General features: G+C 42.9%; 2 protein-coding genes, 5 long non-coding RNA genes and 2 pseudogenes across 11 annotated transcripts; 3 read left to right on the top strand and 6 right to left on the bottom strand.

The window, feature by feature from the left end:
* Positions 1-15,828: 15,828 nt before the first annotated feature.
* Positions 15,829-39,570, bottom strand: LOC142889684 (uncharacterized). 2 transcript variants are annotated; one of them, XR_012926877.1, is made up of 3 exons: positions 39,249-39,570; positions 16,435-16,589; positions 15,829-16,124 (listed from the first exon to the last, which is right to left on the bottom strand). It is a non-coding gene; the product is annotated as an uncharacterized LOC142889684 (long non-coding RNA). The 2 variants fall into 2 exon arrangements; XR_012926876.1 differs by lacking the exon at positions 39,249-39,570 and adding an exon at positions 16,693-16,807.
* LOC142889614 (uncharacterized) lies at positions 28,398-30,176 on the bottom strand. The gene is made up of 4 exons (XR_012926858.1): positions 30,050-30,176; positions 28,820-28,925; positions 28,507-28,647; positions 28,398-28,417 (listed from the first exon to the last, which is right to left on the bottom strand). It is a non-coding gene; the product is annotated as an uncharacterized LOC142889614 (long non-coding RNA).
* A 3,787-nt stretch (positions 39,571-43,357) lies between the features above and the next one.
* On the top strand, positions 43,358-45,219 carry LOC142889623 (uncharacterized; annotated as a pseudogene).
* A 162-nt stretch (positions 45,220-45,381) lies between these two features.
* On the top strand, positions 45,382-47,995 carry LOC142889624 (uncharacterized; annotated as a pseudogene).
* Positions 47,996-49,080: 1,085 nt separating this feature from the next.
* LOC142889615 (uncharacterized) lies at positions 49,081-50,554 on the top strand. 2 transcript variants are annotated; one of them, XR_012926860.1, is made up of 6 exons: positions 49,081-49,149; positions 49,213-49,858; positions 49,936-50,050; positions 50,116-50,181; positions 50,255-50,346; positions 50,427-50,554. It is a non-coding gene; the product is annotated as an uncharacterized LOC142889615 (long non-coding RNA). The 2 variants fall into 2 exon arrangements; XR_012926859.1 differs by having other exon boundaries at positions 49,213-50,050.
* A 9,506-nt stretch (positions 50,555-60,060) lies between these two features.
* LOC142889667 (myosin-8-like) lies at positions 60,061-61,031 on the bottom strand. The gene has a single exon (XM_076028465.1). The coding sequence runs from the start codon at positions 60,993-60,995 to the stop codon at positions 60,147-60,149; it is 849 nt and encodes a 282-aa protein (XP_075884580.1). The 5' UTR covers positions 60,996-61,031; the 3' UTR covers positions 60,061-60,146.
* Positions 61,032-70,107: 9,076 nt separating this feature from the next.
* Positions 70,108-70,654, bottom strand: LOC142889669 (uncharacterized). The gene is made up of 3 exons (XR_012926868.1): positions 70,626-70,654; positions 70,477-70,550; positions 70,108-70,409 (listed from the first exon to the last, which is right to left on the bottom strand). It is a non-coding gene; the product is annotated as an uncharacterized LOC142889669 (long non-coding RNA).
* A 1,407-nt stretch (positions 70,655-72,061) lies between these two features.
* Positions 72,062-73,315, bottom strand: LOC142889668 (uncharacterized). Of its 3 annotated transcripts, XR_012926867.1 has the most exons (5): positions 72,936-73,270; positions 72,689-72,760; positions 72,537-72,597; positions 72,185-72,291; positions 72,062-72,117 (listed from the first exon to the last, which is right to left on the bottom strand). It is a non-coding gene; the product is annotated as an uncharacterized LOC142889668 (long non-coding RNA). The 3 variants fall into 3 exon arrangements; XR_012926866.1 differs by lacking the exons at positions 72,062-72,117; positions 72,185-72,291 and having other exon boundaries at positions 72,298-72,597; positions 72,936-73,135; positions 73,213-73,315; XR_012926865.1 differs by lacking the exons at positions 72,062-72,117; positions 72,185-72,291 and having other exon boundaries at positions 72,298-72,597.
* A 6,440-nt stretch (positions 73,316-79,755) lies between these two features.
* LOC142889672 (multidrug resistance-associated protein 1-like) lies at positions 79,756-118,465 on the bottom strand. The gene is made up of 30 exons (XM_076028468.1): positions 118,424-118,465; positions 118,069-118,248; positions 117,769-117,891; positions 117,485-117,622; positions 116,840-116,950; positions 116,682-116,743; positions 116,381-116,509; positions 115,980-116,198; positions 115,716-115,893; positions 115,183-115,344; positions 114,964-115,056; positions 114,690-114,893; positions 113,700-113,846; positions 111,663-111,750; positions 107,135-107,331; positions 104,631-104,807; positions 104,386-104,553; positions 102,371-102,560; positions 102,193-102,265; positions 101,998-102,106; positions 99,884-100,091; positions 97,793-98,103; positions 92,973-93,172; positions 91,860-91,986; positions 91,323-91,424; positions 87,200-87,346; positions 86,917-87,075; positions 81,989-82,155; positions 80,616-80,810; positions 79,756-80,365 (listed from the first exon to the last, which is right to left on the bottom strand). Exons 1-30 carry the CDS (start codon positions 118,463-118,465, stop codon positions 80,257-80,259), a joined length of 4,515 nt encoding a protein of 1,504 aa, XP_075884583.1. The 3' UTR covers positions 79,756-80,256.
* Between the last annotated feature and the right edge of the window lie 25,714 nt (positions 118,466-144,179).

The raw sequence follows: 144,179 nt of genomic DNA on the forward strand, positions 1-144,179 counted from the left end.
TAAAAACCCGATGTTAAAACTGAATATTTTATATGAATTTTAATACTTAAATTTATACAAAGTGTCTTTACCAGTAGATGCCGCTAATTTCAGCTGACTTCGCAGGATCCCACGATGCTTTGCAGCCGCACGCAAAGCATCATGGGATACACAAGTGCGTGAAGGATAGTAGCGGTGCAGCCTTGGAATCGGCTAAAACGAGTGCGTATTTCCGAGTACGCATTTTGAGCGTCCTAAGCACCCTTGGGAATTGGGACGAGCCTTTGCGCAGTGCGATGACGCAACTTGCAGACCCTGAATTAAGACACAGCAACTGTCAACTTCCTGCAGGGCTGCCTTAGCCTTCTCCTTTTCTTCCACATACCTCCTCTCCACCATGGCTTTTGCTGCCTTCCTTGATGGAAGGGTGTATGTGGGATCCAGTTTCGCCACCAGAGCACGGAAGCCATGATCAGACACCACAGTGAAAGGCTGGGAATCTTTCACTATGAAATCCACTAGAGCTTCATCAAGCTCCTCCTTCCTGCTCCCTAAAATAAAAGTTAGCAGAACAACAGATTCATTTAGTTTTTAGCAGGAACAAAACCATGTGAATCAGCCTGCAGGGAAAAAAGTTGAAGTGTAAAGATTGCAATGTATAATTCCAGCTCACTGTTATGTTTCTGATTTGAAGCTAGTTCAGTATTAATTGTATGCACCCAAACCTAGACTCATTGCTCCTGAACAGTTAACGACTGATGAAAGTTACACTTAATATTGCCTGGAACAGCAAACATTATACCCACTCACTTGGTGGACACGTCATCACAGCAGCACTACCGGCTTCACCTTCATGTTTGGCTCGGTAATGCCTCATCATTGACGACGTGTTATTATTATACGCCAGATGACGGGAACAAAGCAAACACTTCACCTGCAAATTAAAAATTAGATGTGTGTGTGTGTGTGTGTGTGTGTGTGTGTGTGCGCGCGCGCGCGGTTTATTCTTTGTTACTGTATGAATAAGTTGAGTAATACGCTTGTAACAAATGACCTTGTTCGGCGGCACAATTTCAAAATGCTCCCAGACTTGAGAGCTCTTCCTGGTTGGTTCCATTGCAGAGCAATAAGAAAGCAAACCGAAAGCAATACGAACGCTAATCAAATCAATCCAAAAGGTATCGACCAGATAGGCAACGCATTGCGCTGTTTCATCCATTTTAAACTCAACTGAGACCTGCCAGTCTTTCAAAGCCCCGCCCACTGAACCAAACCAGTCAGCTGATTCAGTCTGACTGAAGCAGTGAAGTGGTTCAAACATCATCAGTCACGTGATTTGAGGCAAGCTCCGGAGCAGTGCTTCAGAAAAAACGCCTACTGAGTTTTGGGTGGTTCGTGGTTCGAAGCCCCTTGTCAGAGCGAACATCACTAGGTGTGGCAACGTTGTTTGCTTGTCGTCACGGTTGCATGCGATCTTTAGTTGACCAAAGCTGGGCCGTTCGCCGCTTTGGTCGCACGCGCTCCATCTTCTTCAGAACACAGGCTGTTGGTGGCGTGAGGCTGGGGTTGTCCCGCCGGGAACTCTCCCGTTGGTTGTGCCTCTGTTCGTATCCCTCCTGTGGTCTACTGCGGTGCTGTGTGGGGGGCAAGCTGCTGCCACTATCCCGGACTGCACTGCTGTCTTGGCTTCTCTTGTCGCGGGAGGATCTCCTCACGTTGGATTGTTCTAGCTCTCTGCTAGAAGGCCGCGGAGCCGCGGAGATGCGCGCTAGTGATGTTCGATGCCACCAATTTCCTTTTCAATCCGATACTGAGTAAAATTCAGACTGGTATCGGCGATACCGATCCGATACCGACACTTTGAGCAAATACATCTTAAGTGCCTGATAAATCTAAAAAAGAAAAAAAATGTAGTGCATTTAAAATTATAGCTTAAAAATACAAGACATAAGACTCACTTATTTAGCGATTTATTTTAAACTCAGAAACATACTGAGGTGGTGGCTTCATAAACAATATAGTGGAGCTATTACAACACTAGAAGAAACAGACTCTTTGAAAAACTTGTTTCGAACACTGAAAAAGAGCAAAAGTAAAATAATAAAACCATTAAAATAAATAAGAGAATAATTAACAAAAATAAGAACCAATAAAAAAATGAAAGCTTGCACCTGTAATATGAATAAGATGTCGTAAACTGCATCCTGGCTGTTTGTGGAGCTAAAATAGCTCCACACATGACTTCGCTTGCGCTCCGCCATTGATTGCACACACACCGACAGACTAATTGAGAGCGATAGCGAGCAGCAGTGCACAGCAGTGTTACCAGTGCGCTGAGTGCGCTACGCACTCCCAGGCGGAAGGAAAAGTAGTTCCTACCAGCAGAGGCGGTGCTAGGGTCTCTTGGGGCCCCACCTTACCAGTGCACGCTGAAAAAAATAGAAACACAACCAAACGCACAATTTCCATGAAATTTGAGATACATTTCTCAAATGGTGGGACAGTCCCACAAATTTCGCCAAGGTAGTTTGCCTGGATGGCATGGAGAGACAGAGTTGCGAAGATACTTCCGCGGGTCCGCGGGACTTCAGCGCTATTTCCCACAATAACTCTTCTTCATGTTGTCGCGCGGTACGTGGTCAGGTGCAGGCTGAAGGCAGATGGGGCGGGGTCCTACAAGGGGGGTCTGCTGCTGTGGTGTCATGTCATTGCAAATTGCGCATTGTTGTCGTTGCTGTGGTGGACATTCTGGCAGCCCTAGGAGGCCCCCCTAGTGGCCGGGGCAACTGCCTGGCTTGGCTGTCCGCAAGCGCCACCCCTGTCTACCAACAGCGCGTCATTTAGACAAGATCTCAGTATTCCTGTTAATGATGTACATCACCACAAAACACCGAAGTATCGATATTTTCATTTGAGAATCGATTTTACAGCATAAAAATCTAGTATCGGGAAGTATCGATATTTCAGGATCGACCCGCACATCACTAGTGCGTGCCGCTTCAAGTCTGGCGGCAACAACGTCATCGTTCCACTACAGCCAAAAGTGACCAACAAATAAGAACACTGGCCACCGCCGGACTCTTGAATTCTGTAGAACTTCATCATGCGATCTCAGCGCGATGACGTCAGCAGACACGCAGCGGTGAAAGCGGAGGGGGTGCAGCTTGCCGCAGGGGATGACACCCCGCTGGGTTTGGTGCGTGGAGACGGAACTCAATGCCGATTGCTTCCGCGACGTCCCGCGTCCAAAAACATGCTGCTGTTAACTTTCAGTTGCGTGAGTGTGTGGTGCCACGGGTGTTTTTGTTTATAGTTTTCCATTCCCTCGACCCTGACTTTGGCCGCTGTGGTAAGCCCCAACTCTGTCCACCCATTTATTAATGTTTGGTATTGTGGTCGAAGTGCAACTTATTATGGTTCAGTAGCAGAACATACCTGATTTTTAATTGATTTATTTTTTGGTTTAATAAAGTGGTGAAGGTGATCAAAAACCGTCTCTCGCCCAGTGGTGTTTCGAACCTTGCACAATTTAGAATTAGTCCCCAGGTGGTGTTGTCGGGCAACTGAACTTTCTTTCATCCACCCTTACACTTGTCACACATACATTTTTTTTTTTTTTACTTATTTATATATTACTTATTTATATATAAGTTCATAAGCGTATTTATATAGTTTGTCCTCTTGGTCAGCAGTGACAGCTAGCTAAACAGCTAGCTTGTACTCCTGTGAGAAAGCTAACTTTAGTACAGATTTGCAACCCTGTTGCTGTGATTAGAGAAACAGGGTTGCACTACATAAACATAGTTGCACATCTTCAAGTTTACTCAGACTTTAGACATTATTATTTTTAATTCAGTTCAACAATTTACATTATCTGAGATTTGACATTTTGTTACTCTACATATTGTCAACACATTTCTGAATTTTACATACCGAATTGTTTCCTTTTATTTCATAATGGCAGTCCAAATGGATTATGGTTGCAGCAACTACTTCTATGGAATGATTAACTTTACATAATTAAAACTGCATTCAAACGATGAGTTGCAATTCATAATAGGACACTAAGTTAAGTTAGTTAGATGGTTTTTCTTACAGTGTGGCCCACCATTGGGTGCTGCTGAAAAGCAGAGACGCTACCGAGCCAAGCGTGATGCTGATGTACAAAGGAGACAACAGTACTTACTCAAAGAAAGAGAGAAATGGAAAAAAGATGTAGAAACTGGAAAGAAGTTACTTCAAAAAGACTGCAGTGAGAGCCCAAAGAAAAAAGTGGAGAGAAGCTCATAAGTGGAGTAAAGCCAGGAGAAAGTTAGCTGAAGGGTTAATGAACCCTCCAGTCACCCCTGAACATCTATTCACACCGGAAACCCCGTTTAGGGCAGAATATCCAGAATCTAGCACCAGCTCTCAACCTGGGGGTTCAAGGTAAGCATAAGACAAGGTTATTGAGTAATGTAAGTTGGTGTAAGCACAAAATGGTAAAGACTGCTGATGCATATTTGCTGTAGGTGAAAATGTTATGAAATAAAATTAATGCTTATTAGGGATGGGCGATATGGACTAAAAGTTTTATCACAATAGTTTTTCTGGCATTTATTGCGATAACGATAAAAGTGACGATAAAAAATATAATGTGGCGCCGCAAGTTTATTCCCTGAAGGCCGGAAGAAGAAGAAGAACGCCTGAAGCACGTGTTTGCAGAAGCAGTAGCTCGCTGAAAACAAGCGCCACAGAGAACAGAAAGAAAGATCGCTCTTGAAAAGACGGTGTGGATAAACAACAGAGTTAAACTTCCTCTTTGAGTGACTTTAGAACACAAAGCCTGAAAAGGTCCATGCTAAAATTGACTCGGAGTTGTGCCAGTAAAAGTTCGCTAACATTTTTTGCGTTTCCTTTTTTGACGATATATCGCAAACACCGATATATCGCCCATCCCTAATCCTTATATGTTTCTTTTAGGATAAGTGATGCTAGGAGATGAAGAAAATGGGCTGCCCAAAAAACAATCAAAAAGGAAGCAAGAGGAACTAGAAGAAAAGTTGAGAAGAGCAGAAAAGAAAACAGAAAAATACAGGAAACGGCTTCAACGATTGAAAATGGCTCGTCCATCTCCGAGAGCCAAAGTCAAAAAAATACTCAGGGAAGCTTCACACACACCCCTAAGAAAAACTCTGTTGTTCCATACAGCAGTAGCTGACGAAAGTACATAAAAACAAAGAGAGAGTCAAAGACAGCTCAGTGCAGCAGTAATCACCAGCAAGAAGTACGGGCTGCAGAAATTAGCAGAGAAGCTACTTCTCCTAGGATGAAGAACATGGAAGAACCTGGGAAATGAAAATGTCTGCTACTACAAGAGGAAGGAATGCACTGGAATTGGTGCGAGACTAAAAGAAAAGGTAATGTCATTCTTCGTACGTGACGATGTGAGCAGGATCACTACTGGTAAAAAGCATACGATCACAAAAGGAAAAAAGAAAATGCAGAAAAACTACTTCTGGATTCAGTGATTTCTCAGAAAACTATGTTTGCAAATACAGTGCAGAAGTGCAGAGGACCACATATACCCAGGGATCATCCAAGAGGTGAATGAGACCCACTGCCAGGTAAAGGGCCAATTCCAATTCCTCACTTAACTCCTCAATCTCGGCCCTAAGTGTAAGGGCTATCTTGTGACTTAGAAATGGGACACCCCTTAAGTGCAGTTACGTCTTCAGACTGTGGGGGGCGGCCTTACGCCAAAGCTACGTCCAGTCAGTCAAGAAGACGACAACGACGAAGAAGAAGGAGAAAAAGAAGAAGAAGACGAAAAAGGAAGAAGTCCTCCGTCGCTACACAACGATGTACACAAGTAACGTGAAGCCAGGCCCGCCGGTCCGGCTGACAAACATCGTAGAGTAAAAAAAAAAAAAAAATGTTACGCAACAACGATGTCAATAATCCATAAAAAAGAAGTCTTAAACTAAGACAATAAAATGGTTTCGTAATATTTATATCTTTATTAACTAAGAAAATACTTCCATTTGTAGCTCGCTTTTTTCATCGCCATTTTTCGAAGATGTCTTGGCGAAAATACGCAATGCCTTCTGGGTAGCCCTTACTCCTAAGGGTGGTGCCGGAGAATATTGAGGGCGATACAGCCCTTAAACTCCTCCCTTAACTTGACGTTCTGAGAATCGAGACAGCACTTGCGCTTCGCGGGAGCGCACATTTTTGAGATTGAGGGTTGAGATTGAGGGTTAAGGGAGGAATTGGAATTCACCCAAAATGTATGCACAGAGTGGGGAAAAAACACTTTTTCTGGCCGTTGAGGGCGGATGTCCATTGGTATCCCTTTGAGGATATGCTGACCATCACGCCCGGTTCACACTGGACGCGGAAGGGCCGCGAAGCGCCTCCCCTCGCGGATCGCGCCTTGCATTTACGCCAGTTCACTGCACGTGGAAGCGAAGCGAAGCGCCGAATGGAAGCGGAGAGCGCTTCTCACACACACACACACACACGCACGCGCGCACACACGAAAGTGAACAATAGAGTGGGCTGGCTACGGGGTTGGGTTTTGGGTGTGACAAACAAATGGGTAAAGACCGAAAGAGAAGAGACAGAGAGCGTTCTTTTGAAGTCACGATGTAAAGCTGATTTTGGAAGTGGAGAAATACAGGGAGTTGTTTGACCCCCAGAACATTTTCTACAAGGACAACCGCAAAAAAGACCTTCGATCATCAAGTAAGTATAGCCTACTGTTTGAATCACAAGGTGTCCCACAACAACACTTTTTTTTTGTTTGTTTGTTATTAAAATGTTTTATACTGTTGTTATACTTCAGTAAACAACAAATGTTTTGGCAATTAATTCCTCCTATGATGTTAATTTCTTATCTAGTAACACATTTGGCTCATAATAAGCCTCAGATTTACCTCTATCTGTAAAGTATGTTGAAAACAAAAATAAGAACATGAGCAATGTACAAATAGTTTAATAAAGTTTCACACATTTAAATTCATATCTGAATAAGAGGATGATGACAGAGTACTTGAAATAACGACACAAAGCAAAATAGTTTATCCATTAACGATCAAATCCAATTCCATTTAAGGTTTTAGATTGTAGTTTCCCAGTTATTAAAAAAAAAATACACTGTGCTGAAAAATCCTATTTGTCTTTGTTATCTTACCTCAGTGTAACTGCAAGCCATTGTTTTGGTCGGATAGGTTCGCGGAAATTGGTTCTTTGTGTGGTCAGATGAGGCCCAATCAAAGACAAAAGATGATCCATCTTCTCAGCAGACATCCTGAAATATTTAAGATGGCGATCTCTGTCAATTCGGCCACAAGATGGTGATACACACCAAATTCCTTTCATTTGTTGTAAATGGGGTGGACCCACATTCTTCTTTGGCGACGCCTGCGTAACAACAGGTTCAACGCAAGGGCTCTCCTCCTGTCTACAACTCGCACTGTGAAACAGGAAGGTAAAATACATGGAAAACCCCTTTGGCCAAGTAGCCAGAGTGCATGATCAATTGGAGGCATAGTGACAGGACCGCCACTGTCACAGTAATAACAGTAAATAGTAGATAAACAAGTATTTGTATTTCAATGGTTTATCTACACTACTACTGTCTACACCATACTCTCTTCTCTCTCTTTGTCTCCCGTGTTTTTTGATTAACGAATGAATACAAACAATACAGCACAAACATGTTGGGTACAGTAGGTAAAACACGATCTATTATTCATTTTGTAAGTTCATTTACTTACCCATGATGAAAAAAGCTTGAGTGGAGAGTAAAAAAAAACTGAGCAGAAGCGCTTGTCGACCGCCGCGGAGCTGTTCGCGTCTGATGTGAACCAGTTTGAGCAGAAGCGCACAAATTTTGTCTGGGCTCTGCCTTGCAGCGCTTCCACTTCCATTGAAATGAATGGCACGAGCCGCGCGCCCGTTCGCGTCTGGTGTGAACCACTACATTGATTAACATGGGCGCCGAATTGAAGTGCAGAAGACCAGTGGAACACTTTGATCAGCCATGAAAAGTAAAGTGGAATAATAGATGTCCAATGTTCTAAAGCAGATGACAAGTTTTCAGTTTTAGTGTGAAATGTTTTAAGCTCAGCGTTACAGTGAATATGTTGAAAGGCGAGGGCAGTCAGCCATCAAAGGTTTAAAGGCAGTGTTTTGAATCAAAGATCAAAGTTTCAGCAAAGTTTCTTTAATTGTAATTTCTTCCTATAAAATGACAAACACAGAAAGAAAGCTTTGACAAAAGTCAGACTTTCTACATAAAAACACTACAATACTACAGCTTTGAAACAATGCCGAAAAACACGCATGCGCTCCGTCGCCAGTGAGTGATCGATAGATTGATAAAGGGGTCTGACTGATTGACTGACTGACTGACTGACTGACTAGGGACCCATCCTTCATCCAGGTGCCGACCAGCTGAGAGCTGCGTGCTCCGCGATGCACAGCCGAGCGAGTGCACATGCATAACACACACACACACACACGCATACAGGACGGAGTTAAAAACCAAGTACAAAAAAACGGTGAAATTTGGATGGCTTTCCGTGTGTGTGTGTGTATGTGTCTGTGCGCGTGTGACTGTAGGCCAGATCCACAAAGCGATTGCCCGGCTTTTGCGCCAGAAAATCCGTGTAAATAGCAAAAACGATGATTCCGATCCACAGAGGGGACGCAAACGTGAAAATCGGCGGAAAATACACAGAGGCCATCATTTGAATGTATTTAAATGAGTCATTACGCGCAAAAGGACACCCCCTTCTATGCAAAGATGCCTCATTCAAACAGCGGCAGATCCAGAAAGAGTTTGCGCTCGTGTCCGCGCACAGTTTGACAAACGGAAACACCACAAGCCAAAACCAAGCGCAGCTTCTGTCTGTCCAATTGTTTCTGGCTTCTGAGTGAAACTTTCCTCTCTGAAAAGCCTGAAATATGTATATGGCTCCCCAAATCTTATATATAGATAGTATGAGAAAGTGAGCGATCTCCGCCTCCCCTTCTCACTGTCTCCCCCCACGAGGACGCGGCGTGGCGTTGCCCGCACGAGAGAGCTGACTAGTCTGGTGAGAGACTAGAGGACTGTGAAGCTGTCTCCTGTCGCTTATTGATGGTTTTTGGGGTTAAAAGAATAAAACTTAATTTCTTCCTGCAATTGACGCTGCCTGCCTCCTTCTTCTACTCCACCACCTCAATCCGGTCGGTCCAGATCCCCTTTTTCGTGGGGAGGCCACTTTGCCCCTCCACATTTGGTGGCAGTGGTGGGATCTGTGGCGCCACCGAGGAAGCTAGAGAGGAGAGGGACAACCCGAGGACGAGCCAGGAGGCGAGCCCGTGGAATGGAAGACGGCCGGGCCTGGAGGAGAATGGAGAACTCCAGGTTGATGCACAAGGAAAGCGAGGAGGAAGCGGAGACCCAGTCAGGCGGTGAGGCCCAGGCAGCTGGTGAGGACCAGCCGCAGGTATGCGATTGGACCACCTTGCACCAGCTCCTGATGAGGACCCTGCAGACCCAGGAGAGGGAGGCACAGAAGCAGGAGCAGCGTTGGAAGGGGGTCCAGGTCCAACTGAACCAGCTCCGGGAGGATGTGGATGCTGACCGCCGGCACCCACCGCAACCACCACCGGTGCTGCCACGAGGGGCCCTCGCAGCAGCTGCCCCGGTCCCGCTAGCAGCCCCTGTGGTTCCAGATCCCCCGGTCACAGCAGCCCCAGCGGCCATGGCCACATAGGCACATGGCCGAGCAGCGGCGGCGGCACCAGCTGCGGCACCAGCAGCGCCAGTGACCTGGTCCAGAGCGGCGGTCCCCCGGCTGGAGGAGGGGGATGACATCGAGCAGTACCTCACCACCTTTGAGCGGCTGGCCCTGGCATACCGCTGGCCAAGACAGGAGTGGGCGGGTGTGCCTATGTGGCCTATGTGGCCATGGATCTTGACGAGGCGATGGAGTATGATCCGGTGAAGGAGGCCATTCTATGCAAGTATGAGATCAACGAGGAGGTGTATCGCAGGAGGTTCCGGGAACCGGACGCCAGGCCTGGAGAGACTCCTCGGGAGTTGTACACCCGCCTCAAAGACCTCTTCACCAAGTGGATCCGGCTGGCAACTAAGACGATCCATGAGGTCTCGGAGACACTCATCCTGGAGCAGTTCCTCCAGACTCTGGCACCTGACATCAGGGTCTGGGTGAAGGAGCACGATCCACAGGATGGCCAGCGAGCGGCAGAGCTAGTGGAGAACTTCCTGGCGGCTCCACTGGGACACAAGACCTTCCGGGTGGAGGCGCAGCCAAGACCCGCAGCTCGAGATAGGTCTGAGGGATTTGGTCATGTGAGTGGTTCAAAGGCTAACGAGCCCAGTAGATGGCCTGCCCGAACAACGCACCCACAAGCTAGGCCCAGAGACACACCAGAGCAGAGACCGGGGGGACCAGTGGTTTGTTTCTACTGCCGTCAGGAAGGCCACATTAAGCCGGAGTGTCCCCACAGGAAGCCCAAACCATCAAGCCATTGTTGTGTCCCACGAGCAGAAGGGGGGCATACAGAATTGGTAGGCAGGTTACAAACAGCCTCAGTCCTGGTAAACGGAAATCCAGCCATTGCTCTGCTTGACACTGGGAGCACGCAGACACTAGTGCAGCCCAATTTAGTGGACAAGAGAGACTTTGTGTCGGGTGGGAAACTGAGGGTTTTATGTGTGAATGGGGATGAACATGAGTACCCGGTGGCTGAAGTGTATCTCGAGGTTGGAGGGCAAACTTACCAGATGGCAGTGGGTGTGGTTCAGGGACTGAGCCATCCAGTCGTCATTGGCCAGGACATCCTGGTTCTGCCCGAACTGGTGCGAGCTAGCCGGCCAGTCAGTATGGTGGTGACGAGGCCGCCGGAGTTACAGCTCAGGGTGCAGGCTGTGGCGGAGGAGGTGGAGAGCCCGGAGCAGTTCTTCCCCACGAGCCAGCAAGCCGGCGCCCTGGACCTGTCTCACCTGACTTCCAGACAGCGGAGGGAGCTGGAGGGCATCATCCCCGCAGGCCTTTTCCAGGAGAGGCCGGGCATCACCTCGGTGGTGGAGCATGCCATCTCCTTGAAGGACACCACTCCAGCGAGGCGGCGGATGTACCGGGTGCCGGAGCGTCTCCTGTCCTCCCTGAAGAAGGAGGTGGAGGAGATGTTGGCCTTGGGGGTGATTGAGAGGTCCTCCAGTGAGTGGAGCAACCCGGTGGTGCTGGTGCCCAGGAAGGACGGCACGATGCGGTTCTGCATCGACTTCTGGTACCTCAATGCTCTCTCCTACTTCGACGCTTACCCCATTGCCAAGGCTCGAGGACTTGATCGAGCGCCTGGGGAAGGCGTCGTACATCACCACTTTGGATCTGTGCAAAGGCTACTGGCAGGTGCCCTTGGCACCGGAGGCCAGGCCTTACACAGCCTTCCGGACCCCTCAGGGACTGTTCCAGTTCGTCGTCATGCCCTTTGGACTGCAGGGAGCACCAGCCAGCTTCCAGAGGATGATGGACATCGTGCTGGCTGGTAAGGACTCCTTCGCCGCCGCCTACCTGGATGATGTGGTGGTGTACAGCGCCACCTAGGAGGACCATCTGCGTCATCTGGGGGAGGTCTTGCGGCGCATCCAGCAGGCAGGCCTGACCATCCACCCACAAAAGTGCACCCTGGCGAAGGAGGAAGTGCGTTACCTTGGCCATGTGCTGGGCCGGGGTGTGATCCGGCCACAGAAGGAAAAGGTGCAGGTGGTACTGGACTGCCCGAGGCCCCGGACCAAGAAGGACGTCCGGTCTTTCCTGGGTCTGGTGGGCTGGTACCGCCGGTTCGTGCTGGACATGGCCCGGCGAGCTGCACCATTGTCCGACCTGACCCGGAAATCAGGCTCCTCCCTGGTCCAGTGGGGGGAGGAACAAGAGCAAGCATTCCAGGACTTGAAGGGAGCGCTGTGCAAGGAGCCAGTGCTCCAGAGCCCTGACTTCGGGGAGCCCTTCACTGTCCAGACTGATGCCTCCGGGGTCGGCCTTGGGGCAGTGCTGCTCCAGAGTGAGGGAGACGACCAGAAGCCGGTGGTGTACATCAGCCGCAAACTGTTTCCTCGGGAGACCAGGTACGCAGCGGTGGAGCTGGAGTGCCTTGCGGTGAAGTGGGCACTGGACACCCTGAAGTATTACGTGCTGGGGAGAGACTTCACGCTGGAGACCGACCACCGCGCCTTGCAGTGGCTGGGCCGCATGAAGGACTCCAACGCACATGTTACACGCTGGTTCCTGGCGTTACAACCGTACCGCTTTACGGTGAAGTACCGGGCGGGGGCCCAGAACACAGTGGCAGACTTCCTGTCTCGCCACCCTGTTGGCGAGACTCCAGAAGGGGAGGGAAATGTGAGAAAGTGAACGATCTCCGCCTCCCCTTCTAACTGTCTCCCCCCACGAGGACGCGGCGTGGCGTTGCCCGCACGAGAGAGCTGACTAGTCTGGTGAGAGACTAGAGGACTGTGAAGCTGTCTCCTGTCGCTTATTGATGGTTTTTGGGGTTAAAAGAATAAAACTTAATTTCTTCCTGCAATTGACGCTGCCTGCCTCCTCCTTCTACTCCACCACCTCAATCCGGTCGGTCCAGATCCCCTTTTTCGTGGGGAGGCCACTTTGCCCCTCCACAGATAGGCATAGACTACAGTATATATGCCAATATTTTAGCTATGAAAAATACAAATGGTACTCAGGTGTTGGTGATTGCCTTGCTTATATAATGCGTCTTGACTTTCTTTCCATTATGGCAGCAGTCTTAATAAGACTGAGGCTACCGCTAATTGACACAACTCGGTAAGTACCACGCGTGATTGACGAAGGCATCCTCTGCTGACGTCACGTCTGCGACTCCTGAAACTACGGAAACCCACACTTATCACAACATCTCCCTTTTTTTTCAAAAGTTTCAAAAGACTTTGGGGTAGACCGCCCGTCGTCCACAGCAACGTAGGGATTATTCTGCCCCCGATAAATGCTGTTCCTATGATGTGTGTGTAAAGACGTGTCACATCAGCATTGTTCTTGGATTTCAGGTGTTTATAGTTCCTGCTACCATCAGACCTTAAAGGTCCCATAGTATGCAAAATGCACTTTATTGCGGTTTTCTATCAATAATATGCATCCCCGGCATGTCTACGATCCCCCCTGGTGTGAAAAAGGTCCGTCCCTTACCGTCTTTAGTGTTTCCTACTTTCGAACATTTGTGCTTCCAACGGGCAGATCGTACTTCAAACAACAGCTCACATACATAGGGCGGGGTGATAACATTTGTTCTAATCCCCATGCGTTATTCACAGGCCAGCACATCAACTCCCTGTTTGCAGATGCCAGCATCAAGAGATGTTGCCTGTCAGACTAACAAGGAGACAGGTTCTGTAGGCACGCAGCTGTCGTTGAAGACTCTAGGCGCTTCTTACAGAAGTGCAGGTATGCAGCCACCTTCATTAGGCTACATTTAGTTGGGATGAAGTTAGTAATAAATTACATCCTATAATACTTCTGTTTATGCTCAGTAAATCACTAGTTTTTCTTTTATTAAAATTTAATTTTGGTTACAGGTGTACAGGCTACGGTGGCCTGCAGGGATTTTGGTGTTGGTATATCCAATGATGCAGCTCCATTCCAGTTTTCATCCACACCAGTAAAGCGACCGTCAAAGAGAGCTCGCATGGATTTGGAGGAGGAGCTGGGAGAGGAACATCCCTTAGAGAGTAGCTCTTCATTAGTAGCTTGAAAGGGGCTGGACTCAACCTATGACCCTGCAGAATCAGTCACAGTTCAGACAGAGTCAACAATTATGTCGTAAGTAATTCTAGTCTGTGTCGTGAGTGTGTTTATTTCACGCATGTAATAATTTTGAAGCTTAAATCTGTCTAGGTAAGAAAGTGTTTTACAGTGTTGTGAGTACACTGCTTCTAAGAGATAATGCTGTTAAATGTATTAAAACACATTTTCCTTTTGTCTTATAGAGACCGTGGATCCACTCCCATCCACCATATAAAGAAATACATCGTTTATGAGAGCAACCTCATGGAGTTATTTGGTGCATGTCCTGTTTGCACACGGGCATGTGATTTGAAGACCAGGAATGTGGGGACTTTCCTATCTGTTGAACAGCAGTGCCCACATTGTGAGTACCACAGACAGTGGAATAGCCAGCCTGTCATAGGAAGCACTCCAGCTGGGAACCTCCACCTATCTGCAGCTGTATATTTGAGTGGAGCCTCCTTCTTCAAAATTAAAACGGGTAAATGATGAAAAGTTAATTTTTTGTCGCTGTCTATATAGCTTTGATTACGATGTTACATATGATCCAGTAGCTGACAATGCTTTTTCTAAAACACTTTCCTCCCTAACATTAGGTCTTCAAATCAATGCACCTTCAACTATTCCATTATGACACTTTTCGTCCGCATGCCAGATCCTTTATTGAGCCTGCAGTTATTCACCACTGGCAAACACAGCAGAATGAGTTACTGCACCAACTCAGCCAGAAGGAAAAAGTCGTACTTGGTGGAGACATGAGGGCTGACTCTCCAGGTATTAATATTTCACTGAATAACAAAAAATTTTGTAGGTATTTTTGAGTGGCAGGAAAAATGTAATTGAGAATAATAATATCAAGTTACTTAACTTTCTTTTTTTTAAGGACACAGCAAAGTTTGGTAGTTACACAACAATGGACCTCGATACAAACACAATTGTGGACATGCAGTTGATTCAGGTGAGGAGCAAAAATTGACTTTTAAAATATTTAATTATGTAAAAGAATTTCATTACACATTTTCTAAAAAGAAACATTTTTGTGGTCTGCTTGCTGGGGTACAGAGCAATGAGGTTGGTGGTAGCTACCATATGGAAAAAGAGGGACTGAAGAGGAGTCTGGCATTGTTGGATGCACGTGGTGTGACTGTGGACTGTATAGTCACAGACCGACATCCACAAATTCAGAAGTTTCTCTGGGAGAACAATGTCACACACTACTACGATGTCTGGCACATCGCAAAAGGTATGTCTACTGGATTTCATTTTCATCCTTTTCATCCAGACACGCGACAAAAAGAAATGGCTTTCAGCAGGTTTGGATCAAAAATTGTTTCCTCAAAGACTACCCCACATTGTGAAACTTTTGGGAATTAATTGTAATTTTTGTCATTAAGAAGTGTTATGTATAGAATTTTGAATTATGATTTTTATCCTTTGTAGAAACTCTGGCTTTCTGCAGACTTGAGAAGGTGATGGCAAACAAAAGGATTCTCAAGGATGTAGCTAAACTTAGCCCACACCACCAGACTTCATCTTTGGAGGCGTTCCACAGTGTCATCCTTCGCTTTGCCCCGAAGAACGTTGTATTTCCATTTCTCGGGATGCTGTGCAGGTAAATAAAACTGTGCTTACTTATAACTTTGTTGACGTGTGTAACCTAAAATTTCAGACATCTTTGATTATTTTCTTTTTTTCTTATTACAGACTATACTTGGCGGCGATGTATTACAATGAAAACAGCAACCGACCACAGGCACAGACAGACCAAGGTGTACCCATTTTCAAGGTGCACTTCCCAAAGGCATTGAAGGGAGAGTGTAGAGCAAAACCCCTGAAGACAGAGCCGACATTCCGTAAGAGTTTAATTAAATTTTTTTTTATCATAAATATAAATTCGACACTTTTGGATGTTGCATTTATAATAAATAAACATTTAAAAACATTAAACAATAAATACGCAGAAAACCTTCTTAAAAAAAAAAAGGAAACAAAACTTATGTTTTTATCTTGTGTAAAACAGGGTTTGTAGTGGACATGATCTTCAACAAGGTCTTTGTGGACCCACTTCCCTACACTGAAGCAGTCTTGGCAATCAACGTTCCAGAAAGTCTCGCAGCACAGTTTGACCGGCCAGACAAGGAGGAGGTCATTGAAGGTTATTGTGTCCCACTTCAGTCAAGCAGTTTGAATCCCACGTAGTGACCTGCAGTATCAGGATACTCCATGTGGATTCGAAGGACCACACAAGCTGGGATGACAACCCTGATTCTGCGTCCCAGCAAGCCCCAACACCAGCTCACGAAAGATCGATATGCCAGATACCTGTAACGACTACAAGACATCGGACAAGATAGATTTATTTTTTTATGTGTAGTTGTAAATACTTTTCTGGTATGTTGTTTTCTCATCACATTTATAACTTATCTGTAAATAATTCAATGGCAATAAATGTTTGAGTGTATATACTGCAATGACTCCTGTCAATTAGTGGGTTACATACACATTACTTGCTTATGAAAAAAACATAAAAATCTTTGATATAACCGCACAGATATCCCATTTGTCACACTTTGCAAAGAAGAAATCCATAAAATCTTTGATTTTAATTTTAAATCATAATATTTAGTAAAACATATCTTACTGGTGAATTCTCCTTAATCGCAATGGACCATAGTCCGCCTTATAAATTTGGCCTGCATTCTGCAAGGAGAACTGATTCAGGCATACTGGCTCCAATCCTGGATGGTCCACCATGCATTTGAGGTCCCCCTCAACCTCCCGCAGGCGTCTGCTAACCTACAAGATATTACAAAGTATAAATGCCATTATGTCTCAAAGATGTATGAAATAAACAATAATCAAGACAAACTAGATTTCATTTTTGATATCTTGACTCTACCTGTGGTATCTCCAGGCAGCATACATTTTCCTGCTCCGTGGGCATGGTTTTACATTTTCCACAGGAGCACCTGTCAAAAGAAAAATAATTATAATTTCACCTGAATGAAAGTTGCCAACACAAGCAGAGTTGGAGAAGACTTGTGACATTTTTCTGTTGAGATGGAGAACAGCAGCATTTTAAGCAACATGGCAATGCTTCTAATTTTGACCATGACATATTGTGGATACAGACATATTTAAAGTTAAGTTAAAAAGGAAAGAAGAGGAGTACATTCAAAATACCTAGGGATAAAAGGCTGTTCATTTTTAAGCATTGTGCTGGTAGCAGAGTATTTGCTGGGGTTATTAACAGCCCCGTGATGACAACTTTTTTTTTAATCAGTAGAGTTCAAGAATATACGGAGGAGAGATAAGTATAACGTTACTGCACTGTTTAGAAAAATGCTCATTCACCAGAAGAGCTCGAAGTAATGACGAGACAGCGGCGACGAAGCCGTTAGCATGAGCTAATGTAAGTTACAGTGTAACAACAAACAAAGTAAAAACTTTAAAATATAAAGACGCACAGTATTTGTATCTTACCATTCTGAAATGTCCTGCTGCAGACGCTGAGTCCGTATTTCTGCCAGAGTCTCTCCCTCTGGGTCAGATTCCAACTCAAACTGGTACGGTTGCACCACACTGCTTCTGCTAGCCATGACCGAGTCGCTTCGCATTCACAACATTAGCGCATGGCTAGCGGAGCCGAAGCCACAGCCCCTTCGAGAGAGAAGGGCGTGGCCAGGTGCAGCTCATTAGCATAAAAGTGACAGGCCCTAAAACGGGCTGTTCTGAACAGAGCGTTTTTTTTTGCTGATTTAGGGACAGCAAAAATATTAGATCCAAAGTAAATTTTGAAGAATGCAGGTCACAGACAGGTCTTTTACACATTTGAGAACTATTTTAAGAAGTGGAAAAGGGCATAATATGAGACCTTTAAGTAAACATAACCTCTTTACATACCGTATAGTCTTAACTTAACAACATTATATAATTGTATTCTTGTATTCTTTTTTTTTTTCTTAAACACATCTTACCCCACCAACCCACTCTAGAACAGGAAACATTGTGAAGGTTAGTAAATGTCTCTATAGCTGAGGGGTACTCTGACCTCCCGACATCTGGACGTCACCTGAACGGTCCCGTGTGGGGATGGCTGGAGTGATGATTGCGCCATAGGTGGATCATTCAGCTTCTGGGCGGAAGCATGGTCTCTGTGGCCGGGTCCAGCCACAGAAGGAGGGCTGCTGGGTACCTGCAGCGGAGGGTCTTCAGGCTGCGGCTGCTGCAGGTCTGGAGGGTCAGCAGCCTCTGGGAGTGCCTGCAGATGCCTCCTGTTGCGCCGCAACAGTGCACCGTTGCCTGTCTTTACCATGTAAGATCGGGGCTCGCTACACTTTCCAATAACTTTAGCAGGCGTTCTCCACCCCTTTTCCCCATCCAGTTTCACTCTGACGGCTTGCCCAGATTGAAGATCCGGAAGTGGCAAGGCAGAGTGACGGCGATCATAGAAGAACTGGTAGGCTGATTTAGTCTGGGCATCCTTCTTCTGAATTTGCTGTCTATCTACCAGATCTGCATGCATTTTGTCTTCCAGCATAGGAAGTGTGGTCCTGATGTGCCTTCCGGTCATGAGTAGAGCTGGACTCACACCCGTGGCGGCACTAGGGGTGGGCTTGTGGTCGTATGTGCAAACCCATAGCTTTGGCAGAAGTCTTGGAACTCGCTAGAGGTGAACTGTGTAGCATTGTCGCTCACTAATTCCAGCGGGATTCCCCATCTCACAAACATACCCTTGAGCCTGATAATGACCTGGTGACTAGATGTTGAAGACAACTGAACGATTTCAATATCTCTAGAGTAATAGTCACTCATAATAAGATAATTCCGCCTCTCTAACTCGCACAAATCTGCAGCAATGCGCTGCCAGGGGCCTCCAGGTAAAGGTGTGGTGAGAAGTGGCTCTCGTCTTTGAGTTGGTTTGTTTTCAATGCAGAACTTGCATGTTGACACTGTCTTTGTGATATCTGCACTGATCCTGGGCCACCCTACTGACATCTTGGCTCGAGCACGACACCTGGTTAGCCCTTGGTGTCCCTCGTGTAGCTGTTTGAGCACTTCTGATCTAAGCGCAGCAGGGATGGCCAGTCTATCCTGATACAACACCAGTCCATCAGTCTCAGAGAGGTGAGCTCTGGCAGAATAATATCTATGCAGGGATGGAAGCTGTGATGTCTTTGGAGGCCATCTGTTTTGGATGAACTGCACAACCTTTTGCAATTGTTCATCCTGTAGTGTGGCTGCTCGGATTTTGTTGAGTTGTTGTGTGATGAGACAGACGCATTTGCTACCACTGACTCCACGTAAGCTTGTACTTCCTGGTCTGTGTTTTCATCACTGTTGTCAGTGGGCTCCTGGAGAGAGCATCGGCTACAACGAGGTACTTCCCCGGGACGTGTTTCGGCCACTACATTGAATCTCAGAAGACGCATTACGAGTCTTTGGCACCTTGGGGGGACTTTGTCCAAATCGTATGTGTTTATGAGGGGCACCAGTGGTTTATGGTCAGTCTGTAAATGAAAGCATTCCATAACGAGCGAAGTGCTCACATGCCCACAAACCTGCAAGACACTCCTTCTCAATTTGTGAGTATCTCTTCTCTGCATCTGACAGTGTGTGGGAGCAGAATGCCACTGGCTTCAACTCACCCTCATCTTCTTGAAATAAAGCTGCTCCTAATCCATAGCTACTTGCATCAGCGCTGATGACAGTGTTGCGGTTGGCGTCATAATATGCAAGCGCTGGTGCTGACACAATCATAGCTTTTACTCTCTCGAACGCCTTTTCTTGTGCTCTACCCCACACCCACACGCTTTCTTTCCTGAGCAGTGAGGTGATGGGAAGCAGTTCTGAAGAGAGGTTGGGCAAAAACTTTCCCACGTAGTTGACGACCCCAAGGATCTGTTTGAGCTCAGTCACATTAGTTGGACTTGGCATTTGTGTAATGGATTTAACTCTTTCTCTGTCAGGTCTCAAGCCGTCTGCACCTATGATGTGGCCAAAGTACCGACGTTCTGTTTTGCCAAAATGGCACTTGGCCTTGTTCAACTTTAAGCCGTTGTCCCTAATGGTCTTCAGCACTGCTGCAAGGTGATGGTCGTGTTCTTCTCTTGTTGCTCCAAACACGAGGATGTAGTCCATCACCACGACAACTCCATCGTGACCCTTTAACAACGTTGACATCTGTCTCTGGAAAATGTCCGGAGCTGATGAAATACCGAAAGGCAGACGTCTGAAGCAGAATCTTCCCATCGGGGTTATGAAGGTCGTCAACTTTCGGCTGGCTTCATCCAAGGGGATCTGCCAAAATCCACAGGAAGCGTAGAGGGTTGAAAACACTTTGGCTCCAGCCATCTTGGGAGCAATATCTTTTAATGTTGGAAGGATAAACATCTCACGCTTCACTGCCTTGTTTAAGCATTTTAAATCGACACACACTCCCACCCGCTCACTGTTCTTCTTCTCCACGGGAACCACCAGTCTGAGGGCTCTGTGACTTCTTCAATAATGCCCATCTCTAGCATGTTTATGAGTTCAGCCTCAAATTTTGGCAGGAGGGGAAATGGGATGTGACGTGGTGTGGTCAGTGAGTAAGGCTCACAGTCGGTGTTTAGTTAATTTTTTACAGGTTCACACTTAAGCAAACCAATATTCCCAAACACATCATTTAGCATAACGGTGTCCATACCCTCATGACCAGTCCCATTCTTGTGGCGATGCTTCTTCCCAGAAGGTTGTGAGAGTATGGCCCTTTAATTACACTAACCCAAAATTTGTATTTTTGCCCCCTGTACTCACTTCCCAATGCATTTGACTTCCCCGCCTGGGCTGGTGATGGGTCCTCTCTTTGCAGTGATCAGCTGAGTGTGTTGTGGAAGCCTCCTGAAATCAGCCTGTGAGATCACTGTAATGTCCGCCCCTGTGTCTATCTTGAACTCCATAGTGCTGCCATTTATAGGTAAGTTGACAAGCCACTCATTTTCAGAATCAGGTTGTTCAATTATGTCTGATACAGTCTCGGTAACTTCCCCAAGGAAAAACATCTCATCAGTATCAGCAGTGCAGCTGGGCGTTGCAGCCACCTCTTTCAGCATCTGTGTCTGACAAGCTGCATCAAAATTTCCAATTTTATTGCACCTTCTGCATCTTTTATTCTTAGCTGGGCAGGGACGCATCTTGCTATGTTGTCTGTTACAGCGGGAACAGGTAGGATGGTGTTCTGACTCACTGTGTTCCTGTTTTTCCTCCCATTGGCCATCATTGCTGATCCTTTTTCCGAGAACAGCCACCTTCTCTATCCCATGGCGTCTACCGCACACTCGGAGCGCAGACTCACGTTGTGTTGCTTTATTTGTTCGCTCTGGCGCGCTATTTGAATAGCCCTTTCAAGAGAGAGTTCGGGCTCCAGCTGTAACTTCTGTGACACATCGTTATCAGATATACCAATAACAATTCTGTCCCTGACTTTGGTCCGCCCAAACTCGCAGTATTGTGCCAGTTCATATAAACTTCTCACAAATGCTTCGACTGACTCACCAAGCTTTTGCGCTCTCTTGTGGAAACATGCTCTTTCATGGATAATGTTCCTCTTTGGCACAAAATGGTCAGCGAATTTGGCGATTACCGTGTCGTAGTCCAACTCCGGTCTACCTCTCGCCGCCGTCATCTTCCTCCTCGACGTCATCGAACACAAAGGAATCATAAATTGCCTCTGCCTCTCTCCCCATAACGTAGAGAAGCGTGTTAACCTGCACTTCCCCGCTGTCTCTGTCCAACTTCAATGCCACTCCATTAGTGGTCGAAGCGGCGGCGCCACATTGGCCAGTCCGCCGGGCGAGTAAAGTCAAAAGATTCCGGAGGTCCAAGCTTCGCCATTTCTTACTTGTTGAGCGTGAAGTGGCTCACTTCTGACACCATGCCATGTGTCGATACAGAAATGAGGAGGAATCCAGTAGTCAAAACAAGCTGTTTATTAATTGACTTGCGGCTACCGCTAATTGACACAACTCGGTAAGTACCACGCGTGATCGACGAAGACGCCATCTGCTGACGTCACGTCTGCGACTCCTAAAACTACAGAAACCCACACTTATCACAACACTGGCCACACACACACACATAGACAGACAGACACACACGCACAGTATTCTGTCCTCTCTGTGTGAGTCCGTCCACAAATTGACAGATAGCGAACACGTTCCAAAGACGCACAGATGCTGGAATAAAGCTTAAAGAACTTTATTGTTATTATTGTTATCCTTGAAATCCTTTTTTTGTAAAAAAAAAACTGGCACAGACAGAAAAAAGGATGAAACCGGAAGCTGCGAGCCAACACCCAATTAGAACATAAACAGCTGTTCCGGATTAGCCCCTTAGTGGCAAACCCCTCCAAAATAAAAGCCCAAATTAAACAAAAAATATATGACTAACAATCGCCAGCAGAGGGGGACAAAGTAACCCCATTCAAACCCCTTTATCTGAACATGACACTCCCCACCTGGTATTAATCAAATACCACTATATGAATAACTTGAATAAGCCTTAACAAAGAAATTAAATTCACTGTGTGTCTTCTGCCTTCTGGAGGAGAATTGTTTCGGAGATGGGTATCAGGAAGGTCTTGGCTGATCCAGATCTTGTGACCTTGAGTTCAATCTTCCTGACCTTTCCATCTTGATCAGGGAATGTTTTCGTGATCAGAGCCATCGGCCACTCGTTCCTCTTCACTTGGTTATCTTTAAGAAGAACCAAGTCACCTTTCTTCAGATTAGGACGCGTGTCCTGCCACTTACTACGGCTTTGGAGAGTTGGTAAGTATTCATGCCTCCATTTGTTCCAAAGGGTGTTGGCTAGATGTTGGACCTGTCTCCACTGCTGGTGGTGGAGATCTTAGCTGTCAAACGTTCCTGGTGGAGGAGGATGAGTACACACCTTCTGTGTTAAGAGTGAAGCAGCGGTCAAAAGAAAAAGTGAGTCTGAGTCTGAAGAGATAGGCACAAGTGGCCTGGCATTAATGATCACTGTGACCTCTGCCATGAAAGTTGACGTCAAGTCCCACGTAGATGAAAGGTGGCTCTGTACTCAAGCAATCGGGGGGCAGATCTGCCATCTTCTGCTCAGCAGCTCTCCCACAAAGCTTGTTACATATGATGCATTTGTGAAGGGTACCATTGATAGACCTCCTGGCCCCAATAATCCAGAACCCTGCTGAGCGGATAGATCCTTCAGTAAAGACACAACCTTGGTGTTTGACCTTTTCGTGGTAATGTCTCACGATCAGCTTTGCAATATAGCTGCGGCCTGGAATGACAAGAGGCAGCTTTTCTTTTGCATCGAGCATTGTCTGGTTTAGCCTACCACCTCCTATTCTTAGAAGGCCATCTTTGTCTACATAGGGATTCAGCTTCCTCAGAGCGCTGTCTTTCGAGATATTTTTCCCGGCATCCAGACAAGAGAACTCACTGCTGTAGGTCTCTGTTTGTACGCACTTTATGATGAGAGTTTCCGCTTTGAGCAACTCTTCTGCTGTGTGAGGCTTTTTGCATCGATGCCAGCCATAGCAATCCTCATGCTTGGCCATAATGCTACTCCCATGAGACTGAGTGATGTGCGTCTAGAATGCTATGGCTCGCACCAAAGATTTCCAAGATGAGAACCGCTCAAAACGCTGACATGCCAGTTTAGCTGAAGAAACAGAGAGCGTGGTAGCATGAGAAGGCACCTCAGTGTCAAGATCTGGAGCGAAAAGGTCATATGACTCCCCCTCCGAAGCAGACACTCTTTCCGGCAGGGACAAGAACGGAGGACTGGTGAGCCAAGTCGTGTTAGGAAGCTCAGCTGTAAACACAGAACGAGTAGTGTGATCTGCGGGATTCTGTGTAGTGCAGACATAGTGCCACTGTTCAGATTCGATGGACTTCCTGATTCGCTGCACTCTGTTCTCTGCTCTCTCTGAAACATATACATAAAACCATGTGGTCTGGTTATGTATGAATCCCAAGAGGACTTTGCTGTCTGTGTAGAACTGCAGTGAATCCACACTGATGTCCAACTTGCTCTTCACTAACTCCGTTAACTCTACTGCTAATACAGCTGCACCCAGCTCCAGCCTCGGGACAGTGTGGGCAGTTGTGGGAGCTAGTTTCTCTTTCCCTAGGACAAAGCCTATATGACACTTTCTCTCACTGTCGATCACCTTCAGGTAAGCCACAGCAGCAATAGCTTTCACCCAATTGAGCCCTAAACTACGCTGGGTCACGTCTGAGCTGTCATCGAAATCCAGATTCTGAAGGCCCTTTGTGTGGTCTTCTGGGAGAAAGGCTTCCAAAACTTTAGGGTCGTTAGACGCTATCTTATGGAGCCGCAAGTTCGAGACAGCAAGCATCTCCTGAGTTCTTTCGAGCAGGTCCATGGCCTTAGCTGACGATGGGAGGGACTTAAGTCCATCATCGACATAGAAGTCTCGCTCCACGAAGTGTTCGGCGTCTGCGCCGTACTCACTTGCTCCATGTTGCGCTGCATGACGAAGACCATAGATGGCTACCGCCAGAGATGGGCTATTGCCAAATACATGAACTTTCATCCTGTACTCAACAATGTCATTGCTGGGTTCGTTGTCCTTGAACCAGAGGAACCGAATAAAGTCACGATGGTCTTGGTCAATGTCTGCTATCACAGCCACTGGCTCTCTTCGGAAACGCAGCAAGACTCAGAGTAGGCTATTGTTCAAGTCTGGACCAGTAAGTAGCACGTCATTCAACGAGACGCCACTGTATTGCGCGCTGGAATCGAAGACGACTCTGATTTGAGTCGGGTTACGAGGGTGGTACACACCGAAGATGGGTAGATACCACCGCTCGTCTCCCTCTGACAGCGGTGGAGCTAGCTCTGCCTGGTCGCGATCAAAGATCTTTCGCATGAAACTTAAAAAGTGAGTTTTCCTCTCAGGCTTTCTTTCTATGGTGCGTCAAAGAGAAGTAAGGCGACTAAGAGCCTGCTCTCGATTGTTTGGGAGTCTTTGCCGAAAGGATCGAAACGGAAGGGGTGCCACCCAGCTATTGGTGCTGTCCATGAACATCTCCCTATCCATGAGCTCCAGGAAGAGCTTGTCTTCGATGGAAAGACCAACTTTGTCATCATCTTTGGTTCTTCTAAAGATTGAGCTACCAAGGTTGCAGTCATCAAGAACTGTAGAGCTAAACCTTTCTTTCACTTTCAGGTGCTTAGAGGCATGGAGAGAGGAGAGAAGGATGCCCGTTTTCAAGTACGTTGGTCGGAAAAGAGGTGACGGCCTCTGGCTTGTGGGCTGAGCCCAAGCAGACATTGCCAACGACAACCCAGCCAAGATCTAGTCTCTAAGCATAGAGGGCGTTAGGCGGACCATTGCGATGCTCTCTGACCTTATGAATTTGAAGGATGTGGCGTCCTAGTAGAAGTAATATCTGAGCCTCTGGATCTAGATGTGGAATCTTACAGGCTATGAACTTCAGGTGAGCATGGTGCTGCACAGCTGCAGGTGTCGGGATCTCTGAACGATCGTCTGCACTGTAAATGCTAACATCCAAATTAATTGAATGTGTGTGAACTAAACTCAGTTTTCAACACTACTTTTAAATAAGTAAGTGTTGATTTGGGGTTGGATAACTTGCTTAACTTGATGCATCCCAGTTAAGACAACTTAAAAATAATCATTTACTGTACCCAGAGACTTTTGGGCGTTGTGTGCAGATCTGCCCTGCCCACTTTCCTGAAAGCTGTTCGTTCTGCCCACATTCACTCAACGGATGGATTGTCAACCAGTGCTCTTTCCAACACCTTTTTCAATTGTTGTCAGCGTTGTGGGGTTACTTGTGCTTAGCACATTGATTTGGTATGTAAATATTTTACTCTTTTGTTAACCGTTGATTTGTCTTGTTGTGGTGTAGTAGCCAACTGTGTGCTTGTGTGTGGGAGGAGGAGTGTCAGTTAAATCAAATATCACCGCTAGCGAGCATGCTATTTGACCGTGACAGTAACTTCAACATTTTTAGAAACAAATGTAGACTACAGTTTATGGTAGACTATTATGTTTTTTGTGAAATTTGGCGTTTTGAATTCTTGGTCATTAAGTTGAGTGACAGGGCTCGTAACGTTTTTAGGCGGAGGGAGACGTTTTTAACGGAGTTACCGAGCGGTTTTGAAGTTAGCTAATGTTTTAGCAGAATGTTTTAAATGTCGATAAAATGATTTATTTACAGAGTTAGTGCTAGAATGTACGGAGGCGTATTGCATTCACTTGGCAAATAAATAAAAAAAAATCTGTTTTTCGTGCTATTTTTTTCCAGCCCTGTTTTTCATCCAAATTTTTTCTGCCCTGTTTTTCGTGCAAATTTTTTTCCACCCTATTTTCACAAGTTTAGAGAGCATTGGAAACAATGCTCTCTTAATGGAAGTAGTACGGAAGCAATACGCTTCCATACCAGTGTCTTAAACCCATGTCAAAATAGAATTTGATTAAACTGAACAAGCTGGCCATCTTTGCTTCCATTATATCTGGCTCTCAAAGAAAGAATGGATGCGATTGTTTCCGATGTTCTCTAAACTCAGGAAATAGTGCAGAAAAAAATTAGCACGAAAAACAGGGCTGAAAAAAATTAGCACGAAAAACAGAAATAATTACACTGAAAAACAGAGATTTTTTTTTATTTGCCAAGTGAATGCAATACGCCTCCGTAAGAATGAAATCAGCTTCAGCCTGCTGATTTCGGCTCTGGTAGGAGCTAAATGCACAGTGGGTTTTTATGTGCGCCAACGTAATCGGTTCTTGCTTTATAGTGTGTGGTTGCGTCCGAAATCCCATACAATACACAACATACTCAATATGTGTACTATCATTCAACATACTTGTGAGTGAATAAATGTAGTATGCATCTTTTCGGACGCACTGCTTAGTGCGGACGTGACACACTTACCATGGTAACCCGTGCCAAACCTCACCTCTACCGCCAATCTGCGATAGTAATACATCTAATCATAATAATCTAATAATACATCCTTGATATGTTATTATTATATATGTTAATAACCGTCATTGTCTGTTGTGTTGATATACTAAACAAATCTCACATACTGTTTTAGCATACTCAATAGCATGTTGGTACGGAATTTCGGTTCACAGCCCATGTGTGTCATCTCCCCTTCCATTTGCTTTTCTGCATGTGCAGTGCTCCCACTCCATATTTGATAAACCTGCCCTGATAATTTGAAATTGTTTGAAAATGCATTAATCACAAAAATCAGAGGAGTAGATCACATTCCCCCTGTTATTTCACCACTTTAACACTGGTCTCACAGCTGAGAGTCTAGTCTCATGCGGTGGAGCATCCTCCGGCACATGCCACTTTATTCTATCTGTATCAGTAACCTTAGAAGGAAGTGAAATTCAGCTGAACGATAGAAATTATGAAAATCTGCATATCTGAATGAATATCATCTATTGCAATAGATTATTAGCGGCACCCTAGCAAGGTCTTTTTTTCTTGTGTTTTTATATTTTTGTGTTGAAAAAGTGCCTAATTGGATGGCCATAGATTAAGCTTTCCCCTTTTTAAAAATAATCCTTGACTTTAATATTTAAACTCTCTCATAGGATTTTATGTTGCAGTAGTATAATGCAAGCCAGTGTTAAACGTGTTTTATTTGGCGTTTAACATGTCATTTCCAGAATTAATAATTTGGGGAGAGTGATGAAAAATGTATGCCAAACATTTATTGTGATCTCCCAATATCCAGTTTAACACCAAGACAATATCTGACAGCAGTCCTGTCTTAAATCTGTTCTGGCCTTTTAACTCTGCCTGCTCAGAACCAGGCCATAGTGTGGCATGGCGTCTACCCTTCATTCAGATACATGTATTGATACCATCACTTAGATACCCTATCTATTATTTACATCAATTTTGGACCCAGTATTGACATTGGATTGGATAGGTTCTATCCCTAGATACACAGCAAATTCAGCAGTGTCAATTCAACTCCTACAGAGTTGAATTGACACTTTAAAAGTGTCTATATTGGTCCACTCTAAATTGAGTTAATTTGACTCTTGTCAAAGTGTTACACATTTTACACTGTGACAGAGTTGAAGCAACACTCTCTTTTGTAGAAATTAAACACTGACAGTGTTGAATCTACACGACACTAGTGGAGACTGTCAAAATATAACTCTATCATTGTGTCAATGTTTAACACAAAATTGAGTCAATTTTACCACTATCGATAGTGTTAAATAAAACCTGAAATTTAACTCTTAAATATAGTTGTTTTCTATTACAACACTACTAAATAATGGCCAATTTCACTTCCAGAAACTTTACATATTTTTCAAAAAATGTATTTAAAAATTAGTACAAAGGTTTGTTGGTTAAATATTTTCTTTTACTTCAAACTACAAAAGAGATCAGAGGCACTCAAAAACACAGGTTATAAAATGTGGCAATGTGGCACAATATATTCTTTTTTAACCATCTAACAGTAAAGCAGAAAAAACAAAACAAAAAGTAGTAGCAAACTAGAAGAGGAGTCTGACACATTTGAGGGTGAATGGTCTGACACACGTGACTCCAACGAAGCCTCATGAAGGATCACTGTAACCCAGTTCAAAGACACATTCAAGATTACAAAATAAGTGATCCACCACAGTATTTGACAATATGAATTCAAGGTGAAGTCATACCTGTTGACTGATTAGTGGACACTATGACTGTCAGGTTTCCTGCTTGCAAAAGGTCCCCAAAAACATCTGCGTCCACCTCTGTCCCAGATTCATCCGTCAGGTGCAGCTGAGTCTGAAACGGAAGTTCTAGTTTTCCTATGACTGAGAAAGTATTAGATTAAGAACAATAAAGTAAACTCCTCGACTAAGTTCCCACTAACATCAATAACTTGGTGTGTGGGTCAATATAAACTGATGAACATCACAGACACTGAACTTTGAGGCAACTGCTCTGTTTTGTCAAACATCCAGGCATATATAAAGTAATACTAACTTTTCTGAAGAAATGTGTCGAAGTCCTCATAGCCCTCCTCAGTTTCAGCCACTCTTACATACTTCTGACGTTCTCCAAATCTCACTTTCACCAACATGATGTTGTCCTATAAAGAAACCAAATTTGTAAATGTGTCAACACTTTATCTGACTGGTGCAATTGTAAATTTGAATTAAATGATGATTATTTTCACAACAGTTTCAACACAGACCCCAGCCCAGCCACACACACTTTCCTCAAATTAAATAATACATGAAAAGGTATATCTTGACATTTCAACTGAAAATCCTAAATTTGGAAAGCCCCTTGGTTGTACAAGTCCCTCCCACAATGTGCCTCCCCCCACCCCTAGGCACTGGATCCACTGAAAACGATGTAGTTACCTCTACTCGGCTTGTTGTGGCGCTGCACAATTTTTTCCCTGAAAGCGGAAAAAGTAGAAGAACACCTTCCGCACGCAGTGTTTCAAATAAAGAGGAGCTTGCTAAAAACAAGCTGCAGAACAGAAAGAAAGAAAAGACGGTGTGCATAAACAAAAGAATTGAACTTACTGTTGCCAGTTCAAGTTTGCTCATATTTGTGGTTTCCGTAGTATCCCCGTTCGCTGACTCAAAAGAAAATAAACAAATAAAGGTGAAACTGGTGGTTTAGAAATCGCTTTCGCTGAGTGTATTTTAAGTTTGCACACTATCCATGATCGATCCACCAGCAGTGTTACTGCTCATTATTGTTTTGGTAACATGTCCGCTGCCGACGAGGTTGTTGTTACGGCAGATCAGGTTTCGGGGTGGTAGGAGGGATTTTACAGGTGTGACATCTGCGTATCCAAAAAGGGTTATTTTCGGGCGTGTACATGAATCCACCCAGTCAGCTTCTTGGAGATGCAAGGCGGAATCCCGCATTCGTGTAAACGGCCCCTTATAGTTCGTCATCATCATGAATTATGCCACGCCACGTCCCCCTCCGACCCTCCCGTCACTCACACGCACACAAACACAGGAGGAGAGCGAACAGGTTTTTTTAAAATCTATTATGAGCAGCTACATTTGTCCTAAATTCATTTAACGGCTCGTCTTCATGGACCAATGCATCTTTGTCCGGCATAACTTCAATTTAATAATAAATTATATAATGCCAGCTAGCTAACAGAGTAGTTAGGTGCCCCATCCCCTTAAAGTCAAGGTCACACAAAACGTTTTAAAGAAGAAAGAAAGTACTTGGTTCACTTACCTGAGAAGCGCTTCAAAATTAAGTAAAAAAAAAAAAAGAGCAGTCCCTCGCATGCGTTCCGCGTCTTCACGAGGCAAACACGTGACCGAGACGTTGGGTTTGTGGGTAAATGAGTGTGGATGTTGAAATTAACACTGAACCGAATTGCCCGGATTTGACTCTCAATATTAATACTGACTCTTTTTAATGAATGACACTCTTGTAGTTGAAAATGACTAGAAAGGTGTTAAAGTGACTCTTATTTTTTACATTTAACACCAACACTGAAATTTTAACACTTTTGAGTTCACTGTGTAGAGTTAATCACTGAACTAAAAACCTAATACAGGAATACAGATACCAAGAATGCAGCGATTACACTCGATGTTATAACAACCTGGTGTGTTGAAGGCTGGTCATTTATTTGTCTATATTTTGAAATTTCTGCCTTGATTTTGTGTTCTTTTTCACTGTCCCCATTCAGACTGAAGCAGATGGTTGACAGTCCACACATACCCCAGTCTCAGCAATTACAGGTATTCACCTAATGCCTCATACACTGAACAATGAATCATTCAACAATTGTATTTGTTTCATGGGTTGGGGTAACAGACATGCATTAATGTCATTACAGTTGGATTAAGAAATTCATTGTATATTTCAATTTGAATGCTCCAAAATAATCAATTACATTAATTTAAAAATAATTCATTGCAGATTTTAATTTGTGATTTAAAAAAAAATAATTGTACATTTTAATTTGTGACTGTTAACAAAAATTGTATTATAATTTTTTTTCGCAATGCTGAAATTATCATGTCTTTTCAGGTCTACCAGAGCAGTATCATATAATGTAGTGGACTTGTAAGTACTGCACATTCCCTGCTGAAAAGAGAGGCTACTTGCTTAAGCATTACCGCTTAAAAAATGGATACCACACTCGGACATCTCCACTCCCATGTCTTCATAAGGAATGCCTCTGCACATTTAAATCTTTTAATGCACTCAAAGTACACCTGTCAACATGGCACTCTCAAAAAGATGCACAAAAAAGTGGAGAAACTGCATTTCACTGTCAGTTGTGCAACTTTGTAGAGCCTTGCTCAGAAGCAGACTTCTTTACCCATTTGCGAAGACATCTTAAGCTGAGGCAAATGGTTGCTTGCCCATATCAAGACTGTAACTTTCTGAGTAGTGTTTATTCTACTTTCACTGCGCACAAAAGCAAAGAGCATCAGATGAACAACAAGATGGCATTCAAACCTGAAATTGTTTCAAAAAAATGTGGTTGAAGAACTTCCAACTAATGTGAGTGTTCAGGTGGAGGAGAGAGATCCCAAAGTTGATGATATTGACTGTGAAGTTGCTGAGCTGAATGAAGATGTGGAAGACTTGGAGGATCAGTTGGAACGCAATGTGGCAAAATGTTGTCAATTCTTAACATATCTGAAACTGCCATGCAAGAGGTCATCGATCAGCTCAACCAAATGTATTTGTTATCACAGCCATTGCTACATTCTTCTATTCGAAGAATTCTATATACTCATTGATGATGCTTTCGTGAATAAGATAGCTCAAGTGGTCACTGAGTATAATGTATTCCTCAAATTCACTTCTGATGAGGGATCACTGTCAACTGCTAAAAGGCGAAAATCATACATTTCAAGCGAATTCCCCTTGGTTACGCCAGTTGAGTTTGTCCTAGAAAATGACAAGCAGACAGTTGCGTATGTCCCCATACTAAAAATGCTGCAAACATTGCTGAGCAATAGAGAAGTTCTGGAAATGAGGCAACTTCGTCAGAGGAATACAAATCTTACAGAGATGGTGCCCTCTTCAAAGACAATGCTTTCTTGAATGAGGAAGAGTTAAGGATTGCTCTTTTCCTGTATATTGGTGATTTTGAGGTGGCTAACCTCTTGGGAACCTCCAGAAAAAAACACAAGCAAACTGCCATCTACTGGGTACTTGGGAATTTACACCCTACATATCGTTCGTCTCTTCAGTCCATTCAGCTGGCTCTGCTTTGCAAGGCCAACACCATCAAAGACCATGGTTACGGTGAAATTCTCCGCCCTCTCATTCAGGACCTTGTTTTTCTTGAGCAACAGGGCATATATGTTGAACAGTTGGGAGCCACTGTTAGGGGCACAGTGTTGATTGTGGCAGTAGACAATCCAGCTGGTTCTTTCAAAGCTTCACAGTTAGCCAAGTTTGTCGCTTCCAAGCAGGAGGAAATACAGCACAAAGAAGTACGGACAGGCTTATTTCAACCAAGAACAAAAGAAAGCCATGACAAACATGTGCAAGATGTGTCACAGGATTCAACCAAGGCTAAAACATATGGTGTGAAAGGAAGCAGTCCGCTTAGTGAAAGCTTGCATTTTCATGTTGTTGATGGTGTAATGGGAAATATGTATTCTTGGGTTATTCTTTATTCTGTTGTATTCTGTGTCATATGATCACTAGTAACGTATGTAACCTATTAGAGTCGTAGTATATCTTGTCAAACTATGGGGTCCTTTGTCCCCAACTCTCACGATTTCCCCGTCTAGGATATGAGCTGTCCTGCTAGTCCTGTATTCATTGTTTTGTCTTCCTCTCTTCTATTCCTCCTTCTCCCTTATCTTTCTTCTTTCTTCCCTCTTTGCACTTGCACTCGCATTCATTCGAGCTGTTGCACCTGTTGCATCTGTTCTGTTGGTTGTACTGTGTTTGTGCCTCGGATATCCAATCCTTTATTTCATGTTCATTAAATCACTTATTTACTCAGCATTTCTGCATCGGAAGCTTTGCTCTTTTCCACAACAATGGTTACCCTCCAGACATTTTGCACGATCTTCTGGAGGGTATTGTTGCAATAGTATTGGCCCTGTGATTAAAGGCACTGATATCAAAGAGACTCATCACCCTTGAGGCCCTGAATAATGCTAACAGTTCCCATACACATTTTCAGACAGAACAAATCAGCCCCAGCTCATTCCTAAGACCTTCTCCTCAAAGTCAACAATTGGAGGTCATGAAAATTGGACTCTTCTCCGACTTCTGCCGTTATTGATTGTTCAACACATTCCAAGCGGCGATGAAACCTGGGAGGTTTTAATGACCCTAAAAGATGTATTGGAATTGTCAATGTCCACACGCTTTACAGAGGAGTCCTTGTGCTTTCTTGATAGCAAAGTCTCTGAACATAGACACTTGTTTCAGAAGGTTTTCCCTGATGAAAAGCTACGACCAAAGCACCACTATGCATCCCAGATTTCAGACAAATCCCAAAGATTGTCGTTACACACGTATAGCATTTGTCTGCAGACTGATGACCTCATGGTATGATGAGCATCTTAGAGTGTATGACCTCTGTCACAGCCATTTGCCCACCTTCTCAGTCACCCAGTTGTCTGAGATGAATTTCCTCTGTCACTTTACAGAGTTCATGGCAAACAGTTTGTTACACTCAAACGGTATATATTATGCTGAGTGGATTAAACACCAAAATGTTGCATGTCTTAGATGAAGTTCTAATTTTTTCACAGGGGGCGACATCAAAATGGACCAAAGATTTGATGCTCCGAGTTGTCATAGATGATGACGATATAAGGAAATTAACCTTAAATAAGAGACCGGATTCCATTGAAGAACTAAAAACACAGATGAAGGATAAGCTGTCGTTGCAGTATGACGTCAGACTCCAGTATGAAGATCTAGACTTTAATAATGCACTCTGCAATTTGACTCAAATAACCGATTTGCCTGAAAGAGCTACGCTGAAAGTAATTCCTCTGGTGCTTCTCGAGTTGACATCCCTGTCTTCATCCACCCAAGAATCAGACTGTTTTAAGTGAGTGCTTTTTCTGCTCAATGAAATTTCATTTGAAATTTAATTGAAATATTTATTTTTTTATTTTTTTTATTAACACAAAGAAAATGCTAACAGGGAAAATTGGATTTGTAAAATGAGGTATTTAGATATTACGAAATATACTTACAACTGAAAGCCATGTCTCTAATATAAGCCTGCACTATTAGAGGAAATACAGAACAGTTAATCAACACATATTCCCCCCACCTAAAGCTGTGCGATATTAAGATATATATCGTAGTACGGTATAACAATGTCTACCGTACGGTATAAGCCTCTATCGTAAAATGATGCCATTTGCTGGTAATAAAGATGTGTTTTGAGTGCTAAAACACATCTTTATCACCAGCAAACAGCATTGCAGAAGTACAGCACAAACAACCGGACTTCAGGTCACTCTCATAGTAAGCCTTCAGAATAAAAGTATATTTCATATATCTCGTCACCACAGACGAGACGGTGAAATATATCCCAGTATATATTGTTACCGGGATATAAAATTTTGTCCATATCGCACAGCTCTTACCCCCACCTCTCAAAATGCTACATAGTTCTTAACTTATATCTCTTCTCTCTCTGCCTTTTTAGTCGCCAGATGTAACAGCACTTCGCTCTGTTGTCCTCAAAGGCCTTCCTATTGTACTTGTTGATGACTCCAGTGAAGTTTACAAGACTTGCTTTGTAAGTAACATATTGAAAGAAGAAAGAAACCCACTGATCTCAATTTACTGACAAATATTTATTATATATTTTGTAGAGTTGTCAAATATTTCAAATATAATTCTTTTCAGTTGATCAGAATCAGGTGGATTTTGATCTCACTCATAAATTATCAGAATCCCTAGTAAATTTGTTTTTAGTACATAATGTAGTTAAATTAAGGATGTGAATTCTCACACTTTGAAGATCCATGTGAATGAATTTAGGGTTGCACTATGGGATTTTTTCCCCAAAAGAAGATGAGATTCAAAAGGTAATTGCGTGTGCGTGTGTGTGTGTGTGTGCTTCTTTTGCAGGATACAGCGAAAGAGGAAGTACTCGCCTCAGTGACAGTTGGGGTGCTGACTGTTGTCAGCAAAGATGCTCAGCAGCAGGGTCTAAATGCAGTGCACCTCCAGCCCATTTCCACTGCCATCGTACTTGAGGGAAGTACTGTCATGTACAATGTTAACTTTCCCCAGGCAGTAAGCCTCATATTTGCGCTTATGTATGCCCTTCACTTTGATTTGATTTGATTTATTTATTTATTTCGAACATGAAAAGTGATAAGAAAATAAAAGGGATACAAAACCCAAAACATACAAAAGAAAACTTATAAAAGTAAAAACAAAAAACAAAAAAACATATCAATTAAAAAATAGGATAAGTAATCAAACAACAGAGAAATATACATCAAAATGATATTAGTCATGCTCGAAAAGGGGTAGGAAGAAGTAAAAACTTATATGTACCTACATGCATTTGTGTGTATATGAATAAACTAATGTTTAATTGTTTATCATAATCAATAGTTATTATCTTCCTTGGTTATTGAATTAATTGCTTGGTGGTTTATGGTCTTAGTCTATATCTTTTCTAAATGCCTGATATATGCAGTAGGTCTAGCTACCAAGTGCTGTTTCTGTGTTAATTGAGACCCTCTTTTTTTCCTCTGTCTTTTTTTTCTTTTTTCTTCTCTTCTGTTATTTACAGACCACTGGTGTGGTGTTAGCAGGTACCAGTGGCCCCACACCTGCAGCAGAACAGCCTGTTGATGACCAGACAGACACAGCAGGAGGACCTCCTCCTCCCAAGAAGACAGCCTTGGAAGAGCTCCTTGCAGGGACTTTTACTGACACTGAACAATCAGCAGCAGAGCCCATCAGTGATATTGACATGGAAATGGATAAGTACAGAAATGGAGGATGCATTGACCTCAAATGCTGCCCACTCAAGTGGTGGAAGGAAAATGAAAAGCAATACCCACTGCTTTCCCCCTTAGCAAAAGCCTTCCTCTCCATACCAGCCACCTCTGTCCCTAGTGAAAGGGTATTTTCAACAGCAGGGGATATTGTGAGTGCGCAGAGATCTCAGCTATTGCCTGAGAATGTAGATGTGCTGGTATTGTATAAGAAGAACATGTAAAAAAAAAAAAAAAAAAAGAAGAACACAAGGGCGAGGGGGCTAACTTGGCCAAGACTTGTTTATTTGAAAAGTTTTTCTTTTTTTTATCATGTATTTATTTTATCTGGGATGTTTTGCAATTTATTTTTTTATTAGGAATTTGTTTTAAATTGGTATTTCATTTTTTGTTTAGACAAAAATAAATATGCCTTAGTTTATGCCTGGCCTAAAGTAGTGTTGACTTGTTAATGGATTTGGAAAAAAAAACAGTATTGTAAAAAAAAGAAAAGAGGACGAGTTAGGGTTAAGAGGACAGTAGAGAACTGAATACAATTTATTTTTGTCATTTGCTGCTCTGCTGTATTGAAAATAATTGGATTTGTGTAATAGATATAAAAATTTTAAAAAATCAGCAATTTTCCTGTAAATTTGTGTTGTACATGATTCGAATCGTGCTCCACAGTTTGCGTGAACATCGTCGTTCTGATATAGAACACAGATGTTGGCTTAACCATTGGTGAGGCCTTGATGCAAAAGCTTTTAATACCAGGTGTGTAAAACAATGACAAAATACAACAGACAGAACAACAAACAGATTGTGCTATCATTTCATTTTGGGCCATTGCAGAAAAAAACACTGGCGTTGAATGTAATCAGTTCAAATCCAGAAAAACACCAGCGAGCAAAAACAAAATAACTATAATAACAGAGTGCCACGCTGCCGCTATTATTTTGAGCCGGTCTTTAAATACACACACACACACACACACACACACACACACACACACACACACACACACACACACACACACACACACACACACACACACACACACACACACCCCTTACCAAAATGTCAAATGGGCCAAAGTGAGTCACGCTTTTTCGATGATTTCAGGCTTGGCTGGTCAGATTAGCAGGAGGAAATCCTTCACAGACAGGGAGGTTTTTCCTTTTGTGTATTAAAGATTCAAAATATAGTTTTGAAAAACAAGGTGGAATGTTGTAAACAATGCCGAGGAACAAATTAGCCTCTGATGGATGATGACCAATTGATCACGGAGGCAATTGTCTGCGTGTGGACCCTTACAAGGAGTGACACACACATCACGGCATGCAGCAGCATTGTGATAAAGGCCTCAGGGGGGAAACGCCAGTTCCTAAAAGGTCCATGCAACTTCCTAAATATTGTTAATGACCAACCATGAGGAGAGACAAAGGCCAAAAATCTTTTGCAACGACAGGAAATTGAATTGAATATAGCAGCAAAGTCCCTCTGCAACGTTGGAGTCAAGGTCAATGCAATATTGTTGATCATAGGAAGCGTGTCTCGCTTATCAACAATGAGGAAAAAACAAACAGAGGTGGGTCTACAGTTGGATATCTCGCTACGGGGGACGGTGACATGAAGAGGTGGGGGTTTTCCATTAGCTCAGCACAGCCCTGCAGGCTCCTGAACGACCCGACATGAGAGAAGTCAACACTCGGAGGAAAAGCAGCCAGCTCAGACCTTTGTTCCTTTGTTCCTGTTTTTTTTTAGGCCAGGTAAAGTCGGGGTGTGGCTGCAGACCCACAACAACCAGCTTTGGTGTCTCGCACCACGCAGATGTAAAGATTCTAAATGTATAATACAGAAAGACACGTATAAGGATATGACATATGCAGTATAAATATAAACATAATTCTGTTGTTGTTGTTGTTGTTGTTGTTATTATTACTACAAGACTATAATCATAAAAGCAGTTCAGCTGTGTGTAATACGGATGGGTGAAATGTGAACCACGCACTTCCACTGCATTACTGCAGGAACATGCTGAAGTCTGCACAGTTGAAGGGCGATTCAACACAATGCAAAGAATGTGGTGCTGATCACTCAGTTATAAACTGTGGTGTAAAATGAATACAGATGAGTTGGTGTAACAGAGTTGGAAAAAAGATTGGATTTATTCATTTCTAAGTTCAAAGTATATGTGGGGACTTTATTTATCAATCATTTATTTTGTTGTACATTTGTGAATTTAATCTCAATGTGTCATTTTATTTTATTACTATTTTTATTTACGTTTGTCTCTCACCTCTTTCTGTACCTCCCAGGTAGGACAGCGAGTCAATCCCTCACAGTTCTGTGTTGCATGTATGAGGGTAAATCGTGTTAATGGATGCTGCAGCGATTTCTAACTATTTTCTGTAAGAAACACAATCTATTAATGCTCCAGTTGGTGTGCACTAATTACATGTAAATACCGCTACGGTTACATGGTTGTTTTATGTTGGTTTTAATCATTAATTAATTATAGTTTTTATTGACGGTTTTGCTTTTGCAGTTAGCGCAGCAGAGATAACATGCCGCCAACTCGCTGGCTTTTTTTTTTTTTTCAATGTTGTTATTTTGCCTGTTTAGGGAACAAGAGGTGCAGAAAGACGGGCCAGAGGACTGTTAAAATGTGTTTTATTGTCTTCTGCAGGTATGTTTCCTTTGTTAATTGAAATTATTTTTTGCTGTTTTGTCTGGTTTTACCCCACATGTGCACTGTCACTTTGTCCAGTAGGTGTCACTGTTCACCAGTTCATAATGGTTTGGGACGATTTAATTAAAGGTCCCATATTATGCAAAATGCACTTTAGTGCGGTTTTCTATCAATAACATGCATCCCACCTGGTATGAAAAAAGTCCGTCCTCGACCCTCTTCAGCTTTCTCCTTCTTTCGATAATGTGTGCTTCAATCTGGCAGATTGAACTTCCGTGACTTAGTGACGTCACTAAGACACGAAAGTGCACTCCACCCCGCCCCCTCAGGTTAGTGGCACCGCCTCTGGTAAAGGTTTGTCACACCCACAGAAATTCTAGAAGCTGCGCCATGTTTTTCTGCTCGCAAACGCTCCGGTGAGAACAATGGCAAAACTACCAAGTAATCCATAAAATCTTTGAATTCAATTTTAAATCATAACATATAGAAAAACATAACCTCCTGGAGAATTCCCTTTAGTCACAACGGACCATAGTCCGCCTTATAAATTTGGCCTGCATTCTGCAATGAGAACCTACTCAGGCATACTGGCTCCAATCCTGGATGGTCCACCATGCATTTGAGGTCCCCCTCAACCTGTCTGCTGTCAACCTGTCAAGTCTGCTAACCTACAAGAGATTACAAAGTATAAATGCCATTGTGTCTCAAAGATGTATGCAATAAACCATAATCAATAATCATAATCATAATCAAGACAAACTAATTTTCATTTTTGATATCTTGACTCTACCTGTGGTATCTCCAGGCAGCATACATTTTCCTGCTTCATGGGCATGGTGTTACAGTTTCCACAGGAGCACCTGTCAAAAGAAAAAAAGTTATAATTTCACCTGAATGAAAGTTGCCAACACAAGCAGTTGGATAAGACTTGTGACATTTGTCTAATGTTGAGAAGGAGAACAGTGGCATTTTAAGCAACATGGCACTGCCTCTAATTTTGACTATGACATATTGTGGATACAGACATATTGTACATTAAAAATACCTAGGGAAAAAAAGGCTGTTCATTTTTATGTTAACACAACTCTGCTGAAAACGTTGCAAGACTATATATATATATATATATATATATGTATATATATATATACATATATATATATATATATATATATATATATATATATATATATATATATATACATATACATATATATATATACATATACATATATATATATATATATACATATGTATATATATATATATATATATACACATACATACATATACATATATATATATATATATATATATATATATATATATATATATATATATATATATATACATATATATATATATATATATATGTATATAGTTTTTGCCTAGTTACATAGTTAAGTATCCTTTTAGTTTTAGCATTATGCTGGTAGCAGTCTGAGTATTTGCTGGGGTTATTAACAGCCCCGTGAGTAGTAGACAGTAGACAGCCACCCTTCTCACAGCCTCTTCAGCCTCCTGCCCTCTGGAAGGAGGTACCGCAGCCTCCGGGCCCGCTCCACCAGACTCTCAAACAGCTTCATCCATCAAGCTGTCAGGAAGCTGAACTCTCTCCCCTCTGCCCTTACAAAGCAGGCCTGCCTCCTAAAAAGGAATTAACAGTCCTAATACCAACAATGCTGCTCTATCATTGCACTTTATCATCATTGCACTTAAAACATCTGCTGCTGTTTTAAAAAAATACCTCCTCCTACATTTTATGTATGTTTTTAGTATGTTTTTATTATGTTTCTCTCTCTTTTTAACTTTTTAACGTATGTTTATATTTCTGCACTGTGGGCACGAGAGAAACGTCTTTTCAATTAAACTGTATGTCTTGTACATACAGCTGAAATTGACAAATAAATTGACTTGACTTGACGGGAGAGATAAGTATAACGTTACTGCACTGTTTAGAAAAATGCTCATTCACCAGAAGAGCTCAAAATAATGACGAGACAGCTGTGAGAGAGTTATGGAACTCAAAGGGGTGCGCTGAATGGAGCCGGTGTTCAAGTTCAACTCGCTACCATGTTAACTGGCTACCTTTGTTTACTCGCATCTGTAGTTGTCCCAGCTGTAGCAGATTTTAGCGGAGGTAAAAACCAGGAAGTGATTTTGTCTTGCCGTCCTCGGCGCTGCCTGTTGGTAAATAATTTTTTTCCGAAGCCGCGTACAAGTCGCTGATGTCGCAAGTGCTGATTTAGTATCAGAAATGATAAGATCACATCCCCTTTCCACGTTTGTCCTCAATAATAAGAACAGCAATTATTAAACAAATAAATGCATATTTATTAAAAAAAAAAAAAAAAAAAACAACTTTGTATGCATCTTCCTTTTACTGACAGGTCGAACAATGAATGTATAATAATGAATCTAACATATTATAATGGGGGTAAATGATACGGACAACGACGATAATTGACACAAAGTTAAGGACCCGACAAAGGCGGGGATTGAACCCACGACACAGGGGGGAAAAAAGACAGGAAGCGCACCGCAGTGCTATTCCACCAGCTCCCTTGTGAGCAGCGGCGCAGCAGCCCAAAGCAGGACGACGTCGCCAGTCGCACGGGTAGTAATCGCCCAGATCAACTTGCTACCCTCTTAAAAGTTGTTTCCTGAGCTTATTCAGAACTTATTATGAGCAATTTGACTTTCTTAACAAAGAGTGAAGCCTTAAGCTTCGCACCAGTAAAACACATTGTGTACTTTGCCGTAGCTTCACTTTTTTTGAGGCACGACTGTCAACAGTCGGCAGCAATAGACTTCGTCCTGGGTTTTTCTTATTTTTTTTTTAAATAGAGGTGTGTGTGTGTGTCTATTTAGTATGGTCTTACATTTTCTGTCATTTGTGTAAAGTACTATGTTTCAGCTGTATTGTTTTTTGTTTTGTTTTGTTTTTTTTAAAAGAGCCGTGTAAATAAAGAAGGTTTGAGCACGCACACACAAATTGTCCAATTTGAAAAGATGAAAGAAGCCATAATGTTATTTAAAAATATTGGTGTAGGAGTGCCTACACTTGTGAGCAACTAGGCTCATTAATTATAGCCTGTATATATAAGGGTGAGAATCGTTTCTGAATGAGAGGAGTCAGATACTGAAAGCAACAGAAGATGAGTCACAGAAAACAAAAAAGGGAACAATGGACCCCAAAATAGTTAGCGAAGTCTTGCTTTACCTAGTCCATAATTCCTTCCCAGAGGATTTGACTAAAACGCAGCGACACACAATCAAGAGGAGAGCTTCCAGTTTTGTTCTCAAGGGTAAGTATGAAACTAATGTAAGCCTAGATGTTTAAAGTGGAAAGATGTTTCTCTCTAAACTTGTTGTGATCAATTAGATGGAATTCTTCATTACATCTGCCGAAGAAAACCTAGGGAGCACATTGCTCAAGTGGTGCTCTTGGCCTATGAGGCAGATGCAATTTTTCAAGAATTTCACTGCAGCAGCATTGGGGCACATTGTGGGGTTGAGAAAACCCACAATGCAATAATAAGTCAATACTACTGGCCTGGCATGCAAGCTGACATCAGGAAATGGGTATGTAAGATTGCTAATCTTTATATTGATTAATTATGTCATGAAAAATTTTAAGTTTTTCAAGTAGTCACACCTAACTTGTGAATAAAACATGTTTTGTACAAAGTGAATTGAGATATTTACTTAGAAATCCTACATAGATTTAATCAATGTGCATCAATACTTTTGCTTTTACTTTTCTAGATTGCACAGTGTCCAGACTGCCAGGCCAAACGTGCGACTCTCAAAGAGAGAACAAAGTACACGCCTATTACTGTAAGCTTGACAGCACAACTGCACCAATAATCAATAATGACATCAATCGAGAGTAACCCTTGTCTAACAATTTATTTCTTTAAGTTACAAGAACCACGCCAGCAGCAGCAGGTGAACGCGTCACACAGGAGGCGACAGTACAGCCGGCCAGCCAGCCAGCCACGCCGCTCCTGAGCTTGAGCTCTGACTGAGCGAACCACTGGACTGTTTTCTCTTAAAAGGTGATCGTTCTCCAAATTATTTAGTATCTTCTCAATACACCTATCTCTATCTGTTTGCATAAGCACAGTCGAAGCCATGGCTTCTCCCTCTCACCTCTCCTCTGTCCCTCCTCTCTCTCCTCCCGTCTTTTCTTGCTCACACTGCCAGATGCTTAGCTTTAGCTCGTCCTCAATTACCGAGTCAGGGATGTGTGTTAAATGTAGTACTATGTTAGCGCTTGAGGCGAGACTTAGCCAGCTTGAGGAACGACTTCGCTCCTTCGAGCATAGTAGTCCTGTAGCTAGTAGGGTTAGCTTAGCTGGAGCGGAGCGTTCATTCGCTAGCGTAGCGTCGGAGTCTCTAGGTCCCACTAGTTCCCCTCCCTTCGCGGCTCCCGAGCAGCCGGGAAAGGTCGGTTGGGTGACTGTCAGGAGGAAGCGTAGCCTTAACAAGCCTGCCGGGCACCACCACCATTCTCAGCACCAGGCCCCCTCCGTCCATGTCTCGAATAAGTTTGCTCCACTCAGCAGCACGCCGACTGAGATTGACACTCTGGTGATCGGTTCGTCTATAGTGAGGCATGTTAACCTAGGACAGCCATCGGCCACAGTGAAGTGCATCCCCGGGGCCAGGGCGGGCGATATTGAAGGGCATTTAAAGTTAATGGCTAAGAATAAACGGAGATTTAGGCGGATTGTAATTCACTGTGGTTTCAATGATGCACGCCTGAAATCGTCCGAGGTCACTAAGTTAAACATAGCTTCGGTGTGCGCATTTGCTCAGACCATGTCGGACGAAGTAGTTTTCGTTAGGAACAAAGTAGTTTTCTCTGGCCCCTTGCCAAATGTTAGGAATGATGAGATGTTTAGCCGCATGTCATCTTTTCACCGTTGGCTGTCAGGGTGGTGTCCCAATAACTCGGTGGGCTTTGTAGATAACTGGAAGCCTTTCTGGGGCAAGCCTGGTCTTGTTAGGAGGGACGGCATTCATCCCACCCGGGAAGGTGCAGCTCTCTTATCCAGCAATATAGTTAAAATTTTAGCTTCCACTCACTGACGCTCCAGGGTGGAGACCAGGCAACAGAGTTGTAGTCCTATACGCTACTCTGGGCTTCTCTCACTGCCGTCCCCTGCCGTTAGTAAGTCCCCGAAGCCCTGCCAGTCTTTTCCAATAGAAGTTGTGTCGGTCCCTCGCACCTCCAAACCTCTTATACTGTGCAAATGTCCAATAGATCATAGTAACCTAGTTCGAATAGATTGTAGAAATAAGGGGGCCCGGTCGGAGGTGGCTCCAGGGTCTCCCACAAACAAAATGGTGAAATGTGGCCTTCTTAACATTAGGTCTCTACATTCCAAGGCAGTTTTAGTTAATGATTGATTAGTGAACATAGTGTTGATATTTTCGGCCTCACAGAGACATGGCTACGTCAAGATGAATATTTTAGTCTTAATGAAGCCACTCCTCCTAGTCATATTAATACTCATAAGGCTCGTGATAGTGGTCGAGGAGGTGGCGTTGCAGCTATTTATAATTCCAATTTGTTAGTCAATCTCAAGGCTCAATCTAATTATGGCTCATTTGAGAGTTTAACTATGTCTATTTTGTTGACACCTGATAGACAGACAGATTCCGTTGAATTCATTGTTGTCTACCATCCCCCTGGTCCATATTCTTCTTTCTTAGATGAATTTTCAGAGTTTTTGTCTACTTTAGCATTGACTAAAGATAAGATCATAGTGATTGGAGATTTTAATATTCATGTCGACATTGAGAGTGACAGTCTGAGTTCTCATTTCAAATCTATCCTCGACTCCTTAGGCTTCCTTCAAGTTGTGAATGTACCCACTCATAAGCATAGTCATACTTTGGATCTTGTGCTCACTTTTGGACTTGGTGTAGAGCAGCTGACAATCTTTCCCCGAAACGACGTTTTATCTGACCACTTTCTGATCACTTTCGGCTTTATTGTAGCGGATCACATTCCCCAAGCAAGGTCTATAATGAGTAGAAACATTTCGGACTCTGTTGTTGCTGAATTTAAGGAGAGGCTTCCTGATCTGCTTGATGCCCTTGTACCTCTTGACATGCTTCCGGCCTCTACCCCCACCCACTTGACTGATCTTGATCTAGACTCCTTGACAGATCGCTTTTCCTGTATTCTGAAATCAACATTGGATGATCTTGCCCCTTATAAGGTAAGTATTGTAGCGCCTCTCTGGTGTATTTTAACATTTGGAGAGGTGGCTAACCTGAGCTCTTTCTAAAATATAACATAACAAACAAGATTTCTGTAAGGAACTTAAATGTATGGAAATCAATGGTTTCCACTACTGTGTGACCCTTTAAATTTTTACCTTGCAAACACACACATTTTAATAATGAATTGAAACACCTTGTATCTTATGTGTCTGCTCAACCAGTTTTTAACATTTCTCATTTACCTTAATGACTGTAAAACAATGAAATCAAACACCAACACTGTTTCAGGGAAAATAAACTAAGAAAATGTTTACTCAACAAATAAAAGCACAATAATTAACATTTGTAAACAGACTTTGTTCACATATTTCACATACACACGACACACTGTTACTGTGGGGCCCCCAATAAAATAAAATAGCCGGCAATACTTGAGTTACCGTAGCAGGCCTGGTTGCAGCTCGGGTACGTGGTAGCCTAAAACGACTGGCTGCTTCACCTTACAGGCCAAAACAAAAAGGTAGCTGTACCTCAGGTGAGAAGAATAGCCGCTGAAGCAGGGGAAGGGAGGCTCCAAAGGAAGGCAAGAAACTCCCGCCGGGTGGCTGACGATCCTCTTCGGCTCAACTCCACCGTGGACGACGACCCACCACGACGATCCACCTCAGCTCGCTCCACCGCAGACGATGACCAACCTCGGCTCCACCTCGGTTCGACTCCACCGGGAACGACGATCCAACTCGGTTCGGCTCCACCGCGGACGACCATCCAACTCGGCTCAGCTCCACTGCGCACCTGCTCTCTCCGACTCGACCCACGAGGTTGCTAGCCGCTAGCTCGTTAGCCAAGTTCCGGGTTAGCAGCCACTTGGTCAGCAGCTACGTGCACTCTCTTCGTCTTCCGTTTTTCGTATTGAGTTCTCCACTCAACACTCGCTAGAAGTTCGTCACCAATCCTTCAGAAGAGTTCTGGTCGAACACTAGAACGACTGTAATGACGGACTTCTATCACACTTAATTTGCTTTTTTGTTTTACCATGCACCTTTCCCTTTTTTTCCTCCGACTCGCTCTCTCCCTTCTCTCCCGTTCCGCTCACCTCAACCACGCCTTCACACCAGCTTCTCCAAAATAAAATACATTTTGTTAAACGGGTCCGTTTCTTTGGGAGACACATTCACAACACCGAACTCACAATCTACCGCTGAATTACTCCGTCATACTTTTACTCTGAAGTGACCTTTTAATCATGAACTTATTTATTATGAACTGCTTCCTTTTAGCCCTAACTGCTATTTATTTATTTATTTTAACTGTCTATTTAACATGCCTGATTTTACCCAGGGATACAGTATGAAAAGGCAGGATCGATCAAAATTTGCGAAGGCTTGAGAGAACTTGCCGTTTGACAAAAACAGCTTCATCCTTCAAGACTTGGCAGGATTGCTTTAGGTCCTATAAAAAGGCCCTGCGTATCAGTAGAACTTCCTACTTTTCTGCTCTTATTGACTCTAACAAGAACAACCCAAAGTTTTTATTTAATACAGTTGCTAAGCTGACGAGGAGCCATCATTGTGTTGAGCCATGCGTCCCTACTGGCCTGTCAAGCAACAATTTCCTGAACTTCTTCCAGCAAAAAGTAGAAGGTATCAGAACTGAGATTGGGAATTCCTCGTCTTCTTTGTCTTCTTTGTCTTCCACAGGTCACATGGCAGATCTGTCTCAACATGGCAACCCCAGTGTGTATTTCGGAAGTTTTCAGCAAGTTGGACTCTCGGAACTTGATTCTCTTGTCTCCTCTGCTAAAGTCGACCATCAGTCTTCTGGACCCAATTCCAACCAGGCTTCTCAAGGAGGTTTCCCCATTGCTTCATTGTGTCATTCTTAGAATTATTTATCATTCTCTATCAACAGGTTTTGTCCCTCATGCTTTCAAGGTGGCTGTAATCAAGCCTCTGATCAAAAAACCCAATTTGGACTCGAGTGTGCTTTCAAATTATAGGCCAATCTCGAACCTTCCGAACCTCTTGTGTGCATCTGACAAAGGTCTTCTCTCTGTTCTGGTCCTCCTAGATCTCAGTGCAGCATTTGATACAGTTGACCACAGCATTCTTCTTAGGAGATTAGAAGATACTATCGGCATCAAGGATCGCGCCTTGGACTGGTTTGGATCTTACTTGTCTGACCGTTTTCAGTTTGTTCATGTTCATAATCATTCGTCAGAACGTAGGAGGGTTAGTCATGGTGTCCCGCAAGGATCTGTACTTGGGCCACTCCTCTTCAACATCTACATGTCACCTCTTGGTGACATCATCAGAAAGCATAGCATCAGTTTCCATTCTTACGCAGATGACACACAGTTGTACTTTTCTTTTAAGGCAAACGAGGCTCATCAGTTGGCCAAATTTGAATCTTGTCTTCGTGATGTCAGAACTTGGATGACACAGAATTTCCTGTTGCTTAATACCGACAAAACTGAGGTAATTATATTTGGATCGCGAGAGAGTAGGGACAGAGTTTTTGATGGACAAAGTGGTCTATTTGGTACTACACCCAGTTCTACTGTGCGGAACCTAGGAGTCACTTTTGATCAGGACCTGACCTTTAATTCTCATATACAGAATGTAGGGAGGTCAGCTTTCTTCCACTTCAGAAACATTGCCAAAATTCGAAGTTTTTTGTCCTTCAAAGATGCGGAAAAAATAATCCATGCTTTTGTTACGTCTAGGCTAGATTACTGTAACTCGGTACTAGCAGGATGCCCAAATTCATCCCTTAGGACATTACAGTTAATCCAAAACTCTGCGGCACGATTGTTAACCGGAACTAGAAGGAGGCAGCTTATTACTCCAATTTTAGCTTCTTTGCATTGGCTGCCTGTCAAATTTAGAATTGAATTTAAGATTCTAGTTTTAACTTACAAAGCTCTTCATTCTCAGGCTCCTTCTTATATTAGGGAACTCATTGAACTTTATCATCCTCCAAGAGCCCTTCGCTCTGAGGATTCAGGTCTTTTAGTTATCCCAAAAATTTCTAGAGTTAGATCAGGAGGTAGGTGTTTCAGTTTCCTGGCACCTCTATTTTGGAACCATCTTCCAGCCTCGGTGAGGGGGGCAGACACAGTTAGTTTATTTAGGAGTAGACTTAAGACTTTCCTTTTTCTTAAAGCTTATAGTTAGACTCCATCCACTGTCAGTTAAGCTGCTGTAGGCTTACGCCGTGGAGGGAGATCTTTCGCTCCCGTTACAGGGATCGTTGCTCTGTGCAGGCGGAGCCTCTATCACTCTCCTCACCCAATCAATCTTTTACTCTATCCACTCTGTCCAAGCTCTCATTATGCTTTGTAAAGTATGCTCGATATGCATGATACTGCCGCAGTCTCTGTGTCCCCGGCAGGTGATGACCACTGCGCCAGGAGCTGGATTGTGCTGTCCTGGGGGTCTTGCTGTCATCGCTTCATCCCACCACCACGCTTAAGACCTGGACTAGTCCTATCGGCAGATTGTCCATCGAGCTAGGCTCTTGCCTTCCAAAGCATGGACACTTACACTCCACATGGACAGCAGCCTTGAATTATTTCCTATTCTTTGTGTTTATATCCGTTTTGCCTGGTTGGTGTATCTGTTTTTCACTCTGTCCTGTCTGCCACCCTGGCTCACTCTGCTCCTTTCTCTGTCTCTCCTCTATCTTTCTACTTCACCCCAACTACTCATAGGCAGATGATGGCCCTCTGGAGTCTGGTTCTGCCCTAGGTTTCTTCCCACAGGGGAGTTTTTCCCAGCCACTGTCGCATCTTGCTTGCTCCGGGGGCCCGGTTGGTTCTCTCTGATTGTATAAAGCGCTTTGAGACGCCTTTGGTTGTGATTTAGCGCTGTACAAATAAAAGTTTATTATTATTATTATTATTTGAATTGGTTGGGATGGACCTGATGCGCCTGACCAAGACAGAGGACGGTAATCAATACATTTGTGTAATGGTTGATTATTTTACCAAATGGGCAGTAGCCTACCCTCTGAAGAGTAAAACAGCAGAAGAGGTCACCAGTTGTATTCTTAAATTTATATACACATATGGTGTACCTCAGAGACTGCTAACAGATCAGGGGACAGAGTTCAAGAATAAGGTGAGAACCAAACTGTCCATTGCGATATTCCTGTGCTTTATATAATGCACCTGTTTCTGTTCATTTGATCAACAGCTAAATAGAAATCTGTGTGAGAAAATGGCCATTAAGCGGAGCTTTTGCTTTCCGTACCATCCCCAAACAAATGGTTTGGTGGAAAAACTTAATGGCACCATTCAGAGGTAAGTTACTTACTTTTAACACATTTTCTATGTTGAGACAAGTGACTTTTGGACTGAGAACAAAAAAACAACTCACAACCAAACAGTCCTTTTTTTTTTAATGTTTGGTCGAGAGGCCAAATACCCTTCACAGGTTCCCGATGATTATTTGGTAAGAACAAAATTTATTTTGTTCTTACAGAACATTTGATATTTAATGTCTGTTACACTCAAGGTCACCCACGAGAAGGTTGAAAGACTTCTCAACAATGAGGACCCATTTGAGGGACTGCTAAAACTTCAAGAAACCTACCTTGAAGTTCAGAAAAATGTTGAAAAGTCCCCCAAAAAAATTCAACATAAAAACCTTGAAGAAGGTCAAGACGTGACCTTTTGTGTTGGCGACAAAGTTTTGAAAAAAAACATCAGGCAAGAACAGAGAAAAGGCGGCAAAATGGCCCCAGACATGTTGGAGCCATTCATTGTGTCCAACATAGAGGACAAACTGGTCTATTTAAAAAGAGGGAGGTCAACAATGTCAGCAAACAACACCAGTTGGAGCACTGCATTGGACCAGAGGAGAGGATTCCCGCAAAACTGAAAAGGATCGCAAGCTCTCCTCCAGTTCAATGCAGTGCTCCAAATGTCCCTCAGTGCGCTGCATGTCCAACTCCAGGTAAATCTCATGCTGCTCACGATTTGTCATTATATTAAAGTATATTTCGGCAGCATATCTGTACCTCATAAAATGTTGTCAATTTTCAGGTGTAAATGACATTTTTAAATCCAAGGCGGAAGTCATTTGGGCAAGGTACGGCCCTTGTAAGCTTTTTACAGCTGACTTCAAAACCTTGGCTCCATCCAAAGAGCTTGTCCGTGAGGTGAGGTCATCAACCTCTTGATGAGATTGTTGTTGTTGAATGTGGCACAAGTAATTTTTCCTCTTCCTCATGTCCAGCTTTTAAATTGTTTTTTACACTTTTTAGCCAACCAAATTTCTGAGAAAATATATGTCATTGATTCCTTTGCCATAACAGAAATTTGGAAAGGCACTGGTAAAAAAAATGAAAAAGGTAAGATTTACAAGTTGATGGTTTAAGTCTGGCTTCTTGACCACTGAAATCATTGTTACTTGCAGCTCCACATCTTGGAGTGGGACTGTTTGATTGGAGCAGTCTGTGAAAATAACCACTGGCTGCTAGTGGTAAGTGTACAATCTTTTGATATGAAGAATTGTATTGCATAAAGTATACTTTATAGTTCGCTTCCTGCTAAAGGTTATGTGTCCAAGAGAGTCGCGAGCCATTTTCGTTGATCCTTTTGCTGCCACAGACAACAAACAGCTGACCAAGTGCAGAGACTCAACAAGGTTGGCCATTCTCTGGGTTTTTTTTTCACGAATGGCAAAAGAATACATTAATACACACTTGCATATGTCTTTTGGTTGAGAGCCTTTTTAAGAATGCATTATTTAAATATCTCCCGATGGAAGTGTGAAACTGTTCCACACCGCACCCAGAAGGACACAACATCTTGTGGAGTTATAATTTGCAAAGTAAGGAATGTTTTGAAATTGAAATTGACGTGATCAGCTTACTTTTGTTTCCTGTAAGATTTCAGCGTTGCTCTAAGAGGTGAGCCGCTAATTTTTCAACAGAGCCATCTGCAATTGCAGAATTGTGCAGTGAAATAGCCCAGACGCTTTTGAAGAACTCTAGTAAGTTGTGTGCTGTGTATGAGTTGTCTTAACTCTTTTTGGAAAAAATATATAGAAAAAAGAAAAAGAACACAACATATATATATACACATTATACACACACACACACACACACACACGACATATATATGTATACATATACATATTATGAATCAATTTCTTCTTTTCATCTGCATATTCACATATACTTTACCTCTCCTATTATTTCTGACCCTAACATTTTCAGCAATGATTTTGGCAATGGTTTATTATTAATTATCTATTTAATGTTGGCCTGAGGAACAAATTTCGTTCAAGATGAATATATCAAAGGAAAGCAGAAGGATAAGAAAATTTGTGTTCAGTAGCCAACATACATACGAGGACATACGAAAACACAGAGTCATAAAACACAGAGTAAAAGTTACCAACGTCGGAATAAATAAATAATAAAATAAATAAATAATAAAAGTGTACAAATACAGCAAATCTCAAAGTGCACACTTGCTCGGGTCATCAACCTTTTGCATGGACCTTCTGCAGTCCAACCAATGTGCCAGCAGATGTCCCCCACGTTCTTGATGAATGAAGCTTCGAGTAAAGAACCAATTTTCAACACAATAGTCCAAAAGGGTTTAAAGCCTCATGAAGCCTCGTATGGACATCACTAGTCTAAGGTCGAGGAAACTCCATCCCCGGGTAGTGCCGTCGATGAAGTCCTTAACAGCGGCTCGTCTCCCGCATGGGAAAAAACGTCGTCCGGCACGCAGGCGGGCTCATAGGCGGACTGTCCGCCGATCTTCACAGCAGCTTGCGCGAGCGTCCTCGTTGGCGTCCTGAAGACTTCTCATGCTGCCGCCTTATATCTTCCTCCTAACCACACCAGGTGTGCGCAGGTGCGTCATCATCATCATCACACCTGTGCCAGCAGCCTCCCAGGATCGCACCTGTGCTGGCAGCCTGACAGGAATCCGTGACATTAACTTTTTGAAATGCATGTATTGTCTGACATCTTCTTTGCATTATTCAAAGGGTTTTTCATGAAGGAAATGTATAAAGAAAATGCCGATTTAGAAAAAATAAATAAAAATAAATATGTTCTAAAAGAAATGTGTTCTGAGTATTGATCAAAATGTACTGAAGGCAGTTTTTACAATTCAAGTTTCAACAAGTTAATAATAACTTCTTTTTTTTTTTTTTTTAATTTGAGACACCTTAAAATAATTAGTTTGCACCAACTGTCTTAAGTGTTTTTTATGAAATGAAATATTTTAGGTTAAACTAAATATTATTTCCATCAAATCAATGAAGAAAACAACCTTATTTTAATTCAGGACAACCTGAAACAATTGATTTGGTCTGACTTAAGAAATTAGGTTGCACTAAATTAAAAAATACAGGCAACACTTAATTGATTATTTTGAGACAATGCCAGAAATGCCAGAAATGAGGTGTGATTGATTACTTCAATATATGCTTCATCCAAGGTTTTTATTTTTTCACGAGGTCAGTCTTTTTCCTCACAAACCAAGGACAAAGTGACAAAACAGACCACACCATAACTACCAATGGTTTATAATTGTCTAAATTCAACCAAGTCTAATATACAACTCTGAACAACTGGACATTATCCTATTAAGAAATGACCCAAGAGTTATTCTATTATCATAACAGTAGGCGATTTAACGTTTGATAAATTGTTGAAGCCCCAATTTAAAATGTCCTTAAAAATATAAGCACTCTGCAGTAACTGGTACACTCACATAAAATGTTGAGTTGGCCATTTGTGAAATCCTGGTCTTTCTGAAAATGACCTTTACCCTCAACTTAAACTTTTTAGATGGACTTGCCCTGCATCAGGAAATGGTGGTGCATTTCACTCATGGAACGGTTTCACACTGAGGGGTAAGACATAGCTGAATATAACTTTGTAAAGAACTTTGTACTTCATGTTTTATTACAGTTCAATATGCCATTTTGAAATGTTTTTCAGCAGATATGTCTCAAAAGCATACAGAAAAATAAACTGTAAAATATAAATGAATCCATAACATACATAATAAATAATATTGTCACTAATAGACCATAGACATGGGCAAAGGTTTGCCCATTGGACCAGTTAGGCAAAAGAGTTGCTCCAAGGGACACTGCAGCCAGTCTACAGGGACCCAAAAGCCAGAAAGACCAAACATTAAGTGAGCACAACTTTAGTGGCGGGGGAACATCAATTACACAGTACATTGTATTACTGTGTAACAAGGTTTATGTCCAGGTCATCAAACATATTTAAATTTTTTAAAGGTTGAAAATTGAGAAGGAATGCAGGTGCTCTATGCTGGAGGTAATTGTTCTTTTGTACAGCAGACACCATTAAATTACGAGTGATTGTAATTGACGGATTGACAGATTTCTGTCATAGAGAGAAATAGCGATAAAGGAAATACACTATTTAAAAGAGAAATTAGAAAGACAAATCACTAAATGCATGATATTGTCAAGGTTCGGCTCAGGAACCACAAGCAGATTTCAGCAACAGATTATTTGAAGGTCTTCTAGTTTCAGCAGGCAGAATCAGAATCCAAAAACGTGCGGGGGTCAGACACAGACAGGCAGGTAGTGAAGGCCCGCTGACACCCAAGGCTCCGACACATGCGCTCTTGCTTATGAAGCAAACATATCGAAACACTGTGCCGAGGCGCAGATTGGTCACGTGACTAGTGACGTTCGAAGCAGTTGAGTGACGTTCGAAGCAGATGAGCGCTTCGTCTGAGCGCTCAACTGTCCGAGCGTCCGAAGCGCTTCGGACGCTCAACTACATACACATATATATATATATATACACATATATATACACATACACACATATATATATATGTATATATATATATATATATATATATATATATATATATATATATATGTATATATATATATACATACACATACACACATACACACACATACATACATACATATATACACATACATACATATATATATATATACACATACATACATATACATATATATGTATATACATACATACATATATATATAAATACATATATATATATACATACATATATATATATATACATGTATATACATATATATACATATATATATATATATATATATATGTACATATATATACACACACATATATAAATATATATACATATATATATGTATATATATATATATATATATACATATATATATATATACATATACACATAGTTTATTTAGGAGTAGACTTAAGACTTTCCTTTTTCGTTAGACTCCATCCACTGTCAGTTAAGCTGCTGTAGGCTTACGCCGTGGAGGGAGATCTTTCGCTCCCGTTACAGGGATCGTTGCTCTGTGCAGGCGGAGCCTTTATCACTCTCCTCACCCAATCAATCTTTTACTCTATCCACTCTGTCCAAGCTCTCATTATGCTTTGTACAGTATGCTCGATATGCATGATACTGCCGCAGTCTCTGTGTCCCCGGCAGGTGATGACCACTGCGCCAGGAGCTGGATTGTGCTGTCCTGGGGGTCTTGGTGTCATCGCTCGTCCCACCTCCACGCTTAGGACCTGGACTTGTCCTATGGCAGATTGTCCATCGAGCTAGGCTCTTGCCTTCCAAAGCATGGACACTTACACTCCACATGGACAGCAGCCTTGAATTATTTCCTATTCTTTGTGTTTATATCCGTTTTGCCTGGTTGGTGTATCTGTTTTTCACTCTGTCCTGTCTGCCACCCTGGCTCACTCTGCTCCTTTCTCTCTTTCTCTGTCTCTCCTCTATCTTTCTACTTCACCCCAACTACTCATAGGCAGATGATGGCCCTCTGGAGTCTGGTTCTGCCCTAGGTTTCTTCACACAGGGGAGTTTTTCCCAGCCACTGTTGCATCTTGCTTGCTCCGGGGGCCCGGTTGGTTCTCTCTGATTGTATAAAGCGCTTTGAGACGCCTTTGGTTGTGATTTAGCGCTGTACAAATAAAAGTTTATTATTATTATTATTATTATTATATATATATACATATATATATACATATACACATACATACATACATATATATATATACATATACACATACATACATACATATATACCTATACACATACATACATACATATATATATATACATATATATATATATACATATATATATATATATAGACAGATATTATATAAAAATATATAGACAACACACACACACACACACACACACACACACACAGGGTTGTGTCGTGGATGTTTGTTGTATTTAATACTGTTTTTGTGCCCTGCCGTGCTTTGGGGCGGGGGGACGTGTGGCGTGAGCAGGGTGTCGGTGTCGGGAGCGCGGAGCACCGCGACTCCCATTCTTTCCCATTTACCAACCTGTAACATCTGTTCCACCCTAGACACCATGCTACTCACACACACACACCTCACCTGCATCCGTCCTTGGTCCCGGTCGGCTCCGCTGCTCCTGGGCAGAAGCACGCGCCGCTGCAGGCGTGGGCTTTTATTGAGCGCCGGGCTAAGTGGCGTAGCCCATTGCCGTAAGGGGCGGTGTTGGTTTTTTGTTAGAATATGCAATTAAGGGGAAAATGCTGGGTTTATTTGTATTTAAGGGTTTGTATGTTTAGGGGGGATTGTGTTCTGTTTATTGAAGTGTGTATTTCTTTGTGTGATTGGTTTTGTTGGAATGCTTTGTATTTTCAAGGTCCCCCACAGTTAGTGGGGTGGCCCAATTGGCCACAGGATGCTGCCCGATGTAAAGGGGGCTCATTTTGATATGGTAAGGGGAGCTGGCTAGTCTGTTGCGAGACTAGAGGACCGGGAAACTGTTTCCTGTTGCTTTATTTATGTTTTTTTGGGGGTTAAAAGAATAAAGTTTTATTTCCTTCCTGCACTTGACGCTGCCTGCCTCCTCCTTCGACTCGACTTTGCCCCTCCACAGTACTTAAAGAGAAGAGTTAGGAAGCAGAAGGGAAGAGTTAGGTGTTTAATGAAGGCATAAGACCAAAGGCAAGGAAGTGCTTAAAAAAAACTGGAAAGCAACCAATTAAAGAAGAAAGAAGAATCCTCATTTCAATTGTATAAGTGAATTGAGTGTGCTGCTTATGTTTAAGTTACTTTCAAGAGACCTTTGAAATATTTTTTTTTATTATTTAGTTATGCATAGAGTAATTATATTATCATTGTTTTTTTTACTTTGGGTACAACATTGGGTGGGTACAGCACTGTGAGGGTAGTGTGGGTAACCTGTAACCACACCACATTTATTTTTTAATTTATTGCAACATTCCTGATAATAGGCTCACTGTTTGCATATATATACATCAATCAAACTGGACAGGGGGCCATCAGACTCTGGGAGTTGTTCTGCTTCCTCCATCGTCAGTGATCGCTGAAGCTGGACTTCAGGGCCCACAACATCTGGCTGTCGGGGACCACAGGGTCCGGTGCAGTCTACTCCTTACTCTAAATCAACCTATAATTAAAGGGTAAAAAAAAAAACAATACAAGGGTGTAACGTTTTGCTATAATAGGTAATTTAGTGATTGTGGTCATTATCTAAAGACCTGAAATAAATCTTCCACGTGTTCACCTGGTAACATAAAGGTAGGCCTAGTTACTGTTTATAGAAAAAAATGTTTCAACTTATAAAAAACAAAAAGGTGCAATGTGATCTTAAACAGTCAATCTATTATTACAAACAGAAATACTAAATTCTTACCTGCATGGGGTCCTGCTGTGCATCATGCTCATGAAGTGACCACAGTTAAAGTGGAGACTGATTTCCCTAAGTCTGTGGCAGTTCCAGCCCTTCCGGAAACTCTCCAGGTGCCTCTTAATGTGAGGCAGAAAGCACCAGTGCCGAGCATAGACATGCACTTCATTGTCCAGATTTAGGAAACCTCCTCTCTCCGTGTTGGTAAAGATGGTATAGAACAGGTCCAGTACAAACACGTAAACATCTCTCCAGAGCCTCTCTATTCTGATGCTGTGCTCCTGTGGAAACTGTAACACCATGCCCACGGAGCAGGAAAATGTATGCCGCTTGGAGATACCACAGGTAGAGTCAAGATATCAAAAATGAAATCTAGTCTTGATTATTGTTTATTGCATACATCTTTGAGACACAATGGCATTTATACTGTGTACTATCTTGTAGGTTAGCAGACGCCTGCGGGAGGTTGAGGGGGACCTCAAATTCATGGTGGACCATCCAGGATTGGAGCCAGTATGCCTGAATCGGGTCTCCTTGCAGAATGCAGGCCAAATTTATAAGGAGGACTATGGTCCTTTGCGACTAAAGGGAATTCTCCAGTAGGTTTTGGTTTGCTAAATGTTATGATTTTGTCATGGTTTGCTGTCCTGTTGGTGCTTAATTTTCGTTTCTTCCCTGAAGGCATCACCACCCAGGTCAATCAGCACCAACTCTCTTCACCTGCTCTCCCTGCCTGACTATTTAGCCGCCCTGCTCCCTCTCCTCCCTGCCAGATTGTTCCTCTGCCATGCACGACACTCCAGCACGAAACCCTGGACTGAGTCCTCGGCTATTGACCTTGCCTGTGCTGGTTCTCGCCTCCAGCTTTTCCCATGGACTTCGGCGTTTGAGTGAGTTTTGTGTTTTGACCTGTTTTTTCCCAAGAAGAGGATTCCTTTTTTGCCGTTGGCCCCTTTTTGACCTGTTTGGCGCAGTTGTTTCTTTTTGGCCCCTTTTTCCCTCTTTTCGACTGACCAGCCGCCTTCTCTCAAGAAATAAAGCTGTGCCTTTTTTTTTTTTAACCTTCCAAACCTTGTCTGTGTGGTGCATTTGGGTCCAGAATAGACACTCCCCGTTTCAGATTTAAAATTAAATTCAAAGATTTTATGGATTACTTCTTCAGTGGGTGTAAAAATGTAACTGTAATAAAGTGTGACAAACAGGATTTCTGTGCGGTTATATAAACTATTTTTATATGTTTTTTTTTTTTCATAAGCAAGCAATGTGTATGTAACCTAATAATTGACAGGAGTCATTTCAGTATAAACACTCAAACATTTACTGGCATTGAATTATTTACTGCTGTCCATTGTTGCGTAACTACCAAACTTTGCTGAGTGTCCTGAAAAAAGAAAGTTAAACTTTATTATTCTCAATTGCATTTTTCCTGCCACTCAAAAACAAACATCTACATACAATTTGCTATTCAGTGAAATATTAATACCTGGAGAGTCAGCCCTCATGTCTCCACCAAGGACGACTTTTTCCTTCTGGCTGAGTTGGTGCAGTAACTCATTCTGCTGTGTTTGCCAGTGGTGAAAACAGGACACACAGCAAATAACTCCATGAGGTTGCTCTCATAAACTATGCATTTCTTTATCTGGTGGGTGGGAGTGGATCCGTCGACTATACGACAGAGGGAAAATGTGTTTTAATACATTTAACTCTTAGAAGCAGTGTACTCACAACACTGTAAAACACTTTGTCAGGCTGGGACTCAAGGCAGGATTCAGACGCAGAGGGTAGTGAGAGACAAAGATTTTTATTGTACCCGACACGCGTGAAACTCCTAGGGTACCTAATCTATGAAAAATGGGCAAGATATGAGTTGCTCAAGGGTAAAGGGCCGAGGATGGGGAAAAACAAGGGATAAACTAAAAATCACTCCAAAGGAGGAAAATGGGGCAAGCTACATATAACTAAAGGATAAACCTAGACTAAAACAGATCGAAACCAAAAGCACTCACTGGGAGGAATGCAAAAGGGCTAATAAAGTAGAAACAAAAAATCACTCTCTAACAGGGGCTAAATAACAGAATCTCAGAAATAATTAAACTAAACTTTGACTAAGAACAAAAATTATCAAATTATCTTGGGCTGTGGCAGGTAGTGATGTTCCGAGACGTGACGCCTCGCTGCCCGGCCGTACCACGTGATTGCTTCGGGAAGTGGTTCAGATTTTGCCGCGAGGTTTAACGGTTTATATAGACCCCTCAGGCTCCATTCAAAATGGGGGTTATTGTAGGAGAGTTGCAGTCAGTTGAGATTTGGAGACAGTTTGGATTACTAGATTTTGGATAGCGTTTATAGTTTGGAGAGTTTAGGGAGAGAGTGAGGAGAGGAGAGGTGATAGGATGGAGCCCCCTGTCCTGTACATCAATGTCCAAGTTACACAAGCATCTATGCCAGGGGTGCCCATTACCTCGATCGCGATCTACTGGTCAATCGCGAAGGGAGTTTGGGTCGATCGCAGAGAGAGAGAGAGAGAGATCAATTACAGCAGGTAGAATCGTTCAGGCAGGCTTAGAAAACACGGTGGATGTGGTTGATTTTGGTCATAATGTACAATGTGCTGGATTACGTTTTTATATGTGCTGTGTTTTACAGTGAAACGTAAATGTGACGTATCGGCTTCGACACTGTTCAGATCAAATAAAGGAGACATAAAGCAGATTTAATTTTAAATCTGAAACTATTGTAGGGGGACCGCTGGCTTACGCGTGTCCGCGCCCCGTTACCTTCAGGGATCCACTCCAGAGTCGTAGAACGTTTTAACATAAATTCTTTTATTCCAGTTTCGTTAAAGAGTTCACACAGGTTGGATTAAAAACAGGACGGGACACGGTAAGAAACCGTGTGCTTCCACATTCGTGGCACAAAAATCTAAAAGCACCTGCGTGCGAGGCTGCTGGCTCTCTTAAAGCCGCAGTGCAGCCAGCGTTGGAATTCAAACGGTCCATTACAGCCTAAATAATGAACAAATAATCACATTCAACCGAAAGTAATCTGAAACGAAAGGCTATTAGTTCAACATGTAAATTTGAAGCACAAAATATATTTGAATAACATAATAAAAAAAAACGAAAATTGGCAGACTCATCGTTGCCTCTTACAAATCCAGCCCCTAATTGTTCTCTGACCTAAGAAACAATTACAACAAAATAAATCAGGTCACGATGGGGCAAATGCTGCAGTTTTAACAACAGTTTTAACGACAGCAAGTCATGTCTTCACTCTTAGTGTTGAAAGTCTCTATAAGAAGGTCTGTTTGGATCTCTGTTTCAAACAGCTTCTACGAGAAGGCAGACCTTGGTGATAGGTCTGACTAGTTCACTGGTCTTGGTTCTCAGACGAACCCTGCGAACCAGTCCATGTTCGTCTGGAACTGCTTCGATGACTTTGCCAATGACCTAGGAGTTTCTTGGTGCAGTCTCATCGACCAGCAAAACGATGTCGCCTGGCATGAAGTTCCGTGACACTCTTGACCACTTTTGGCGCGCTTGGAGCTCTGGCAGGTACACTCTTACCCATCGTTTCCGAAAAAAATCCGCCATATACTGGACCTGCCTCCAACTTCGACGTGCGTAGAGGTCCTCTGTCTGGAAAAGTCCTGGAGGTAGAGATGGCTTGGTCCTCCTCAGTCTGATAGGTGAGCTCTTTGATGCAGCGCTCATATTTACGAACACCCTTCACAGCCTCACTGCTCTTCTTCTGTTCCATCTACACCTCGCTTTCAAGTTCCCTCACCCTGGCCTCCAGCTTCTGCACCTGCTTCTTTCCTCCCTTCATGGCGATCTGCTCAGCTTCATCCAGGCGATGCTGCAGATCTTTGATAGTTTGCTCCATGTTCCTCTTCATGCGCTCCAGGTGAGCGCTGGTGTCCTGCTCCTTCTTCAGCTCCTCTGCCATCATGGCAGCATCAGTGATGGCCTTCTTGGCCTTCTCCTCAGCATTTCTGCACTCCTGCACTGCTTCCTCCACTTCAGTCTGAAGTTGGGAAGCATCGGCCTCGAGCTTCTTCTTGTTGTTGATCAGGCTCGTGTTCTGAGAGTGCAGTAGCTGCACCCTCTCACTAACATCCAGCAACTCTTGCTCAGCCAGTTTACGACCTCTTTCAGTTTGTTCCAGAGCAGCTCTCAGTTCCTCCACCTCAGCTTGCAGCAGGTTGTTGCGTCTCTCAACAATGGCGACGTTTTCCTTCATGTCTTTGTTGGCCCTGAGAGACTCATCCAGCTGCAGCTGAGCATCCTTCAGATGTGCATGAACTGATTTGAGTTGTTTCTGTGCCTCAGCCGCCTGCCTGTTGGCCTGGCTGAGCTGGATCTCCATCTCATTGAGGTCACCCTCCATCTTCTTCTTTGCTCTCTCTAAATCCATTCGAATCTTCTTCTCTTGTTCCAGTGACCCTTCAAGATTGTCCACTTGCTGCTGCAGCTTAGTTTTGGCCTTGGTCAGAGTGTTGACTTTGTCTTCTTCACACTGCAGGTCGTCCAGGGTTTGCTGATGAGCTTCCTGTAAGACTTTCTTCTCCTTGGTCAGCTTGGCGATGATTTCATCAAGAGCTGCCATTTCTTCAACCAGGTTTTTCACCTTGTTCTCAGTGGCGTGATTGTTCGGCATTTGAAGCACCTTGCTCTTTAGTGGTAGGCCAATACAGTAGTGCCCCTCTACCAGTTTAGCTGATTGCGACACACTGTCCATGAATTTGAGGTCTTCTTGGGACATTTCCAGCTGTTCTTGAGTACTTTCTGGAAAGTCATATTCCAGTTGTTGATTCCACAGCCCCTCCAGTTTGGCTACGGATATCCTGTTGGATGTAATGTATTTTCCATTTCCAGCAGGTTCGCAGTTGTTGTCCCTCAATGGCCTGTTCACCGTCAATCCAAGGACAGTTCTCACAACGTAAGGTCCATTGTTGACACTTCTAATGACCTCCTCTGGTTCCATTGCCTTCGGCACATTGGTTCCGATCAGCAGTCCTATTTCTGCATTGATATGGGGAATTTTCACTTGTTTCAGATGAGGCCACCTGTCCACGTCCTCTTGCTGTGGAACATTCCTTTTACTAGCTGGGATGTTTTTTTGAGAAAAAACTTCCTAGAGTTCTATGAAGTTGCAACCTTCTAGGCCGCACACTTCCAAGACTGTTACGACGAGGCTGCGAACAGTCTTTTTTTCTCCCATAGTTGTTAGGAGAATGTCAATCTTCCTCCCACTGAGGTTGAGCTTATTCATAAGGTGTTCGGTGCAGAAGGTCGCCGTACTGCCTGGGTCCAAAAAGACGTACAACGTTACTACTTTGTTGCCCTTTTTTGCTTTAACCTGTACTGGAACAATGGCAAGAATACGGTCTGTGTCCCCGGCCCTAGTACCAGAACATGCGGTGTTTGCTTTGTTTACAAACCTACTGATCACAGACTGCTTCTCACCGTCCTTTGATGATGATGATGTAACCTTGTCCTTGCTCTTCACATGCAGAACACTGGGATGAAGCAACGAGCAGGCCTCACAGTGTAGTTTCTCCTCACAAGATCTGCTCATATGCCCCTGTTTCAAACAACTGAAGCACAGTCCTTTGCCTCGGAGGAAGTCTATCGTCTCCTTGTGAAGCGATTTCCTCAGTTTCTTGCATTGCACGTATTGCAAATAATTGCTGTATTCGCCGTGACAGAAAAGGCAGGGCTTGATGAAAGCGCTGATGGGACTAGAAGCATTCCTTCTGCTTAGCTTTGACTCCATTCCAACTTCTGCTTTAGTACTCACAGGTGTTGCAAACGTAGTAAAGATCGTCTTGTGACTCTTTCTCTCCAAAGTGAAGTTAGCTGGACACCTTGCTTGACCCTTGTTGCTGTCCTTTATGTCTCCGAACAAAGGGTTTAGTGCAACCTTAGCCTGCTTGTTAATGAACCTAACAAGATCCTTAAACCTTGGTCTTCTTGACGTTCGCTCCTGGATGTCAAAGGCAACGCTCCTCCACTTCTCTTTTAGCTTATACGGAAGCTTACTGACAATGGCACGCATGTTGGCTACATTATCCAACTCTTCCATATAGTCCAGATCTGACATGGCGTTGTTACAGCTTGTGAGGAAGAGAGCCAGTGCGTTGAGACCTTCGCCGTCGTCTGTCTTGATTGTAGACCAACTTAAGGCCTTGTCTATGTATGCTACAGAGATCCTGTATTCATTTCCGAAGTGTTCCTTTAAGAGTTTCTTTGCCTTGCGAAAACCCTTGTCTGGATCCATATGTAGACAACTTCGTATCAGCTCTCTGGGCTGTCCGCTAGTGTATTGTTCCATGAAGTACAGACGATCCTTGCTGCTCTCTGTTTTACCTTCAACAACATGCTCAAAGGCTCTAATGAAGAGTCTGTATTCCAGAGGATCTCCCTTGAAGATGGGGATGTGTTGTGGTGGTAGGGTAGAAAGTTTTTGTTGCTTGATCAGTAATTCTGTCATATCTCTTTGACGTCGCCTCACAGTGGGTGCACCTGCTTGGCTGTCAGCTGAACTGCGGCTTACGAAGGACTCATCATCATCGTCATCACTTGCAGCTGATGGAAGTGACTGTTCAGAACTGGAATGCAATAGTGGCTTAAGTTTGTGTTTTGTATTTCTGCGGTGCTCAGTGGTCACAGCATGGTCTGTATCAGGTTCTCCATGACCTTTCTTCACAATCGCTGCTTGCTTCTCTTGTGGCTTAAACTGTCGATTTTCCTTTTGTAGAGCATCTTCTTCTTCTTCATACTTTTCCAAAACCAGGGGTTTAGCATCTGCAGCCGCCAAAGCTGTCTGAAGCTCGAGTTCTTCCTTCTCAGCTTTAAGCTTTACTTCTTGGGCTTCCAAGGCTTCCTTCTTCCTTTTCAGTGTTGCTGCCTTTGCCAAAAGTGCAGCCTTTTCCAATTCCATTTCCAAGCGTGCTGAAGAAGTTGAAGAATGACCAGAGCTTGCTTTAGGCCCTGTTTGCACTTGGTCATTTCATGCGTTTTTTGCTGATCAGATTACGAAAAACGCATGAAATTACCAAGTGCAAACAGTCCAAATCCGTTTTGACATCCGATCACCAAAACCACCTCCCGAGGTGGTTTTGGTGATCGCATCGCATAAAAATGCATTCGTCAAGGACGTGCGAACAGCATTATAGACACTTAGGGCCTGGGGGGGGGGTTCGTGCACTGCGGCCGCCGCCCTGCTCAGCAGCAGTGTGGTTGCCCCAGGGCCTTACCACCCCTCCATTTTAAACGCACTATAGTCCAACACACCAGCAAGTGCACATATACACACACTGACACTCCTACACACAGTGGGGTCGGCCTGCTAGTGGGGGCCGGACCCGACATCTTTCCCACCCTGGATGGGCCCTGTGCAGTCCGGTGCCCCCGAGGTGCGAGACCGGCTGGGCTTATGGGGACCTTGCCACTTGTGGCGGGGTCCCCCTTCCCCCAATCCCGGGACTGGGCCGCTGCCCGGGTGGTCCCCTTGCGCCGCTCGGGGGCGGGTGGGCGGCGACGACCTGAGACACGGGGGTCTGACAATGGTGGGCGGGGGCCCACGGATTGAATATTTAATTTTATCTTTTTTTTTTTAATTATTTATCTTCTTCTTTTACAGGACACAGGGGGAACCAGGGGGGACTCTCGCTCGGGGGCCCGCTTTGCCGGCGTTGGGGGCGGGGGTACGGCTGTGGCCCCGGGGGCCGGGGGGGGGCTGTCCCCTGGTGCCGGGGGGTCCCGGGGCGGTGGGGGTGGCTGGGGGGTGTGGGGGGTGGAGGGGGCCGGTTGATGTGCCATACTGGGTCCGTAGGGGGGGGGCCTCTGGGTGCCCGGGCCCGCCCTGGGTACCGATCCTCCCGGTGGGTGAAGGGGCTGGGTCCTGTCATGGGGATGGGTCTGGTCTCGCTTGCCCTGGGGGGCCCCCGTCCGGGGGCCGGGCTCTGCTGCCTGTCCGCCCTGGGTGGTGTCCCTTCTCCTTGGGGTATCTGCCTCCCTGTCATCCTGCCCTGGCTCCTCGTGGGGCGGGTGCCCTCCGGCCGGGGGGCCTGCTGCTCCGGGCCTCTTCCTGGCCGGCTTTGCGGTGGGTATGTCGTGTCCGGGGCCCCCCCCCCCGGCTCGTCGCTGGCGTGGGGCGGTTGCGGCCTCGGAGACCGCACTAATTGGCAGCCTACTTCCAGTGACGTACTTAAACACACCCACCCCTACATTCAGGTACACACACCACCACATCCATACACACACCACCACATCCATACACACACACACACACACACACACACGTATACACAGATGCAAACATGCACATACACACAAGTATACACACATGCAAATATACACATACACCCGCACACACGCACACACACACAAATATTCACAAGCGCGGGTACACTGTTGTACACTATTGCATAGCTTATTGTCTTATTGATCCATGAGTAGATTATTATCATCGTTATTATTACTATCAACATTATTATTATTATTATTATTATTACTATTATTATTATTATTATTACTATTAACGTTGCTATTATTATCATCGCTATTATTATTAACATCACTGAATGAACTCGCATGTATGTTTGTATGGGTATATATGTACTATCTGACAATTAGCTATGCATATTTACGATCTGTTTTGTTCTCTCTTAACACAATTGTATATTGTTGCCAGTTGCCTCCTCTACTCCTCTCTCTCTATCCCCTCATCATCTCATCATCCCCCCTCCCCCTCCCCCCCCACACACTCATTTCCCCTCTACTCACCTCCCTATCTATCCCCCTCAGTCCGGTCATGGCCAGAATGTCACCAAGAACATTATAATAAAACCACTAAAGAGGTAGCTCCTGAAACCACCCACGTGGCTCACACTCTCAAGATCTACCTCTGAGAATAAAATCTGTCAGCCATCATAGACATTCAGAGACACTTCTGCTTGTCATTATGGCCGGACCGGACAAGGGAAAAAAAAAAAAAAAAAAAAAAAAAAAAAAAGGACGTGCGAACAGAATGCGAGCTCAGTCCACATTAACGACCGCCTACTCCACTCACCTCTCCCGTGTACGTACTTGGTCGGCGCCCCAACTTCCGGCGTCGTCATTATAAAGTTACAAACAAGAAGCGAAAACAAATAATTTTTGTTAGACTCGTTTATTAGCATGCTAATAAATTTCATTCCGGATTAGCGTATTTTGTCAGCGGAGCAGCGGTCGCAGTTTCCCACATATGTGATTAAATGTGCCACGTTGCATCCGAAAATTTGCCAGCCACTGTTGATCCGAAAATAAAGTCGTCACCACTCTGTCCCACCAGTCGTTACTCCTCGTTCGGATCCATACGAGCTGCAGTAGAATTAAAACCAGTGACTCGATATAGTCCGCAAACAGGAAGTTGATTCTTATTCGCTGTCATGTAAAACTTGCCGTGGTTTTGCGCTTTACTGCCCCCAGTCGTTAAAAACGGAAATGACGCATGTTGCATTTGCACACGTTCGGCGGGGGGGTGATGTGATCACAAATGGCACGCTCGAGACGCATGTTAATGGATAAGTGCGAACAGATGCTGCGAGATCCGTTCTCGTGATCCAATCACCCAAAACAGTTACAAGTGACCAAGTGAAAACAGGGCCTTAGACTTCTTTGACTTTTGTGATGACACCTTTGATATGCTATCAGACGGTTCGATGGTTTCATCAACTTCCCTTGCTTCCTTTACACGTCCATGGACCTCATTAATCCAAAACTCGACATCATCACTGAAGCCCTTGAATGAATCAGATTTTGGTCTAAACCACGCGTCTTGATCACTGGTCACTTCTTCCTCTGAAGCAACTTTCTGCAGCAGCTCTTTAACAGAAATGTTCAGCTCACAAAACTCCATAAAGAATTTATTGAACTCAAGCACAAACTTGTTCTTAATCACTTCCAAATTGCCATCATCATCCATTAAACGAAGCATTACATTCTTCTTCATTGTAAGCTGAGCTAGAGTAGCTTTCCTTGAGCCCTTCTTCCTCTGTTATGCATCTTCCATAGCTTTGACTGTAGGCTTCACTTGCCGTTTCTTCAATGTAGCAGAGTCTTCATCCTCAGCCATGATTCCTAATACAAGATTAGATCTTTCCTATTGCTAGCCACTGTTAGCTCAAAACAGCAGAGCGTTCCAACGTTTTTCGAAGCAAACACAAAGGATAACCATCCGCGGGTCGTTAATGCATCTTCCGAGAGTCTTTGGCAGGTCGTCCGTAAGCCGTTAGCGGATCGTCCATGAGCCGTTAGCGTAGCTATTCTCTCGGTCCACACATTAGCATCTTCCACTCGCAGCGGCACTTACTTGAGCCGTTGCGAAGCACTTTTCCTTTCCAGAGTCCACATAGTCCGATTTGGTCTGCGTCCATGGGCAAACCACACGGAGATGGGTTTCTTACTAGTGTAGGGGGACCGCTGGCTTACGCGTGTCCGCGCCCCGTTACCTTCAGGGATCCACTCCAGAGTCGTAGAACGTTTTAACATAAAAGAGTTCACACAGGTTGGATTAAAAACAGGACGGGACACGGTAAGAAACCGTGTGTCTCCACTGCTTCCACGTTCGTGGCACAAAAATCAAAAAGCACCTGCATGTGAGGCTGCTGGCTCTCTTAAAGCCGCAGAATTCAAACGGTCCATTACAGCCTAAATAATGAACAAATAATCACATTCAACCGAAAGTAATCTGAAACGAAAGGCTGTTAGTTGAACATGTAAATTTGAAGCACAAAATATATTTGAATAACATAATAGAAAAAAACGACTCATCGTTGCCTCTTACAACTATAATGAAAAAAAATCAATGTATAGTTTAGATACCAGCATTTTGTATGAGACCAGACAGGGACAGGAAAAAGAGTTTCGCTGTTGTTTTCTTTAAATACATGCGAAACTACCGGGGTTGTCGCGTGAGCTTGCAATCCTTTCGTAAACTGATCGAGACGCCTCGCTCGGAAAATGCGCTTCAAAGTGCACACGGACCACAGACGCGCCGCAGATCCTGGGAGATGCTGCGAGCAAAACGTCTGCGTTCCACACACACACACACACACACACACCAATTATCCCTCACCTATGCGCTGGAAAACACACAAATATACAGCAAAACATCTTAACGTAAACACACTTTTACTGAACAAATCAAACATAGGCAGATATAACCTGAACAATTTTAAACCATACGTTTTCTGTGCAATGATCAGCATACATGCACATGGGAACATGTTGACCCATTTAATCCTCTTTCTTTCTTTCTTTCTTTCTTTCTTTCTTTCTTTCTTTCTTTATCACTGGACTACAAATATATTTCTGAATGAATATGTTGACTTGATGACTTGGTCATTTTAAAAGTAGCTTGCATGTTGAAAAAATGTGAGCACCCCTGATCTATGCCCTTTTCCAAGTCCCACAAGCACTTTCACTGTCATCTGCCTGATTACACCCATGCCATCTTCAGAAAAAAATTGCACAACGTGCCATATTAGCATTTTCTGAAAATTTGCACAAACAGAATACATTAAAAAAATGTATCATACACATAGTTATCAAGTCAAGTTATTTATTTATTGTCATTGTTGAACAAAGTTAACAACGAAATTTGTTTGGAGCATCCCCATCACCACTGGCATCAGTCCCGATAAATCATAAATAAATGAGAAAAAAAAAATATATATATATATATATATTTATATATATATATGTATATATATATATATGTATGTATATATGTGTATATATATATATGTATATATGTATATATATATATATATGTATATATGTATAGGTATATGTATGTATATATATATATATATATATATATATGTATATATATATATATTAAGGGTGTCAAAGTTAATGCGTTATTAATGCGTTAACTCAACGCCGCTTTATCGCCGACAATTTTTTCATCGCGCGATTAACTCAGACGGTGCTTTTTGAACCTTTGGCCGCTCCGTAGTTTGTGGAAACGGGAAATGAAATGACTCACAGCACACACAGTCACACGCTTGCAGCCGGTGTTCAAGATCAACTCGCTACCATGTTAACTGGCTACCTTTGTTTACTCGCATCTGTAGTTGTCCCAGCTACAGCAGATGTTAGCGGAGGTCAAAACCAGGAAGTGATTTCGTCTTGCCGTCCTCGGCGCTGCCTGTTGGTAAATTATTTTTTTCCGAAGCCGCGTACAAGTCGCTGATGTCGCAAGTGCTGATTTAGTATCAGAAATGATAAGATCACACCCCCTTTCCACGTTTGTCCTCAATAATGACAACAGTAATTATTAAACAAATAAATGCATATTTATTAAAAAAAAAAAAAAAAAAATTGCATGTGTCTTCCTTTTACTGACAGGTCGAACAATGAATGTTCAATCCCCGCCTTTGTCGGGTCCTTAACTTTGTGTCTATTGTCGTCGTTGTCTGTATCATTTACCCCCATTATTATATGTTGGGTTCATTATCATACAACCAGTTCCCTTGAGAGCGGCGGCGCAGCAGCCCAAAATAGGACGACGTCGCCAGTCACACGGGCAGTAATCGCCCAGATCAACTTGCTACTCTCTATGAGCAATTTGACTTTCTTAACAAAGAGCGAAGCCTTAAGCTTCACACCAACCCTAAAACACCAGTAGAACACATTGTGTACTTTGCCGTAGCTTCACTTTTTGAGGCACGAATGTCAACAGTCGGCAGCAATAGACTTCGTCCTGTTTTTTTTTGTTTGTTTGTTTTTTTTAAATTGAGGTGTGTGTGTGTGTGTGTGTGTGTGTGTGTCTATTTAGTCTGGTCTTACATTTTCTGTCATTTGTGTAAAGTACTATGTTTCAGCTGTAGTGTTTGTTTTGTTTCTTTTAAGAAGAGCCGTGTAAATAAAGAAGGTTTGAGTACGCACACACAAATTGTCCCATTTGAAAAGATGAAAGAAGCCAGTAATGTAATTTAAAATATATATGTATATATATATATATATATATATATATATATATATATATATATATATATATATATATATATATATATATATATATATATATATAAATAAATCCAGGAAAATACATTGTATGATTTTCAAATAATTTAATTGTATCAAGGTGCAGAAAATAGGCATTTGATCAATAACAAATGTGTGCAGTCTCCAACAGAGAAATCATAGTCTCCCAACAGAGCTCAATTAAAAAGTGGGTACTGACAATGGGGGGGAAGAAGCGCCTGCACCTGTGAGCAACAAGGTGCAGTGGTTATCAAAATCATAGTCTCCCAACAGAGCTCAATTAAAAAGTGGGTACTGACAATGTGGGTAGTGTTGCCACCCGTCCCCCCCAGAAATGTTCTCTTTTTTCACCACCTGTCCCGGGAAAAATAAAATCTCTCCCGGGACACAATTTGTCCCGTTTTTTAGGGAAAATGACAAAACCTCATTTGATTTCCGTCTGTGGTCTCGATAGGGTTGCCAACCCTCCCGTAAAATACGCGATTGTCCCGTATTTGGCAACTAAAAAACCTGTCCCGTAATGAACTGATACGGGACGCACTTCACTTTGTCCCGTATATTTCGGGGAGCCCCCCCCTCCCGTCGTCGACAGACTTGAGAGCTCTCCACCCCCCACCCGAGATGTCCCGGATTTGAAACTCTAGGTGATGGTAACCCTAAATGTGGGGGCGGGGGGGAAGGAAAGCGCCTGCACCTGTGAGCAACCAGGTACAGTGGTTATCAAAATCAATCCCCAACAGAGCTCAATTAAAGTGGGTACTGACATGGTGGGGGGGGAAAAAGGTGCCTGCACCTGTGAGCAACCAGGTACAGTGGTTATAATTATAAATAAAATCATAGTCTCCAATAGAGCTCTATAAGTGGTTACCTAATCAAATAAAATTCAATTAATCACAAAGTGGGCACAAAAAGTCTTTGTCCATCTCCGGCTTGTCGACACATTCCCAATGGCACCACAATGTGCCAATGCAGCACATTGGATCTGAAACAATAAAAAAAGTCATGTGAGACATTTATTGGGATTACAAATAAAATTTCAAAATTCTTACCCATTGGATAACTGCGGAGTCCATGTGCCCACTGTCCTCATTGCCGCATATGCGGCACAGTTGTGCCAAATTGTCTGTGAGGTACATCCAAAAAAAAAATCACAGCAAATACTGAAAGCTTACAGACAACTCATTCACAGTCAACTTACCAGAGTTGTCCAAAAGGGTCTAGGGTCTTCTTAAAAAGGCTCTAAACCAAAAGACATATGCAAGTGTGTATTAATGTATTCTTTTGCCATTTGTGAAAAAAAAAAAGACAGAATGGCCAACCTTGTTGAGTCTCTGCACTTGGTCAGCTGTTTGTCTGTGGCAGCAAAAGGATCAACGAAAATGGCTTGCGACTCTCTTGGACACATAACCTTTTGCAGGAAGCGAACTATAAAGTATACTTTATGCAATACAATTCTTCATATCAAAAGATTGTACACTTACCACTAGCAGCCAGTGGTTATTGTCACAGACTGCTCCAATCAAACAGTCCCATTCCAAGATGTGGAGCTGCAAGTAACAATGATTTTAGTGGTCAAGAAGCCAGACTTAAACCATCAACTTGTAAATCTTACCTTTTTCATTTTTTTTACCAGTGCCTTTCCAAATTTCTGTTATGGCAAAGGAATCAATGACATATTTTCTCAGAAATTTGGTTGGCTAAAAAGTGTAAAAAACAATTTAAAACCTGGAAATGAGGAAGAGGAAAAATTACTTGTGCCACATTCAACAACAATCTCATCAAGAGATTGATGACCTCACCTCACTGACAAATTCTTTGGATGGAGCCAAGGTTTTGAAGTCAGCTGTAAAAAGTTTATAAGGGCCGTACTTTGCCCAAATGACTTCCGCCTTGGCTTTTAAGATGTCATTTACACCTGAAAATTGACAACATTTTATGAGGTACAGATATGCTGCCGAAATATACTTTAATATAATGACAAATCGTGAGCAGCATGAGATTTACCTGTAGTTGGACATGCAGCGCACTGAGGGACATTTGGAGCACTGCATTGAACTGGAGGAGAGCTTGCTATCCTTTTCAGTTTTGCGGGAATCCTCTCCTCTGGTCCAATGCAGTGCTCCAACTGGTGTTGTTTGCTGACATGGTTGACCTCCCTCTTTTTAAATAGACCAGTTTATCCTCTATGTTGGACACGATGAATGGCCCCAACATGTCTGGGGCCATTTTGCCGCCTTTTCGTTGTTCTTGACGGATGTTTTTTTTCAAAACTTTGTCCCCAACACAAAAGGTCACGTCTTGACCTTTTTCAAGTTTTTTATGTTGATTTTTTTGGGGGGGACTTTTCAACATTTTTTTCAACTTCAAGGTAGGTTTCTTCAAGTGTCAGCAGTCCCTCAAATGGGTCCTCATTGTTGAGAAGTCTTTCAACCTTCTCGTGGGTGACCTTCAGTGGAACAAACATTAAATATCAAATGTTCTGTAGTCAGCACAATTTTTTGGAAGTTAAATTTTTTTCTTACCTCATAATCATTGGGAACCTGAGAAGGGTATTTGGCTTCTCGACCAAACATTAAAAAAAAAAAAAAGGGACTGTGTTTTGTTGTTAGTTGCTTCTTTGTCCTCAGAGCAAACATTGTGGAAATTTGTCCCAGGATCTCGGCTTAGATTTGCAGAGAATGTTTAAAGATCTAAAAAGAATGTTTCATAAAGTCACTTGTCTCAACATAGAAAATGTGTTAAAAGTAAGTAACTCACCTCTGAATGGTGCCATTAAGTTTTTCCACCAAACCATTGGTTTGGGGATGGTATGGAGAGCAAAAGCTCCTCTTAATTTCTAGTTTTTCGCACAGGTTTCGATTTAGCTGTTGATCAAATGAACAGAAACAGGTGCATTATATAAAGCACATGAATATCGCAATGAACAGTTTGGTTCTCACCTTATTCTTGAACTCTGTCCCCTGATCTGTTAGCAGTCTCTGAGGTACACCATATGTGTATATACATTTAAGAATACAACTGGTGACCTCTTCTGCTGTTTTACTCTTCAGAGGGTCGGCTACTGCCCATTTGGTAAAATAATCAACCATTACACAAATGTATTGATTACCGTCCTCTGTCTTGGTCAGGCGCATCAGGTCCATCCCAACCAATTCAAATGGTTCTTGTAACTTAAAATATACAATTATAAATTGTTAGACAAGGGTTACTCTCGATTGATGTCATTATTGATTATTGGTGCAGTTGTGCTGTCAAGCTTACAGTAATAGGCGTGTACTTTGTTCTCTCTTTGAGAGTCGCACGTTTGGCCTGGCAGTCTGGACACTGTGCAATCTAGAAAAGCAAAGTATTGATGCGCATTGATTAAATCTATGTAGGATTTCTAAGTAAATATCTCAATTCACTTTGTACAAAACATGTTTTATTCACAAGTTAGGTGTGACTACTTGAAAAAATTTTAATTTTTCATGACATAATTAATCAACTAAAGATTAGCAATCTTACATACCCATTTCCTGATGTCAGCTTGCATGCCAGGCCAGTAGTAACGAGTTATTATAGCATTGTGGGTTTTCTCTACCCCACAATGTCCCCCAATACTACTGCAGTGAAATTCTCGGAAAATTGCATCTGCCTCAGAGGCCGAGAGCACCACTTGAGCAATGTGCTCCCTAGGTTTTCTTCGGCAGATGTAATGAAGAATTCCATCTAATTGATCACAAAAAGTTTAGAGAGAAACATCTTTCCACTTTAAACATCTAGGCTTACATTAGTTTCATACTTACCCTTGAGAACAAAACTGGAAGCTCTCCTCTTGATTGTGTGTCGCTGCGTTTTGGTCAAATCCTTCGGAAAGGAATTATGCTCTAAGTAAAGCAAGACTTCACTAACTATTTTGGTGTCCATTGTTCCCTTTTTTGTTTTCGGTCCGGTTTGCTCTGTTCTGTTCTGTTTGTTTCAGTATCTGACTCCTCTCATTCAGAACTGATTCTCACCCTTATATATAAAGGCTGTAATTAATTTGCCTAGTTGATCACAGGTGTAGGCGCCCCCCCCCCCCCCCCCCCCCCATTGTCAGTACCCACTTTTTAATTGAGCTCTGTTGGGAGACTATGATTTTGATAACCACTGCACCTTGTTGCTCACAGATGTAGGTGCCCCCCCCCCCCCCCCCCCCCTATTATCAGTACCCACTTTTTAATTGAGCTCTGTTGGGAGACTGATTTCTCTGTTGGAGACTTATTTTTATTTATTTATTTATTTTTTATTATTATTATTATTATTTTTTTAAATTACATTACTGGCTCCTTTCATCTTTTCAAATGGGACAATTTGTGTGTGCGTACTCAAACCTTCTTTATTTACACGGCTCTTTTTTAAAAGAAACAAAACAAAAACACTACAGCTGAAACATAGTACTTTACACAAATGACAGAAAATGTAAGACCAGACTAAATAGACACACACACACACACACACACACCTCAATAAATTTTTTTTTAAAAAAACAGGAGTCTATTGCTGCCGACTGTTGACATTCGTGCCTCAAAAAGTGAAGCTACGGCAAAGTACACAATGTGTTCTACTGGTGTTTTAGGGTTGGTGCAAAGCTTAAGGCTTCGCTCTTTGTTAAGAAAGTCAAATTGCTCATAATAAGTTCTGAATAAGGAAACAACTTATCAGAGGGTAGCAAGTTAGTTAAGGACCCGACAAAGGCGGGGATCGAACATTCATTGTTCGACCTGTCAGTAAAAGGAAGACGCATGCAAAGTTTTTTTTTTTTTAAATAATAATAAGTTCTGAATAAGCTCAGGAAACAACTTATAAGAGGGTAGCAAGTTGATCTGGGCGATTACTGCCCGTGCGACTGACAACGTCGTCCTATTTTGGGCTGATGCGCCGCCGCTCTCAAGGGAACTGGTTGTATGATAATGAACCCAACATATAATAATGGGGGTAAATGATACGGACAACGACGACAATAGACACAAAGTTAAGGACCCGACAAAGGCGGGGATTGAACATTCATTGTTCGACCTGTCAGTAAAAGGAAGACGCATGCCAGGTTTTTTTTTTGTTTGTTTGTTTGTTTGTTTTTAAATAAATATGCATTTATTTGTTTAATAATTACTGTTGTCATTATTGAGGACAAACGTGGAAGAGGGGTGTGATCTTATCATTTCTGATACTAAATCAGCACTTGCGACATCAGCGACTTGTACGCGGCTTTGGAAAAAAAATAATTTACCAACAGGCAGCGCCGAGGACGGCAAGACGAAATCACTCTGACCGAGCTAATGACTTAAAAAAAAAAATAGCAGTAGCGAATCTACAGAATAAACAACTAGGCTTCACCAAAGGTTTCATATTAAACATAAACAAATCATAACATCAAAAGAAACTTAGGCTTACAGACAAAGACGCTCCAAGGCTGTAAACAGAGACACGAACCGCCCGCAATTGCACCATGAGCTGACCATATATAAACAGACTGCTAGTGGCAGAGAACGGAAACGTCCACTAGAGGGCGGTAATTAACCGTCTACAAATCGATGGGATTTGTATGACTGACTAGCAGCACAATGTATTTATTATTATTTATTTTTTTTGTTAATGAAAACGACTGAGTTTTCCTAATTGAACCGTTACCTGTTCGAGGTAAGAGAACACCGTTGCACTAAATATTGACACAATAGTTAGTAATGGAGTTAGTAATGAAATATCAACAATGCTTTTTTGTTTCTGACATCTTCAGGAGACTTGTGCACGGGGTCAAATTGACCCGGGAACATCATTGCTGTTCCTGACAAACCAACATAACAGGAGGGTTAACAGGTCACACACAACTTATTCTTCCCTGCATTAGAATGTGCAAATAACATTAAGAGTGCAACTGAACCGTGAGCAGAAATTTTTGATATTAATAATAATATTTTGATTTCTTAAACAATATAGCAGTGAAACAGAAAAAAAAAAAAAAAAAAATCACAGCTGCTACCAAATGTAAAACTATTATTGGCTGTCTGGTCTAGTTCTTCACCTCTGAGTCCCTGATGTTGCTCCTCCTTGCTCACAATGTATGCAAAACAAAAGTGTTTTTTTTTTCTTTTCTTTTTTTTAGTTTTAGAGGTACTAGTGTAAGTACTCTAACTGTCAACACCTCAACTCACACTGCTTCATTTCAGTTTTAAGTTTTTCTTCAGGAAAATGAGTTGGTCTGCATGTTCAGGAAGAAGCAGACTGCGCTGCTCTGTCACTATATCACCATCTGTGCTAAACACCCGTTCTGACGGGACGCTTGTTACAGGGATGGACAGGTAGCTTCTGGCTAATTTGGAAAGCATTGGCAGATCCACCTGTTCTTTCCACCACTGCAGCACATTACCATTCAGAGCGAAACAATCCCTCCCCATGTACTTTGCAATTTCCCCCTTAGCTCTGTCCCTTATGCTCTTCTTTGGTGCTCTTGGAGTGAGGAAACCCTCAAACATCTGGTTCAATCTAACACTTCTTCCTGTGAGGTTCTGGTGCATCATCTCGGGTGGAGAAGAGAGGAGAAATTAAATACAATGCTATACAATTAGAATATTTTTTTTTCTACAATAATATCTTACTTGTTTTCAAATCAACACACAATTATAAGTTACTGTTCAGTTATAAATTTCAATCAAAACAAACGTGTCTCCTCTTCTTCCTCCTCCTCATCCTCTCTGGTCACCTGGAGCTTCTGGTTCAGCTGCCTGCTCTCAGTCTGCCATCATCCCCTGCCTGACAATAGCACAGAGATGATCAGCACAGATAAATATTAGAGTTTGTCGAACCAAAACAGATTAAAATCATCAGTTAAGTAAAGCAATGCACGGGTGAGAGTAAGACAAAGACACTTGCCACAATACTGCACATAATCTTACTGTTCTCTCCACTTCTGCTGTGATCCCCTGGAATACAGTGTCTCTAGTGTTGGCATAATCCCGGAATTCCAGGTCTTTGGCGTAAAAATGGCACAGCATTTGATAAAAAGAACATTATGCCAACAGTGAAGCATGGTGGTAGCAGTGACGGTGTGGGGCTGCTTTGCTGCCTCAGGACCAGGACAACTGCTGTATACCAGAAAATCCTGAAGGAGAACGTCCAGCCATCAGTTGTGCCCTCAAACTCAAGCGCGCTTGGATCATGCAGCAGGACAACGATTTGAAACACACCAGCAAGTCCACCTCTGAATGGCTAAAAAAAAAAAAAAATTCCGGAAAGTCCGGATTTTAAATCCAATTGAGATGCTGGGGTGTGGCCTTAAACGGGCAGTTGATGCTAGAAAACCCTCCAATATGGCGGAGTTGAAGCAATTCTGCAAAGAAGAGTGGGCTAAAATTCCTCCACAGCGATGTGAAAGACTCATCAGCAATTATTGCGAACGCTTGATTTCAGTTATTGCTGCCAAGGGTGGCACAACCCGTTATTAGGTTCAGGGGGCAATTACTTTTTCACATAGGGGCAGACAGGTTTGGATTTTTTTTTTTGTGCCATATTAAATTAAATCATCATTTAAAAACTGCATTTTATATTTCCTTGGGTTGTCTCTGTGTGATATTAAAATTGGTTTGATGATCTGAAACCTTTGTGTGTGAGAAATATGCAAAAAAAAAAAAAAAAAACAGAAATAAGGAAGGGGGCAAAAACTTTTTCACGGCACTGTACATGTGTAAAGACATATCAGGCCATCAATAGAATGTAAACAACACTGCCAGAGCTCCATTGAACTCATGGTAGGTGTGTGAATGATCAACAATCAATATTGGCTGAAATAGAGGGCCCCAAAATCAAATTTTGCTTCGGGCCCCGTGGAGGCTGTAACTTTGTCTTCAGTCTCTAGAGCAGGGGTACTCAAACAAAAACTCCAAAAGGTGCACAATTAAAATGTTCTATGAGTCAAACGTCCATTTATTCTTGTCACACATCGGTTATCAAACTCAAGTTAAACAATAACAATAATAAACTTTTATAGCATAACAAAATGACCACCTGCACATGGTGTCAAACACTGACTAGACAAACTTAATTGATCCCCTTGGGATGACTCCCTCAGGGAAATTAAAAAAAAACAACTATGTTGATCACTGAGTGGAATAAAATAAGTGACAAGGTTGTACAAAGGAAGGCTGGTTTAAAAGAACAAACACAACCGACAGTTCAAGTCCACTGGCTGTCATGGTCCATCACCACTGTCAAAAGCAGTGTTGCCAACTTGGCGACTTTCTTGCTAAATCTGGCGACTTTCCCCATGGCAATTTTTTTTATTTTTTTTTTTTTGTGTGTGTGTGTGTGTGTTTTGTCAAAAGAGACTAGAGCCAAATCTAGCAACTTTTCCTGGTATTATTGGAGACTCTTCTGGTATTTAGGAGACCGACATGAAAGCATGTATCATTCCTCGGCACTTCTTGTTCTCAGCGAGCAGCGGTGCTTCCGTGAGCCCTTGTCCCGCCTCAAAGTAGTCACAGGCGGTCACAGCCTTGAGAGTTGAGCCGAGCGTTGTGCAGCTGTCTTCGACAGTTGCAGTCAGGAGAGGAGCAGGGAGGACACCCTCACCATTCTGCGTCCAGGCAGTAAATGACTCGTGCACACTGAACCCGTCCTTCCTTACAAGAGCAGGATGTAAATGTAAAGGTTTATTCATTGTCACACTAAAATAAGTGACTGCATGCATGCATTTCAATGGTCCTCTACCATAGTGACGCATCCATCTAAATATTTTGACTTTCATGATGCCAACGGGACAATGCATTTTGGGGGCACTGTCTATTTATGTGAGAAAGAAATTTCATTTTGACACATAAGTGAACTGTTTTTGGAGAGATGTGGGCTTTTGCATGTGAACCACTGTGCTGTACTGAACAATCCAGGTTGTTTTGGCAAAAGCACCAAGAGTGTTGCATTAGCTATGGCGTGCTGAACTGTGACACTGTTTTGCCAATCTTGCAGTTTTGAGAGTAATTTCTGTTTTAAGAAAGGAGCCAAACCAATGGGGAAAGGTTTTAGAGGCGGTGGTTTTAATTCTATACGACCTTCGGTTCAAGAGTTTTTCGGCTGTGATATTATTATGTTTAGTTGAGGGTATTAGTATTTGTAGATTAGATGTTTGTGTTGAATAATATAATTAGTTTAGATGTTTGTTTATAATAGTATGATTATTAATATAGAACTGTTTAAATCATTTGGCTGACCTACTCATAGAGAAAAGGCATTGTTGCAGGAGTCACACAAAGAGCTCAAGAAAGAACAGAAGGAAACACTTCCCTCACAAACTGGTGACCCTGGGCGACCCTGGGGACCAGAGGACTACTGACTTTGCTACCACCATAAAACTTTACAACCCCAATCATTTACAGGGTGGGGAACTTATGATCCATCGGAGGCACGGGGGAGAGAAACTTGTGACCTCAGGCATGTCTTGCATCCATATTGTTTCAACAGGTCACAATGGAACAAAGGATGGGTCGTTTGGCTCCCTGCCAAATAAGGACTTGTTTCCTTTCACTCTCATTAACTACTAACTGGAGACTTGGAACAAAGGCTGCCTCAACATCCAATGAGGCTGGGATTTGGACACCAGGCAGCCAGTCAGAGGAGGACAACATCGGGGAGCGTCTGCATGTTTTCTTTGGTATAAAAACACTGGGTCAAGGGACAGATAGCCGTCAGACTTCATGCCCTGACGCGGATCAGCAGCACGACACAAGAAAATGCTCTGATCCAACAGCTGAGACAATGTGCCTTGGCCCATGCCCTTACTTACCCTTAAACCTAAGTGACACTTCAGGTGTAAAAAACAAAAAAAATAAAAAACCCTATTAATTTCAACTGGAAACTCCCCAGCTTCTATAAAAACGCCTCAGCGACCTCCACCAACCGTTACCTCATCCCCAGTCACATTCCAAAAGTTTAATAGAAATTAAAGTGCAGGCAAACCACTGACCTGCTGCACTGTGGGGACCATTGTCAGAGCAAAGGGTAAAATGTAGAAAGCCAATTTCAATAATAAAAAAAAAGTGCCTTTCTAGCCGGACTGGAGGAAGAGATTGAGTGAGAAGCCCAATATTCAAAGGCACATGAAGTTCCACAGATATATTCTAACTTGTAATCTCATATGCAAATATGGGCACACGTTTCACAATATGTTCAGGAGTGATGACAGTCATGAATTCTTATTTACAAGTGGCACTTTATGGGACCGTCAGTGTGGAACCAGTTAGATAGTCAAACAAGAAACACTCACTCGCTCACATGGTTCACCCAGTAGATTGTTACGTGGGGACCCGAGTTGCGACCCAGAAGCAGACACAGTAGGCTCAAAGGGTAATTATAAAAAAAATTAAAAAAACATTGAATTATTGAAAAGAAATTTTATTGATTGTGGCTAAAGAATTTGTGGAATCTTCTACCAGGTTTCAACCAGACAGACACTTTCATTTGACTTTTGTCATATCGTAAAGTTGTTCACGCAACACTTTTCACTTGCTTTTTCAACAACTTACGGTACATTTTAACTTTTCACACAATAATAAATAATATGCTTTTCTATGCAAGCTTTTCATTTTTTGTTTACAATCCTGTAAGCAGTAATCAGCATTCAGCATTTTTTGAATAATTATATTAATTAAAAAAAAAATCCACACACACTGTCTGACTAAACAGCAAGCAGTTTGAAGTTTGTGGGTTCCGTTGGTTTTCCTCTGATTGTACAAAACATTTTGAGGCATCTTTGAATTTGATTTAAAATGCTGTACAAATAGAACTTGATTGATTTTTTTTGATTGATTGATTGATTGATTGATTTATGCCAAACCAGCCCCAAGACACATCTGATAGAAATGACCTTTAAGGCGGATGAGTTGAGCAGGAGAATCCATTTCTGCAATGGAACCTCGGTCCATCACCACAATCCTGAGAAGAGAAATTTCAACAAGTTTAAGCAAAAAATCTGAAACAAAAAAAACAAAACGAAATCAAACATAAATCCAAGACGCAACAGAGGTGAAGACACAATCTAAGTTCAAGTCAAACAGGAATCTCAAAAATGAATTAAAGAAAACAAAACACAACTCAAACATAAGTACAACACAGACAGAACATTTGCTGAAAAAACTAAAATTTTCAAATGTAATCGTTGCAAAGGAAAAGAGTGTTACTCTACCTGTTGTAGTCTAGGATGGTGTTGAGCCGGTGTGCGATGGTGAGGACGGTGCACTGGCCAAACTGGGAGCGGATGGTGGACTGTATCAGCTGGTCCGTCTCCACGTCCACCGCCGCCGTCGCCTCGTCCAGAATCAGGATCCTGGTTTTCCTGAGAATCGCCCTGGCCAAACAAAGCAGCTGCCTCTGACCCAGACTACAGACAGATAGATAGATAGATAGATAGATAGATAGATAGATAGATAGATAGATACTTTATTTAACTCTAGGAAAAATTTTGAGTTATTTTAATGAGACGGTAAATTTGCACTGTTATACAAGCTGTACACTGACTACTTTGCGTTGTATCAAAGTGTCTTTTCTTCAGTGTTGTCCTAGGAAAAGTTAAATTAATAATAATAATAATAATAATAACAATAATGTAAGTCAATGTAAAGCGGTTTGAGTGCCTAGAAAAGCGTTATATAGCGCTATATAAATCCAGTCCATAATTATTATTATTATTGTTATAATTATTATTATTATTATTATAATAATAATGGATTGGATTTATATAGTGCTTTTCTAGGCACTCAAACCGCTTTACATTGACTTACTTTTTTTTTCTTTTCTTTTTTACTTCACACCAGATTCACATTGGTGGTGGTAAGCTACATGTGTAGCCACAGCTGCCCTGGGGCAGACTGATGGAAGCATGGCAGTCAAACGGCCCCTCCGACAACCAGCTAACATTCATTCATATGAGGCGATGGAGGTTAAGTGTCTTGTCCAAGGACATAACGACTGCGTGGAACGGAGCGGGATTTGAACCGCCAACCTGTTGTTCATTGTCAACTGTCAACTCATTTTTGTGAGATACTATATGCCCCACTCAGGGTCACACTTTCGTAGGTTTTGGACTCTGAGTGGTTCTGCCTCTGTCAGCCCCTTCAGCTTTCAGCTGCACTCAATAAAAATCATCTTAGCAACCACTTCACATTTCATAAAGGTGCAATAAAACACGTACTTATGTAAATATGCGGATAACTTGTAAAATAATCCAACTGTCCATAGGATGTAAAATTTCTTGTATTTCCTCTTACGCTTTAAATATTTTATTTTATTTATTTTTAATAAATTTTTTCCTTGTTTTCCACTGTGGGATCAATAAAATTGTTCTATTCTATTCTAATCGGCAAAACGATGGAAATATGTGCAGACAACATCTATTAACACAACACAAGAGAGACTTTCAGCTCAGAGGTCTTGAGTCAGTGGTTTAAATAAAGACATTTTGTCTTTGAAAAGCTTGTGGAATTTGTTTTTAAATCATTTGAAAATTAAAATGCACTATTTCTGACAAAGTTCAAACTTTACAGTGATGCAGTGACACACCTGAAGTTTTCTCCTCCCTCACAACAGTAGTGGTGCAGCTTGTGAGGCAGAGCAGACACCAGACTTCCCAGGTGGGCCAGCTGCAGAGCTTTCCACACATCCTCATCAGAATATTGTTGGAACGGATCCAGGTTTGACCTCAGAGACCCCGAAAACAGGACCGGATCCTTGACGAGACAAGCCAGAGAAAATAGACAACAAAAAAAACCAAAAAATTAGAAGCAGTCACTTCTTCTGACTTCACATCTGCTCTGCCATGACATAATTCTTAAAGTCAATGTAACCTTATGTCGCGGATGACAGTTGCACTTTGGGTGTTGACAGACTGTGTGGGTGTGTATGTGCAAGGGAGAAGCAACCTGACGTGATGGACATCTAAGTAGGGACAGCTGTGCCTTTTCGAAACGTTTCCCTTACAGGTGAGTCGAGTTGGACAATCAGGACAGAGCGAATAAAAGGGAGGAGGAATCGCCGTCAGTCCTCTTCAAAGCAACGCGGCCGGAGGATGCACTCGGGACCGCTCGCTGCCGCCCACGGAGAACGAACGGCACACCCGACAGAAACAACGATCGCCATATACGACGGGACGGTCTGCCCAGCTCCGACTGAGTGAGATAGAAGCCACGCATTATGCAGGCTGAATGAACTTTTTGCTTCTGCCTTCCAGAAGGAATAGCGCTGAAGTCCCGCGGACCCGCGGAAGTATCTTCGCGACTCTGTCTCTCCATGCGATCGAGGCAAACTACCTTCGCAATCGACCGGTAGATCGTGTAATTTATGACTGCCTCACGCGGCCGGACAGAGACACACAGCGGGCCAGACGTGGCCCGAGGGCCGTACTTTGCCAAGGTCTGCTGTAGGGGCTAACACAGCTAACTGAGGTAACAATTAAGCCATGATGAATCCTATGAAGGCAGGCAGACTGACAGTCAAAGAAGAAGAATAAGAAGAAGAATAGCCTAATGATAATAATACTAATAAATTGCTTGTATGAAAAGCTATACATTTTGTATTTCATCCGACAATATTTATTTCCACCATTAAATGTTTTATATTTTATATTGTGGCATTTTTTTTCTTTTGATTTGGCCTTAACTATTGTATTTACTCAGGTTTGCATTTTTTTGATATTTAAAGTTCAGATAATTTGCATTGTACTTTTGTAATAAAGAACAGTTTATATTTTATATATTTATATACATAACAACAATAGGCATAGGCTTTTGGGCATTCTGTGACCTCTGGTGGTCCTTGGACCTCACTTTGAGAACCACTAATGTATGCATTCATTCATTCATTTTCTATACCTGCCCGGGGGTCTGCTGGAGCCTCTCCCAGCTGTCTTAAGGTGAAGGCAGGGTGACACCCTGGACAAGTCGCCAGTTCATCGCAGGGCCACACAGAGACAAAGAACCATTCACACTCACATGCACACCTATGGACAATTTAGAGTGTTCAATTGACCTCACATGCATGTTTTTTGGGACTGTGGAAATTTATATGTGTATATATATGTAGAAATTGTGCGTTTGGTTGTGTTTGGTTTCAGCATGCACTGGTAAGGTGGGGCCCCAAGGTAACTTCTTGCTTGGAGCCCCAAGAGACCCGAGCACCGCCTCTGGTGGCAGCATGTGCAGGAAAGCAGCCTAGACCACAGACGGAAATCAAATGAGGTTTTGTAATTTTCCCTAAAAAACAGGACAAATTGTGACCCGGGAGAGATTTTATTTTTCCTGGGACAGGTGGTGAAAAAGAACAATTCTGGGAAAAAGACCCGGCCGCACGGGTAAAGGGAAGATCTATATTGTCTTTGTGCGCCACGCATTGGGTGTCAGGCTGACCGTGCAGATCGGCGATCACGCCCCCCCCCCCCCTTTTAGTTATTTTTTTTTTTACATATATACTTGCATATATACATAGATTTATTTAACAGGTTTATCCTTAACTGTGTGGTTATTTTGATACGTATTTTAGTTTATTTCCATATACTAATTGGGGAAGAAGGACCCATATTAGTGCATGCGACTGCGGTGTCTTTTGTTATTGATTTTTTGTCTGAGGTGTGTTTTTATTTATTTTTTCATATTTAGAAGTGTCGGGTTGTAGTTAATGACTTGCAGTGATCTATTGATGTGTTTGTTTCGTTGCTCTGTGCAGGCAGAGCTTCTATCACTCTCCTCACCCAATCAATCTTTGACTCCATCTACTCTGTCCAAACTAGCTCTCATTATGCTTTGTACAGTATGCTTAATATGCATGATACTGCCGCAGTCTCTGTGTCCCCGGCAGGTGATGACCACCACGCCTAGGACCTGGACTTGTCCTATCGGCAGATTGTTCATCGAGCTAGGCTCTTGCCTTCCAAAGCATGGACAATTACATTCCACATGGACAGGAGTCTTGTCCATTTTGTGAATGCCTGGTTGGCGTATCTGTTTTTCACTCTGTCCTGTCTGCCACCCTGGCTTTCTCTCTTTCTGTCTCGCCATTATTGTATTTCACCCCAACTACTCATAGGCAGATGATGGCCCTCTGGAGTCTGGTTCTGCCCTAGGTTTCTTCCCACAGGGGAGTTTTTCCCAGCCACTGTCACATCTTGCTTGCCCCGGGGGCCCGGTTTTGCGCTTTGAGGCGCCTTTGGTTGTGATTTAGCGCTGTACAAATAATGTTTTATTATTATTTATAATATCGTTTAGACAGCTCGCTCTGTTTATCGGAGTCTTCTCCTCTGTCATATCTTCCTGGTCTTAACATCCCTTTAGCTTACTTAGTTGTGCGCACTTGGTGACTTCGAATAAAAATATTGTTACAGATTCTGTCTCGTGGTCTATTGGGGATTAAAGCACCTGCTTGTCATGACATACAAACGTTTGCCGTTGCTGGCAGGATCCCCAATAGACCAACAGACCTTGTCAGATATCATGAGTAAGGAGCGCCCAGAGGCAGGCATAAGCCAACAGAGATAGCTTCCCCACCAAAATGAGCCCATTCGCCACTCTGCATATACCGCCATGTTTCTGTGGTTTATGGGTGCTTCATGGGTGTCTTTGTGGAGAGGGTGGGGGGAATACTTATGAAGGATGTCGGGCTCAGGTTGAGGCATTCTTGCGAGCACAAAATCTGAATGTACAACAGCAAGCAGATTTTATATTAAGCACTTTGGATGGCAAAGCTCGCAGGCAGATCATGTTACTGGCGTCAGAGGATCGACACACTGGGGGGTAGATGCAAATGTGAAAATCGGCGCAAAATGCGCGGAGGCGCAAGTAGCGGCAGGGTTGTGCCAGATTCATTTGAATGTATTTAAATGAGTCATTACGTGCAAAATGACACCCCCCCTTCTATGCAAATATGCCTCATTCAAACAGCGGCAGATCCAGAAAGAGTTTGCGCTCGTGTCCGCGCGCAGTTTGACAGACGCAAACACCGCCAGCCAAAACCAGGCGCAGCTTCTGTCTGTCAAAGTGTTTCCTGCTTCTGAGTGAAACTTTCCTCTCTGAAAAGCCTGAAATATATATATGGCTCCACAAATCTTATATATAGATCGGCATAGACTACAGTACATATGCCAATATTTTAGATAGACTATGAAAAATACAAATGGTACTCAGGTGTTGGTGACTAACGCGTCTTGACTTTCTTTCATTATGGCAGCAGTCTTGGTAGACGGAGGAGGCATCGTAATGCCAGGCGCGCACAGGAGCGCGTTTATCCTAGCAGAGTTCCACTGTCAAACACACGCACTCACCAACAACCTTTGGCGCAAACTGCTCTCAGGTTGCCAGACCTGAACAATCACACCTGTTTCAGGTGCCACATTTGTGGGCGTGTTTGCGCCTGCGTGTCATTAGCGCAAAAACCTTTGTGGATCCCCGCATCTGTGACGCAGATTGCGGCCGCAATCTCGCCGCAAAATGCGCCGCATTTTAGCTCTGCGCGCCCTTCTTTGAGGATCTACCCCTAGATGTCTTGAGCAAGAAGTACGGGAGCAAAAGTTCTTTAGATCAACTAAGGGCAGATTTTTTTTTGACTGTTAATCGAAGTTTATACTATGTAATGAGGTGGAGCGATGCCCCCCTCCCCATGTGGTCATTATCGAGTACTGTTCGAAGACGTTGTGACGCACTTTATTATTTGTATAAATGCACGCTAAATATCTGTTTCGTAATTGTATTCTCATTTGTTGCTCTTATTATATATTAACATATTCATGTTTCATTTTCTGTATGTTACAAGGAAACCACACATTTGTCAACCTGTCCTGCAAGTTATGAGTGGAGTTCAATAAAACGGATAAACCATTGCAAGTAGCTGCTGTTCTTCTAACCGAGGACAAAGGCCAGAAAGGTGTAAGCCTGCATCAAAACTAATAATTCACAATATCTAAATATTTTTCAAGATCCTCCACGTTCTCCTCGACCTCCAGGCTTCTTGGCAGGTATTGATTATGAAGTATATCTAACTCAATTGGGCTGGCAAGAAAGGAATCATCCAAAAGTTAGTTATTTACTGTTGCCTGAGTGTCGCCATTTTGGATTGCGCCGACAGAAACATTTCTTAGCAATACAATTAGCAGAATACACATGTCCACTATAAGGAGCTTGGGATACGAAGGTTATGACTTTAACTTAACTGCTGCAAGACCTCTCTCCAGAACAATATTGGGTGTACCCACTTCTATTCTTATCCATTTTTTTTTTAATTCAACCATCACCACAACATTATCAGTTGAGGTTGTAGTCGACTCTGCTGTTTCTTATTCAATGCAAAAGAAAGAGCCCCAAACTTTATACACTCAGCGAATTTTATATGCATAGTCACGGTAGGCGTGCACAGGAAAAATTTGCCAGTGATGAATTTGTGTCACTTATTTGCGTTGTTTCCCCTATTGCCCAGTGTGTAAGGCCCTTTATGAGGTTGCCACTGACCTGGGGGATGATGGTGAGCCTGGAGCGAAGATCGTGAAGTCCAACACCAACAATGTCAACACTGTCAATAAGAATCTTTCCTTCCGCTGCCTCCACAATCCGAAATATTCCCAAAGCCAGAGACGACTTCCCAGCGCCAGTTCTTCCCACAATCCCAACCTACAAGTCAGTGAGTTGGTCATAAATAACATAAACATATGCACACATAAACACACATTCTAAATTAGAACAAAACAAAAAACAACACAAATTCATATCATGCTTTGAGTTTTCCGCTGCTAACCTTCTCTCCGTTCTGGATGTCAATGCAGACGTCTCGAAGTGCCCAGGTCAAAGCTTTATGGTACCTTAGCCCAAAGTCCTGGAAGCTGATGGTTCCAGTGCAGGGCCACGCTGGAGGCAGCGCTGAGGCTTCGACTCTCCAGGGTGCCTGCACAAACACAGAAGAGCATTCAAGAGAACTGACGAGGACGCTTCCACTGCTTAGTTCTTCCCAGTAGTGTTGTCAACTTTCATTCAGAAAAATAAAGGACGCCTTGCGCAGTGCTCGGGGCCTTGACCATCACAGGCCAGTGGCTCACCAGCAGTGGTAAACTATAACTTAAGATAGGGATTCAAAAAAACATACGGTTCACATAGTTTGAACTGCTTTGTTACCAATAGACATTAGAAATAAGTTGAATGTTTAAATTGTATTGAAATCTTTTAATTGAACATATTTTTACACATCAATCAAAGTGCAGGATGGATGGGATTTGCAAAGGAATTAAAATAAAAAAAGGAAATAAAAATAATAAGTGATGCTCATTGTGCCACCACACATGGCTTCATGTAAAAAAGTCCTTTATGTGTCCTGTTTCTTCATAAATGTACAACCCTAAGATTCTGGGTGTGCAAATAATTCAAATTTAACTGTAAAACACTCTGCCTTCCCATTGCCACATCCATCTCTTATCCACATCTCTCTACCCATGAGCAAGTCATTAGTTCAACACAGTTTTCTTTATTCTCTGTGGAACAGTAGACCTAGGTTAACGGCGCTCTTTTTTCACAGTGTTACTTCCTTTTTCAGGTGTATTTCCTCTCACTTCTTGTACTTCTAGCACTGAGTAGCTGTTGAGTGTTCAAGAGCCTCAGCCATTTTCTTTTGCTGCTGAAAAGAACAAGCGATCCTAATTTTTAGCCAAGCTACGCAGCCAGCACGCAGTTGTTGTGAATGGGTTGTGCGATGAATTATATATTTATGAATGAATAATACATTTATGTTCAAAGACAACTCAGAAATATGAGACAAACCCTGTTCCATATCAATTCAAAAGGGGACACATTTCATTGTCGAATACGAGACAATTCTGTATTTTAAGGGACGGTTGGCAACTCTAACCTAGTTACTGGTCGCAGCTAACAGCAGAAAACAGCAAAGAACCACAGCTAACAACAACAAACAGCAGCTAAGAGCAACAAACAGGCGCTAACAGCATATAACTAGCTGCAGCAATTCAGGCAGTGAAGAAAATCAACTCTTTATTTTCTCTGGTCAACAAACTCCTAGATAGATAGATAGATAGATAGAACTTTGTCTGTTTTCAGTAAAAAACAAAACAAAACACTCAATCACATTCACACAGATAAAAATAATAAAGAGCGTAGATAATTTTTTGCTATTCAGAACAGTTATTGCAGATGGGATGAATGATTGTTTTTTGTTTGTTGTTTTTTCGGGCCAGTGGGGTTCTGTATCGTTTGCCTGATGGCAGCAGCATAAAGGAGTGGTACAGGGGCTGCGAGGGGTCCTCCGTGATGAGGGTGGCTTTCCTCACCACTGATAGCCTGTAAAGTTCTGTCAGAGGAAGTTGGGATGTTCTAGTTATTATGCTGGCCAGCTTTATGATGCGTGAGAGTTTTGTTTTGGCGGAGGTGGTGAGGAAGTTGAACCAGGATTAATTATTAAAGGTGAAAGTGGATTCCATAAGTGATTGAAAAACAAGAGCTAAAATATCTTTGCTGACGTTAAAAGTCCTCAGTTCTCTGAGCAGGTGGAGATGCTGCTGTGCCTTTTTGTAGACAGCATCTGTGTCACAGACAAGTGTCAATATCTGTCCCCAGATATTTAAAACTCTCTACCTGCTCCACCAGCTGGCCGTGGATCCTGAGTGGCTGCAACAGGTACTGTGGATTTTGTCTCTAGAGCGACAGCACAGCTCCTTGGTTTTGGAGATGTTAAGCTCTAATGACCTTTCAGCAAAGGTTCTGACCAGGGCTTGGACTTCCTGCTGATATCGAAGCATTGACTGGGAGTCAGTCAGATGGGCTACCAGGGCCACGTCGTCTGTATATTTTAAAATAGTCATTCCTTCTTTGCTGCAGGAGATGTTGTTGGTGTACGCAGAGAAGAAAATGGGAGACAAAACACACCCCTGGGGCAACCCTGTCTTACAGACCATCGTTCCAGATTTAAAACCATTTAAAAGCACATGCTGTTGCCTGTCTTTTAAAAAATCCTTTATCCATAAAAACCAATGCAGGGTGTACCTGGAGATCAGAGAGCTAGTGCAGCAGCGCGTTGGTGTTGACAGTGTTAAAAGCAGATGAGAAGTCCATAAATAAAATCCGAGCCTATGGTTGTGTAGAGTCCAGTTTTGTGGTGATTGTGTCAAGAAGCATGAGACTTGCATCCTCAGTGCCTCGTTTTGCTTAAGCAAACTGGAGTGGATCTAGTTTGTCTGACAGCCCACTACTGAAGTGCATTGCATTCATTGGATTAATGAAGAAAAAAAAAATAGGCATCTTATCTCGTAATTCCCAAATCAGGATCTCATAATTACATGAAAAGATGATGTAATTATGGGCCAATTGTTCAAAAAATGTAATCTGGATCAAAATGATCCACATTTGGAAATCACATTTTTTGCTATCCAGGGTCAGGTAATCTGTCTTTCTTTCAGGCCAGTTTTTCAAACCAAGATTGGATTGGATCACGCTGATCCAGATACAGTTTTCAAAATGATCAAACCCAGATTACCAGTGCTTTAATGGGACAACATATCTCAGTGTGGGATACCTGCAGTGTAAAGAACATCAGGTAGTAGAGCCAGCATGGGCTCACTTTAAGTGTTTTTTATTTTGAGACAAAACACCAAAATAACGTGAACATCCACTTCTATTTATGATTTTTTTTATGACCACTAATCTGAGCCACAGCATATAACAAATATACATAAATAAATGCATTGTGGATATTTGAAAATGACAAAAAAAAGGCTAAATGTCCAATAGTAAACAAAATATAGAATGTTCAGGGTTCTTCATCCGAGTAGGAGAGACCAGGATGTTAATGATGTGTTAATGATGTACCTGAACCAGACCCACCTCTGGCATTCTGACTGCACATGTAGTAAGGGATGCAATTGTTAAAAAAAAATCATTTTTAACAGGTTCATCTCGGACGATTGTTTTTTGTTTTTTTCTTCTTAATTAGTATACAGTGATGAAGGACAGAAATATTGCATATATAATTTTTGTCAGTCAACTCTGGGGGTTTATTTCATGGGGACAAGATCATTTTCATTTTATTTTTACTTTACTATCGTGAAAGGCTTAATTGGTAGCCAATGTCTGCTTTATCTACTTCATCACTGGAACAGTTGAACAAATCAAGTGCAAAATATAAATAAAAGTATATACACAAAATTATAGAAATTGATTATTTGACATTTTTTTTGGTACAAGGTACGAGTTTTGGTACATTTTCTTTCTGAAATCCACCTTGAAATCCTCCTCCCTGTTGGCATCAGGATAATCCTGTTTTTTTGGATCAAAGTTATCCAGATTCTACCAAAATGTTTTGAACAACACAAATTGAAGGTTCCAGATTAAAATTAGGATTGGATTACATAATGTAATCCGATTTCAGTATCCTTCTTTCCCTTTTGAACAGTCCAATCTGATTACCTTTTAACAACTGGCCCTATGAGATGAGGATCTCGCAATGTGCTTCCGTACCTGCACAGTCTTGCTCAGACATACTTTGATTAATACCATTCTCAGTTTTAAGAAATGCAAGTGTCTCCTCGTGTCTCAAACCAAGAAGGTAAATTAAAGAAGATTAACTGCGATAGTGCCATCATTGCCCAATGATAAGAAAGGATTTACAACGACGTTTCCTTTTTCTTTATTTTATCTCATAATTATGAGATTGGGAAATTTAAAACGGAGGATGCTATCAATATTAGTATGTAAAAACCTTGCAGTTACGCAAGTGCATTGTGAGACCCTTTATCTCTAATTACGAGATCCTAATCAAATAAGTATGAGATCATAATTACGAGATATGGTGTCTATTTTTTTTTTTTTTTTTTTTAGTCCAGTGAATGCATTGTTGGTAAACTACAATGAGTGTTTCTCACTTCTTTCGCTGTGTTGTCATATTCTTTGACTCTCTCCACCGACACAATGTTGTTCTCCACGTCAGTCCAGGACCGAACGATCCAACTCAGGATTCCTGTCATCTGCAAGTGAATGGAAACAGTTAGAGGGTCTTAAGAAATAGCCTCTGCTTCTTTCTAAAACACTTGGCATGTTATTGTAATTAACTGCAGAGTTTTGGATGGAAACACAAACATTCCAAACTTTGTTTTTCTGGTCTTATCAATATTATTTCTGGCACCACACACCCACCCTCACAAGCACACACACACACATACTAAGTGTTAGGTGTTGAGATATTTTAGTATAGAATAAGATGAACAAGACTGACTGCAGCCAAATAAACTGACTGAAAAAATATTTTCATTTTTAGTGGACACAAAGTTTGGAACTTTGTTTCCATTTAGAACTGTGTGGGTTTTTTTTTTTTTTCACTTGAACGTTACACTGCAGTGGATATTTCCTTCATGTGTCTCAGAAGCAGCTCAAACTGCTGGAAGGTCAAAGGTCAACTGGACCTGTAAAGAGTGCGACACTGCCAGTCCCACCAGTCCAGGACTGAGTTGATGTCGACTCTGCACAGAGAAGACGGCTGCAGCCAAAACCAGCACGTTGCCCAGGAACTCCATGTTGACAGCCAGCCACCTGTCAGAGAAGTCAGAGACACTTTGACCTTTGACCTAGCACTACATTACAACACCAACACATTTTTTTGCCATATGTGAACTAACGGTGTCGTAGTGGTTAGCGCTGCCGCCTCACAGCAAGAAGGTTGTGGGTTCGATTTCGGGCCTGGGACCTTTCTGTGTGGAGTTTGCATGTTCTCCCTGTGTCTGCGTGGGTTCTCTCTGGGTTCTTCCTCCCACACTCCAAAAACATGCATGTGAGGTCAATTGAACATTCTAAATTGTTCGTAGGTGTGCATGTGAGTGTGAATGGTTGTTTGTTTCTATGTGGCCCTGCGATGACAGCTGGGAGAGGCTCCAGCAGAGCTCCGTGACCCTGAACCAGGGAAGAAGCAGGTATTGAAAATGAATGAATGTTGCAAACTATTATTTTTCAAAATTACAGCCACAGCCCATTTTTTTTAAAAAATCAGTTTTAATGAATGAATTATTTTCCTGCTGCCGTCAAAGGTGATGAAAAGAGTGGCAGCCACTTTTGCCAGATTCAGTCTTGCTTCCTGGTTTCCATGGAAACCTTGCATCACTGAACCAGGTTAAACGGTGAGAGAACTGCCATTCACTAATCTTCGCTGACGTTCATTAACATTTGCTAGCGCTCGCTGACCTGGCAACCCTTGAACCAGGTTAAACTGTGAGAGAACTGCCATTTGATAAAAAAAACTTTACTAATGTTCTCAACGATGTGCACCAAGCAGAAACGCACTTTGCTCACTTCACATTTGTCCCAAAATATTAAGCAGCTGATTGGTTGATAGTTCACAGAACTCGTTCACAAGTGGCGCTTCTGATTGGCCGGTTGGCTGCTCTATCCTTTTTTCTCCACCGAAGCGGCACAGGATCGGCGCTCGTCGCTGACACTGAAACATTAGTGCTGCCAACATGACAAAGTTTTGACTTCAAGTGTCTGAGCTGAAACCAGATGGAACCAAAGAGTCTTAAAGGAACCTGGTGGCCACGAAGCGAGGGAAGTAGGCCTCCTGGTTGAGGTCGATCAGACGGTCAGCCTGGAGGATGAAGCGCTGCTGCTCGCCGAAGGCCCGCACCACGCCGGCACCCTGCACCGACTCGCCCAGGTGGCTGTAGATGGGCGAGCGACTGACGGCCTCCAACCGCCGCAGCTGACACGAAGTGGCCACGTAGAACCTCTGGGAAAAACCACAGGAGAATGTTGACTTTGTTGGTTCTTTTGTAAAAGTGAGACAACTGCGGACTCGGAGCACAAAAAACCTCTGTAATCTCTTTAACTACCTTGCATCATTTTACCAGGAGGATTCTGTCAGTAAAGGAGGAGATTTTGTCATTATTCAGTGGTGTTATAGTCAAGACTGCACAAAGCTAGATAATGTTTAGATATTATCTAGACTATGGAGTATCGAGATCAAGACAAGACCCAGACTCTATACATCAAAGAAAAATCGCAACAAAAAAGAAAAAATAAATACCATTATCTTCTTTGAATTCACGTTTACTTTTCCATACATGTAACAGCAACATTTCTTTTCAGCTTTGAACATTTTCCTGCTTTGCCAGCTATTTCAAACCATATAAATAAAAAACAAGGCCTATTATTAGAATACGGATGAGTACAGCCTTTGATTTAACCTTTTAAATAGAAAAGAAAAAAGAAAGTAAAAAAAAATAAGTCACATAATTGAGCTGATATTTTCTGCTCTATTGTATGATTGATAATGAAACGACATGTCCATCGGGATATGAATAGTCAACGTTAAGGTGCTGTGGGGGACCAATGCGGCTTGAGTGCCAGAAACAAAGGCTTTTCATTTTGTACCACTGAGGAGACACCAGAATCCCATAATTGTTCACCACTGACATTACGCCACAAATACACTGTTAAATAAAAAATACAAACACCTCTTTAAATTCCCAGAAAATTATACCCAAATAAAATAAACCCTTATAAAATATACAATAATTTATGAATTGATATGACAGACAAAAACTAACACCCCTGACCACCATGGACTGTGCCGCCATTGTCCCGCGCCCTTTAAGTCCGTCCCTGCAGCAGCGTGTGCTTCCGCACAGGACTGACGGTGAGTGCAGGTGAACGTGTGTGTGAGTAAATGTGGTTCTACACCCAGTTCTACTGTGAGGAAGCTTGGAGTCACTTTTGATCAGGACCTGACCTTTAATTCTCATGTACAGAATGTAGGGAGGTCAGCTTTCTTCCACTTAAGAAACATTGCCAAAATTCAAAGTTTTTTGTCCTTCAAAGACGCAGAAAAATAATCCATGCTTTTGTTACGTCTAGGCTAGATTACTGTAACTCGGTACTAGCAGGATGCCCAAATTCATCCCTTAGGACATTACAGTTAATCCAAAACTCTGCGACACGATTTTTAACCGGAACTAAAGGGAGGCAACATATTACTCCAATCTTAGTGTGACAGTACCACTGTCGCTGAAGAGCTCTCCTTCTCTGCTCATTAGCCTATCAATGCAGAGGACAAGGGCATAAAAGTAGGCTTCGCCCCTCCCTCGTCCTCTTGCTTCCGGATCCGAAGGCTGCTTCCGTTTTCCCGGCCTTCTGGTTGCTCTGCTGTGTTCGTTGCGGGTGGGTACACGGCTGCATTGTTTGCATGTTGCTTTAGCGCTCAGTTGCTTCATTTCGTAATTTTTAAAAAAAAAACTTTGTTGTGGTCAACGGGACACTGGCCAGCCGCTTTGTCCAACCCCGAATACTGAGTGCCAAGCAGGGAGGCAATGGGTACCATTTCTACATCTTTGGTATGACCCGGCCAGGGATTGAATCCACAACCTACCAGCCTCAGGGTGGACATTCTACCACTAGACCACTGAGCTGGTTCTGTGGTGTGACTGTCTGATTCGGAGGCCAGGGCCCCGTTGCACGACAGCAGGATTCCGTTTTTCAACCAATCCACAACACGTGCGTCCAGGCTTAATCGGTTGCACAAAAACACATCCAGGAATAGCACACACGGATTCATCAAGCCAGGTGAAACCTTTCCTGGATAAGTGTGTGCACGCAGCTTTCTTAGATAGACCCCTGTTATAGAGCTCAGAATCAAGGATTCGAGGTGTGTGCCGCTTTAAGTATGGCATGAATGACACCATCGGCTAGTCGTGGAACGATTCTACAGCCAAAAGTGCCCAACAACAAAGAACACTGGCCACCGCCGGACTCGGAGGGGGTGCAGTGCTGTAACTTACTGCGCTGTGCTGTAACTTACAGCACTTATGGGAGTTTGCTTCACCCTGATCATGTGGATCAACTGATATTCCTAAAGAAAAACCTTAGAGTGGAACATGTCGGTTGAATAATACAGTATGGACTGAAAGTCACACACCAATGAGTAGTTGCATTGCGCACTAATTTTGATTGAGTTCATTCATTTTTCATAAAGAATATTTCACTATGTGTTGTTATTGTTAATTGTGAACCGGTTAGGGGGGGAATCATATCGTATCGTAAATATCCGAATCGTATCATATCTTTAATGTATCGAACTGTTGGTAGTGTATAGAGATACGTATCGTATCAACCACAGACCAGCGATGCACAACCCTACTGCCAACTGCGTAATGACGTCAGGGGCGCTGGGGAATGGTGGGTACGTAAATGCAACATCTGCCACAGTTTGTTGTGTTTCCTGTAGCGAAGCTACAATTAAGAGTAATATGTTCTACACAGAGACTGCTCATTATATCACGCACATCTACATGGTGTCAGAAGAGCACAAGGACTCCACCGTATCGACCTGCTCGCTTTTAATGAGGATATCGCTCACAATTGGGAGAAGTTCAAGCAAGAATGGCATGTTTACAGCAACACCGTTCGCAAAAAGGTGACGGCTTACACATTTCTCAACCTTGCCAGCCCGGAGATGCTAAATAAATTCGACGCGTTTGACTTCGAGCGGGACGAGGATCGCGAGGACGTCCTTGTACAGACGTTTGAACAACTATGCCTGCCGGTAAACAACATGAATCAATCCAGAGTTATGTTTCCACACTGAAGGTAATGGCCAAGAAATGTGAATTTGGTGCACGACATGACGAACTGATGAGAGACCACCTGATCTGTGGCATCCACAATGGCGCCGTCCGCGCACAGCTCCTAAACGAGAAGAAGCTGACATTGAATTCAGCCATCGAGATCTGCATGTTACACGAACAGTCGGAGTAGGGCAACAGAGAATTAAAGAAGGAAGCAGAGGTGTGCGCAGTGCAATTCGACCCATGCACAAACTGCGGTGGCCAACATGCACCTGAGCGCAACAAGTGCCCAGCCTCCAACAAGCGCTGCAACACCTGTGGGAAACTCAACCACTTCTGAAGATGCTGCAGATCGGGGAAACCATCTACCACCATCAGACCAGCGCAGCCCCTGCCCCCCACTGCACGTAAGGGCAGATACACACACGTAAGTGACATGCAGCCAACACAGGAGCCGCCTGATGTCTTTCAGTGTGAAGGTCCTTACACACCGGGAGCGAATTTGCTAGGCGAATAATTTGCGCTATTTTAAAACCTATTGAAGTCAATGGCACCGTACACACCGGCAGCGAATGTTCGCGGAGCGTAAAAGCGACAGTTATTTTTTTTCGCTCCTGTGTCGAATTTTTCGCACGCAAAAAGGCGAATACTGGACTTCTGACCAATCAAAAATGATGTTGGATGGTCGATGATGTTACATCAACACGTCGACAATGTTCTCTCCCTCTGCAAACGCGGAGCCAGTTGACAGAGCACTCCTCCAAATTGTCCAAAGGACATTCTGAAGTACTGGCCAAATTTCACTGGGTCAAATTTAAGCTCCTGGATGGTCGTGAACTCACCCATCTCCTCTTATTTTTTTTATTTTTTTTAAGCCATGGTGTAGAAAGCGGTGGTTCGTTTTACACACGTAAAACAAAACTTCTCGGTCACCAAAAAAATTCATATCTTTCATTCTTTGGTTTAAATCTGCTCCGATAAAAAACATCCGAAGGAAAACGAAAATATTTTATGGCAACAGGAACTTAAATGACGTGGTCAAAAGACCACATATATTCACCTGACCTATATAGCCACCTGACGTACACAACACGCCCTCTCAAGACACAAAAAACAAATAATAACAAATAATGATAATAATATAGTATAATGCAATAAGCAGAAAACACATGTCCACTATAAACTAAGGTAGTCAGCATACAAAAGTAATTGAATTAACGGCTGCAACACCTCTCTCAGGAACAATTTTAGGTGAAACCAAATACTTTTATTCTTTTTCTTTTTCTTTTTTGATTCAACTCCATTGTTTCTCCTTCGGTGCGACAGAAAGAGCCCCAAACTTCAGTCGCTTAGCGAATTTTCGACGCATGGAGGAGAGGGGCAGTGACGTGGCCAGTCATTGCCGACCCGCCAACTAGAGAGTGTTGCGGTTGAGGCTCGAAACACTCAATGAAGGTTGGAGGCCACCTGATGACCTCTCCTTCAGGCCAAGGATAATTCATTAGACGTTAATTAAGGACATCATCTCCGATGTATTGCTTAAATGACCAAATCTGTCTCGTAAAAAGCTCACACAAGTTTTATACACTAGTAGCTGAGACGTTGTAGTACCTGGGAAATCCTCAGAATTTGTTTGCGTAATTGAACATTTTCTCCAAATGCTCAAGTTTATTTCAGGTTGCTCAGGTTTCCTCTGAGGTAGCAGAAATACTGGTTGTAAATAAGGAAGCGCACCAGTGTGCTCGCAAATTCAGACTCCATAGAGAACCTTCAGAAAAAAAAGTCACCTGGATGAAGACATAGAGGAAGACCAGCGGCAGGATGACGAGGCCGGCGAGGGGCGTGGCCAGCAGCAGGATCACCAACACCTCGAACAGCTTGAACAAGTAGCTCAGCATCATCTTGAGGCCGTCAGGGACCATGCAGTCGATGGCGTCCACGTCGCGGGAGAAGCGGTTGAGCAGGTTCCCACTGGGCGTGACCTCGAAGAAGGAGATGGGCGAGCGCAGGACGCTGAGCAGCAGGGAGGCGTGAAGCTGGCGAGAGGCCACCACACCGCCCAGGGCGATGGCCAGCGTCGCCCCCAACTGGCTTAGTCCTGAAAGAACAGAACAGCTTGGGTCACTGTGGCAGTCACTTCAACAAAACAACAACAATGATGCAACAGCTCACAAGAAAACTCTGACATTATCTGCAAAACACGATGGTTTGGTTTAAAAAAATGTGAGGTGATTTGCAGGAAGTGAAAACTGAACTGTTTAAACTTCCTGATCAGATCCATAAAGTTTCATGATGGATTCTACCGAATGAGTGCCAAATGGCTGGATATAACTCTGCAAAATAAAATAGATATTATGTTAACAATTTAAGAGATTTCAATGGTAAAACTTATAAATTAGATTAAATGTATGTTATCTACTATTAACTCAATTACCTAGAAGAAAAAAAAACTCTCTATAACTTTTTATAGGAGACAGTTTTGCAGTTATTTTTTTCATAAAATGACACAAAATGTAGCCACATAAGATCTATCATAACAGCATGTGATCACAGAGCACAATGCTGTGATTAAGTTGAAAATAGTTTTTCTAAAATAAACATGTAAAATCTAAAAGAAATCAGGTAACAGGACTGAGCAACATCAAATACACAGAAGAGTGAATGAGAGAAGTCAGGTTTTGTTTTCAGACGGCCTTCGAAGAGTCAAATAAAGCAGCTTGTTGTTGAAAATGCGACTTGAGGAACGTTCCATTTTCTCCAAAAGGGGTAACAGGACTGAGTGAAAACTGTGGGACATAACTAAAAATATATCATTTAACTAAAAGATGATGGAGTGCTTTCAAAAGAAATGTATACAAGGCATTTCCTGGCACGTCGTGGTAGTCAGGGCACAGCTATGCTCATCTCCTTCAGCCAGGAATAAACATGGAGCGAAGGAAGCAATCAAAAGCATGGCTCTATTTCAGAAAAAGAGACAAGAACACTGCCATGTGTAATCAGTGCAACGCTGTCATCTCAAGTTGAGGTGCAAATACCTCAAATATGCAGACAGATACGTCGACCCAGCATGGAATTAAATTCTAGGAGTGTGGAGTGTTCAACAGTGTCTGTGCTAGTGCTGCTAACGTTGCTGCTGTTGCAGCTGCTCGCTCCACTGTGATCTCCGTCGACGACGGTAACATCCACGTTAAATATATCCTGCATTTGGCACACTGCCACCCTGTAAGCAGCGTGCGGTTTTTGATTATTTAAGCCGAGCAACATAGAAACATTTTCCTTTTCATACATTTTACAAAATGATGATCACAGTTCCCCCTTTAAGAGCAGATATACTCACGTTTGTATAAAAAAAAGTTGATATTCATTCAGTGTACTCTGACAAGTTTACAGTAACAGTATTTTCAAAATGTTATCTAGGCATACATGGCTATTTTTCTGTTTTATATCATTTATAAGAAAAGGAGCGCTTAACTATTTGGTTTAATTTCATAAGTTAAAGCAACAATATTTGCATTTTTGTTTTGATTGTTATGAGGGTCAGACACTGTTAAATCACCGCTTAAGCTAAATATGTTATTTAGTTCAAACATTTAGGAAAAAAATAAATCAGTTGCTTTTAGTGCTGTGGACTGTGTATAAGTACTTTTCCCGCCTCAAAACCTACTTGTGAATTGTTAGGAGAATTGATAAGGAATTGGATTGATAAGCAGAATCGAAAATAGCATTGATATTGATAAAATCTTATCAATTCCCACCCCAAGTGCGGGACATTTTGCTTATTAATAAAAACATATTTCACAATCAAGGAAGGAAAAAAACTGGTTCAGTGGAATCATGTGATTCCAGTGAGACTCATCAGCAAAGTTGGTAGTTCTGACCCTGAGTGATGCCCAGAGCAGCGAAGACGCCCAGTTTGAGCGCCGGCTTGCTGCTGGTTCCGTTGACGGGTGGCTGGTCGGCCCAGAGGCGAAGCCAATAGTTGTACGCAAGCGAGGCGGCTTGCTGGAAGGTACTGAGGAAGACGATGGTCATGATGAAGGTAAGGCCGATGGTGCGGAAATATCCTCTGTACACCTGCAGCTTCACCTGCAACACAAGAGTGACGTCTCAGCTTCCATTATTATTTCTGGTACCACACACCCACCCACCCAAACACACACACACACACACACACACACACACACACACACACACACACACATACACACACTAGTGCAGTGGTTATCAACAGGTGGAGCCAAACTCACTTTGTGTCACGTCTAGTAAAAAAAATTGAAACTATTAAAATGGATTGCATTTTAATGTGCTTTTATTCACTTAACCTGCCCAGGAAGTTGTAGGTTCAGAGGTAACTTGATGTTTTTGTGTTCAATCGCACGCCATCCACACTGTAAATACCATTTCTCAATTGTAATTCTTAAGCATAAGTTAATGTTTAAAAATATTATTTAGATAAAAAAGCTGTTTTTATTTAGAACGTTTCATTCACATTTTTTACATTTAGGTAAAGCACGTCATCTTTTGCAAGGAAGAGTTCATATATAAATACTGTATATATACATATATATTTATATATACATATATATATATGTATATATATATATATATATATATATATAGAGCTGTCAGTCCATTAAAAAAATTAATCTGATTAATCGCATGGTTTTCCATAGTGAACTCACGATTAATCGCAAATTAATTGCATATTTTTATCTGCTCTAAATCTACCGTAAACTGATATTTTTCCATTTTTTTAATAATCATATCAACATGAGAGTACGCAAATACTTGCTTTCTGCAAATGCAACATGTTTATTTGTGTTGGAGCAATGACAAGTACTACTAACAAAACAAAAGATGCACAGGGTAAAAAACAATAATTACAAACTCAAGGCCAACAAAGATAACAGATGGCATAACTGTAACATTGCTCCGTTGCTCACTTTCGTAGGTGCGTGTGTGTGCGTGCATGCGTGCGTGTGTGTGTGTGTGTGTGTGTGTGTCTGTGTGTGTGTGTGTGTGTGTGTGTGTGTGTGTGTATGTGTGGAAATAGAAACACGCACTCAGGTGTCCATCTCAAGACCTCTTTCATAATGATCACTGACCGGCATCTCTAGGATCAAACAGACGTATTTTGATCAAGTCTTCCTCTGTGTGTGTGTGTGTGTGTGTGTGTGTGTGTGTGTGTGTGTGTGTATGTGTGTATGTATTTGTTTAATCTCTCTCGCACTCTGATACAAATGTACTGACAAATATAACATACAAATATGATCGACTTTGTCGTTCGGTTTTTATTTTGAAAATTCACCGGATTTTCTCGTTTTTTTGAGCGACTTCCTGTACTATTGACGAGGATCGCTCGCGGCTCGCGCACAAAATAGAGCAGACGCCGAACCGACAACTGCATGGCGCGAGCCGCGCGCCTGTTCACGTCTGGCATGAACCACCACATTGATTAACGTCGCTTTGCGACGCTTCGCTTCCACGTCCAGTGAACTGACGTTAAATGCCTGGCGCGATCCACGAGGGGAGCCGTGCGCCTGTTCGCGTCTGGTGTGAACTACTACATTGATTAACAAGGGTGCCGAATGGAAGCGCTCGTTACAGGAAATGCATATCACTTTTGTCCTGTCAAGACTGCCATCTGGCAGGGTTTTGTCCATGTTAGTCCTTCCTAGTGCTCATCTACGCTCAGTGTCTTTTTCTTTTTTTGTGTGTGTTTACAAGCCGGCTGCAAGCGTGTGACTGTGCTGTGAGTCAATTCATTTCCCGTTTCCACAATCTACGGAGCGTTAATAACGCGTTAATTTTGACACCCTTAGTACATGTATATATATATATATACATATATATATATATATATATATATATATATATATATATATATATATATATATATATATATATATATATATATATATGCAAACACTGCACTAATGGAGCATTAACATAAACACACAGTAAACCTGTGTATGTGTGTCTCAGGACTCACTCTGCCCGTTTGAGCCTTGTCAGACTCGGTCAATTTCCCAGCATCCTCTGCTTCCAGGCGCTGACTGACAGCCTCGGGCTGCTGCAGACTGGCGCTGCTCAAGTCACAACTGCAACACAAACACAATGATGAACACAACAGTCACACAACTGGGGTGATGACAAACCGTTGTTATTGATTATGTGATCACCTGACCTAATCAGCTGCTCCAGCGAAAGATCAATAGAAAAATCTGTCATGCTGAGTCGGGACACTGACTTCCTGGTGCCTGCAGACAAACAGGAAGTGACATCAACACCTTCAAGACACCTTCAAGCTAGGTGGTGGAGTCATTTCCATTTAGGCTCCTGATTGGTCGATTCCTCCATCCTACTCTTTTCTCTGTTCATGACGGGTTCTTTGTGCCGGTTCCTGTCGAAGGTGTTAATGAACTTGGCAAAAGCTCCTCGTCGCTCCATCAGCTGCTGATAGGAACCCGATTCAGACACCCGGCCATCCTCCATCACCAGGACCAGGTCGGCCTGGGACAGGAAGCTGAGCCCGTGAGTCACCAGTATCCTGGTCTGAGACAAAAGACCAAAGAAGAGCAAAGACTCAAAGACTCAAAGTGTTTATACATGTCGACATGTCACATGGCAAAAAAAAAAAAGGCTGCTTTTGTTCTTGTAGGTGGCGCTGTAGAGCCAAGAAATGCTTCACCAGCCTGAACCTGTGAGTCAAATTTGATGAGTTTTGATGCATGTTTAGTGGATTACATGTGTGCTGGAAGAGGTCTCATTAATCTTTAGTGTAAATGTCGAACTGTTTGTTTTCGGTGAAAGCAGTCAAGTGCAAAATAATAATAATGAGAAGAAGAAGACGACGCGGTGCCCACGTAAAGGCTCATACACACTGAACGCGTCAAGCGCAGGGGGGCGTCAGCGCAGCCATTCATTGTATATGTGCGACGTCGGCGCAAGAGCGCAACGCCGCGCAGAGAGCAGAGCGTCGGGCAAGGGTGGCGTTTGACGACTTGACGCCCGATTTAAAAAAAAGCGTCAACGCGCTGTGACGACATCTAGGCGCGGCCAATAGGAGAGCAGCCGGCTGCGGGGGGAAAAAGTGCCCAGATGCACAGCACGGCACCAGTTGTTAAATATGTGTTAAAACTTCTCTACATCGAACTGTGCCTGACAATATATGAACATAAAGTTGTTGGTTGTTTTTTTTCATATATATTCGGGTCGGGACATTATCACGTTGCTTCGCATTTTATTTTACACTCTCGAGTCTAGACAACACGGAACGTACTTTGCACGAGTTTTCGGCAAAATTGATAGCGAAGCACTGAGTAGCAAGCGGGAGGATGTTGTGTGCAAACGGTGGGACAACGAGATTTCGTTCCACCGCAGTTATTCAAGCCTCCGGTGCCACCTGTATTCAAAACACGTAGCACCTAGTACGAGCACCGGAGGTAACGAGAACGTCAGAGCGCCGAAACCAAGCAGAGTCGCCAACCTGATACATATTTTTAAGATAGTCTTGAGTCCCAGAACTCGGTGTCATATCAAATGTTACACTCGGGACACTGCGAGACAAGTTTTTCCTTCGTTTTTCCTCACTACTGCTCTATCGCGAACTGGCGCCCTGCTCTGCATCGGGCCACTTTTTTCAGAACCGGCTGCTCTCCTATTGGATGCGCCAAGGTGTCGTCACAGGGTGTTGACGCCAGGTCTGCCTGCTTGCGCCTACTTGCGCCATACCGCGCGTCAGACGTTCGTTTTTGACGCGGTCTGACGCGATAATTAAGCGTTACAAAAATAAGAAAGAGTAAAAAGATGAAAGAAGTTGGAAATGTTAAAACAATACAAGTACTTGCAAACAATGGAATGCATAATATGATAAAACGGTACAACAACAACAATAATAACAATAATAATAGTAATAATGATAATTGATGGGGCCCGCTTGACGCGACCACCTCCCCCAACAAACCGCAAAAAAAAATAAATAAAAACAAATTACCTTTTCTAAATGCCTTTTTTGTTATGATTACTTTAAGTTGTTTTTGGCTCTGCAGGTGGCACAATTTGGTTTAAGTTTGGCCATAACAGAACTACCCCTCCTTTCCCAATGTGCGTGCCTTTGTGAAAGATGTGGCTCGAAGCACGTTTGAGCCACGTCATTCGTTGGGCTCAGCCCCAATAATAGGGAAAATAAACCGAGAAAAAACAATAGGGTCTTTCTCCCTTGCAGTTCGTTTCGAACTGGTCTTCTGTGGGTTCAGTCCCTAATAAACATTCCAAAAACAATGGTGAAAGACCCAAAAACCAGCAGGCTCAGTCCCTAATGCTTGCACTTACACACTCAGTGTATTGAGGTCAATGACTCACAGACAGTGAGACTCACCTTGTCCTTCAGGAGTCCTCGGGGTCCCAGGACTCTGTCAAAGATGTGTTGGCCCACGTGGGCATCGACTGCCGACAGCGGGTCATCCAGCAGGTAAATGTCTGACTTCCGGTAAACCGCCCGTGCCAAACTCAGCCGCTGCTTCTGACCTCCGGACAGGTTGAGACCCTGAAGACATTTCAAATACTCAACACCTGCTGCTCAGAAGCATATGGGGAACTTTGATCATTGGATCTACAAGGAACCTTCTCTCCGATCTCGGTGGCGTCGGCGGCCGGCAGGAGGTCGAGGTCAGGCAGCAGGGCACAGGCCTCCAGGACCCGGTGGTACCAGCTCTCCTTCTTCTGGCCCCCGAACACAACGTTGTCCTTCAGAGAGGCGTTCTGGACCCAGGCCTGCTGGGGGGCATAGGCCAGCGACCCCTGCAGGCCAAAAGCTTCCTTCCTTTGACTGTTTTATTTCCTGATTTATTTTATCCATGTTTTAAGGTCCAGTATGACAAATTTGGCCCATATATATATATATATATATATATATATATATATATATATATGTATATATGTCAGAGGTTGCGTAAACTGGCTTTTTCCGTCATTGGGTTTTTTTTTTTACAGTGATGGAAAAATCTGAAGGCCATCCATTATTTTGACAGGTAACAATTCACAACCCAGACCACTTGGTGGCAATGAGCATTATGCAACGTCACCTTCTGACACACATCGCGGAGACGTCAGACACTGCACTCTCACACACCCACACCTGACCTCAGCCAATCACAGGTGTGTTGCCTTCACTGGACAACGTTCATCAACACCATTGACATCAAAACAATCAAATGAGCACAACACAGTCATACCAACCATTACAATACTAATTGGCTATTGTCTCTCCTGATACATGACCTCAGTGGCTTCACTGAGAAGAAAAATGTTGCGGCAGTTAAGTGTTTTTAAGTCGCACTAGCGGGCATGCAATTCAAGTGCATGTGGACCAGGAGGAAGGTGTGAATTGGTGAATTTTGGTGAGCCGGTGAACTGTTCATATTTCTTTTGACCCCAAAAGCCGGAGTCATGGGGGAAATGTGGAACTGTGGCTCAGGAGGTAGTGTGGGTTGTCCAATGACGAAAAGGTTGGCGGTTTAAATTCGGGTCCATCCTAATTTGTCATTGTGTCCTTGGGCAAGACAATTCACCATATGTTGCCCCCAATGGGGCTAGGCAGTGCCTTGCATGACAGCAGCCACCCATTGGTGTGTGAATGTGTGTGTGAATGGGTGAGTGAGAGGCCTTTGTAAAGCGCTTTGGGGTCCGAGACCGGAGCACGCACCAAGGACCGCTCGCCTCCTCCCACGGGGAATGAATGCCTCGTTTGACGGGAATGACGCTTGCTCTGAATGAATGAGTGAGTTTAAAGCCACGCCATTTTGCAAGCTGATCTCTTTCGTCCTGCTTTCCAGTCCAGTGTGACCAGTGGACGTGATGTCTCTCCAGCCTCAGAAATAGGCCAGGTTCTCGTGTTGGTCTCCGGCGTGGGATGTCAGCACATTGAGGCATCAGACGGACACAGGCTCCAGGAGGAGCCACCAGGACTGCGTGCGGAACTGCTGGTTTTAGAGACTGAAGGCTTTCTTCTTTCTTTTTTTTTGAGCTATTTTATGTTGCATTGCGGTTTATATTTTTATTAGTCTAATCCTTAACTGTGCAGGCGTGGATTATTAATTATTCCTGTGAAGGTGTGTATTTACTGTTTTTTGTGAAGTGATAGATCCTGTACTGACTTGCAGTGATTCTTTTGTGGGTTTATGATATTGTCTATTAGGCAGGTGACTCCATTTATTGGAGTCTCCCCTCCCCTTTCCCTGCCCTGGAGGTCTTAAATCTCTTTAGCTTACTTTTTATTCTGTGGGTGATTTTAAGAAAGCATTGTAAACTGATTCTGTCTTGTGGTTTATTGGGGATTAAAAACACTTGTGTGCCGTGACATTAGTGCGTTAAGGGAAATGTTTCATGTAAGTATTGTGTTACTTTTGTGGTGTTTAGACCCCTGAGTCAGTTAGGACCTGGCTAGCGTAATGTTGGAACATTTTAAGGCAATTTGTGTTATTATTGTGATGCATCTACTGTCTACCTAAAGGCATTGGCAGACCAAGTACAACCCTTCGAATACATTTCTTGACATGTTACTACAATGACGACAATGCAGTTATTGACACCGCTGTCAGATGCTTATGGCAATAACAGTTTTGAATAATTAATTTATTCTCTAATTTATTATGCTCGGCAGTTTGGATTTAGAGGTTGTGACAGAATTTACACACACACACATATATATATATACATGTGTGTGTGTGTGTGTGTGCGCGCGCGCGTGTGCATATATATATACACTTTGAGACGATTTTGGATGTGATTTAACGCAGTACAAATAAAAGTTGATTAATTGAAATGTGTGTGTGCACACGCTAGAATATACATAGAAACAAAAGGGTCTTTCTGCTAGTTGGCTGACAGCCTTTTTCTTATTTAGGGTAAAGACTAGCATCCTCAAATAAACTAACAAAGAAAAAAAAGGTGGGTGAGGTATCGAAGTTTAGGTGCGCAGGCCACCATAGTTCACTGGCAAGCTTGGGAGAAGGAGGGTAAGTGAATAGATACTGTCTGCAATCTAAAAATCTGACCACTTTATCGCAGAATTGTACACACTGTACTTTTCAAGAGTTGCAACCCAACACAAATCTTCCTTAAATCACCTTGACGGAGATGGAACCTCCTCTTCTCTCCATTTCTCCCAACAGGGCCGCCAGCAGTGAAGACTTTCCTGAGCCGATTGGTCCGACCACAGCCACCAGGGATCCAACCTTCACCGCCACGTTGATCCCGTGGAGGACCGGCGGTCCATGGCGCATCCAAGAGAAGCAGCCGTCCTGTATCACCACACCGTCTCCGTCTGCAGGGAAACCGGATATGAGCGACTCTTCTTCTGCAACCGGTCCGGGTCATCACTGTACAGAAGACAACTGGACCCATTTTAGAGTCTTGAAGACATTCAGCCTCAACATTTTATTAGACCTGAAGACCAAAACCAGTCCAATGGTCTTCATTTCGAAGCACTTCCTTCCTCTCTAGTGGCCACATCTGTAACTTGTCTCCCTTTCTCCCTTTTCACACTCATTTAGTTTGGTTAGTTGTTCGGATATGTGCGGATATTGGCTGGGATATTAAGGCAGGAAACCTAAATGAGAAAAAATGTTAGCAAGCATTTACTGACAAGTTCACACGGTCAAAAGTCAGATGGAGGACAGTGATTCCTCAGAAGAGGGGATCTCTGATAGTGTTAACACTGTGAGAGTGATGAGTGTGGATGAAGAGTAAAATGGGTTCTAGATTAATGGTAATCTGGAAGGACACTCAATAAAAATGCAAATAGACACAGGATCAAAGGCATCACTAGTGAAGAAATGCATGTACGTAAGAGATGCACCACCGCCACAGAACCTCAGCCAATTGCGATCCTTCTGTTGGAATCATATATTTAGTTTAGATGTTTGTGTTGAATAATATAATTAGTTTAGATGTTTGTTTATAATAACATGAATATTAATATAGAACTGTTTAAATCACTTGGCTGACCTACTCATTGGAAAAAGACATTGTTGCAGGAGTCACACAAAGAGCTCAAGAAAGAACAAAGGGAAGCACATTCCTCACAAACTGGTGACCCTTGGTGACCAGATGATGGACAGAGAGCTAACTGACTTTGCGACCATCATAAAACTTTATAACCCGTTCATTTACAGGGGGGAGAACTCATGATCCATTGGAGGCACGGGGGAGAGGAACCTGTGACCTCAGGCATGTCATGCATTGACCTGTATTATTTCAACAGGTCACGCTGGAACCAATGATGGATCATTTGGCTCCCTGCCAAATAAGGACTTGTTTCCTTCTGCAATCAGTAATCAGAGACTTGGAACAAAGGCTGCCTCGATATCCAATGAGGCTGGGATCTGGACACCAGGCAGCCAGTCAAAGGAGGACAACACCGGAGATCATTTGCATGTTTTTTTTGTATAAAAGGACTGGGTCAAGGGACAGATAGGAGTCAGACTTCATGCCCTGACAATACTTTGTTGTTGCTGGGGTTTTGAACTCGGCCCAGAGCTCTGTATATTTGTATCCTGAATTGATTTATTTACTAAAGACATATTTAAATTGGCATTCTTCTCCTGAGAGTCTTCATTCAACGAACACGCGGATCAGCAGCACAACACAAGGAAATTCTCTGATCCAACACTTCTTAGGATTATTGAACTATTACGGATGATTCATTCCAAACTTAGCCTCACTGCTGCAGCCACTGCATGAACTGTTGTGAAAAGACAAAATGGAAAATGGACAGCAAACTGCCAACAAGCGTTCCAGAAAGCTAAAGACAACTTTGAAGGTCTTGACTCACTTCAACCTGTCACTGGCACTGCAGTTTGCTTGTGACGCGTCTCTGTATGGAGTAGGGACAGTTATTTCACTTGTCATGCCAAATGGAGAAGAAAAGCCAATCGCTTTTGCATCCAGAACGCTGAACAAGAGTCTAAGTATGCAAAACTGGAACAAGAGGCGTTAAGCATTGTTTTCGGTGTCCGTAAATTTCAGCAGTACTTCACTACACTTCACACTTTTAACTGACCATTGGCCTCTCACAACCATCTTAGGACCACACACACTAGTATACCATTGCTCGCTGCATCAAGATTGCAGAGGTGGGCTCTGCTGTTGTCTGCTCATTCATATGACATCAAATACAGGAAGTCAGACTTACATTGCAATGCAGATGGTTTATCCAGATTACCACTTCCCATCACTAAACCCGAGTCAAACACCACAGACATCTTTTACTTCAAGGTGACAAAAGCACCTGTTTCCGCTGTCCAAGTAAAAAAGGAGACTCGCAATGACCCAGTAATGTCAGCAGTCATGGACATGGTGGTTAAAGGTCGACCTGCTGGTGACGGTCCACATCTAAAGCCCTACCTAAAAAGGAGGTTGGAGCTTTCTGTTCAGTTGGAGTGTTTGCTATGGGGGAGGCGGGTGATTATTTCACAATCACTTCGGACACTACATGCAGGACATAGTGGAATCGTGAGAATGAAAGAAATGGCGAGAAGCTATTTTCTGTGGCCAGGTATGGACAAGAAAATCAAAGAGATAGCTTCAAGTTGCTCATCATGCCACAAAGTGAGAAACAAACCTCCACCAGCTCCTCTTGACCCCTGGGAGTTTCCACAGGAGCCGTGGCATCGAGTGCACATTGATTTTGCAGGACCAGTTGACGAAAGAATGTTTTTGGTCGCTGTAGACGCCCACATTAAATGGGCAGAAGTGGCTATTATGAGATCCATCACGACGGGAAGATCATTGAAAAGCTCAGAGAAATGTTCAGTCGTTTTGGAACTCCTGTACAGCTAATCTCCGACAATGGTCCCCAACTTGTTTCTCAGGAAATGTCTTCATTTCTACTGGCAAACGAAGTGAAACACATTATCTCAGCTCCTTTCCACCCTGCAACTAATGGCCTTGCTGAAAGGTTTGTCTCATAAACGCATTAAAAACATCTCAGGGACAAGGGACACTGCATCAAAGATTACACAACTTCCTGTTGAACTACAGAAACACTACACACGCCACCACAAAAACATCTCCTGCGAGCCTGATGCTAAAAAAGAGAGCTGCATACCACCTTTGACCTTCTGAAGCCGACAACGGTGAAAGAGACAGTTCAAGGTCAGAAGGAGAAACAGATACAATGCAGAGAGCGTCAGGCTACGAACCGAGTTTTCATGTCTGGAGAAACTGTATTAGCAAGGAACTACAGCGGAGGACCGAAGCGGATTCCAGCTACTGTCATCGCACAGACCGGACCAATTTCCTACACCTAAATGTTGCCTGCATAAATTATCAACTTTGACTTCAGTGAGGAAAACTGTTCTTTCTTTAACAGAAAAGCAACCACAGACCGAGCAGCAGGTATTAAACAACCTCTACATTGTCCATTGCTGCGCTGTTGTGTGTCGCACAGAAATGAGGCTGATGAAAACATTGTCCCGCTTTACCGTGTCGACTTCGACCACAGTCTCGTGATCACAAAGCCAATGAAAACACAGTCAACCGTGGCGAGGCGAGGCGAGGTGAAGTGACCCACTGTAAACACGCCCAAAGAGGACCATTTGGCTCTCTACCAAATAAGGACACGTTTCCTGCCTCAGGTATCAGCCTACAATTGGGAACAAAGGCAGCAGCAACATCCAATGAGGCTGGGGTGCTGAGACCAGACAGCCAATCAGAGGAGGACGTAATCTGAGCGTGCCTGCAAAAACAACTGGATATTTTCTATCAAAAAGACTGAATCAGGGGAAAGAACAGCTGTCAGACTTCATGCCCTCTCATCACTAATGCTGGGAGGGCTAGAACTCAAGCCAGAGCTCTGTATGCTTGTATTCTGAATTTGTATACTAATGATCAAATCAGCATTCTTCTCCTGAAACTCTTCATTAAATGAACACACGGACTGTCAGCACGACACTTGAAAATAGGGTGATCCAACACATGTAATATACAATAGAGGGTATCGCTACTGGCTCACCTTTACAGGTACTCGCCCCTACGTCAACTGTGAGCCAGTGGCATCACTGGCTCTTACTGTCCATGCCTCCCCAAGGCAACACCGGGACTACATACTGCTTGATCATGGCCCTGCCCAAACAACTACACAGCTAAATAATAATAATAATAATGATAATAATAATAAACTTTTATTTGTACAGCACTAAATCACAACCAAAGGCGTCTCAAAGCGCTTTATACAATCAGAGAGAACCAACCGGGCCCCCGGAGCAAGCAAGATGCGACAGTGGCTGGGAAAAACTCCCCTGTGGGAAGAAACCTAGGGCAGAACCAGACTCCAGAGGGCGATCATCTGCCTATGAGTAGTTGGGGTGAAGTATAAAGATAGAGGAGAGACAGAGAAAGAGAGAAAGGAGCAGAGTGAGCCAGGGTGGCAGACAGGACAGAGTGAAAAACAGATACACCAACCAGGCAAATGCAATGAGTTAGGTGGCAACAGCAGGTCTTCAGGTGGGTATCCCCCTTCTTCGGTGTTTCATTGATTTAGACCCACTACACTTTGGGAGGGCTCGAAGACACAGGGAGTAAACAAGGCAGCAGAAGAGAGACACCAACTTACCTTGAAGTCTCTGTATTTAATGTTCATGAAAGTGAAGTTACCTTTGACGTGCAGGAGTCTGTGAACATTGTCCTCCTGAAGTTCTTCTTGGTGCAGAAATCTTTCTAGGCGTCTGAGTGAGACGATAGCCTGAAAAAGAGGGAACAGTCACTGTGAGGAGTCTCCCCCTCCACAGGGTTAGCATTAGCATTGCTACATCAGCTGTACTGTATGTTTGGATTACAGTTTTACTCAATCGGTTTCGCTCATTTCTTGAAACAGAAATTACATTCTCCAAATAACACAGACAACCCTCCAAACCACTTGGCAATTGTTTACAACAAAATGGAATTTGTCATTCCTTTCATGAAATTGCAAATGTTGAAGTACATGTCTGAAAGTCTAAGAAAAACTTTGCAAATGATTAAGTACAGGTAACCTACATTTAGCGCAATTTCCAAGTGAATAGATCTTGTTGATCTAAACCAATTGATTGATTCTCAGTGAGGTCAGGTTTTTCTCTCCAAAAAATGCCAGCATTATTTCATTGTATAAGTCATCACAGGCACAATAGTCTGTTCAACTGTCAAAATGAATCAAGAGCATAATATCATGAATACCATAAATACCATATGTGAATCTCTCAGAGCATTTGAGAAATGCTCCAAGAGAGCATTGGATTGAGAATTTGACTAACAAACTGGGAGTTTACACATCTCAGATGACCAATCAAACAGTATGTTTAGTTACTTGACAGGTGCTGTCCATGATTGTGAATGCTGCCAAACATGTACTTATGGACAGAGCTTGACCAGGACCAGTACAATTTCTGAACATGGATGCACCACGACAAGTAAATGAACAACTCGGAGCTCGGAGAAGAGGAGGAGGAATAAGGGTGCGTGTTGGGTCGAATAAGAGGAAGAGGCCGAGGAGCATGATGACATCATGCTGTCTTGGGTAAAATTCGGGCCACAATTAGAAACCGCCGTACCAACCAAAAGGCATGGTTGCAACATGCACACAATTTCTTCCCTTACAAGGGAGAATATATACTGTATAGACCTACAGCAGCATGTTGACGGCCAGGAGGGTGAGGACAGTGACCTGTGAAGAAGTGTAGTTGTGAAACTCCAGCTCTATTCACAGCACTGTAGGCTATATACAGTATATATATAAAGTACATCTCCTTGTTATTTGTTTATGTGTTTATATGACAGTGTATTATGCTGTATATATTTTATTATCACTCTCATGTATGGAAGTTACTTTGTGTGTGTGTGAATGATAGGTCCAATTCCCTTTGGCAATATGAGGGCAATGTGTAAAACCTTGGAGGCTACCCTTACCCTAAAATCCTTTTTTTTTTTTAAATAATAATATTCCCAACTTTTTATCTGTTAGCTTGAGGAAGAAAAATTAGTTAAGTAATCATTGTCAATGAAGGACAGGGCTGAGACTCAGCTGGACATGAGGGATATTTCTATGACCCACTGCCATGATAACACAACATTGAAACATTTTGACTTGCAGTGCTTTCACAATGAGAAAGGAATTTAATTTTGACTCATGAGAGAACTGTTTTGGAAGAGATATTAACTTTTGCAGGTTAACCATGGTGTTGTACTGAACAGTCCTGGTTATTTTGGGAAAGGCACCAAATGTGTTAAGAATATCCAGTGTGATTCGAGAAATGACCCAAAGCAATTGGCATTTTGCTGGCACTGGCTATTTGTATGGGAAAGGAATTCAGTTTTGAAGCATGAGGGAACAGTTTTGTGAGAAATATGAGCTTTTTTTTTTTGAGAGCTACAGTGATTTGCTGAACTGTAAGACTGCCAAATGACTTTTGGATTTTGAGAATGTAATTTCTTTTTCAAGAAATGAGCCAAACCAATGGAAAAAAAAACAAAAAAACTGTAAACAGTCATTCCGACAATGAGTTCTGCTTCACACAGCAAAACTAAACTGCAGCTGTCATAACATTAATGTTAACAGAGGGCACACATTGAAATTCTAATGTAAACAAAGAGGATTAACTAACAATATTTCAACATGACATGTATAAAACGCGGCTGTTTGGCTTTGCTGCAACTTGCCTGCATGCAGGTGCTCATTGCGAAGGGAAGTTGACTCAGTGGCGTTTTCAGGATGTTGATCAGAGCCATGGACACAAAGATTTTCTGGGCATCCAGAACATTCTGCTCGTCAGTCAAAACATAAACGCCAAACACAGACAGAGCGATCTGCAGACAGACAGACAATTCTCAATCACTGCCATTTTTCATTAAGGTGCAATAGAATACTTAGGGCATTTTTCCACATTGTCGTTAGGTGCCAGCTTGGTACGGTACAGTTCACGGGCGCCAACACAGTTCCAAGGGTTCAGATTTTGGTACCTGCTTCGTTGGGGTTCCAAGTGTGCTGAGCAAAGACTATAAGGGTGACGTAGCAACGTGCAGGGCACTGATTAGGTAAGAGTTATGACGACAGCCGAAGGGAGTCTTTCATGAAAGACCACAACCGCAATTTTTAAATGCCCCGCATGTAAATTTTACATTTTCACGTATTAAAAACTGAAATGCTTATGAAACTGCACCATGGGTGAACGAAGAGCTGCAGACTTTTCTGTTCTCTGTGGCCAAAGAAAAAGCTCATAGAGGGCTGAATATAGGGCTGCATATATGTATGTATATATATATATTTATGTGTGTGTATACATATATATGTATATATATATATATATATATATATATATATATATATATATATATATATATATATGTATATGTATAAATATATATATATATATATATATATATATATATATATGTATATATATATATATATATATATATATATGTATACATATATATAAATAAATTGATTTTAGTTATTTTTTCTTTCATATTCAATTAACGTTTTTTCTTCTCAATTGCACTACATGTTGGTGTAATTGTGTAAATTTCCCAATCCCAATGTGAGATAAATGAAAGCATTCTAATTATATTTAGAAACATTCAGACCATCACCAGACATGTTGTTTTGCCCCAATATTAGGAAGTGATGACGGTGTTTGAGGAACCAACCAGAAAAGAAGAGGAGTTGAAGGAGGCCAGAGACACCGAGTGGAGAACCTGTGACTTCTTCAGGGCGTCCAGCTCTCTGTTCCTCAGGAGCCCAACACGCCTCAGGAAAACCTCCTCCCAGGCATAAAACTTGAGCAGCTTCACACCACACAGGATCTCATTCATCAGTTTGATCCGACTGTCCATGAAGTTCATCTGAACCTCCTGGCAAACAAGATGGAGACGTCAGAGTGAAGTCACATTTTCCCCAGGTAGAAGAAGGTCCAGCGCTCACCTGCAGTTTGCTTCTCACTTTAGCGATGACTCCGTTGAGAGGGAAAATCACCACCATGGTGACGATTCCAGCCAGTGCCGACGGTCCAAGGAGCTATCAATCAATTAGTCAAACTGGACCCATCAGTCACTGGTACCGCTGAGATCACTGAGATCACTGACCACTGATGTCACTGGTGCTACTAGTCCTATTTGTGGTTATGCCCTGTTGTTGTCTTACCTGCCACAGGAAGTAGAAGCAGAAAGCGACCTCCAGTGGTGCCACCCACAAAGTGTTGAAATAAACTACAAAGTCCATCAACTTCTGAGTGTCGGCCGAAACAAGCGAGATGATTTCTCCCAGAGTACACTGCTGCCGAGCTGCACTGCTGATGAGCAGACACTGCAGGTTCAAACAGAGGAAACGGATGGTTGGTCTTGAGTCGTTACTGAGGGTTAGCCTAAGATTAGGGGTTAGCCAAACCCTTAGCCTAACCTTAGCCTAACCCTTAGCAGCTAAGGGTTAGGCGTTAGGGGTTAGGGGTAACCCTTGCCTCTCTGGGCCAAGCTGACCCAACTTGTTGCTGACACTTGTAGGAGACCCGCGGGGAAAACACAGGGAGAACAAATCAACTCCACACAGGAAGAATCTGGGGATTGGAACCCAAGACCTTCTTGCTGTGAGCCTGCTACTAAGGCCAAGTGAGGAAGGCCAGCCTGGAGACCCTCCTGACTCCTGAGTGCCACAACAGAAGATGGGGAACAGGACTTCACCTTCCTGTAGACCAGGCCCATGACGGCAGTCTTCATCCTCATCCCCACCGTGAAGCAGTGAAACATGTAGTGGTGATGGAGGAGTGACTGCAGGCAGGACAGCAGGAAGAGCAGCGAGGCAAACAGGAAGCCCTTCCAGGTCTCAGCGTGAAGGTCCCTCATGAAGCCCAGCAAGCAGCTGGAGACAACCACAACAAGTTTTACCTTCAGCCTGCCGAACTTTGTCTCTGGAATTATGAGGGTCTGTTTTCTCTGCCTTCTCACCTGAACACCTGCGGCACAGCGAACATGATGGCATCATGCAAGAGGAGACAGAGCGCCCCCCGCAGGAAGTAAAACCTTGAGCGCCGCCCCAGAGTATACAGAAGGAAGAACCCGTAGCTCTGCCCCTTTTGCTGCTTCCTCAGCAGCTGGGTTCTGTCTGACACTGCATCAGAAACCCTGGAACTGGACCTGCTCCTAGACCTGGATCTGGACCTGGACCTGCAGGGCCCGAACTCAGCGGGCTTCCCTCTGCATCAGGTCATTAACAGCAAGTCACCATATAAAAACAGAAGTGAGCAATCAACAACAGAACTTGTGAATGTTGAAACAAATCTGATGGAAACTAATCAGTGTCATGTGACCCATCAGCCGACACTACCCCTCCCCGACTACAAACTTACCGGAGTTTTTTCCTGTTGTCACTCCAGAATTTCTCCAAGTCCTTCATGATTCCAGCTGATGAGTCTTTGGCCCTCAGAGGCCATAGGTCAGCAAACTGCAGGGGGCGCCGGTAACCCTGAATCGCCAAACTACCAGAAAATAAAAAAATATTTTTCTTTCAGCAAACAAGGCAGAAATTGTGAAGCTGGTGGAAGTTTTTGTCCCTCAGTGTGATGCTTCATCTTGAACTGGATGTCAACAGTGAATTACAACCTTTCAGATGTGAGATTTTCTAAAGGAAGCTGAGTGTAGAGATTTTACCCACTGAACCAGAAGAAGAAGAACTTTGAGAGAAATGAGGCTTCTTCAGCTGGACACAGGTTCTAAAGACAAATGAGGAAGAAAAAAAAAAACACTTGCAGATTCAACATATGTAGAACAAATGTGTCAGTGATGGCATTTGTTGTTGCTATTCATACTTGATTTAGTCCAGATTGTTGATCAGAAAAGCAGCAAAGGACGAGTTGGACCAATTGGAGGAGAAAACAGATGAAGAAAAGAACAAAACGAGGAGAATCTGAAGAAAACCCCTGAGACAAGAAAGAAACTGGTCAGAAGAACCGAGTCAGAAACACAAATAGTCTTTGATTGTTGGTTCTTCAGGTCCCTAGAAAACAACAGTTAGAGTCACAAAACACACACTGTTTGTGCAGCGTGTTGCGTCATCACTTCTCACACTGTCGTTACAAGCGACACACAAACTGCTTTCACGGAAATGACAACTGAAAGAACACAACTAATGTCGAATGTGTGTGAAATACCACAAAGCCAGACGAACCTGAAGGGAAACAATCAATATGATCCTTCAATTTGTGAGCAGACCAACAACAATGTTCAGAACCTTAGATCTACACAACTGGGACCCACTTGGGTGTTTGTGTCATTGTGTTAATTTACATAATATTGCAGCATTTTCCGACTCATTTATCATTTGGTTTCATTTTTGTGTCAAACGCTGAATGTGGCACCGTCTGACACAATAAAGAGCCAAAACTAAAACAAAACACACAAAGAAGCTGAGCAGCCATGAAGAGGCTCCACCCCCCTGCTCACGCTGAGCTTACCTGCTCAACTATCTGCTCAATGGCACCCCTCAAAGGCACCAGGGAGCACAACACCAGCAGAGTCCAAAAGATGAAGAGCATGAAGGAGGAGCGAGTGCCCTTTATCCTCTCCATCTGAAGCACCACCACAGCCAGGAGCTGCAGGAGAAGGAAGGAGAAGCCGAGAGGAGGTGGGAGGAGCAGAGAGGAGGAGGAGGCGGGGAGAGGAGGAGAAGCAGTTTGGAGGAGCAGTGAGGAGTAGAGAGAGGAAGAGGAAATGGTGGAGCCCTGACCCTTGACCCTACCAGCGTCAGGCTCCTCATCAGGGGTCCCAGCAGCACCAGCAGGTGACTATGGTTCTGTTCCTTCTGAACCAGGAAGTAAAAAATCTCCACTGGTCCACAGAGAGCCAAGGTCAAAGCCAGGAGCTGAAACAGAGGTCAGACGTGAGAGGTCAGAGCCAGGAGCTGAAACAGAGGTCAGAGCCAGGAACTGAAACGGAAGACAGAGCCAGAAGCTGTAAGAAAGGTCAGAGGTCAGAGCCAGTAACTTGAAACAGAGGTCAAAGCCAGAAGCTGAAACAGAGGTCAAGTCTGGGGTTTCACCGTCTTGCAGCAGCAGAGCTTGGACAGGGGGACGGCGCAACGTGGTGGGTGGAGCTGCAGGTACAGCAGGTAAAGAGGTGAGATGGTCCACAAGTACAAGCAGGGGAACCAGAGCAGCAGAGTGTGCTGGAAGCACTGAGTGAGGTCGGGTCTGGATGTGAACCATGTCACGTTCCAGTCCTGAGGATCAAGCAGCAGGTCAGCTGTCAACAACAACAACAACTAATACAACAACAAATATAGCAACAAACAATAACAATTGATAACAAACAACAATAATCAATAACAACAACAAACAACCTCTGAATCTTCATGCAACATGTAGAACAAAAATCAAAGAGAGATGAAGATTCACCCAGAGAGGATCGAGACCCTGAATGCTGCACAGCTCCTCCATCTGGCCGCCGCTTCTTCTTCTCTGGTGCTCCAGCCTGAGTCCGGTGGAGAAAAAGAGCAGAAGGAGTCGGAAGAGGAGGAGGAAGACGAGGAAAAGGTACCTCCTGCTCACGTCCAGTTCCAACTCTCGTGTCCAAACTGAAGTGGCACCTCAGCGCCACATTCAACAGGCGACTTGCAAAGCTGCAGCTGCAGTTTCTCACTTTTCTGGAGGTCAAAGGTCTGAGTTGTTGACGACCTCCAGAAAAACTTTCCAGGAGCACATACTCATTAACAGACATCTATCATGTATTGTAACAATATATTCTACCATTGAACACAATTCCTGCTGCTGGATTTTTATCAGGTTGCTCCGGTCCAAGCTCCTTTATCATTTTTTTTTTCCTCCAGCGAACGCCTCGTGAAATGATTTTTATTTTTTTCTCAATGAAACAACTGAGTTTTCTTTTACTGCCGCCATATCTCCTGTTTTCTCTCTCTTCCTCGCCTCCATAAGTGCGCGGCCAGGTCTGTCGCTGTTTGAGTGACAGGTGCATCTCAGCTGGCAGAGTTTGGTAATCAATCACATTGAATGAAAAATTACCCTAACTTGCTGATTCGAGGAGAATCTTTAAGTAACCAATTAAAGACCAGCATGAAGTCACATGGTAGCCAAAAGTTACATACACACTCATTTGGCCAGTACCCTCCGCTATTGAAACGTATAGAACAACCCCGAATAAACCCAATATGGAATGGAAAGGCTTAAAAAAAATAAAAATAAGACCCATTGTATGAGTGAACACTGAGCAGATGCGGTAAATACTTTAATCACTTAATTCATGTTTGCCGTGTCTTTTTTCCTGAAAATTTAATGGGGGTGGCACGCTAGCTCCCCCTATTGACGAGCCGGAACTGCTATTTGCACTGATACTTTGCTTCTGATAGTTGCTTCCATCTAATTGTAAGTGTTTAGTAACAATAAAGGCATTCTATTCTATTCTATTCTATTCTATTCCATCATGCGTTTCATTTTTGTTTCCGGCTGCTGATTTACTCTGCAAAAAACCTATATATGTAGAGAAAACAAATAAATTTGGGAGCCCATGGAGAAGCAGCATAGAACCTTTGAGGAATTGTGGGTAATGGACAGGAAGTGTTTTAGTAACAGGAAGAGGTGGGACACCAGTGCTGTGTCTCAATTCAGGGTCTGCACCCTTCAGACCGAGTGTCCTCCGTCTGAAGGAAGCATTCTTCGAGGACCCAGCATCGAAGGACGGACCAAACCCCGCCTCCCCGGTAACCACTCGGGACGGTCTAGCCTTCGGCGTATTTCGTCGTTTCGTCACCGCCGGTCCCTCCGGCTGGCCAACCCCGGAAGTGACGTTTTTATAGTATCAAGCTAACCATTGCTTAGCCATCTAACGATGCCGTTGGATGATCAAATAAGTAAAATCCTACGTTAAAAACTGGATACTTTATGTGAAACTTCAATACTTAAATTTATATGTCGTGTCTTTGCCAGTACATGCCGCTAATTTCAGCTGACTTTCCAGGATCCCACGATGCTTTGCAGCCGCACGCAAAGCATCATGGGATACATAAGTACGCGAAGGATAGTAGCGGTGCATCCTTGGAATTGGCTAAAACGAGTGCGTATTTCCGAGTGTGCATTTTGAGCGTCCTAAGCACCCTCGGGAATTGGGACAAGCCTTTGCGCAGTGCGATGACGCAACTTCCTTTCAAAATGCGTACTTCAAGGATGCAGACCCTGAATTGAGACACAGCCCAGGACGTCTCTCACCTGAAGGTCGCATGATATGTCGGGTTTTTTTCTCATCTGGGACCAGCAGGTGGTGCTGTCTTCAGGGCTCTTAAGCCTTCAGTCAAACCGGATGCTATATTAAAATCATATCTTTTAATATTAGTATATACGCAGAAAATGCATGAAACATTTAAAACATTCAAATAAAAACGTGTCTTTCTAAAAAACAACAAACCAAAGTTTTCTTTTTTCACTGGGATCTGACGTCTAGTGGGCAAACGAGTGGTGCTTAAACAGGACAGAAAGGATAGTTGGGCGACATTGACCAAAAGGGGTCCCTGTGCAGCGCTGCAGCGACACGAGGAAACATGCGGCTATGTTTCAACTTTTAATCGAGTTTTCTGCAGAAAACAATCCGAGCTAAAGTTTCTGAAGAGGAGAGGAAAACGGGGAAAGAGGAGAGGAAGAGAAGAGGAAAAAGGGGAAAGAAGGGGAAGAGGAGAGAAAGGAGAGAGAAAGGGGAGAGGGAGGAGCTTAACTACAGACAGGATGTGATGTAAACTCAAACAGCAGCTAACATGTGCTAGCACCATTAGTGGGGCTGAATATTCAAATCATTTAAATACATTGGCTGTGTCTCAATTCAGGGTCTGCATCCTTCGAAACATGCATTTGAAAGGAAGTTGCGTCATAGTACTGCACGAAGGCTTGTCCCAAATCCCCAAAATCCAAAGGACGCTCCAAATTTGCCCTTGAAATGTGCCCTACGGGGCCGATTTCAAGGGTACGCCGCTACTATCCTTCGCGTCCTTCTGTATCCTAGGATGCTTTGCGTGCTGCTGCAAAGCATTGTGGGATCCTGGGAAGTCAGCTGAAATTAGCGGCGTGTACTGGCAAAGACACAACGTATAAATTTAAGTATTGAAATTTCACGTAAAATATTCAGTTTTTACTTATTTGAACATACAACGCCATCGTTAGATAGCTTGATGCTATGAAAATGTCACTTCCGGGGTTGGCCAGCAGTAGGGCACGACGGTGACGCAACCAGGAAATACGCCGAAGGCTAGACCGTCCCATGTGGTTACCGGGGAGGAAGGTTTGGGTTTGTCCTTCTCGGCCGGGTCCTTCGGAGGATGTTTCCTTCCGACGGAGGACGCTCCCTTCGAAGGATGCAGACCCTGAATTGAGACACAGCCATTGTTCTGCCTGATTCTTCTTCCAATGCTCTGATTGGCTGGTACTTTTGGGGTCGCAGCTGCAACGAGAGCGAAGCTTCTTCTCCTTTTTTTAATTTCCGGGTTTGTGTGAATTATACCAGTACATTATTCCGCTAGCTGAATTAACGTTGATCAAGATGGCAGGTTCGAAGTTTGCCGTTAAAAGAAGGGTGGACTGTGAAAACAGACAATTCAAAGAAGAATGGACAAAGTGCTATGCTTTTATACTTCCTCCAACAAGCGCAAGACCGATGTGTCTCATATGCCAGGAGACCGTGGCTCTGGTGAAAAGCGGCAACTTAAAACGTCATTATGAAACAAAACTTATTTTGAAAATTCATACTCTCAAAATTCAGACCTACGAAAGACAAAATTTAATGAAATGAACTTGGGCTGAGCCCTCCGGCACCACGGCCCTTGCAACCGGCCCCATCGAGGTCACTTGCAGCCGCAGCACCCACAGCCTCCCTCTCTCTACGGCCAACTACAGTGCTTCCTGCAGACTGTGGGGATGCGCCAGCTGAGTTTGTATGCATAGCTCTCTAGGGGTCACGGCTCGGATAAACTGGTCTCTAGCTAGCTCATTCTGTACATCAGTGGGCACGTGGGCATATGCCTTCCTTGCCAAAGTCTCGATGTCATTAGCCAACTCACCGAGCGGCTCGCCTGGCTGGCCGTCTTTGTCTGCTTGTCAGTTCTGTGCGCAGGACACCAGTTTGGGCACACTGTCCAAATCTACGCTGCAATGCCCCGACCAAAGCCCCATAGTCACACCTCTCGACTGGGCTAAGCAGCAGCAAGCATGTCAAGGCATCATCAGTGAGGCACAGAGCCAGCTGGAGTGCTTTAGTGGTGTCTGGCCAGGCCACAGCCTGTGCCAACAGTTCGAACTGGGCATGGAAGGCCTCCCAGTCTGCCTTACCGGAGAATTTCAGTGTCTTGACATGTGGCTGGCAAACTGGGGCGTGCGCGGCTGGCCCCGTGTCGCACCTGGCGGAGATTCCCACGCCGGTGTCGTGCCAAGGCAGTTATCCCCGATAGAATTTGTATCTCCTGGCCGCGGGAGCGCGCACACGCTTCTACGCTTCGGTTTCAATGAAGTACATGCGCAATATGTAATTCATCGTTTCAGTGTTCGAGTTTATGAACAATGCTACATATTACGACATATTAGACATTTATCAAGAATGTTTCATTCTGCTCTTTCCAACGTGTTGTTGAACTGTATATATTAGTTTAGTCAATGACGTTATGCTACAGACACAGACAGTTTTCCAGAATGTTTTTATTCCGCTGTCCTCTACGTGGTGTTGAAACTTATATGTGTTCAATCAACGACGCTTTACTACGTACAAATTAGACATTAATCAAGAATGTTTTTATTACTCTGTCCCCTACGTGGTGTCGAAGCTTATATTAGGCTACTGGTCAATATGGAGAAGATTCTTCTCTCCTCGCTGAAGTTACAGGGGGGGATACTTATTATATCAGACAACAGCTTTTTGTGTAAAGATTTGTTTTAAAGACATGCTGAACTTACAATGTAAGCAAAGATAAGGATAAAATATACAAATATATGTCCAATTGTCATATATTTTAAATATATTACAAAAATTATTTTGTAAGTATTTCAGGTCATGACTAGTCACACTGGTCAATATGGAGAAGATTCTTCTCTCCTAGCTGAAGGTACAGGGGGGATACTTATTATATCAGACTGTACAGACGGGCTGCCATAAATTGTATTCCCCCCCTAAACAAACAGATGTAGCACTATCAGCTTGTGCTTTATTTTGTGACGAGTTCAGGTCATGTCTAGTCACACTGGTCAATATGGAGAAGATTCCTCTCTCCTAGCTGAAGTTACAGGGGGGATACTTATTATATCAGACAACAGCTTTTTGTGTAAAGATTTGTTTTAAAGACATGCTGAACTTACAATGTAAGCAAAGATAAGGATAAAATATACAAATATATGTCCAATTGTCCTTGTGGAAAAAAAGGAAAGTAACAAGTAGCCTAACTTTAATTACAATATATAAGTCAGATAATGTTATGAAAACACTGACTATTATGTTGGAATAATTAAAAAAACAACAACAACATAAATATTAAATAAAACAAATACAAAACAGTCATGAAAACAGGTTAAACAAAAAACAAGTGAATTTTAGATTATAGCTTTAACATGCCTCCCACACTCCTTTTTAGATGCTTCTGATTATTCAATGTTGTCAACATTTTTAATTTTCTCCAAATGATGGACAGAAGGTAACTGTGTGCTTTCTTCAGCTGTAATTGTTGCGTTTCACACAAGAGGTACTTGTTTTACTGCCCTTTCGGGAGGGACAGACCTGGCATCTTTTCCTTTTCTTTTCACCTGTGTGGACTAGATGCTGGTTGGGTGAGGCTGGAGGACGGTTGTGTGACCTGAGCTTGACCTTTTCAAGGGATTGAGCTGAGCTCTCTTCTAAAGTTTATCTCGAAAGCTATGTAAAGAAGTTCTCACACGTTTTTAGAACCGTTTATTTTTCCTTGACGTATATTATACATATGCTATGTTTGGGGATATTAATTCTTTGACTGCTATTACGTTATGTTCCTCCAAGGTGGTGGATTTTCCCTTTCTTTTGTTTTGTGTTGGCTATTTAATGTGAGCACCTTCCAATTAAACAACAGGTGTGCATTTGGGAAGCCATCTAATTTTTCAACCATGCAATGTCATGTTGGTCAAGAGGAATTATGTTTTTGTGGGTTTTATTACCTTGGAAGTGCTTGGTGTGACTACATCATAGTTTGGCAAATTAATGGGTTCACTAATGTCACACCCAAAAGGATTATCCACTTTTTCTTCATTTTATTGCTTGGTTTATGGCTTGATATGACAACACGCGTTCAGAATACAAACAGTTCGCCCAAAAGCCCCCTCAAGTGAACAGATTGGTAAGGTCACTATACAAGCTTGCATGCTACATGCTTTCTTGTGTGGTTATTTTCCTGACTAGACTTTTGCCTGTTATGTGTGTAATGTGTAATGTGTGTAATGTGATGAAAATGTCATGATCGTTAATCTGGTTATTTTAAAATTGTCTTTGTCCTCAGGGCCCTGAGCAAGCTGGTGGGGAAGCATCCAGAGACCTGGGACGAATTTCTGGATGCAGTGATGTTTGGTCTCAGGACCAAAAAACAAATGACAACCAAATATTCCCCTTTTTACTTGATGTTCGGCAGGGAGGCTCGCTATCCTTCACAAGTTCCGGTTGGTTTGTGGGCATTCTAAAAGTGTTTCAGATATGTATTCTCCTGTTGATCTAATTTTCTTATATACTGTAATATCTCTGCTGACAAACATGCATTATTTAGGGGATAATGTTACATCCATTGAGTAAGTTAATTTTTTTTGACAGCACTATGGAGGAAAGTGTGGGCCATGAAGACCTTTTACAGGACATCATGCGACAACAGGAGCTGATGGACTTTGTAAAAGAAAATTTGAACACGGGTCATGAAAATACAAGGGGAAAGATGAATTTCCGGAAAAATCCAGACTTCAAAGTTGGGGACAAAGTTTGGCGGGAAAACCTTCGTAGCCAACAGAGAAAGGGAGGCAAATTGGAGGCAAACTTTTTAGGCCCACGCAAAATACTGGCAATACAGGACAAAAGTGCAGACCTGCAGGATGACCACGGGGCCATCTTCAAAAAAATTAATAAAGACCAATTAAAGTTGAACACATGTGAAACACCTAGACTGCCACATAGATATTCAGCTGCCACACCTGCTCCAGCCTCCCCACCTCCTCCAGCCTCCTCACCAGGTCCAACCTCCCCACCTCCTCCAGCCTCCTCACCAGGTCCAACCTCCCCACCTCCTCCAGCCTCCTCACCAGGTCCAACCTCCCCACCTCCTCCAGCCTCCTCACCAGGTCCAACCTCCCCACATGCTCCAGCCTCCTCACCAGGTCCAACCTCCCCACCTCCTCCAGCCTCCTCACCAGGTCCAACCTCCCCACCTCCTCCAGCCTCCTCTCCAGGTCAAGCCTCCCCACCTCCTCCAGCCTCCTCTCCAGGTCCAGCCACCCCACCTCCTCCAGCCTCCTCACCAGGTCCAGCCGCCCCACCTGCTCCAGTAGCCACACCAGCTCCTGCCTCCCCACATGCCCCAGCCACCACACCAGCTCCAGCCTCCTCACCAGCTCCAGCCCCCACAAATGTACAAACTCCACGAGTATCACCAGCAACTCCAAAATATACCAAATCAGTTGCAGAGAAATGTAAGAATTATTTCAAGACAAATACACACACACACACACACACACACACACACACACACGTATGCATATGTTTGAAAATGTATTATATATTGTCGACAATGTGGTAACAATAATGTATGTAATTGAGCATTACATAGAAAGGTAGATGCATTTCAATTGCCACTTACTTTTATGTTTTTGCATGATACAGTTTCTGATAAAAATGTTTTCCACATATGAGATATTACATATTTTATACTTCCACAACAAACATTAAACACTTCTACACATATCTGAAGAATAAACCAATGACATTTGTTTTGATTGGGAGTAGCAATCTCGCTTTCTGGGTGGGTTGTCGGGCATCTTCAATCTAATCTGTTTTATCTGTGATGTGTTATAGTCCTCTTCCACCACTTGGTGGCAGTTTAATGATCTTGGTGGACACCAAGCCCTTGTAAACCAAAATTTAATGTTGTGGTGAAAAAACCAAACATGTGATGTCCACACATGTTGGACGCCAGGCATGAGGAGGTTTATTATAATATTTTCTCTTTTTTTTTTTTTTTTTGGCAGATATACAGGATGCTTGGGCAGGAAAGGATGTCCATGTCCTCCTCTCCAAGGTTGGGACATACAAAATGTTTTACTGGGACATTACGCAGGTTGGTCCTGCCATGGAGTTGGAAAGTGAGGTACAATACTCTTAGGCCCTGTTTTCACTTGGTCACTTGTAACTGTTTTGGGTGATTGGATCACTAGAACGGATCTCGCAGCATCTGTTCGCACTTAGCCATTAACATGCGTCTCAAGCGTGCCATTTGTGATCGCATCACCCCCCCCCCCTGCCGAACCTATGCAAATGCAACATGCGTCATTTCCGTTTTTAACGACTGGGGGCAGTAAAGCGCAAAACAACGGCGGGTTTTACATGACAGCGAATAAGAATCAACTTCCTGTTTGCGGACTATATCGAGTCACTGGTTTTAATTCTACTGCAGCTCGTATGGATCCGAACGAGGAGTAACGACTGGTGGGACAGAGTGGTGACGACTTTATTTTCGGATCAACAGTGGCTGGCAAACGTCGCACATTTAATCACATATGTGGGAAACTGCGACCGCTGCTCCGCTGACAAAATACGCTAATCCGGAATGAAATTTATTAGCATGCTAATAAACGAGTCTAACAAAAATGATTTGTTTTCGCTTCTTGTTTGTAACTTTATAACGACGTCGGCGGAAGTTGGGGCGCCGACCAAGTACGTACACGGGAGAGGTGAGTGGAGTAGGCGCTTGTTAATGTGGACTGAGATCGCATTCTGTTCGCACGTCCGTGACGAATGCGTTTTTATGCGATGCGACCACCAACACTACCTCGGATGTCAAAACGGATTTGGACTGTTTGCACTTGGTCATTTCATGTGTTTTTCGTTTTCCGATCGGCAAAAAACGCACAAAATGACCAAGTGCAAACAGGGCCTTATTTACACATGTACACATTTGGAAATATATACTTTTAAATGTTTTGCAAGTCAGATATAGAGCTATCTATATATCTTTGGGGGGGGAAAACTATTACAATCTGTTGTTTAAAATGTCTTCACAGTTCATCAATACATCAATTGCAGTCTTGGTACGTGAGCACAATCGCCACAACCACGGAAAAGCGGCATTCAATGACTCTTTTGCCATGTCCGCAATCTGGAAGGGAAGATCTCCAAGAGTCAAGGTCTTTATTTATATAATGAATTTTATGAATTTACTCTCTGATTCTGATTAATAACAGATTCTTTGGATGTGATGAATATTTAGATGCCTTAAATTTTAGGTATTAATATTATATATTTTGAGAGAGTGCATTAAAAAATATATAAGGTATTCCAATATATAGTTTATTTTCACTTAACAGTTGTATTTGGTGGAGAATGAAATTCCCACACCTTTTCTCTCCAATTTCAGATTAAACCAATGGACTATGAGATCATTGTGGGAATTATAAATGACCATCACCACTGGACAGTTGCGGTAAAAATGATTCATACATAAAACATAATAAGACAAATGCAGAACACTTTTCTAATGCTGCTGAGTTAGTGCAGATGTGTAATTCTTTATAATGAACCAAACTACTTAGGTCATCTCCCCAAAAGACAAAAAGAGCCTGTTCTTGGATCCGCTGGGGGAGTCAGAGCAAGCCATAAAAACGTGTTTGCAAACGACAAGGTAAAGATAGCTGTTCAAATAAAACATTATGGACATTTCATCTTGTAATTAAGTATGTCTACTATCCAGTGAAAATTGACTTAGAAATGGTTAATGTATCACCTTTGCAGTCTTTCCACCACTGAAAGCGCTTCATGCTGCATGTCAGCATTCTCCCTCACCATTGATGGTGGTGGCTGCTGCACATGGTGCCAACCTGTTCAAAACTCAACGTGAAACTGTTTGATTTTTCGTGTGACAAATGAAATTGCAACACATAAGATTTCATTGATATTTTTTTCTTTCCTCAGGGCATTCATGAGAAAAAAGGGGTGCAATGTCTCAAGGTGGACATGTGGCACTGTCCCACATCCGAGACAACTTGACAGCACCTCGTGTGGAGTCTTTACCTTGAAAGTATGTTTACTATCTAGAGCTGTGTCCTCACCCTCACATTTTTGTTGTAAGAAATAATCAAGCTGTTTTTTTGTTTTTTTTAGATAACTATTGACTAAAACACAGAAGTTATTCACTGGCAGCAGGTTTGTGTTTCTGTCAAGTGATATTGTAGGCACTTAGCAACTAATGGGTGCAGCTTTGGGTAATTGTATTGAATTGTCTTTTTTCAGTTTGCTGAACAAATGTTGCGAAAGGAGGCATTACATTTCGAGGCAACAACAGAGTTCATCAACAGCCAAAGGCTTAAAATGGCTGTCTCTCTCCTGCTCAACACGGGTAAATAAAATGTCATCTGTTCGGGCAATCTAAAGACTTTTCCTGAAAACTCCTGTAAAAACAGTTATCACAATTATTCTAAAGTGAATGAAATGGTATGACAGTGTGGATACATAACAAGAAAAATCAGTCCTGCTCATGATTTTCACTTTATTATTGTGTCTTTGAACAGATGACCTGTCCGACAGATGCCACTTCTGCAGGGAAGAGGAGCACGAGACAGACATGAATTGGGTAACTAAATCAATAAAATGACTGTGATTTATAAGTATCAAATTAAATGTGTTCAGTTATTAAAAAATGTCTGTTAGAGTGATGTCAGAATCTTATTTTATTACCAAGGAAGGACTAACATTTTAACTTGGTTGTAGCTCCATGTGAAATACTGTTTATTAAAAAGAGAACATCATAACAGCAATAAAATGTGCAGGTTCTATTCTATTCTAAACACAACTGTTTGTGTTTTACAGATTCAGTGTGACATTTGCTTTTGGTGGTTCCACCGCATGTGTGTCCAAGGCCCACCAACGGACCAAACCTTCATTTGTGCCGCTTGCATCACCGTTTAGTATGTTTTATGAAGGGATACGTGCTGTGTCCCTTTTTTGACCCATTTATAGGATTGGAAATAAAAATGTTTTTTGTTTAACCTGTTTTCTTGACTGTTTTGTATATGTTTTATTTAATTTTCTTTAAATTTATTATTCCAACATAATAGTCAGTGTTTTCATAACATTTACAGGTTTATCGTTAGTTATCATATGTTATTGTCATTATCTGACATATATTGTAATTAAAGTTAGGCTACTTGTTACTTTCCTTTTTTTCCACAAGGACAATTGGACATATATTTGTATATTTTATCCTTATCTTTGCTTACATTGTAAGTTCAGCATGTCTTTATAAAATAAATCTTTACACAAAAAGCTGTTGTCTGATATAATAAGTATCCCCCCTGTAACTTCAGCTAGGAGAGAGGAATCTTCTCCATATTGACCAGTGTGACTAGTCATGACCTGAACTCGTCACAAAATAAAGCACAAGCTGATAGTGCTACATCTGTTTGTTTAGGAAGGGGTGGATACAATTTATGGCAGCCCGTCCGTATAGTCTGATATAATAAGTATCCCCCCTGTACCTTCAGCTAGGAGAGAAGAATCGTCTCCATATTGACCAGTGTGACTAGTCATGACCTGAAATACTTACAAAATAAAGCACAAGCTGATAATGCTACATCTGTTTGTTTAGGAGGGGGAATACTTATTATGGCAGCCTGTCCATACAGTCTGATATAATAAGTATCCCCCCTGTGACTTCAGCGAGGAGAGAGGAATCTTCTCCATATTGTCCAGTGTGACTAGACATAGTCACACCTGGTCTAAGTGCCTTTATGGTTTTGTGCAGTGAAAAATACAATAAATACAAACGGGTATATGATGAAATGTTTTATGATTATTTTTGGAGAGGAAATTCAGAATCATTTCCAACAATATTTTGATGGTGATTACACAGTGTAAGTAATCGTCTAGCCTACGTGGTACATTATAACATTGGAGGAAATAGACACGACATGATGCAGTACACTGAATAGCCTAATATAAGCTTCGACACCACGTAGGGGACAGAGTAATAAAAACATTCTGGAAAACTGTCTGTGTCTGTAGCGTAACGTCATTGACTGAACTAATATATACAGTTCAACAACACGTCGGAAAGAGCAGAATGAAACATTCTTGATAAATGTCTAATATGTCGTAATATGTAGCGTTGTTGATAAACTAGAACACTGAAACGATGAATTACATATTGCGCATGTACTTCATTGAAACCGAAGCATAGAAGCGTGTGCGCGCTCCCGCGGCCAGGAGATACAAATTCTATCGGGGATAACTGCCTTGGCACGACACCGGCGCACTCCACTGCAAATGACGAACTGAAACCAGTGTCAGCCGGCATCCTCCTGGCCGTCCGGGCCACGTGCTCCGCAGCGCGGTCGAAGTCGCTCTCACGTCCATGTGCGCCCGCGTACTCAGTTGCTGTGTCTCAATTTAGGGTCTGCGTCCTTGAAGTACGCATTTTGAAAGGAAGTTGCGTCATAGCACTGCGCGACCTGAATTGAGACGCAGCAAGTGTCTATAGCTTCCTGTTTGATTTCCCCGCGAGCACCAAGTTGGAGTTGCCATATCGGCAGTCACTTCTGCATTCTGCACCCGTGCTGTGTCTCAATTCAGGTTCTGCACCCTTGAGACCGAGTGTCCTCCGTCTGAAGGAAACGTTCTTAGAGTTCCCAGCCTAGAAGGATGGACCAAACCCCGCCTCCCCGGTAACCACTCGGGACGGTCTAGCCTTCGGCGTATTTCCTCGTTTCGTCAACGCCGTTCGCTCCGGCTGGCCAACCCCAGAATTGACGTTTTTATAATATCAAGCTAACCATTGGTTCGCCATCTAACGATGCCGTTGGATGATCAAATAAGTAAAATCCTAAGTTAAAAACTGGATACTTTATGTGAAACTTCAATATTTAGATTTATATGTCGTGTCTTAACCAGTACATGCCGCTAATTTCAGCTGACTTCCCAGGATCCCACGATGCTTTGCAGCAGCATGCAAAGCATCATGGGATACCCAAGTGCACGAAGGATAGCAGCGGTGCATCCTTGGAATTGACTAAAACGAGTGCGTTTTAAGTTTTAATAAAATCCCATAAAAATAAAGACAGAGATTTAAAACCTGAATCGTGAGCTGCATTAACAAATTGTGAAGCCACTTCAGTGGGCATCACATGTGCTCTAGGCTGCTTTCCTGTGCATGCTGCCACCAGAGGCGGTGCTCGGGTCTCTTGGGGCTCCAAGCAAGATGTTACCTTGGGGCCCCACCTTACCAGTGCACGCTGAAAAAAAATAGATTTTTACACAACCAAACGTACAATTTCCGGGAAAGTTGAGATAAATTTCCACAGTCCCACAGTCCCAAAAAACATGCATGTGAGGTCAATTGAACACTCTAAATTGTCCATAGGTGTGCATGAGAGTGTGAATGGTTGTTTGTCTCTATGTGGCCCTGCGATGAACTGGCGACTTGTCCAGGTGTCACCCTGCCTTCGCCCTAAGACAGCTGGGACAGGCTCCAGCAGACCCACGTGACCCTGAGCTTGGGAATAAGCGGGTATAGAAAATGAATGAATGAATGAGTACATTAGTGGTTCTCAAAGTGAGGTCCAAGTACCACCAGAGGTCACAGAAAGCCCAAAACTCTATGCCTATTGTTGTTGTAATATATATAAATATATAAAATATAAACTGTTCTTTATTACAAAAGTGCAATGCAAATTATCTGAACTTTAAATATATATAAAAAATGCAAACCTAAATATTGTCAGTTGAAATAAAAAAAATGTATATCGCGCCATGTTCATAATCATTCGTCAGAACGTAGGAGGGTTAGTCATGGTGTCCCGCAAGGATCTGTACTTGGGCCACTCCTCTTCAACATCTACATGTCACCTCTTGGTGACATCATCAGAAAGCATAGCATCAGTTTCCATTCTTACGCAGATGACACACAGTTGTACTTTTCTTTTAAGGCAAACGAGGCTCATCAGTTGGCCAAATTGGAATCTTGTCTTCGTGATGTCAGAACTTGGATGACACAGAATTTCCTGTTGCTTAATTCCGACAAAACTGAGGTCATTATATTTGGATCACGAGAGAGTAGGGACAGAGTTTTTGATGGACAAAGTGGTCTATTTGGTACTACACCCAGTTCTACCGTGCGGAACCTAGGAGTCACTTTTGATCAGGACCTGACCTTTAATTCTCATATACAGAATGTAGGGAGGTCAGCTTTCTTCCACTTAAGAAACATTGCCAAAATTCGAAGTTTTTTGTCCTTCAAAGATGCGGAAAAAATAATCCATGCTTTTGTTACGTCTAGGCTAGATTACTGTAACTCGGTACTAGGATGCCCAAATTCATCCCTTAGGACATTACAGTTAATCCAAAACTCCGCGGCACGATTGTTAACCGGAACTAGAAGGAGGCAACATATTACTCCAATTTTAGCTTCCTTGCATTGGCTGCCTGTCAAATTTAGAATTGAATTTAAGATTCTAGTTTTAACTTACAAAGCTCTTCATTCTCAGGCTCCTTCTTATATTAGGGAACTCATTGAACTTTATCATCCTCCTAGAGCCCTTCGCTCTGAGGATTCAGGTCTTTTAGTTATCCCAAAAATTTCTAGAGTTAGATCAGGAGGTAGGTGTTTCAGTTTCCTGGTACCTCTATTTTGGAACCATCTTCCAGCCTCGGTGAGGGGGGCAGACACAGTTAGTTTATTTAGGAGTAGACTTAAGACTTTCCTTTTTCTTAAAGCTTATAGTTAGACTCCATCCACTGTCAGTTAAGCTGCTGTAGGCTTACGCCGTGGAGGGAGATCTTTCGCTCCTGTTACAGGGATCGTTGCTCTGTGCAGGCGGAACCTTTATCACTCTCCTCACCCAATCAATCTTTTACTCTATCCAATCTTTTACTCTATCCACTCTGTCCAAGCTCTCATTATGCTTTGTACAGTATGCTCGATATGCATGTTACTGCCGCAGTCTCTGTGTCCCCGGCAGGTGATGACCACTGCGCCAGGAGCTGGATTGTGCTGTCCTGGGGGTCTTGCTGTCATCGCTTCATCCCACCACCACGCTTAAGACCTGGACTAGTCCTATCGGCAGATTGTCCATCGAGCTAGGCTCTTGCCTTCCAAAGCATGGACACTTACACTCCACATGGACAGCAGCCTTGAATTAGTTCCTATTCTTTGTGTTTATATCCGTTTTGCCTGGTTGGTGTATCTGTTTTTCACTCTGTCCTGTCTGCCACCCTGGCTCACTCTGCTCCTTTCTCTCTTTCTCTGTCTCTCCTCTATCTTTCTACTTCACCCCAACTACTCATAGGCAGATGATGGCCCTCTGGAGTCTGGTTCTGCCCTAGGTTTCTTCCCACAGGGGAGTTTTTCCCAGCCAATGTCGCATCTTGCTTGCTCCGGGGGCCCAGTTGGTTCTCTCTGATTGTATAAAGCGCTTTGAGACGCCTTTGGCTGTGATTTAGCGCTGTACAAATAAAAGTTTATTATTATTATTATTATTATTATTATAGCTTTTCAAACAAGCAATTTATTAGCATTATTAACATTAGGCTATTATTATTATTATTATTATTATTATTATTATTATTATTATTATTATTATTATTATGAGTACGGCCCCCGCGTGAGGCAGTCATAAATTACACGATCTACCGGTCGATCGCGAAGGTAGTGTTACGTTCCACTTTTTGTGTTAGTTGCATGGTGTTTGTTTTTGTTTTCTCTCTCCCTCCCTCTGTCGCTCTCTGCAGGCCCGAATTCGCCATTAACACCACCATCACTTCTCCTGCATCTCCCAGACCACCTGTGGCTGATCAGAGCACCCATCAGCTGCTCTATAAAAGGGCGGGGTCCAGCCCTTCTCCCCGTCTCTCTCCATGCTCCATGCTCCATGCTCCATGCTCACCTATGACCGTTGCTCCTGAGTCGGTCCCATTTTGTTCTCCTTGTTTTGCCATTGTTGTATGCCCTGCCTTGGGACAGGTAAGAAAGGGGGCCTCCATACACGGGCATCACGTAGGCTTCCGGTCTTGTTAGTCACACCAGGTAAGGGGTGGTTGCCAACTTTGTATTTCTACTTGCACGGATAGCGTAGTTAGGCAGGCAGGCTTTTGTTTTCTTGAACTGTTAGTTAGTTAGTTAGTTTAGTGGGTGTTTCCTCCCTCCTAGCTGCTTAAGATGATTATTTTGGCAACACCCACGGTCCCCTGGCAGTGGCTTATTTTGTTTTGGTACCCTTCTTCTTTTGGGAAGAAGAGAAATTAAAATAAGCACATTCCTACTCCCCAATCCTGTGTGTCCCTCTCATTTTTGCCTCCCAAATGCTCGATGGCCCTCTGGTTTTTAATTTATGTTGCAACCCATGACCCTAGACTACCTGGGTTCGTAACAGTAGTTTGCCTGCATCGCATGGAGAGACAGAGTCGCGAAGATACTTCCGCGGGATTTCAGCGCTATTTCCCACAATAACTCCTCTTCATGTTGTCTGCACAAGCAAGTTTTGGCAAGTTTGCAAACTGTGACAGAAAGTGTGACGTGATCAGTATCGCTTGTCGCGCGGTACGTGTTCAGGTGCAGGCTGAAGGCAAATGGGGCGATGTCCTACAAGGGGGGTCTGCTGCTGCGGTGTCATGTCATTGCAAATTGCGCATTGTTGTCGTTGCTGTGGTGTACATTATGGCAGCCCTAGCCCCCCCCCCCCCCCCCCCCCCCCCCCTAGTGGCCGGGGCCCCAAGCAACTGCCTGGCTTGGCTGTCCGTAAGCACCGCCCTTGGCTGCCACTCTGGTGAATTCCAGTACTGCACATTATCCTCAGACCAGCTCAAAAGCGAGATCCGGGGCTCTTCAGAGAACATTCGGGGCTTGAGCCCAAGTAGCCACCCCCTAGATCTGCCACTAGTGGCACGTAAGGAACACAGAACATATTATTAACTCTCTTACACACACACACACACACACACACACACACACACACACACGCAAACCAACCTTGTGCATCTTCGGGGTTTGCTAAATTGCTTTGTCCAGTGTTTTGATCAGAATTTTTTTCTATCTCTGTTGACGTTGTACCTTTGCGGTCAGACATGTGTTTGTGTAGGCTTCCATCTTGTGGATAAAACAAGTAACTGCAGGTACAAATCAAAAAATGGGTTTGCTACAAACAATGTCGGGACATTGGCAATAATAATAATAAGGCAATATTTTGAGTATTCTTCAGTGTCATGTAAACGTAACTAATGTGAAACCAATAGAGTTTTTCACCGACAACACATTTTTGCCAGTTACCCGGATGCACGGCCATATTTGCGATACTCAGATATAAACAATACAATGAACAGCACCTTGAATGTACATTTTTGGTGGAATTTAAAATGTCAAAACTAAAGGAAAGCCAAGAGTAACGTGTAGAAGCTGGAAAAACTATACAGAAAAGGACTCAGTCAGCGGGAGAACAGAGATATAATGAAATATTAAGAGGTAAAGATCTGTATAAGCAAGCCCCTCGTCTTGGAAAGATCACCTGGCGACGCTTCTACTTTATATATCATATCCAGATATAGTGACCTACCTCATCTTTTCTCTAAGCCCATACACAGCTGAAGACCTTAAGGCGTTTTTTCAACTAGCCCTGCACAGGTAGTGCCAGCAGTTCACGGTACGGGACAGCTGGGCTGGAAAGCATTTCCATAAGCCTGATCAGTACCTGAGCGTGGGCGGAGTCACGGTTGCAAGGCGAACCGAAGGTCCTTGGACGTTTTCTGTGCCTCCCTCCGAAACCATAGGATTTACTTTTTGTATTAACTGTGGTTTTGTTTTGTTTTGTGCAAGACATTTTCGTAGGGCTTAGAATGATTTTGTTTCATACTGTTGACTTGTATCAAAACACTGTCCTAGAAGAGAAAATGTAGACGTTGAAAGGATCACTTGAGTCTCAGAGTTGTTTATTATTAGACAAGAAAATCCGCACAACTTAAGTCCACACAAAGCACAAAACAGCAACAGCTCTAGTTGACCAGTCTTAACAAGCTAGCAGCGTTAAAATCGCTATAAGGAGTGAAACTTACGAAGCTTGCGAGTCAGAATCGCCGCTGCCAGCGAACGCAACACAAGCAGAGCACGGAGTTAGCGGTGGTGGCTAACGGTTTATTGACATGATTCAGCGGCTGTCTTTTGCATATAGCCTTCAAACTAAAGTTGCTTGAGGTTACAAAACACATTTACAGTCCTCAAACATGTTTTCAAATAGTGTCGTGGCCGACTATTTTGTCGTCATCCACCAGGCAAGTCGAGCCCGTCTCACTCCTGTTGCCCACCGTGCATCCGCTTTAGGCTGAACAAACCTCAACATTTTCTCTACTGTTGCTCGGCATTATTATTATTTTTTTTTGGAACCCCAACGAGGCAGGAACCAAAATCGTAACCCCGTGGAACCGAGCTGGGGCTCGTGGAAATGCCTGATTACCGACCCGTACCGTCCCGAGATGTTAGCTAGCGAGCCTAAGGAAAAATGCCTAAATTTAAGTGTTATAAAGGTGTGGATGCCTGTAACCAGATAGTGTGCTGCTCGGTGAAGGAGACACAGTCTCAGCTTCGATGGCATGTGTGTAATAACAGCCAATGTAAGCGATGCTCTAACCCAGTGCAACCAACCCTGCTTCTGGAGATCTGAAGTAAAGGGAACATGTCCACTGACATACAATCACTTTTTCAGTTATGTTGAACTCGTTAACAGTCATATTTGTGTCAATAAAATCATAGATTTTATGCCAGTCACAAACGTCTCCATTCTTCGTACAGTTGCACTCCTCTCCCTAATTTATGATGATTTTTGGTAGTCTAAAGTAGGGTTGCCAGAAAAACAATACTTCCAGTACCGGTTTGAAGTGTTATTGGGTCAATGAATACACTTGGTTATATGACTGAACTCCATCTTTACTGGCATAGTGCAGATCGCAATACCGGTGCTGTGTCTCAATTCAGGGTCTGCATCCTTGAAGTACGCATTTTGAAAGGAAGTTGCATCATCGCACTGTGCAAAGGCTTGTCCCAATTCCCAAGGGTGCTTAGGACGCTCAAAATGCGTACTCGGAAATACGCGCTCGTTTTAGCCGATTCCAAGGATGCACCGCTACTATTCTACGCGTACTTATGTATCCCAGGATGCTTTGCATGCTGCTGCAAAGCATTGTAGGATCCTGGAAAGTCAGCTGAAATTAGCGGCATGTACTGGCAAAGACACGACAAATAAATTTAAGTATTGAAGTTTCACATAAAGTATCCAGTTTTTAACATAGGATTTTACTTATTTGATCATCCAACGGCATCGTTAGATGGCTAAGCAATGGTTAGCTTGATACTATAAAAACGTCACTTCTGGGGTTGGCCAGCTGGAGGGAACGGCGGTGACGCAACAAGGAAATACGCCGAAGGCTAGACCGTCCTGAGTGGTTACCGGGGAGGCGGGGTTTGGTCCGTCCTTCTAGGCCGGGTCCTAGAAGAACGCTTTCTTCAGACGGAGGACACTCGGTCTGAAGGGTGCAGACCCTGAATTGAGACACAGCACTGGTGTCCCACCTCTTCCTGTTACTAAAACTAAAACACTTCCTGTCCATTACCCACAATTCCTCAAAGGTTCTGTGCTGTTTCTCCACTGGCTCCCAAATTTTCCTGTTTTCTCTACAAATATAGGTTTTTTACAGAGTAAATCAGCAGCCGGAAACAAAAATTAAACGCATGATGGAATAGAATAGAATAGAATGCCTTAATTGTTACTAAACACTTATACAATGAGATGGAAGCAACTATCAGAAGCAAAGTATCAGTGCAAATAGCAGTTCCGGTTCGTCAAAACTGTCCGGGCTGCACACCGGGCATTATAACATTCCGTGTGCATAACACTACACCGGTTCGATAACAACACGAAAATAAATATTTGATATTCGCTTTTGTCTGGTACTGTCAGAACCGAATATGCAACATTTCCGTGGGCGACCTGTGTCGATTCTTGGCGGAACTGACGGGGGCAGTATCAGGGGCGGACTGGGGGGGAAAAGTGGCCCGGGAATTATCGATAGACTGGCCCACTTCATGTGCGGTGTGGGATGAAAAAAACAGCAGTTGATGGTGTTTTGGACAATAATCATATAATAAACATTAACCTGAACCCTTAAGTAGCCTAGAGTAAAAAAAAAAAAAATACATCGGTGTAGTTATTTTAAAGCATGTAGCGATTTTAATGCAAGCAAGTCATTGATACAATAAAATTTGGCAGACCAATTTGCCATGCTGTTAGAACTAAATAACTATAACATGAGTAAACCACTAGAGTGCAACATAATTACAACAATGAGCCCATTTCAATAAAAATGTCATTTAAAAAGAAATAAACAACAAAGCTATAAAGTAATCTATATATTATATATAAACTATACAGTATCTACAAACTTAACCCAGAACATGTATGAACATGAGAACTAAACTGAAAATAGCAAACTGACATTTGTAAACTTAGAAACTTGAAATGTGAAGAAGAATCTTTCCTGTCTTTGCCTTTTTGTACACAGTGCTCCCTGGGGTCCCCTCTGGAACATGCTGTATATTTATGTGGGTGAGAGACAAAAAATATTACTGAAGTTACAATATGCAATACAGTTACAGTTACAATATAAGTCATGAGGTGAGAATGCACGCCAAAATACAAGTTAAAACATCCTGAAGCCTTGGCTAAAACAAGGTCTAATGTTTCTGGCTTTGTTTTGGTGAAATAATGCTGCTGCATGGGGGCACTGACTTCTAGTATAGGCCTTGGCTATATCTGTCAGCAGCAGGATCATCTTCAGACTACAAAATATTAGCATTGATAATAATAATAATAATAAACTTTTATTTGTACAGCGCTAAATCACAACCAAAGGCGTCTCAAAGCGCTCTATACAATCAGAGACATTGGCTGGGAAAAACTCCCCTGTGGGAAGAAACCTAGGGCAGAACCAGACTCCAGAGGGCCATCATCTGCCTATGAGTAGTTGGGGTGAAGTAGAAAGATAGAGGAGAGACAGAGAAAGAGAGAAAGGAGCAGAGTGAGCCAGGGTGGCAGACAGGACAGAGTGAAAAACAGATACACCAACCAGGCAAAACGGATATAAACACAAAGAATAGGAAATAATTCAAGGCTGCTGTCCATGTGGAGTGTAAGTGTCCATGCTTTGGAAGGCAAGAGCCTAGCTCGATGGACAATCTGCCGATAGGACAAGTCCAGGTCTTAAGCGTGGTGGTGGGACGAAGCGATGACACCAAGACCCCCAGGACAGCACAATCCAGCTCCTGGCGCAGTGGTCATCACCTGCCAGGGACACAGACTGCGGCAGTATCATGCATATCGAGCATACTGTACAAAGCATAATGAGAGCTTGGACAGAGTGGATAGAGTAAAAGATTGACTGGGTGAGGAGAGTGATAAAGGCGCCGCCTGCACAGAGCAACGATCCCTGTAACAGGAGCGAAAGATCTCCCTCCACGGCGTAAGCCTACAGCAGCTTAACTGACAGTGGATGGAGTCTAACTATAAGCTTTAAGAAAAAGGAAAGTCTTAAGTCTACTCCTAAATAAACTAACTGTGTCTGCCCCCCTCACCGAGGCTGGAAGATGGTTCCAAAATAAAGGTGCCAGGAAACTGAAACACCTACCTCCTGACCTAACTCTAGAAATTTTTGGGATAACTAAAAGACCTGAATAATAAAATAAATAATAAATAATAAATAATAATAATAATAAATAAATAATAATGCTAGTAAACCATTAAAATTGCACTATCAGCAAAATATAAAGATAGCAGTATATGGTGTTAGTGCACGAGTTAGTGTGTATGGCTAAAAAGCAAACGAGGCAAACGGGCATTATTGTCATCAGCCTGAGCACAACAACAACAAGAATAAATTTACCTTAACCCCAAACAGTTCTCTCTGCAAGGCCTAACCTTAAACTTTAATCCTAACTCCAACCCATACACTTTGCAGCAGTAACTAACGTTAGCCAAATGAGCATTTTCGCCTAAAGCATCATCAAGTACTAATCATAACTTATCATCATTCTGCCACTGGTTCCACTAGTCTCAGTTCCGTGCTCTGCCGTGTCTGTCAGAGTCGAACTCATCATTCTTCCTGCTGGACTCAGGTGCATGTTCGCTAAAATCCTTTGCGTTTTTGGCCATGTTTTCTATGCTCCATCTGCTCGGCCAGCGCTAACTCTCCATCCTCCACGAAAGCTGACAAGCGCTGTTACAACAGCGTGATTGACAAGTCACGGCAGCAACAGGCTGAGGTAATGGGTGGGACTTACCCACGTGGACCAAATTTTGATTGGCTACCAGCAAAGGTAGTGAGACGTGCGCACAGGTATAGTCTATTACATTAATAGCTAACCGACCCGGCCCCCAGTGCGGACCACAACGCGGTTGGCAGTTGCGATAGATTTTTTTTTTTTTTTTTTTCCCCTCTTTCTTTTTCCTCATGGTCCGGCCCATGGACCCACCGGCCCACTGGTAATCGAGGTTTAGCGTAATGTAACTATACTGCCTGCGCCATTACACCTAAGGGGACACGATGAGATACTGTCTGACAGTCTCATACTTTATATTATTTAAACTGAAAGTTTTGTTTCCTTTACAGTATCAGTGTTAAGTGAGATCAGGCTCCACACCACTCTTGGTTTGTTATTTATTTCCATATTTATAAGAAGAACGATATTGTTTGAGGCCACTGCTGTTATTTTTGAATGTATAGTTACCCTTTGGCAGTTACCAGCTGTTATTGCAATTTAAATTCTGTGCAAAAAAAGATGTAGACCCACAATGATGTTTAAAACAGTTTCCAATAAAGTAGTGAATTTAAAAGTACATGTTTTGTTTTTTGTTTTGTTTTTTAATTATGGTATCGAATTAGTATAGAGAATCGTGGAAATTCACAGGTATTGGTATCGACTCCTGAAATTCTGGTATCGTGACAACCCTTGTCTAAAGTATTTCAGATGTTTTTCTCGGCCTGACTGTTTGTTGCAGCCACAAACACGGGAATAATTAACCATTTTGTGCGACAATAATCTGGTTGTGTTGATACATACACAGTCTAGTTGCAGTGCAAGTATCTCCAAGATAGTGACTTCTGGTTTTGATGACAATACATGAAAACACTCTATGCTTATGTGTGTACTGTATGTACAGTGAAGAGGCAAAAGTCAATAAAATAAAGCTCTCTGGCGGCTCCGGATCAAGTCAACCTCTCTGGAAGCCTATAAGAGACAGAAAATATGATATAAACTTGTAACTTCAACCAAACAACCAAGTCACTTCACCATCATATTTTTTTGGGGAGTTATTAGCTTTTCAGATTTGAAGGCTTTGGGTCCGTCACTTTGCTTAATTTAAGGCTAGGCCGGCTAAATAACAGTAGCTGTTTGTTTTGAAGAGTGTCTGGATTGCCCAGCTATGGACAAAACTGCGCGTATGAGGTCTCAGAAACAAACCTTAACGGCAGAGTTGGTGATCTTAGTCTGCCTCACTGCTGATGAATGTAAACAACACCCATGACCCCACACTCTCGTGATGCAAGAGATCCCTGTACATCGTCTTAATATATGATTTGCGTATATGACTATCATTTGACACATATGTTTTCTGTATTACTTGTGCAATTTAATTTCTCCCCTTCCTTGAGATTATGATCTGATTAAAATGGAGGAAAAAATAATGAAAAGTGTCCCTTTTACTGAGGAAACATGTCCAAATTGAAAACAACAGTACTTGAAAGCTAATGTCTGATCTCCAAAGCACTGGTAGAATTCATTTCAGAGTAAAATGACAGGCTGAGTATACAAGTGGAGAAAAACCCCAAATAGATGTCGCAGTAGGACAGCAAAGTAACAAATCCCTAGATTTTTACATTTAAGTAATCTCACACGAGATGAAATGATGTTGTACTATATTATTGTCATTGCTGTGATTCGGCATAGGCATGATTTAGGCATCTTACGGCTTCATGACGAAGACCACTACATTGCTCCTTGTTATGTGACATTGCTTTAATGTAATTCAACAGTTCAACAACAGTTTACATAGCTGGTGTCGACAATATAACTGGCCCGGTGGCCCAGGTGTACTTTGGAGACTATCAGGGCCACCAGAATTCTCCAGCCACAGGCCCAGTGGAGCCAGTAAAAAAAAAAAAAAAAGGTTTTGCGATTCCTTCTGTGAAATCGTCTCGATAACAACCGCTAATACCAGTGGCAGAACAAGTCAGAGCTGGGCCCCGGGGGTGGGACTACAGGACTGGCGCCCCCTTAAAATAGGGTTTAATTCTCTGAATTGCTTTGTTACCAATTGAAATTAGAACTAAGCTGAATGTTTAAATTGGATTAAAATCTTTTAATTGAATATATTTTTACACAACAATCAAAGTGCACGATCGATGACTTTTACAAAGGAAATAGATAAAGCAAATACAAATTAAAAAAAAAAAAGGGTACAACTCAAGTTAGTGATGCTGCTTGTGCCACCACACTTTGTTACTTCCGTTTTCAGGTGTATTTCTTCTCACTTCTTGTAGCACTGGGTAGCTGTTTGTCATTCAAAACATTGCAGTAAAACTCTGAACAGAACTGCTTTAAGCTGAGAGTGATCAAGAGCTAACTCCTCATAAGCAAGAGTAGCCTCAGACATTTTCATTTGCTGCTGAAAAGAACAAGCGGCCCCGATTCATAGCCTACTCTATGCAAGGACAGAACAGTTGTTGTGAATGGGTTGCACAATCGTATTGCTTGCAGTTACATAGATTACGGTTTTGAAAGCGAACTCGATGGAAATGAAAATCGAAAACAAAACGAAAAATAAAGTTATATTCAAGACAACTCAGAAATACGAGACAAGTCCTGTCCTGTATTGATTCAAAATGGGACGCACCATTTCCTCGTCAAATACAGGAAAATTCTGTATTTTAAGGGACGGTTGGCAACTCTAACCATGATGCGGATAACGTTTGCGACGTACCGGGGGTCGACAATCGGCACAAACACTGTCAGGTTCATCTTTTACAGGAAGAGGATTAGGGCGAACAAAATCGGAGTCAAGCTTGGGCAGTTGACTTTTCCTTGTTCCCTTTTTTCTTTGTATTTTGTCACTCCACTTTTGTGTTTATAACTGCTCCCGCTCATTTTTATGCCGTTCTCTGTTACGTTGAGAGGCGATTAATAATGACGTTAATGTCGTCCGTCAGACGGACGGTGGTGAGGGACGGCTCGTAGTGACGTTTTTACCTGGTGTGCCGTAAACGGGGGGCAAAGATAGGATGATTACAAGGGCCCGAGCCTGAAAGGGGCACAAAAGCAATAGGTGACAGGGGGCCACAACGGTAGGTGAGTGATTGACCACCCCCGTATCTCGGGTATTTCGGTCCCGTCAACAGCACAGCTGCCATGAAAGTCAGTTGCGCGAGGCAGCAGGCTCCGCCGGGAGTCGGGGTTCACTACCTCGGTGAGGGGCCCTATTGGGTCCCGGGCCCAGGGTCAACCATGTCAGGTGATCCTGCTCAAAGACAGCCAGAGCGTCATCCGACGTGCGGCTGACGCGTCAGCAGTCATTTAGGTGACATTTAAATGTCGTGTCAGCAGCATGTCGGATGTCGCTTCTGAAGAAGAGTGGAGCGACAGTCGAAAATGTCAAGCAGGTAAAATCTGTTCAAGCTATTATCTGTCTGAAAAAAAGAAAACCAAGACCATATTATATACCAACGAAGACAGAATGAACATTTTCAATCCATGCCACACATGAAGCTCCTCTGAGCCATAAAGACGGCTGTCACAGTGCTCCTGCTTTCGGTCCAGTTCACCGACAAGTTGAATACATTTTACATAATGTACTTTATTGCGTTCTCTCTGCC

This window comes from Nelusetta ayraudi, unplaced genomic scaffold (genome assembly GCF_046127955.1).
Source record: "Nelusetta ayraudi isolate G7.1 ecotype Tasmania unplaced genomic scaffold, CSIRO-AGI_Nayr_v1 ptg000023l, whole genome shotgun sequence".
Taxonomy (NCBI): Eukaryota; Metazoa; Chordata; class Actinopteri; order Tetraodontiformes; family Monacanthidae; genus Nelusetta; species Nelusetta ayraudi.

What these genes read in the sequence shown, in the direction of transcription:
- LOC142889672 (XM_076028468.1), bottom strand. Translation starts at nt 118,465, where the DNA reads ATGGAGGAGCTGTGCAGCATTCAGGGTCTCGATCCTCTCTGG. An exon ending in GAGGGAGGAGAAAACTTCAG is followed by an intron (nt 80,811 to 81,988) that starts GTGTGTCACTGC and finishes ATCTGTCTGTAG; the next exon opens with TCTGGGTCAGAGGCAGCTGC. An exon ending in ACCATCCTAGACTACAACAG is followed by an intron (nt 80,366 to 80,615) that starts GTAGAGTAACAC and finishes TTCTCTTCTCAG; the next exon opens with GATTGTGGTGATGGACCGAG.
- LOC142889667 (XM_076028465.1), bottom strand. Translation starts at nt 60,995, where the DNA reads ATGGCAGCTCTTGATGAAATCATCGCCAAGCTGACCAAGGAGAAGAAA.